The following is a 127,246-nucleotide window of genomic DNA, read 5'->3' as shown; positions in this document are numbered from 1 at the left end:
AGCTTTTTTAATAGAATGTTCCGATTTTAAACACATTCGTGATAACTACTTCCGAGTCCCGGATATGAAAACACTTTTCAGTTCCGTGGATTCGAAGGTATTATTTAACTATTTGAAAGATATCGGTCTATTTTATAGACTATGATGTCCTTTAACCAACCTTATCATTTTTGACGTTATATATATATACCGCATATTCCATATCATCTATTCGTTATCTCTTTTATTATTTTAACCCCCTTTTATTATTATTTTTTATTATCTACACATACAATGCGAATACTTTTAAAAATGAACCATTTTTATCTGATTTTATCTTCGCGATTCACATGTTTGTTAAAATAAGATAAATAAATAAATAAATCACCATGGCCCTAAATGACCACAGCCGTCGATGGGCCGTTAAACATAAACAAACAAACAAACAAAATCCAGTACACACACACACACACACACATATATATATATATAAACATCTATAATAGAAATATAACAAATTAGTACACGCATACATATAAGTATATATGAGTATATGAATATAAAATATTGGTACATGCATGAGTTCACAGATATGTATATAAATATTAAACATTATTTTGTTTCTGTGGGGGCGATGAGTGTGGCGAAACTATCGATGAAGCATTGAACCATGCCGAAATCGATGTAAGTATGCGCTGATAAAAATATTTTTAATTTATATCAACACTTTTGTAATTTTGCTTTTGGTTGTGTAAAATGATTCCTTTAATGCTTGATTCAATATGTTATGTGCAATGTTATTTTATTTTTAGAAAAAAATATTCAATTTGTTTGAAGACTCTTTATAACTTTCTTTTATATTTTATGTTTAAGATGGATACTGATGATGACAAGTATGACGGGGTGCTGATGAGAGTAATGAATGAGTTAGATGCTGTCGTTTATACGATGTGTTCGCATAAGCGATATCGCTAGCCTCTGATGGATTGCATTCCGACGATAGAGGTTGAATATATATATAAACCAGGATGGGTTGGAATATCTCCAATTCTTATTCATATTCGGGAACTAAAAGATATAACCCCTGAGGTTATTCTAGCCGAAATTATGAAAGTGCTACAAAGCAAACAACACTTGATATTAGAGAAATCCTTTACTATTCATATTGGTACTGTGATCATTCTTACGGGTGGCCATTTGACAGGCAATCTAAAATATGACATTAAAAGAAAGCATAGTATCTTTGAAATCAAAAATGAAAACGATCACCTTTGCTGTGCCCGTGCAATTTGGGTCTGTCACGAATATGCTAAAATTGACTAAAAAAATCTAAAGATAAAATAAGACTGAAATACGTATCCGTGACTGCACGAACACGCGACTCAAATCTGAGGCTATTGCATTGCACAAAGGGGCTGGTGTTGGAATGGAAGCATTCTGTGATTTACGTTATGAAATTTAAACGTTTCTCGGATGTCCAAGCTGGCATAGTGTCAGGTGAACGTATTGGCGTAATTGAATATACAGGCTTATTCAATAAACAGCGCAAGTTCTTATTGAAAAGGAGCTCGCACTTTCATGCAATTGTAAACATTCAGGGATTTAACGGCCGCAAGTATTTCTGTATGGAATGTCTTCAGCCGCGTCACAAAATATGTTGCAGAAAAATGTAGTATTTGTTTAAGACAAAACTGCAATACCGACCAGGGTAACACTACTTGTGGTGTGCTCTGCAGAAATTCTGAATGTTTCCAATTGCACAAGGTAAAGCCATTCAATAGGTTCAACAAACGTATCGGTAAGTCATATTGTAAACGCTACTGGAAATGTCTCGAATTTGTGAGAGAAAATGTGTCTCCAGATTCGCACACATGTGATGACCACACGTGTTCCAGTTGTCAGCAGTTCCATAAAGGGGAACATCAGTGCCTCATAGAGAAACGGAATGTGAATCCTCCTGGTTTCAACTGCATATATTTTTATTTCGAATGAAGACAGGAAACAGGTACTAGCATTCCGTTGCAAAGTCTGCATTGATGTTCCTATCATTTTGTGAATGGCTACTTAGTACGCAGCATACAAAGCACACATTGGTAGCAATTGGTGAAATGACAAACTCACTTTGAAGGTTGGCTTTCACACACATCAGTATTAAGTTTAGATCAAAAGTTACCTCAAGGTGCATTTACTGTTAACATGACTCGATCAAACAGATTAGAGGAAAGAAGAGAAAAGATCGAACTGACAAAGAACTAATGAAGATGGTACAAACGCCAAGATCCCACTGGGATCTCTTGTCATTACGCCTATGCAAAAGAGTAAGCCAAGTGACAAAGTTAAACGTGCTAGTTGAAGTATCTGTTTCGATGATAACTGTGTTTATTCTGCATAACACATGATGGAAATGTTCTCTGGGCCCATCACGATAACGAAGGGCTTTTTAGCTCTTGGAAATGCGCTATCTAAAGAATTACAACAGAAAGATGCATCTAAAGTTGTTAATCAAATATACACTGCAAACTATTGTCCTTCTGTGACTTCTTATACAAAGTTCAAACACTCTATGTATATGCTTAGTTATATATGGTTCATCATCCTGGATATTCCAGGGTTTACGCTCACTTTCGCTCTCTGTACCCCTTGGATATATCATAGCAAAATTGAAGGAAGTTAACTAGCTATTTGATTGGTCCTCGGTAAAAAAAACTTAACAATCGCTACATGTCCTTTGAAGAAAATCCAGGGGTGCAGAGAGCAAACGTGAACGTAACCCATGGAATATCGAAGTTGATGCTTTATTTGAACAAATATTATATCAAATCGTGAATTTATGACTTTATAAGCAGGTATGTGATGCAAATGGCATTACACAATATCGAACCGTCAATATTCGTCAATGGTACAGTTTATACAGACGACAAAGTGGCAAACTGTTAATGATAATCTCGTAAGCTAAGACACTTCAGACATGTACTGCTTACAGTAAACGTACCAGAGAAAATGCAACTCGGATAAACATATGGTTCGGTTAAGTTAGACTAATTGATCCCTGTCAAATTACCGTGCTGTACCTTTCCATGTAGATCCCACAAGACACAAACAATCTAACATGTATAGTATATCATAAAGTATACATATGTTCATCATGGTGCAACTATTCTGTATATTAGTAACAATGTAACCTGTCCTAAAATAGAACAGCACCAGGCATTATGGCTGTACATACATGTACATCTTATAAATTCATACATGTTAAAGATACACGATTCTGTCATATGATTATCTACTTAACCAACTTACGGAGGTCAGATAATGTCAGCTGTTGGTCAGGTATTGGGAATAATATTGGATTGGACCCATCGGTTTTGATCTTGATTCTTGACCTGCAATAAAGTTCTTTAAGAAAAGGAAAGAAACAAACCCAAAAACAAACTTAATATATAAACAAAACGAAAACTATTGTTTTGTTACGGTTGTAATTGATTATAGTATTTATGTTATGCAGTTGTACTGTGTAATTGGCATACGTATAAGGTAAATATGGATACTATATCGTAACTGTATGTACTTTTGTCATTCACACAGTTATGGCATTTTTCTGTTTTAGTAACACTTTCTTGTCATGGATAAAACAAACATGGTTTGGGCATATTTCTGTTTTACTTACGCTTTTTAGCTCACCTGGCACGAAGTGCCAAGTGAGCTTATGCCGTGGCGCGGCGTCCGTCCGTCCGTCAACTTTTCCTTTAAACAACTTCTTCTGAAGAACGGACAGGCCTATAGTCCTGATATTTCAAGGTCACAGGGGTCAAATATGTCAAAAACTTCAAACGACTTCTTCTAAAGAACTAAAGAACTAAAAGGTACAGAATCTTCATATTTAGCTCATGGCTTCCTGGGATAGAGCTCAACAAAGTTTGAGAATGAAAATGACCTTGACCTCCTTTCAAGGACACTGGGGTCAAATGTGTCAAACACTTCAAACGACTTCTTCTGAAGAACTGACAGGTATATAATCTCAATATTTGGCTTGTAGCTTCCTAGGAAAGATCTGAACAAAGTTTGAGAATGAAAATGACCTTGACCTCCTTTCAAGGACACTGGGGTCAAATGTGTCAAACACTTCAAACGACTTCTTCTGAAGAACTGAAAGGAATATAATCTCAATATTTGGCTTGTAGCTTCCTAGGAAAGATCTGAACAAAGTTTGAGAATGAAAATGACCTTGACCTCCTTTCAAGGACACTGGGGTCAAATGTGTCAAACACTTCAAACGACTTCTTCTGAAGAACTGAAAGGTATAGAATATTTATTTTTGATGAATGGCTTCCTTGGATAGAGCCCGACAAAGTTTGAGAATGAAAATTACCTTGACCTTCTTTCAAGGTCACAGGAGTCAAATGTGTCAGACACTTCAAACGACTTCTTCTGAAGAACTGAAAGGTATATAATCTCAATATTTGGCTTGTAGCTTCCTAGGAAAGATCTGAACAAAGTTTGAGAATGAAAATGACCTTGAATATCTTTTAAGGTCACATGAGGCAGATATGTCGAACACTTTAAACGACTTCTTCTGAAGAACGGGTCGTTATAAAATCTTAATATTTGGCAGGTGGCTTCCTGGGACAGAGCCAAACAAAGTTTGCGAATGAAAATGACCTTGACCTACTTTCAAGGTCACACAGGTCAACAATATTTTAATGGATTTGTTCTTGAGAATTTAAAGGAATGGAATCATAAGATTTGGCTGGTAGCTTTTTGGAATAGAGCTAACCAATTTGAGAAGGAAAATCACATTGACCTACTTACAAGATCACAGGGAAAATTATGTCAAGCAACTTCTGAAGAAGAATCAAAAAGCATAGAATCTTTTAATAATATTTTGCTGATAGTTATAACAGATGGAGCCAAAAAAGTATTCAAGGGAAATAGTTTTAGTGCAATATAATATTTAATGAGAATATTTTGCTATGACTGCTTAAATATTCAGGTGAGCGATACAGGCCCTCTTGGGCCTCTTGTTTGTCATAGCAAAAAACATAGTTTGGTCATTTCTGTTTAAGAAACGCTTTTTTTGGTCAGGTTGATGTCGGCCATCGTAAATATGTGTCTTTGGTTAAAGTATCAATTCAGATTTTAAAAGGCATAACCAATCAAAAATAATAACAGGATTGAAGAGGTATATGTCCAGAATCAGAGGAAAAGTCACCTCCACGCAGGAGATTAAACTGGTCATGCTGGGCGCACCAGAAAACAGCCCATTTTAGGGTCTGCAATTTCTAATAAATAGCACCAAAATGATTCACTCCAAAAGGCCAAATACATTGAAAAAAACAACCTTAAAAAAAACAAGAACGAAAATCTCAATATAGTCTGATCAATTCAGTAACTCTTCCACCAACAACAGCAAATTAAACTGCATCAATTCACACAACCTCATTGGTCGTAATAAATACCCAAATCCCGTTGATTCAACGTGGTAATAATACATAGTCCCGTAACACATTCCTTACCTGAGCTCAACCCCTATATAAAATTAACCTCTGTGGATTCGTACTATCGTCTTAACCCATTTCCACCCGAGATAATGACTGCATATACCTAACAAGTCATCAGTCTATTTATATGTCGGTGATTGATTCGTCACAATCTACCTAACAACAGAAGAGCTACCGCCCCTGATACCCAAACAGGTGTGTTTAATTTTAAAATGTCGGCGGTCATATCTCCACGACGAAGTATTTTTGTGATTTTAGTGGTTTTGTGTGGTTTGGAATGTTGTTCTGGACAAGGAGCTGGGTCGGGAACTGTGCTGAGTATTCTACAACAAAATAATGGACTTGGAAAGGTAAGTTGGTATATGTCGTTTTCTCACCTGAGATTCATCATCCAGGTGTGTTTATAAACGTAAGTGGTGGTTAATATTTAGGTCAACATTACTCGCATCCGAGTATTGACCCCAGTGATCTTAATGGTCTGAAGTCAGGTTTGGTAACGATGGAATGCTACTTATTGTTAAGGAGAACTAAATGATAAAGAAATGTAAATCCTTATCTTACAAACCTTTGTGTGTTTACCCACAGAATTAGATTAGACTCCAACTGTTGATCAGCTAGTTTGGTTTGAAATTCATACGAAAGTATATTACTGCTATTACACACATATCATATGTGTTGCATGTCCAGCACCTAGCTGTGGTCTACACTAGCTTCAAATCAAACAGAATTTATATGAAATAGATTCAGGAAGTGCCGTGCCAAAAACGAAGATAATTTTCACGACGTTATTTTACTTCCGGGTTACTTATTTAAGGGGCATTTATCGGAAATGCCCCTTCTTCCACAAATTTACTAAAGCGATACTATGCAAAGGGTCATAGGTCACCGAAAGTGATTGGTCGTCTGCGAAATAAACAGTCGTTTGTTGTAAACAGATGTCTCCCAAACGGAGAGATCTGTCTCTAACAGAGAAAAGTCATCAATTCGCACGAACCAGGAAGAAAACCAGAACAAATACCTGAACAAACCTGAATAAATGATTTATGGCGTTATGCGACGTATTCGTGAAGAATGGGTGCAACGAATCACTGAGACGGACCGAAACGGAAACTATAAACTATTTAAAGAGAATTCAATACAGTTAAGATTGTGTGTGACCAAAATGGACCCTGATCGGAACCGAAACGAAAGTGTAAATATTGTGTTTTTTTTAGCTCACCTGCTTAAAGGGCAAGTGAGTTTGTTATGGTGCGGCATCCGTCCGTCCGTCCGTCCGTCCGTCCGTCCGTCTGTCCGGCGTCAACTTTTTGCTTAAAACAACTTCTCAATAACCAAAAGGCCTAGTAAGATGGTATTTGGCCAGTAGCATGCTTGGATCAAGGGCTACTAAGTTTGTTCAAATAAATGACCTTGACCCACTTTGAAGGTCACAGGGGTAAAATATGTTAAAATCTTCAAACAACTTCTTCTCAATAACCAAAAGGCCCAGGGGTCTGAAATTAGGCCTGTAGCATGCTGGGATGAAGGACTACCAAGTTTGTTCAAATGAATGACCTTGACCAACTTTCAAGGTCACAGGGGTCTAATGTCGTAAAATCTTCAAACGGCTTCTGCTCAATTATCAAAAGGCCCAGGGTACTGATATTGGGCCTGTAGCATGCTGGGATGAAGGACTACCATGTTAGTTCAAATGAATGACCTTGATCCACTTTCAACCTAATGTCCTTGTTCAACAATCAAGGTCAGAGGCGTCATATGTTTAAATCTTTTAATTGGTTCTTATGAAATCTTAAGATTACAAGGGTTAGATTAATAACAGGTAAGCGATGCAGGGCCATTGGGCCTCTTGTTTTGTAAATTTGAGCTGTGTTTCTTTATTTCTTATGTATATATTGTGTATATTATATTTGCCAAATTCATACAATATTGTCATGTATCTCTCTCTCTATCTCTTGCCAACTGTCTTGTCCGTCATTCTGTGTAGCAAATCCAAAATGATGTTATATATTTGTGGTCGTTTCTGATGACAAATGAGCAAACCTAACACCAACACATTTAAGTACTATCTGTGCCATTACTACAGTTCGGACATTTCAGATGTAACACAATTTCAACTTTTCAACTGCCCTAATATATGTCATGTCTAGCACCTGCTGCCCCCAATTGCATCATCGTAAGAGGCGACAAAATTTCAGACCTTATCGGTTCTCTTCTTTCTAAATAGCTTTCTTCTTCCTAATGTCTCCCTTGACAATGCCTCACTTTTGGCCATTTGTTGAGCGTTCGCCCCTGTGAGGAAGGCTTTGGGTTCTGTCCCCTTGCCGAGACATACGTCTTTAAAAATGGTAGTTTCTACCCCTGCTTAACGCTCAGCAAATTAGGAGTGGGACGACTGGTTCGACTGTTGTCAGTATAATGTGACCGGGTGGGGCGTCCTGCTGGGTGTATGTTTCAGTGAGGTAGCACTATAAAGTCGGCATCAGTTCCGCGCTATCAAAGGGAGACAGACACGAACATATCGCAGCCTCCCAAATTACAAACGCATACATTACACAAATGCATCTTGCACACAGAGGAGGCCGTCCTTATATGACCAAAGCTGTTGATAGGTCGTTAAACAATACTAAACCAAACCAACCCAAACCAAGTTACTTATGTTTCATGTTTTAGACTAGTACATTAGGGCAGATATGTCAAAGGATACGGGTTTTCCCCGGTTAACTTGATATCACAGCCGCTTTTCATATCCTTTTGTTGTCATGTGAATTTTATTCTGAATTTGTAGTTAAGTGCCGATTGGAATCTTTTCACGATATTGCTTATGTTTGAAAATGTACTTGAATGAGTTTGAAACCCATGAAAACAAATTACTAGTTACTTTGTTACCTAAAAACATCCACAAAAGAATTTCTTTTTCAAATGACAAAAACAAATACGTTTCCATGACCAGATATTAAAGGTGTTGCACAGTTGTACAAGTCTTGAAAAGGAGTAAACACGCAAGGACAAAACAATACCACAGCGTTTCGGGGGAGTCGTATCATGTCTCAATCGTCTCAGTGATATAATTTTATAGATTGACTGATAGCACTGTATCTGTTTTTGTGATCTGTTCAAATAGGTGATGTCCCCATAACCTTTCGCGAAATCCTCGCCTAATGATTGTTCAAAAACGTCTTTGCTAGAACAACTAATTTGATAGCCAAAATTTATAAATACACCTGAGTATCTACACTAACCGACAACAAATACATGCAGCATCAAGAAAAAAATCAATGCAGATTTTTTTACATATGGACATAAACATGGTGTAGAGTATATCTAAGTAACAAGTTTTTGAGAGGAAAATAATAAAAAGAATGACCGCTTCGACTTTCTGCCTCCATAGGTCTTTATCGGGTCGACTCGTGTTTATTGTCGACTGACATGAACATGACGTCGTCAATAATATTGCTGCAAACAAACAACGTTGCGTCATAAATAATTATTCATCATGACGTTTTCAATATACATTTATATCGACGTCATAAACAAGCACATTGAAAGGAAAACTGCCCATTTAATACATCGAATTGTAAGTAGCAACCTGATAATGGAACACACGGATTGTAAAATCAATATGTACTCAAGTTGGAGTTGATTGTTCCTATTAACAGTTGTTTTTGGGTGTTAATAGGTTAAACATTATACATTTGTATAGCATTATTCCATATGTTTGCTTACTTTAAAAAAAGGATAGGTTATTTAATAATTTGTTGTGTATGTACATTAACGCCAAGTTTTAATTCATACCCGGTTTGTTCGATATGAATTTCGGCAAGATATTTAAATATTTGTAAGTAAACTACATTTTGTATATCACAGTTAAATTCTTATTCAATATTGTTTTGAAAGCGCTTGCAAATATACCACAACTTTGTTAAATACATGTTTAATATTAGTGACACCATTTGCGGCGTCCCTAAATGTTACAAAAGTACCTAGCAGACGTTAACGCCTTCGGTTGTCTTTTATAGTTTACAGTCGTTATTTCCAAAACAAAACACTTCATGTTTTTACTTTCAGTGATTGGATTTTCCTTCGTAACAAACCAAATATGTGTCTTTGTATCCGAGGAGATGAACTTATGTTAACGCAAAAACCACACCGCAATCATTTTTTTCCAATTTTACAGTATATTCTGTTAAAGCGTCATATCCGGTTATACTTTTTTTTTATAAAAAATTGATTAAGGTGGGTCGATCCTTCTCAAATTTAGTGCCTCTGCGCAGGAGGCTGCGCATGTTGGCTAAAATTCAGAATGATTTGCGGTAACCCTACTACACCACTTTTCAATTTAGAAAGTATCATCAACAATCATTATCAATAACTAAGAACGTCAAAGAAAAATTAAAAGAATCCAGTGCAGCCATTATTTAAATTTAAATAACCGTATTTAATGTGATATTGAGCTCCCGTAAATAAGAACGAAAGTCGTTTACACCGGAAGTTTACCATCGCGCAGCTGATGACAGCTGCTGCTGATGAAGCCTGAAAGTGAAAGAGTATGTGCTTCCATTGTTATTACTCACTTATTTACATGTTGAATAGAACAAACTATACGCAGAGTTTTACATCATCACTTTAGCAGAACAGGTCTTCATGCAAGATGGAACAATTATGACCATTACCCAGCACACTGACGGCGACGCTTCACTAGGGTCTTGACGTTGAAAATTTCATTCGAAGCATTACAGCTATTCCGTCTTGACTGTTGACAGAGATTTTGTTCAGAAATAAGTAATAAATGTCAGTGTAAACAGCTTCAATTGATGCGAAAGAGCGTGTGAAAACTGCAACTGAAAATAAATGTCTCGAGTCATCGTTAGTGTCCCCAAGGACCCATACCGAACCGAAGCATTCAGACACGAGCAGACGAGTTTCTACGATGAGGTAAATATATAGTGTCATAGTCAAAACAGTGAACAGGCGTTTGTGTAATTGTCAGATTGTTTACTTTTTCAACATACTCTCAGCAAACCCCTGACTAATCTTTTGTTCACGTAGGACATCAGTTCGTGTCTCGCTGTAGGTTTGGAACTTTTAAGGGGGGGGGGGGGGGGGGGGTGGGGCTTGTTATAAAATGTCTGAAAACAAGCACGAGTTGTGATATGCAATAATGTGCCCCGTAAGGCAGTGATATGATACCAAACCAATTTACCAATGCTCTCACTGATCAGGTACTAACAAGAGCCTTGACCAGCTTTCTTGATTTAGGAAAAGCAGTGGCAAGAAATACATTACAGGCGATTTTCCTACATTTTTTTCCAAATACTTCAAAAGGACTGCTCCTTATAGGAAACATGAACATAAACACATTTTTCAAGGTTAATTCAGCTTTCAGTGCATTATATAAATCTTTTCCATTTTACATGTAATCTCTGTTTTAGGGAGTGAAATTTGGTAAAGAATATATATATTATCAGGTTGCTTTCAACTAAAAAAAACCCAAAGGATCCAATTTCATTGAAATATTTCAAAATAAGTAGACAAATCACTTTGTTTCATATTGTATTTGTATGTATTACGACTGGTTCGCCCGTTGTCAGTATAATGTGACCGGGTGGGGGGTCCTGCTGGGTCTCTTCGGCAGTATGTTTCAGTGAGGTAGCACTATCAAGTCGGCATCAGTTCCGCGCTATCACAAGGAGACAAACACGAACATATCGCAGCCTCCCAAAATACACACACATACACTACACGCATGCATCTTACACACAGGGGAGGCCGTCCTTAAATGACCTTAGCTGTTAATAGGACGTTAAACAAAATCAAACCAACAAACAAACAAAAGTATTGTTTTTTGTACGGTGCATCATACGAGATTAAATTAAATTCATATCTGAACAAATTAGAGTTTTTTTTAAAAAGATGGATAATTTGTTTTCTATCATTGCAGGAAGTAAGGACAGAAAGTAAAATGCAATGAGCCAATCCTGGATTTATGAAATCATAGAAAATACTCATCACTATATAACTGTATCTGGTGACCATGCAAATGTTAACCCTGTCTATACCAGCCACAAGAACTTTGTCAATAAGGACATAGGTCATCATTACAACAAGGGTGGGAAATGAATAGAAACAACTTTATTACAGTTCCGTACATAACTAGGTAATAACAAAATTACAACATATAATTTAATAAATGTCAGATGAAATGTGACAAACATGTCTGACAATGAAGTCCTTATGCTACAATACCTGATATACTGAAATATATATCATGTGAAAATGAATGTGTAATAGCTACTGCTATAGTTTCTTTCAATATATTTTTGTACTGAACCAAGCATTCAACAAGATTGATTTCTGGTGATATATTAATCAAAAGATTAATTAAAATTTTGAATAAAAATGTAATGTAACTTTGAAAAGGACACTGGTGAGCTTACTAACTTTCTCATAGATTTAGCAAAGCATATTATACATGTCATATTTTTCAATATGGATTATGGAATAAGCTGTTTTTAAAAGTCACTTTTGTCTAATTTTGATAAGTCTGTATGTGTATATTATCAATAAAGACCAGGTATAATTATGCAGTATTAGTATAATTATGCAGTCATTTTTAATTATGACTTATGCGATTATTAATAAGATATTGTAAAGCACTACATGTATAAAGTCATAATTTCTCCTGAAGAGCTGTAAAGCAGTGAAAGGCCTTGATAATCTGTCTTCTTGTAATTTTATATATACATGTAATCAAATATGGATTCTGCATACCATTTGTTTTTTATTCAAATCATTAAATTTATTTTTCCTTTTTACAGGTGAATGTTCCAGGTCATTGATACTTTTGCAGAAAGCCTTATGTAAGAAGACTCCAGGAAAGAAACAAAACTCTGGACAATTGAATGTGAAAAAACTTCAAATACATAGGTCCTGTAAATGTGTTATTAATTTGATACATCAAATTCATACTATAATATAAATACTTCAAAGACAAATATTTCTATCTTTATTTCTTATTCTGTATTATGTTTCAAAAGTGTGATTTGAATAAAATCAATGTAAGTTTTAAAATGTGTTTTATTACCTCACCTGGCACGAAGTGCCAAGTGAGCTTATGCCGTTGTGCGGCGTCTGTCGTCCGTCCGTCGCCCTGCGTCTGGCGTCAATATTTAACTTTAAACGACTTCTTCTTAATAACCGAAAGGCATAGGATGTCGATATTTGGCAAGAAGCAAACTTGGATGAAGGGCTACAAAGTTTGTTAAAATTAATGACCTTCAACTATTTTCAAGGTCACAGGGGTCAAATAAATTAAAAACTTTAAACATCTTCTTCTCAATAACCAAACTGCCCAGGGAGATATTTGGCCAGTAGCATGCTTGGATGAAGGGCTACCAAAGTTTGTTCAAATGAATGACCTTCAATTACATTCAAGGTCACGGGGCCAATTGTCTTAAAAAACCTTTAAATAACTTCTGAATAACCAAAATGCCCAGGGTAATGATATTTGGCCAGAGGCAAGCTGAGATGAAGGGCTACAAAGTTTGTTCAAATAAATGACCTTCACCCATATTCAAGGTCACAGGGGTCAAATATGTTAGAAACTTTAAACAACTTCTTCTGAATAACCAAAATGCCCAGGGAAATGATATTTGGCCAGTAGCTAGCTGAGATGAAGGGCTACAAAGTTTGTTCAAATGAATGACCTTCACCCATATACAAGGTCACAGGGGTCAAATAGGTTAAAAAAATTAAACAACTTTTTCTCAATAACCAAAATGCACAGGGTGATGATATTGAGCCAGTAACTAGCTAAGATGAAGGGCTACAAAGTTTATTCAAATGAATGACCTTCTCCCATATTGAAGGTCACAGGGGTCAAATATGTTAAAACTTTAAACAACTTCTTCTCAATAACCAAAATGCCCAGGGTAATGATATTTCGCCAGTAGCATGCTGAGATAGAGGGATACAAAGTTTGTTCAAATAAATGACCATCACCAATATTCAAGGTCACAGGGGTCAAATGTCTTAAAATCTTCAAACCACTTCTTAATAACCAAAATGCCAAGGGTACTGATATTGGACATGTAGCATGCAGGGATTAATGACCTTGACTCACTATCAAGGTCAATGGGGTCAGATGTCTTAAAATCTTCAAACGACTTCTTCTCAATAACCAAAAGGCCAAGGGTACTTATATTGGGCCTGTAGCATGCTGGTATGAAGGGCTACCAAGTTTGTTCAAATGAATGACCTTGACCCATTTTCAACCTAATGTCCTTGTTCGACATTCAAGGACACAGGCATCATGTTTAAATCTTTTAATAGGTTCTTGTGAATAAAACACTGATATTCTGCCTGTAGCTGTATTTTAGTCCACTTTTAAGATTACAAGTGTGAGATTAATACCAGGTGAGCGATGCAGGCCCATTGGGCCTCTTGTACATTCCGTTTTGGTTCTGTTCGTTTTAAACGGTCACACGCATTATTCACATGTGTTTACTCCGCGTAAAATAACTTCAAATATTTCTTTTTTAAGCCCCCGCCATAAAATGGGGGGGGGGGTGCATATAGTGTTGCACATGCGTGTTCCGTCCAGATTCAATGTAAACACTTAGCAAATCGATTCTTTGACAGATTTTGGTCAAACTTTATACAAAGTTACAACCCTCCATAAAATGGGGAAGCATATAGTGTTGCCCATGTCCGTCCCGTCCCGATTCAATGTAAACACTCACCAACTTCATTCTTTGACAGATTTTGATCAAACTTTATACAAAGGTACAACCCTCCATAAATTGGAGGGGATCAAACTTTACACAAAGGTCAAGTATGCGTATACCTCTGTCATCGTAGTGTTTCAGGGATCCAAGGTCAAGTCTAAGGTCACACTTGCTATATATAGAAAAGCATCAACTGATTCATTTTAAACACTTCGCAACTTCATTCTTTCACGTATTTTGGTCAAACTTTATACAAAGGTACAACCCTCCATAAAATGGGGGAGTATATAATGTTGCCAATGTCCGTCCCGTCCCGACTTATTGTAAACACTTACCAACTTCATTCTTTGACAGATTTTTGTCAAATTTTACACGAAGGTCAGGTATGAGTATACTTCGATCATCGTAGTGTTTCAGGGATCCAAGGTTAAGTCTAAGGTCACACTTGCTATATATAGAAAAGCATCAACTGATTCATTTTAAACACTTCGCAACTTCATTCTTTCACGTATTTTGGTCAATCTTTATACAAAGGTACAACCCTCCATAAAATGGAAGGGAGCATATAGTGTTGCCCATGTCAGTCCCGTCCCGTCCCGATTCAACATAAAACACTTAACAACTTCATTCTTTGACAGATTTTGGTCAAACTTTACACGAAGGTCAGGTATGAGTATACTTCGGTCATCGTAGTGTTTCAGGGATCCAAGGTCAAGTATAAGGTCACACTTGATATATATAGAAAACCATCAACTGATTCAATTTAAACACTTAGCAACTTCATTCTTTCACAGGGTTTGGTCAAACGTTATGAAAAGGTCAAGTATGGGTATACTTCAGACATTGTTGTATTTCAGGGTTCCAAGATCAAGGCCAAGATCACTGTTGCTATATATAGAAAATCATGAACTTATTCAATTTAAACACTTAGCAACTCCATTCTTTCACTTATTTCGGTCAAACGTTATACAAGGTCAAATATGGGTATACTTCTGACATTGTGGTGTTTCAGGGTTCCAAGATCAAGGCAAAGGTCAATGTTGCTTTATATAGAAAATCATCAACTGATCCAATTTAAACACTAAGCAACTCCATTCTTTCACGGATTTTGGTCAAACCTTATACAAAGGTCAAATATGGATATACCTCTGACGTCCTTGTGTTTCAGGGTTCCAAGGTCAAGGCCAAGGTCACTTTTGATATATATTGAAAACCATCAACTGATTAAATTTAAACACTTAGCAACTTCATTCTTTCATGGATTTTGCTCAAACTTTAGCAAAGGTCCAATATGGGTATACTTCGGACATTGTTGTGTTTCAGGGTTCCAAGATCAAGGCCAAGATCACTGTTGCTATATATAGAAAATCATCAAATGATTCAATCTGAATACTTAACAACTTCATTCAATATGTTATTGAGATGGTAATAACATACAAAAGGGAAAAAAACGAATATTAAAATCAACTTATCAACTTTAAGTGTAGTACCTTGTGTATGTGCATGTTTCAGTGTATCAATATCAAAGTGGTTGTAACTTTTTATAGAACATTGAAACTAATCTCACATGGCAGCGGGGGCATTTATGTCTTACAGACATTTTCTAATTTGTTACGCTTCGGTTACGTTTATGTCCGTTTCGGTCACAAACAGTGATGAAATGTATATTTAATACCTTTAAAAAACCATATGTTGCTTTATAAGTTTCGATTATAAGTTGCAATAACTTGTGCCAAATCCTTTTGCAATTATTTTGCAATAGAATATGTTTAAACTAAAATACGTTTCTTTTCGGTGTAGTTTTGGTTCTGTTTGTTTTAAACGGTCACACATAATATAAAACTGTTTCCTGTATCCAAATGTATGTAATTCGCTTGGAATAATCGTATACTTTTTGTTTCGGTCCCGTTTCGGTGATTCGTTGCACCGATGAAGAAGGATCGATTGAAAACAGAGAGAGAAGTGGCCGACCCTTCAAGCTCACTGAACGGTATTCTTGTCAGCTTTGTGGTATCGCTAAATCAAACAGAAGGAGATATCTAGGTGAAATTACTAATATTTTTAATGAGTTTAACGTAATTGTAGGCAAATTCGTCACATTAGTAAGGGTTTCAGTTAATAATTTGTCCAAATACACATTATCAAAATGCCAATAAGCACCAGTACAGCAAGAGAATTGACTGAAATGCCTATAAATAAACATTGTTGTAAACACGCCTGAATGACGTCACGCTGCAACATTTGTGACGTCATCAGACCTTTCGTGGTTTTGCTCAAAGGTGCAGGCACTTTCACCAGATTCACATAGTTTACTTGTTTACAAGTACTGTACTCAGTAAGTGTTTAAATTTAACATTTTCTATATTTATGTTTCACAAGTCGTACTGATACTAACAGCTCCAAATGTGTGTGTGTAACAATGCTTAACATTGAAAATAAAGGGATATTGTTAGTTGTGATAGTTAATTTTCGGTTACTTGAAGAAACTGATTAATGCTGTTTGAGTAAGAAGGCCGAGAATAAAGGCTCAGTCCTTAACAAATTTAAACTTCCAAATCGGTGCCAAATGTATTTTTCATCGGATGCGAATGAGAGAGTCGTGCTAGGGCTTTCAACGGTCTATCTGACAAAATCATGTTTTGGGCTTGAAAACTAATTCAACAGAGACTGCCCCAGGTGTTGTAAATAAAACTTACTTTTTCATGTAAAAAACAGTCTTTGGTAACCCTTTACGTCTCTTGACGTAATCATCAGCGATTGTACAGCAATACACGTACTTGTAGTTTCAGGCCGACAACAAAGTCTTTTCAAATATAAATCGAGCAAATTTCTAGATGGTATTTTAATTTAAGTGTTGTAAGATGGCTTAATGTTAGACGCAAACGATATTTTTCAAATATACTGGTTGATTGTTTTCTAAATTGATCTACATATAGCATGAAAATGAAAAAAGGAATTATCAAATCTTCATTTCGTTATTTCCATAAGCGTTGGTTCGTCAGTATACATGGTATATACCAAAGTACACGTGTAGAAAAATCATTTACTTTCATTGACGGCTCAGTCGACGATGAAACTGCAATTAGCATTAAGATATGAGTATTTTCAATTTGTATGTGATGCATTTATACTAAATCACAACCAACAGGTCTCAGATTATTGAGTTTAGTTGACGAGATGTCCGTCGCACAGACCGATGGTTAACATTCGTTGCGTTACAAGATATTTTCTAACTGTTTTTAATAAAATAAAATAACTTTTTCCTTCTTATACCACTTCTTGTCAGAATGTTTAAAGGCTTTAACTGTGTTGAAGACTATGCTGACGTTATTTACGTCAAATCTTACCTATTATGACGTCAAATGGCATTTTCGTCACAGGGTTGCGAATTTAGGTGCAAGGCGAATTTGCCTGCACTAACGTTAGACCCGAAGCCATATCTAAACGTTCTGTGCAAAGAAAAGTGTACGAGGCAAATTTTAACAAGTGCGTTTGTGAAAAAGGAAATAAGAATTCGCAAAGCTAATCTTAAAAACGTCGCGCTTGGTGTAAACTAAATAGATATCAAACTGTTAATGATTACTGGAAGAACGCGATATTTAGTGATGAATCGGGCATGGACAACCGTGTATTGATATGGCGACAGCCTGGTGAAGAATGGACCCCGGGTGTCTGAACTCAGGATGTGGGCAATGACTGTCTTTGATGATCTGGGGAAAATAGACTCAATGACCTGGAATGGCCAGCCCAGAGTCCAGACCTTAATATAATTGAAACTGTTTGGAGAAAAATTAAGATTGAACTTCAGAAACAAGCCCACTACATCACCTCTCATGCATTTTTGGAGGATGCAATTCGCACAATATGGACAGGAATATCCCTTGAATTCATCCAAAAACTGTACAAATCAATCCCGAAGCGCATGAAGCAGTCATCAAAGCCAAAGGATGTATCACAAAGTATTATGGAAGTTTAAGTCTTGATAATTCCTGTAGCAAATGACTTAATTTCTGAGGTGTCAAGCTGAAAAAAATGGCAGCCATCTTGGATTTATCTTCACTTTTGGCACAGCACTGTATGAATATGAACTCGCTATTATTGAATATTATATAATTTCACTGAGCACTGACTTACTTTCCTGTGTGGGGCCCTTTGGTATCTGGTGTCCATGTTTGGGTGTGTGTCATACAGAACTACATGTGAATCAATTAATCAAAAAGCTATGGTTGCCTTAGTGACCAGGTATGAGTCCAGGGCATATATAGTTCGGACCTGTCATTTTATATACAGGAAAATGATTTTTGTGCTTTCAGGTTAAAAATGTGTCACTTATATGGCTTGATGTGCTATATTTAATTCATATGGTACTTCATGACAAAATATGTATATGTTTAAATAACAGAATGCTTATTGTAGTTTTGTTTTTCTGGCAAGTTCTGAATATAATTTTAATGTGTTGGCGGTAAATTTAAACAAGGTGCCAAATGAAATGAGGGGCATGATATTGAGGTTTCTGTATATATGTAAATGGAAAATAAAAAAGTACATATATATGTGATCATGATCATTGGATGTCGATATAAACATAGATGGTAACAGAACCTGCAGGTATAGATATAGGTTAAAACATTCCCGCTTTACATGACTATATACATAATTAATTTAAAGAGAACTGTGCATGCAGTAACGATGACAAGAGTAGGCTGTACACATTCATCACAAGTTCATGATCATGCATACATATATGTACCAGTATATATGTAGATCCATACCATCGACAGTTTAAAGTTTACATTGTGCTAGGGTTTTAAAGAGTGTACATGTAGCTTTGTGACACTTATATATACTGAAATCTATGTACAAACAGCTTCAAGACACTATAAAAAATAGTATATCTTCTGATTTAATAAAAAAAAAAATCAATACAATAACTTGCAGTGATAACCTGTCGGGACTAACTTGAAGGTAACAATACCAACTGACTGAGTGAGTGATTTAACTCATTCAGCCTATATATTAAAACTGCACTTGCGCATGCCCAGTCTTTGATTTTGTAAGGTTCTTATGTGACTTTAGGGGTGAATGGTTAAAATAAGAAATTTGTCGTACTGTGATACAGTAACTATAATGATCAAGACTTTCCTCTGTAAATAATGGCAAATAATTTGTGTTGTTCCTTCCATAAGCGTAATTCATGTACTGTTAGGTACACACTAAGTTTAACACATCACATCTCCATCACACACAGAGGCATACACACATAGGTAGATATTAGCCAGGTGGCATAGGACAAGTATTTAGCGCCTGATAAGGCAGCTCCTGTGAATCCATCAAAATTGTATTGATAAATTGTATGCTAATTGCCTATCTATGTACTGTAAAGCGCTTTAGAGTGTGGCTTATGTTAGCTAGATAGGGCGCTATATCAAATGTTGTATATAGTATAATTTATTCATGTCAGGGGCTGTAAACTGTTACAATGTTTATGTCAGGGGCTGTAGACTGTTACAATGTTTATGTTAGGGGCTGCAGACTGACAATATTTATGTTAGGGGCTGCAGACTATTACAATGTTTATGTTTTGGGCTGCAGACTGTTACAATGTTTATGTTAGGGGCTGCAGACTGTTAGAATGTTTATGTTAGGGGCTGCAGACTGTTAGAATGTTTATGTTAGGGGCTGCAGACTGTTACAATGTTTATATCAGGGGCTGCAGACTGTTAGAATGTTTATGTTAGGGGCTGCAGACTGTTAGAATGTTTATGTTAGGGGCTGCAGACTGTGACAATATTTATGTTAGGGTCTGCAGACTGTTACAATGAATATGTCAGGGGCTGCAGACTGTTACACTGTTTATGTTAGGGACTGCAGACTGTTACAATGTTTATGTTATGGGTTGTAGACTGTGACAATGTTTATGTTAGGGGCTGCAGACTGTCATAAATGTTTATGTTAGGGACTGCAAATTATAGATATCAACTTATTGAAAAACACGAATGAAAAATATAACAATTAAACTTGCACTGTATTCAGAGAGGTAATCATAAATATAACACTTTAATAATGTGTTATATTTATGATTACCGGTCTGATGATTATTGTTGAATTTGTGGCAATCCTAGTCCGACTTTTTGTTTGTAAATATCCGTTTAATGGTTCAAACATTATGTTTTTAAATTTTCACAAAGTTATCTTAAAAGATAAAGTTCAGCCTATCTTAGAATAAAAAGAAATGTCATATCAAAACATTATTTTCTACACAAACAATGTACATGTACATATTTAAGCTTGAAAAAGGACCATGTTGGTCTTAAAGTGTTGTGACACGTTTACTAGTACATCTTGTACATTGTGTAGAAAGTAAAAGTTTGACATCACAGATTTCCAAACTGATGCATCTTATTGAAGAAAAAATCAGTGTCAAATTTTACACCCCATCCCTAAGCTTACACTGCAGTGCCCATAGTAATTATACTACATTGTGTTATTGGATTTCATATTTTCTTTTTTTCTTTCTTTTAAAAGTTTGCGTCTCTGATAGCCCGAGCGGACCTTACGTACCTGTACAATTCCAATGGCCAGTTCACCGTGTTTGCCCCGAACAACACCGCATTTGAGAGCATATCGTACGATGAACGAAGTGAAATCGACAGCTGGCCTGACAGGTCACCACAACTTCAAAACTTCGTCAAGTTTCACACGTGTAAGTTGAAAACTTTCTCAAACCTGATACCTGTAGTAGTTGTATTATGCATCAATTATATAATTTTTTAAATTGTTAAACTGCATGTTCAAACCTTCCAGGTTGACATAAACAAGCTTTGTAAATTATCCAGAAATAAGCACTGTGGTTTCATACAGGTCTCATACTATTTTCATTTCAGTCCATTATTATTACCAGAAATATTTGAAATCATAAACCTGCAATGTTTTTAACAATAGAGACAGATGTATAAAATAAATCTTTTTTTTTTATTGTAAGGTAATATTAATTTCTTGACTAGGTAGACCACTGTCTAATTACAGTGATAATAGTCCAGATAATCCAGTCATCAAAATAGTAAACAAAGGTGGGTAGCCCATTGTCTTGTAACAGCGATTAATTTCAAGGGGAGATAATCCAGTCATTAGAATAGTAAACAAGGGGAGGTAATCTACTTTGTCTCATTACAGTGATAAACAACAGGCTGACCACAGGAGATATGCAGGACAATCAGGCGTACCAGAGTATGGCGTCCAATGGGGAAAGAATCTTCATCAACCGTCGCCAGCGGACCAGCTCATTCGCGGTAACTAGGACATTGTTTTCTTTGCCTCCAACTGCCTAGCTACCTTAAAGACTCTCTTAGCACTGAAAATTAAATAAAAATTTTAGTTTAATGTTCCTCAAATTACCTAAAGGAACATTGAAAGATATATTATTTTATTATTTATACTGTTATGGCAATCCTTTCAAAATTGTTTGTTTACAGTTTCCAGACCGACTTGCTAAAATTTAGTGCACCTAATCACACTTTGTTTTCGGTTAAAATATTTGCTTTGCTGGAAAATCATAAAAACTTAGAATTGTTACAAGAGATTTTAAAGTTAATTATAAAGGAAAATACCAATTTAACTCCAGCCAAAAAAATGTGAGTCAGGGAAACTACAAACAAATTAACCATTTTTTAAGGATGACCCAAATCTATGTTATTTCCTCTGTAATAAGATAATTATAGGTTGAAGGACTTTTCAGGGGCTTTTAACATGTTGAAATTATTCCTTGTCATTTCGCTGGGTAATAATATCATAACAAATAGCACAATGAAAAAGTCCCAGTATCATCCAGTGTTGGAGGTTTTTGTGTAAAAGAGAATTTTAATGTTTGTACATCTTAAACATAGCTTTTTGCTTTAATAAATGGTCAAGTAACTCCAAGTCAGAAAAAACACACAATACAGATGTAAGTAGAAATTCTTCTGTTTTGGAGTTACAGCATTGAACGGTATAGGTCATCCTATTGGTCTTTTCAGAGTTCGTATTTTGGCCCCACTGTGTACTTCGTAAATGGAGCAGAAATCTCCAATGACCAGAAGGACCTGATCGCTACCAATGGTGTGGTCCAAGGGCTTTCACGCTTCATCGGCATCTCTAGTATAAAGATGGCATATGGCTACATATCAGATCCTGATGATCCGAAAGTGCAAACAAGGTAAGCGAGAACAGACTTACCTCCCTTTATTAGCTCACCAGGTCCGAAGGACCTGGTAGAGCTTATGCCATACCGTTGCGTCCGTCGTCCGTACGTCTGTCCGTCCGTCCGTACGTCAACAATTTATTTAAACGACTTCTTCTTCTTAACCACTGATTGGAATTTAACTTATTTGACTGGAAGCTCCCTAGGTTATGGGGATTCAAAATTGTACAAATGGTTGGGCTGAGGGGCGTGGCCAAAAGGGAGCAATTTTGCTATATTGCTTTCAGCGACTTCTTCTCTGGAACCAAGAAGTGGATATGAGCCATATTTGATCAAAAGCATTCATAGGAGGCAGGAATTCAAAATTGTACAAAATGTGTAGCTGACCCCCAGGGGTCTGAGGACGGGGCCAAAAGGGTTATTTGGCTATATTGCTTTAAGCGACTTCTTCTCTGGAACTATGAGATGGATATTGATCATATTTGGTCGGAAGCAGGAATTCAAAATTGTACAAATGGTGGGGCTGACCCCCCGGGCTAAGGGGTGGGGCCAAAAAAATGGTATATGCACATTTGCTTCCAGGATGGCCCTAGGGTCTGGCCCACCCTTGGAGACATAGTCCCTGGGCCATAACTTTAAAACTGTTGAGATCCCCACCCCAAAACTATATATACAAATGCTGGGCATAAATAGACGAATTCAGTAATGATATCAGAATAGACCCTGGGGTCTGACCGAACCCCTAGGGACTTAGTTTCTTAGTCAAAGCTTGGAAACAGTTGAGAGGCCCACCCTATAACCGTATATATAATTGCTGAGTATAAAGAGATGATTGCACATATGCTTCCAGGATGGCCTTGGGAGACTGCCCCACCCTCGGAGACTTCACCCTGGGTCATAACTTCGAAATGGTTAAGATCCCCACCCCAAAACTATATATACAATTTTTGGGCATAAAGAGACGAATGCAGTTACGATATTAGAATTGATCCTGGGGTCTGGCCACAACCCTAGGGGCCTAGTTTCTGAGTCAAAGTTTGGAAACAGTTGAGATCCCCACCCCATAACCATACATGAAATTGCTGTACATGAAAAATATAATACAGATATGCTACATGGATTAGCCTTGTGGTCTGGCATATTCCCTTGATCTCATTTGGAGAATATTTTGCCATGAATGCTTAGGTATCTAGGTGAGCGATGCAGGCCCTCTGGGCTTCTTGTTTATTCTACAGAGCAACATGAATTACAATCTCCCTTATGTATATGTTTAAGGAAAGAGCAAATTGATAGGAGTCAAACCTGTGTAAGTGGTCACCTAGGGGAGCCAGTGATGTTGGCTGCTTAACTCATTCACCCTTGAGGTTTCATAATGAACTATTCCAACCTTCGAAATGGAGGAGTTTAAATGTGTCTCCAGGGGTCAATGTGTTAATTATGTAACAAATACATTTTTTTCATAACATTTATTAGCCAGTTTACACTTTGGTCCGGAATCTGTACCAGATTTTTTGACTGGGATCATCCCTACACATGTAACAAAATGGTGGATTATCCAAGCGTAAATCTTCATATGGGGCGTAAATGCTGCAAGAAATAAACAGGTATCGGGTAATCGTGAACCACTGTTGATATGAAGGTGAAAACCCAGATATAATGGGGTCCAAAGTCTTATATACACTCATCCTTTAGTCCACTCATATCCGTTACAACATGGCGAGTGACAGATCCAGCTCAGCATGCACATCGAAAAAAGTCAATTAAGTGAAACTTTATAGTCATGACCATTCAGGACAAAGTCTAATTCCAGTTGTAATATTGGCATTAACAATTTGTAATATCTCTTTTCTCAATGTTATTATATGTATTGAATCGTGACTCCAGTATTGTGATACATATTGAATCGTGACCCCAGTATTGTGATACATCTTATATCGTGACCCCAGTAATGTGATACATCTTGTATCGTGATACATATCGTATTGTGACCGTAGCATTGTGATACATCTTGTATCTTAATACATATCGCATTGTGACCCCAGTATAGTGATACATATTGCATCTTGATACATATCGCATTATGTCCCCAGTATTGTGATACATATTGAATCGTGACCCCAGTATTGTGATACATCTTATATCATGACCCCAGTAATGTGATACAAATTGTATCGTGATACATATCGTATCGTGACCGTAGCATTGTGATACATCTTGTATATTAATACATATCGCATTGTGACCCCAGTATTGCGATACATCTTGTATCGTGATACATATCGCATTGTGACCCCAGTATTGTGATACATATTGAATCGTGACTCCAGTATTGTGATACATCTTATATCATGACCCCAGTAATGTGATACAAATTGTATCGTGATACATATCGTATTGTGACCGTAGTATTGTGATACATCTTGTATCGTGATACATATCGTATTGTGACCCCAGTTTAGTGATACATATTGCAGTATGTTTCAGTGAGGTAGCACTATAAAGTCGGCATCAGTTCCGCGCTATTACAAGAAGACAAACACGAACATATCGCATCCTCCCAAAATACACACACATACACTTCATGCATGCATCTTGCACACAGGGGAGGCCGTCCTTAAATGACCTCAGCTGTTAATAGGACGTTAAACAAAATCAAACAAACAAACAAACAAACATATTGCATCTTGATACATATCGCATTCTGACCCCAGTATTGTGATACATATTGTATCGTGATACATATCGCATTGTGACCCCAGTATTGCGATACATATTGTATCGTGATACATATCGCATTGTGACCCCAGTATTGCGATACATATTGTATCGTGATACATATCGCATTGTGACCCCAGTATTGTGATACATCTTGTATCGTGATACATATCGCATTGTGACCCCAGTATTGTGATAAATCTTGTATCGTGATACATATCGTATTGTGACCCCAGTATTGTGATACATCTTGCATCTTGATACATATCGCATTGTGACACCAGTATTGTGATACATCTTGTATCGTGATACATATCGCATTGTGACACCAGTATTGTGATACATCTTGTATCGTGATACATATAGCATTGTGACCCCAGTATTGTGATACATATCGCATTGTGATACATATCGTATTGTGACCCCAGTATCGTGATACATATCGCATTGTGACCCCAGTATTGTGATACATATCGCATTGTGATACATATCGTATTGTGACCCCAGTATCGTGATACATATCGTATTGTGACCCCAGCATTGTGATACATCTTGTAACGTGATACATATCGTATTGTGACCCCAGTATCGTGATACATATCGCATTGTGACCCCAGTATTTTGATACATCTTGTGTCGTAATACTTATCGCATTTTGACCCCAGTATTGTGATACATCTTGTATCGTGATACATATCGCATTTTGACCCCAGTATTGTGATACATATTGTATCTTGATACATATCGCATTGTGATCCCAGTATTGTGATACATATCGTATTGTGACCCTAGTATTGTGATACATATCGCATTGTGACCCCAGTATTGTGATACATATCGCATTGTGACCCCAGTGTTGTGATACATATCGTATTGTGACCCCAGTATTGTGATACATATTGAATCGTGACCCAGTAATGTGATACATCTTGTATCGTGACCACAGTATTGTGATACATCTTGTATCTTGATACATATCGCATTGTGACCCCAGTATTGTGATACATATCGTATTGTGACCCCAGTATTGTGATACATCTTGTGTCGTGATACTTATCGTATTGTGACCACAGTATTGTGATACATCTTGTATCTTGATACATATCGCATTGTGACCCCAGTATGTGATACATATCGTATTGTGACTCCGGTATTGTGAAACATCTTGTATCTTGATACATATCGTATTGTGACCCAAGTATTGTGATAATCTTGTATCGTGATACATATTGAATCGTGACCCCAGTATTGTGATACATCTTGCATCGTGACCACAGTATCGTGATATATATTGTATGTTCATGTATCGTTGCAGCAAAATTTTACCCAAACTTTGTTATTGAAGTCTCAATTTCATATATATTTTTATGTTGCAGCATGTTTTACAATCTAATCTCGCAATATCTACAGGACGGTTACTACAGCACACTGGCTGAGCTCTCTAACCGCGACGAAATGGTCACACTTTTTGTACCTAGCAATGAAGCCATGGCCAAAATACCATCATCCAAACTTAGTTATCTCCAGCAGAACCCTCGGATATTAAACAATGTAAGGTTTCCCCTCATCTCTATTAACTTATTCACCCCTGAAGACACATATGAACTATTCCAATTCAAAGGTTGGAAAAGTTCATTATCAAAATCAGGGGTCAATGAGTTAAAGCTCTCCTGACTCAATTTAAATAAGCTAATGTCATATGTGCTTGATATCACCTTGTGACGCACCTCTGATAAAGTCTGACAGTATGAGACACTCATTTATTGAAATTAAGTCTTAAAAACCTCACAGTTTCTTATATTTTCAATAAGATTTGTTAATTTGAATTATGTAATCTGTATAAGTTTCACTTTATGCACAAATAATGTATGTATTAAACTTGCCACATCGTTTCAAGATTGACTGGTCGTTTTGTCAAGCTATGACTGAGTCACTCATTCAGTCATAGCTTAACAAAGGGACCGGGTCACTCACTCAGTAGTAGCTTGAGAAGGGGACCAGTTGATATACGTACGTTGTTTGTGTAGAAAGTAAAACGTTGATATCTTACATTCTATTGAATGATGATCGGACATATCCACTGAGCGATATACAGAAATGTATATTATGTTTTTTCGACTTTGTGCAGTTACCGTATTTATCCTGCAATAGAACCAAATGACCAACACATAATCTCTGACTCAAAGCAGGGGTGGGCTTATTACCGGACGATCACAGTAATAATCATATAAGCAAACACTCAAAACCAGAACAATGTTTCTTATTTGCATATGAATTTTGAATTGCACTGCCTGATTCCGATTAATGAGTTAACACAGCAGTAAGTCCGTACTTTTGTGTTACTAGGTCCTTAAGGCTCATATCATCCCGGAACAAGTGTTGTATACGCAGTATGTCAATCATAACGAGGGATTCAGCGGCCGGCTCGGTCGATTGATAAGATTCCGAAGACCTTATGGGGACCAAGGTAATATTGATCCTTCCAACAGAAAAATTGTGTTCACATTTACACTTTGATCCTACATATAGAAAGTTGTGCTCACATCCACGCTTTCATCGTATCCAGAGTAAAGGATAATTTCTACGAAAAAAAAAACCAAGCTGAAAATGTAGTGATCTTCCCAACACATATGTGGAGATACCAGACCTGTTATTTGATTGTAGATTGTATTTGACTTTGTTGTAGTGTACGTAAACAGTGAAGGAGTTGATGCGTCCATTGTGCAAGGAAACGTTACGGTATACAACGGTGTCATCCATGTCGTCGACCACCTCCTCGGTTATGTATATAACTCTGTTCGTGGAATCATCACTCGGGAGTCACCGTAAGCATGCTACCTATGACTTCTATATGACCTTTGACACAAGTGTGGCCATTGTCTATTCTTTATTGTTGCAGGAAGATCTCTGGTCTGAATTAATGCCCTTTGTCCTTTGACCTATATGTAAGGTCTTTGACATTTGACTTATATTAAGGGCCTCTTGTCATTGACCTTTGATTATACATTTGTACTTAACCTCTGAACTTTATTATTACAATTCTTCATACTTGACCCCTGAACTCTATTACATTTCTTTAAACTTGACCCCTGAACTCTGATACAATGTTTTATATTTGACCTCTGAACTTTATTACAATGCTTTATACTTGACCTCTGAACTCTGTTACGATGATTTATACCAGACCTACTGATAATTCTATATGTGAATACCGTGTCCTACTCATAGCATTTTGATAGGACTTTTATATTTGACCTCTGAACTCTGTTAAAATGTGTTAAACCTGAACTTTGAACTCTGTTACAGCGACTTTAACCAGTACCTTAACAAGGCCCAGCCGGATACCAGTAACGCCCTTGTACAGGCTTCTGGAGTCAACGTGTTTGTCCCCATTGACAATGCCTTCATCAAAATACAGGGGGTACCAGGGGTCAACCTGGTCTCAGACCTTTCTCAGGTGGACAAGGTAAGGTCAAGGTTATAGCTAGACGATCAAAGTTTAATCTACGTGTGGGGTTAAGGTTATTGCTATATCATGTGAAAGTTACACTTACATGTAAGGTCGCATATGTGTAGGGGCCTGTTTGTTTATGTGGAACAAACGATTTGTCTGTTTCTAAATGTAACATTCCGGGTATTAATACCAGCGGACCTGCAACTGTTTATTCAGGCCTTGTAAGTCTTTGAGTGAGTGTGAGTGGAAGATCACAGCTGTTTATGTTTTGAAGATCAAAGCTGGTTTGAAACTTCTTAATATGCATCATGTTTGAGAAATTCTTTGTACTAACTGGGTTTAAGACTTTCCCTTTCCCCTCTTCCTTCTGTCATCACAATCACTTGAAGTTAGTGTTACATGATATCACTGTAATAACGAAATACCTGACTTTAGTCATATATAAAACACAACTGCATTATCTGTATGTGTATCTTTTATAAACAGGATCTTACATGAGTTTCCATTTCATATGAGATAATGAAACTCGTCAAAAAAATTCATTTTAGCTCAGATCCTTTTTATCCCATAATCAAGACTTGTGGCATTTATTTGTGTAAAACGATAGTTTGCATGCAACCATGAATTGTTAAAAGCCGCCATTTTGACTTCCGTGCGTAAGTCTGACAATTTTGTTCATGTACTTGTCCCAGGCGTGACGTCACAATTGAAACAATTGAAACTTACAACCAATCACAGGGCTGATAGGTCATATTACATGGGTTAATATGCATAAAAATATGACATGGGTTTATTCAATGGATAACACAGTATAGTATGTAATCAATGCTTATATCTTACTATATATTACATAATTTCCATTTCTATCAATTACCAGATATTATTTGAATAAAATGTATTGTATTATGGAGAGAACTTATAGGTTTAAAGTCTGATGTTCAATCCAATTGATTATCAATAAAATTTGTTGACATTTCAAATTGAAATAAGTTTGTATTCAATAAGATATTATAAAGTACTAAAAGTCTGTTATCCCTTGTAGATGATTCGCCTCCACATCCTTAAATCGTACCAATATATTGAGATCTCCGCTATCGTTGGAGGTTACGAGAGCCGACAGTACCGACAGACAATGTACGATGGCTGGAATGTCACTGTGTACAACGATAGGAACGGTATGTTGGATAAACTTGAGAATATAACAAGAAAATCAGAAACAGTTAATGGATAGAGGCAAACGTATGTGCTATGACCCAACATGCTTTTAATAGATGAAAGGTCATAGGTTTGTTGTTGTTATAACAGGAGCTAGGTCCATTGATATGTTAAATGTGACTTAATATTTATAATAGAGAGCTGGGTCCATTGATAGGTTAAATGTGACTTAATATTTATAACAGAGAGCTGTGACCATTGATATGTTAAATGTGACTTAATATCTATAACAGAGGGCTGGGTCCAAGGAGGATTTGTTAAAGCACGTGTTGTTCGCCCCGATTTGAAAGCGATCAACGGGAGAGTCCACCTTATTGACGCCATCTTGGGTATTCCTTATTTGGACTTACCCATGTTAATATGCGATGATCTTTGGCTGCTGTAAGTATATTACGATCACCGATACGTGATGATATTTGGTCGTTGTAAATACTGCATGTACACTGGGAAAATTTTGCCCAGTAAAATTTTCGCCCTCCGACATTAAAAAAAAATCGATAAAGATTAAGTTTGCCCCATTCATTTAGTTTCTATATTGTGGTCAGCCAAACATGATGTTATTTGGTCTTCGTAAATACTGTTTATAGTGATATTTTTGCCCTTCAACATTAAAATCCATTTTCGCCCAATGTTAAGTTCACCCTTTCATTCAGTTTCCATGGATATTTTGTTTACTACTGTTTGCTGTAAGGATTAAGTCGCCCTCATTACGAGCGTGATAAAGGCGAAAATTTAACTGAAGCGAAAATTTCCCACTATACAGTATATAAATACTGTGATTTGTGATATATGATGATGTTTGGTTGATAGGGGTATATACATATTATGATCAGTACTTGCAATCATGAATTTGAAAATAAATTGAGAATTTGGGTTTTGTTTCAAAAAGATTATTTTCTTTATGTCCAACAATATATGTTAAATTCAGAAAATCAAATTATTCCATTCGCGAGATTCTTTTGACGTACATCAAAAGGATCAAACTAGTCTTCTCGTAAAAACATCTTGGGATTGGAGAGTGCTAGAAGTAGGTCAGTATGACCTCGCTGTGACCTAGGCTTCCTGATATAAGTGTACTGTTTGTTAAATATAGAAACAGGACAACATACGATTACATCTGCTCTGTAGGACTGAAGCTTATATAATATTCATATTTTACTGGAGAACATACGATTACATCTGCTCTGTAGGACTGAAGTGTATATAAAATTCATATTTTATAGGAGAACATACGATTACATCCGGTCTGTAGGAATGAAGAATTACTTGACAGATGATCGCTTCACCGCAAAACGTTGCAACTTTGAGCTATACGGCTACCCTCCTGGTTACGATTACGCTAGCAACTCCTACGACAACAGTAACAACAATTACAACACCAGTAACCAGGTGTCCCAGTATGACATGGGGATGTGCTCTGGGTGTACGTTTACTTTCTTCGTGCCTAATTCCACAGCAATAGACTACTTCCAGAAGACAAGTATTGGAATGAAGATTATGAACGACACACATCGACTTCAATATGTAAGTTGGTCCTGTATTTTAATCTAAGATTTTAATTTTTAGAACTAATGTAAGAAGGATTAAGCCTAAACAACATGGATGTGTTGTTTTGTAATGATTTCATTATAATTAAAATGCAAATCGTTGTGACCCGAAAGTTGGGGAGGAAGTAGACTGATAGTATGTTTCATTTAAAGAGTAAATTATTACAATACAGACTGTATTTACATTAGTACTCACACTCGATACTACATGTGTTATGCTCACTTACACTCTCTGTACCCCAGGAATATGTTAAAGCAAAATTGAAAGAGCAGCAAGCTATTTGATTGGTCTTGGGTAAAAATAAATGACCAATCAATAAGGCTGATGCCTCTCCTTGATTATAAAGGAGTGACCCCCAACTTAAAAGTTGGTCAATGTTACCTTTTACACAGTACTGTCAAACTAGTCTCATTCCAATGGTGGCCCACTCTGAGCCTTTCATGTTTTCATGACATATTCCAGGAATGCAGAGAGTGTAAATGAGTGTAATCACTGGCGAGTGCAGAGAGTATAAGTGAGTGTAACCCCTGGGGGATGCAGAGAGCGTAAGTGAGTGTAACCCCTCGGGGTGCCGAGAGCGTTAGTGAGTGTAACCCCTGCGGATGCCGAGAGTAAGTGAGTCTTACTCCTGGGAGATGCAGAGAGCGTAAGTGAGTGTTACCCATGGGGGATGCGGAGAGCGTTAGTGAGTGTAACCCCTCGGGGTGCCGAGAGTAAGTGAGTGTTACTCCTGAGGAATGCAGAGTGTAAGTGAGTGTAACCCCTGGGGGTGCCGAGATAAAGCGAGTCTTACCCCTAGGGGGTACAGTGAGCGTAAGTGATTGTAACGCCTGGAGAGTGCAGCGAGCGTTAGTGAGTGTAACCCCTAGAGGATGCAGAGAGCGTAAGTGATTGTAACCCCTGGAGGGTGCAGAGAGCGTAAGTGAGTGTAAGCCTTGAAGGGTGCAGAGAGCGTAAGTGAGTGTTACCCTGGAGGGTGCAGAGAGTGTAAGTGAGTGTAAGCCTTGAAGGGTGCAGAGAGCGTAAGTGAGTGTTACTCCTGGAGGTTGCAGAAAGTGTAAGTGAGTGTAACCCAAGGAGGATTTAGAGAAGATACGTGAGTGTAACCCTTGGAGGGTGCAGAGAGCGTAAGTGAGTGTTACTCCTGGAGGGTCCAGAGAGTGTGAGTGTAAGCCTTGGAGGGTGCAGAGAGCGTTAGTGAGTGTAACTATTGGAGGGTGCAGAAAGTGTAAGTGAGTGTAACTCCAGGAGGATGCAGAGAAGGTACGTGAGTGTAACCCTTGGAGGGTGCAGAAGGCGTAAGTCAGTGTTACTCCCGGAGGGTGCAGTTAGTTAGTGAGTGTTACCCCTGGAGCGTGCAGAGTGCGTGAGCAAGTTTAACCCCTGTAGGGTGCAGAGAGCGAAGTAAGTGAAACCCCTGGAGGGTGTTGAAAGTGTAACTGTAAATCTCAATTCAAGACAGTGTTGTTTGAAAATCAAATCTATAATTATTTCAGCTATTCAAGAGACTGTTGTTTGAAGGACGACAAATCTCCTTGCAGAACTTATCCAACACAAACCATATCTTTACAGCTAAGACGGGCGAGTCTATTCGTATACTTAAGTCTATGGACAGAGGTAAGTGCTGGGTTCCAATCAGGGCCAAACTAATCAGAGCCAGATTATTATGAAAAGTTTCTTGTTACACAACTAATAAGTGTTTCTATGTGACGTTTCGATGACTAGGAGGTATGTACTCTTCATCAGACAAATGACCAGTGAAGCGTATGTACACAAATGTGTAAAATGTGTAAAACTCCAAAGTTTTGGACAGAGAGAGCAATGTATTCAAGCAGCAGATCAAGGAAGCCATCTGGATATGCCGCAGTGGGCCAGTTCTAAATCGAGATGAGGGGACTCATTGACTCTCGCACATCCATGACCAAGTATTTAACAACGCGTAGCTGAATCGAGTTATTTCAGTTCATATATAACAACTATTGTACATTCGCTTACAGCGTAGCCGAATCCACATCGATTTGTGGACAACTTGTAGACATGTTACGCCTTTGTGTGCATACGATTCATTGGTCATTTGTCTGACGAAGGTGACGGAGTACATAATGTACTAGTCATTGAAAACTCACATAGAAACACTTGCTGGTTTTGTAACAAGAAAATTCTAAGCAATATGTGTGTCGTGTTATTAAAAAATGTAATAAACAGAACATTTAATGGTTTTCCTGTTGAAAACCATAATTATGTATTTTACTTGTATGGCAGACTATACTGATATTTTCGTATATACTTCACACTCCTGAAAAATCTCGATATTCTGCTGTGAATCATAAAATGTATATGGTATTCAATAATAATATAATATACAATATTTATATACCGCCCTATATAATCTGTAAAATTACTCTAAAGCACTTTACAACAGATGGATATTAGTATGAGTTACAAGAGGCCAAATGGACCTGCATCGCTCACCTTGTATTAATCTCACACTTGTAATCTTAAAAGTGGACTAAAATAAAGCTACAGGCAGAATATCAGTCTTTGATTCATAAGAACATATTAAAAGATGTAAACATATGACGCCTGTGTGTGTCGATCGTCAAACAAGGACATTAGGTTAAAAGTGGGTCAAGGTCATTCATTTGAACAAACTTGGTAGTCCTTCATCCCAGCATGCTAAAGGCCCGATTTCAGTACCCTGGGCCTTTTGGTTATTGAGAAGAAGCGGTTTGAATATTTTACATTTGACCCCTGTGACCTTGAAAGTGGGTCAAGTTCATTCATTTGAACAAACTTGTTAGCCCTTCATCCTGGCATGCTACAGGTCCAATATAAATACCCTGGGCCTTTTGGTTAATGAGGAGAAGTTGTTTGAAGATTTTACGACATTTGTCCCCTGTGACCTTGAAAGTTGGCCAAAGTCATTCATTTGGACAAATTTGGCAGCCCTTCATCCTAGCATGATACAGGTGCAATATCAGTACCCTGGGCCTTTTGGTTTTAACATATGTGACCCACCTTGAAAGTGGGTCAAGGTCATTCATTTAAACAGACTTGGTAGCACTTCATCCCAGCATGCTACTGGCCAAATATCATCAACCTAGGGTTCTTGGTTATTGAGAAGAAGTTGTTAAAAGTAAAAAGGTGACGCCGGACGGACGCCGGACGGACGCCGGACGGACAAAGTACGCTGCACCATGCCAAAAGCTCACTTGTCCCTTCGGGCCAGGTGAGCTAATAATTGATAAAACCAATAAAGCATACAAATCACCATTATACATTAAGTAAAAAGACAATTATCTATACATACATACATTGTTTAAATAAATATATATAAATGCAACAGGAATATTTGTATATTTATACCTCAGTAATTATAATATACTGTATTTATATTTGTACCTCAGTAATTATAATAAAATCTATTTATATTTATACCTCAGTAATGATAAAATCTTCTATTTATATTTGTACCTCAGTGATTATAATATCCTCTATTTATATTTATACCTCAGTAATCATAATATCCTCTATTTATATCTGTACCTCAGTAATTATGATATCTTCTTTTTATATCTGTACCTCAGTAATCATAATATCCTCTATTTATATTTATACCTCAGTAATTATAACATCCTTGTCTTATTTAATTTTTAGATGTTAAGATCCAGTTCAGTGGGGTAACAGCCAACGTCATCAGCATGGATATCGGCGCCACAAATGGTCTCATACACATCATTGATCGTCTGTTGTACGTCCAGGAAGACTTGACTCGCGACGTTTCACGGGGCGCTGATGTCACAATGCCTCCACTGACAGGGACCATCACACAGCCTCCACTGACAGGGACCATTACACAGCCTCCACTGACAGGGACCATCACACAGGATCCACTGACAGGTACCATCACACAGCCTCCACTGACAGGGACCATCACACAGGATCCACTGACAGGTACCATCACACAGCCTCCACTGACAGGGACCATTACACAGCCTCCACTGACAGGGACCATCCCACAGCCTCCACTGACAGGTACCATCACACAGCCTCCACTGACAGGGACCATTACACAGCCTCCACTGACAGGGACCATCACACAGCCTCCACTGACAGGTACCATTACACAGCCTCCACTGACAGGGACCATCCCACAGCCCCCACTGACAGGGACCAACACACAGCCTCAATACAGCCTCCTCGTCATCGTAACCATGGCTATTGGAAGTATATTCGTCATCAATCACAGGATATTCTAACACTTAATATTATTTTTGTTTAATTTTAAGTCATAAATCAGTATTGTTAGATATATTAAGCTTCAAGTTCAAGATATTTTATTAAGTATTTCAAGGCCAACTAGCCCATAGTACAATTTGCACAGTACATAATAACCATATTCACACAATTTTTACATCAAAAACAATTTCTGATGAGTAACTTATAACGTACAATTTACTAATATATAGCACTGACTTCCGATTTAATAATACTAAATTTGTGATGTCATAGATATAATATAATTTGATCATGCTTCAAAAGCTAAATATACAAATTTAGCAACATTTCTTAATTTATCTTCATTTCCAGTTATTAACATATATTTTGCTTCAACATAGTTTTCCAATGCACACATTTGTCTTATATGTTCATATAATGGACAGTGTAATAAAAAATGATATCCATCTTCAACGAGTCTTGTATTGTTTGTATATAAACAGTAATTACATAATCTTTCTTCCCTTGGAATTTTTAGTTCACGACCTTTTTCAATAAATAATTCATGACTGGATACACGCAGTCTGGTTAGAGCAATTTTATGAGACTTATTTGTAATACAATTTAAGTATCGTTCGGGTTCAATTAACGTTTTGACATCCGAGTGAAAATTTAGTTTATTAGAGTTATTTATTCCAAAATCCCATTCTTGCATACAAGTGTCTTTTACTCTTTGGGTAAACAGTCTCATAAAACTATTTACATCGCCATGATATATCTATACATAATGAAATCCATATTTGTACAACAGATCTCTAATATTTGTAGCCCAAGTTACTCTTCCAGCATTGTGAAAATTTTCTAACATATCAAAGCACCTTCGTGGATATCCAGAGGTGTCCATACTTAAAATATTAAACCAATATTGTATAAACTTTTTATAATAAACAATACACATGGGATGTCTCCCTAATTCACTCAGAACAGCCAAGTTTGAAGTTGATTGCGTTACTCTCAATTGTCTTTTAACAAACTTTGTTTGTACAATTTCAATGCCGGGACTGTAACAATAGCCCCATATTTCAGCACCATATGTTATTACAGGAGTTACCAAATGATCAAAAAAATACAACGCCTGCGAACATCCTAAATCATAAGTATTTATGAATCTAAATAAAGTAAACAAACCTTTCTCTGCTGAAATAACAAGTGCTTCCTTAGTTTTATTCCACTTAAGAAAACAAGTAAAGTACATACCAAGGTATTTGTAGAACTGTACCACTTCTATTCTTTCTCTGTTGAAAAAACATTTTTCATTTTTCTTCAAAATTCCTCCTCGTCTAAAAACCATTACCTTAGTTTTGGTAAGATTTACCATCATACCATACATTTTACAAAAGGATTCAATAATTCCTATTTGTTTTTGTAAATTTACAACAATATCCGCCATGTTTGCCATATCATCAGCAAATAGTAACTGCATGACATTGGGTAATTCAGCATCTACAAAAATTCCTTGGCAGTTTGCTTCATTCATTTGTTCTATAACCTCATTTAAAAATATTACAAACAAGAAGGGACTTAACATACAGCCCTGTTTCGTACCGACATTACACTCAAAATATAGACAATCCATCTGTTGTGTTAATACACGACATCATATTTGAATACATAGATTTCAATATCTTAATCACTTTATGATTAACAATGTTTTTTTATTAAGGTATATAGTAGAAGTGGGTGCTGTACACAGTCAAAAGCTTTGGAGAAATCAACAAAAATACAATAAATCCTACCTTTCTTTTTACTAAGATATTTCTGCACCAAAGCTTATAAAGAAAAACAGTGATCCATGGTTGAATATCCAGTTCTATAACCAGCTTGTTCCTCGTGAAATTTCTGTTCTATTTCTGCCCAGAAAATTAAACGATTATTTAACTTTTTTGCAAATATTTTCCCCATAACATTTAAGAGCGAGATACCTCTGTAATTGTATGGTAAAGTTACATCACCCTTTTTGTGAATAGGATGTATAATTGCTTTACACCAGTCAGTAGGGAATACCCCATACTCCAATATTTTGTTAAACAAACCACAGAGACACTTTAAGTACATCATCAGTTCCATATTTAAAAAGTTCAATCACTAAACCATCTTCACCAGGAGCTTTATTTAATTTGAATTGATGAATGGCTCTCTTTATTTCTTCCAGTTCTATGTCAGTATCTAGTAAATCGTTGTGAGTATGAGTTTCTGCACTGAAATGTTCATCTAATGTGTCATGTACATTTTACATAAAAGTTTCTTCCACAGTAAATTTTGCTGAATTTTAATAAGTTTTTAAAGTAATTAAACCACTGTCCTCCAGTTATTGAGTTATTATTATTTGTACTCTTAAAGCTTTTTAGCTTTTTCCACATATCATTTGGGTCCTTTAGAGAAAGCACTTCCTCCGCTTGGTTATTTTTGCATCCGTGTCTGTTTTACGTTGCACACTCCCTTGAATCTTTTCTTCGCACTTTGGTACCGTGGTAGATCATCATCCAAGTTGGTCCTCCTAAACACATATTTCTCTTTTTTCAAATATTCACACTCATTGTCCCACCATTTAGGTTGAGTATTAAATCTGCAAGGTTTTCTCTGCATACATTTGGCAGCATGAGATACAATTTCACATAATGTTGACGTTGCACTATTTATATTATTACGTAGGTTCTCCCAAAATTTGGAAAAAAAATCCTTAGAAAACTGATTTATCCTTACATGCCTCATTCCATTTAAAACGCTTTCTTTCCGTAAATGAATGATTAATATGTTGTGCATCAATTAAAGAGCTACCTATACTCCACACTAACGGAAAGTGGTCCGATATGTCCCTCGTTTCCACTATCATATTTGAAATATTTTCAAAAATATGTGATGAAACAATTACATAGTCAATTACGCTTTTCCCAAGATAAGCGATTTACCATAAGTATTTGTGTTTAATCCTTAGATAATTTTATCTTGCTAAATGGAATATCTTCTACATTTTCTCCCAAAGGGAGATATTTCTCACTTTCTCCAAAATCTTGCATTTCACCAGTTCTTGCATTAAATCACCACACAATATAATCTGTTCATCATCTTCTATATTATCTAGTATATCAATTATTTTTTCTTCAAGGATTGCTATACCATTTTGTTCGTTTTCTGTATAAAAACTTGAACCACTTGGAGGTATATATACTGATCATACCAGTACATCTTTTTCAAATCCAAACATTTCCTTGTCAAAAAGTATACTTACACTCATCCTCCAAAACTTGGGTTCCCGTCATTTTGTCTGCGATCGGTTACAAAATATACTTCGTTTACACAGGTTTCATATTTATAAATATTTCTCCCAGCTGTAACTTTATCATAATTTAAAAACACTTTCATTCCGGGATTTTCAGTCTTTATGCTGGGTATCGCGTCCAGTAGTTCCTTTCTAATATTTCTCAATTCCTGGCTGTAGTCTTCCGAAACCCTAGTTTTCCCTTTATAACCACTGTCTTTCGATAGTTTTTCTTTCACCGCATATATTAAGCTAGTCATATGATATCTATATTGTAAAGTGTAAGTTATTTACTTTGCATTTGACTGAAAATAATCCCCCTTTTGTACTCTATATTAATTAACTTCCTCTCCACTTTTTAGATGTGCCAGGAATAAGATGGAAGGTCACAAATAAACCCCTTACCATCCCTCCAAATCACTACGCCTGATTTCATTAATTTTTCCTAAATAGCAAAAACCCTAACACAGGGCTAATTGCCTTATTAGAAGAAATGTTGAATGCTCGGGAACATTGGGATGCTCCTATTAACACCTCTTCCGACTTTTTATCAATCTTCTTTCACAAAGAGGGTGGGCTTATTTGCAGACAAATACAGTTATATATGTATATTGTGAGGTGTACATAGTGATATGTATATGGCAGGGTGTACATAGTGATAAGTATATGGCAGGGTGTACATAGTGATATGTATATGGCAGGGGGTACATAGTGATATGTATGTTGTGAAGTGTACATAGTGATATGAATATAGTAGGGTGTACATACTTATCACTATGTATACCCTGCCATATACATATCTCTATGTACTCCCTGCCATATACATATAACTATGTACACCATACAATATACATATCACTATGCACACCCTGCCATATACATATCACTATGTACACTTCACAATATACATAGTGATATGTATATTGTGAAGTGTACATAGTGATATGTATATAGTAGGGTGTACATAGTGATAAGTATATGGTAGGGTAGAAGTTATGGAAGGCGGTATCGTTTATAGAAATCTGATCAAGTTTGTTACTTGAGAGGAAGTTTCTTCAACCTATTCTCATCACCTTTCATGTCCATAATTTTTGTCTGTCAATAATTAATTAATCTTAGGCATGAACTTATGGCCTGCCCTTGTACCTTTTTTTTAAAGCTATATAGATACAAGTTTCTTGAGTTTATAGAAGGCTCATAAGGTCAGTGATCTTTCAACCTTAATTTTACAACAGCCTTTCCTACATGAATTGAGAAATCTAATATTATTTTCATTGAAATTGGAAGATAATCCTGATATTTTTCTTCATTTTGGGAAAATGGTGCACTGTTCACCCAAGGGAAGCAGCCTGTATTCGGCTTTAAAACTAGACAAACAAGAGTACCGCGGGGCGGAACAATATACGCCCGTCGAATACCATATAGTGTTATATAATTCTTACATTGAAATAAGATCTGCATCATTCTAAGAGTGGTTAGCTGACATGCTATAAAAAAATGTAGGAGAAAATTTCCGGACAAAAAATAAATACAGAAATGAACAAAGGGCAATAACTTTTGCAAAAATCGTCGAATCAAAATTCTTTTGAGTAGATACTCTCTCACGAAACATGGACCGAGTTGATGTCTCATCGAGAGATGGCACTTGCCAAAAGGCATTAAAAAACATTAACGGTGGAATGAACACACTCACCGCCTGCCTCCCCTACAGGTTGGTGATCATGTGTACATACAAAACTTAGTGGGCAACCACCCAAGGAGATGGAAACGCACTGGAACCGTTGTTGAAGTACGGCAATACCACCAGTATGCAATCCGTGTAGATGGCACAGGCCGAGTAACTATCCGAAACCGCCAACACCTTCGGAAGTTCACTCCTTTTCAAAGCAACCCAACACAAAGTACTGTGATGGTACCCACTATGGTACAACCCCAGGAAGTAATCTTGAATTCGCCAACTCCTTCAAAGATGACACTGCCACAGGTACCCCAGATTCCTGTCCTGCCATCGCCACAGGTACCCCAGATTCCTGTACCATCATCGCCAGAAAGAAACCAAAGTCTACCAGCTGCATCGATTGAATCACCTACCACAGCCCCTACTCCGAAAGTGGTAACTAAGACAATTAAACAGCCTCCACAACTAGATTTGGACCATTCATACCACCACAGCCCTGAACCAGATGAGAAATGCTTTGACCCGGATACCACGAGCTCTTTCCCGTCTTCAGCCCCACAATAAAGCTGGGGAAAAGGAGCTATTGACAATGTGCAGACCCAGCCGCCGCAACAACACTGAATCAGAAACTGATAAATGAACAGACTTGTATTGGAAAATTGTGATAGGACTACAACATTTAGTTTTGGTCGTGTTCAGTAGACTAACCACCTTAAGATGGACTTATTTTTTTCTTATACATTATTCTTAATTTGTTTAAAGTTTTCTTCGTGTACTCTTCGTGTACATTTCAGGTACCAGTCATTCTTATGATTAAAGATATAAAACTAGGAAGTTGTTGACTCTCATTTATTAAGAAGCTGGTTAGAAATATTATGTAATATCTTAATACGTTTTTGAAATTGAATAATGAACGAGAAAGGAATGCCGGTGTCATGAAAGGCTTTAACCCTCGCACATCAACAGCCGCCATTTTAACTTGTTTATTCTTAAAAAAAATGTGTATTTTTAGGGCTCAATTATTGAACTTTGCAAGTGTTGTAACAACCTCATTTTAAGAACCTGGTTTGAAAAAGTATCAAATAATTTCTATATGAAGATGTTTTCGAAATTGAATAATCAATAAATAAGGAGTTCGTGTTCTAATGTGTCATGAAAGAAATAACCCTCACACATCAAAGCCGCCATTTTAATTTGTTTATCCTTAAAAAGCCTGTATTTTCAGAACTAAATCATCAAACTTTGCAAGTTTTGTAACAACCTCATTTTAAAACCTGGTTAGAAATATTATCAAATAATGAATTTCTGAAGACTGTTTTGAAATTGTCTAAAGAACAAAAACGGAGTTTGTGTTCTCCTGAAATCAGAATCATTACCGATATGTAAACACAGCCACGATGTGCAATCTTTCGATGTTTGGTGTTTTCTAAACTTAATCATTCAAGTTTACATTCAATGGAGCACTCTAAAACCGCATGGAAATTTCAGATACCTAAAGGTTTAATATTACGTTGATTTCCGATGTTTTCTCAAGACACAATTATGTTTTGAACAGGACAGGATTATTGAATGCAGCGAACCGTATATCCAATATGGCGCAGGTGAAGCGTAACTCGCGATATGACATCCGGTTACCGTGACCAATGGTAAGGTAAAGGGCAAGTTGGCAATCTCTGTAATATAGACGTCTCTGCTAGATTGAAGTAAAGATAGATAGAGAGAATAAAGCGGGGAAAAGAAAGACAATGCCTTGCGCATGTCTTAGGTCAATATCCAGTCGTCAATGGTCAGTAACAGACACTACAGTCCCACATATACATAATCCGGACATACTGTGGATATGCTGCGTTCCACGTATATTGAAAACGAAAGTACAAAACGTAAGTTTGAAAACCAGTCGCGGTACAGATTTTCCGGAATCCGCACATATATGAAGATAAGTAAACACAAAATATTTATTGGTGCACACTAACACTTATTTTTTTCAAGGTAGACAACTCTCATCATGATCAAAATTTTTGGTGGCGCGGCACATGTGTGTACAGTTATAAGAAAGCGTCACCAGATAAATTCTTTGACAATACTTACTTAAGTAGGCGACACCAGAGGATATGTTATTTATATGACTTTTATGTACCTATATATCAAAATTCAGGTAGATATTTGAAAAAATAACCAAGTTATGATATTTTAATAGGGAGATTTTTGGTCTGACAAAAGAGGCGTATGAATGTCAACGGATACGTATAAACCAACTTCTCCACAAGAGATTTGGAAAGCACTTTGTACAGTTCAAAGACATTAAGTACCCGACTGACTATCTACAAGACCTGGTCCATCTTCAAACCAGTGAACTGACCACCGTTAACACAGTGATGAAGAAGTATATGTCCAGAATCATCGCCTCCACAAAGAAGCATTAAGTGGAAATAACTACCATAAAACGGCAATTTTTAGGGCCAAAAACTTAAAAAAACACTTTTGGGTGTTTTGGGGTAAATCGTGCATGTCACATATATGTACATGTACGTAGGACTTCGATCGTATAGCTGAACACGGCCAGCCTGGATCATATTGCTGTTTACACATTGTTTCACTGACATGATGTGATGGTATATCAATTACGTTAACAATTAGACGTCTATATCACTTTATGTTTAAACATTTGCACCAAAATAAATACGTATCAGTTTTTACTTAAATGGATATAACTTATTGACTGTTTTACTTAAATTAATCTAATAAATTACTTGGTTTTTTTGTGTGTGCTGAAAACATATTTATTGAGCAGTATAGTAAACAGTGGGAGGGGGTGCTTTATTTTCGAGTTTCTCGGAACTTTTGAGGAACATAGTTGCCCCAAAAAACGGTCAGTTTATTCATATTCTATGAAAAAACCCACCTGAATTGTTATTCAATATAGGGCGTACCAGAAAACGGCCCTTTTGGGGGTCAACAAATTCTTATAAATAGCACCCAAATGATTCACTCGAAAAGGTCAAATACATTGAAATAAACAGAACCTTAAAAAAAAACGGAAAAAAACCGCAAACACTTTAGTTCCCGTATCCAAGCTTGGAAAGAGAATGAGTTGCCGCCCCTGTGCCGTATTTTACATTTATTATATATAAACCCCAACATACACTACACATAATATAGTCTGATCAATTCAGTGACTGTTCAACAACAGCAAATTAAACTGCATCAATTCACATCATCTCATTGTCCCAATACAACCCAATACAACCCAATGCAAGTATCGATTTACCCAATACTATCCAATATAAAGTGTAATGTACCCAATACAAGTAACGATGTTGTGCGGACCCGGGTATGTTTTGGCAAGATCGTCGTTATTTAGATATCCTTGATTCAATCTATTTTATTTCAAAATAGTTCATTCTACAAACAAAGATAAATTCAATTATTATAGAAGAAATATAACAATGCATTGTTTTCATTTCAGTAATAATTACCATAACTTTAGTTTGCATAAACAATACCTACACCCATCTTTGTAGCCCAAAAACATATTAACAAAGGAACCAGATACCGGTATCCAATTATCTTAATTTCATTAATATATTGAAGTTTGGGTGGAAGTTAGGACAATAAGGAAAATAAATGATTTATTAACAATAATGAACGAACACATATACTCACTCACTCTCATAATACCATTAGTAATTGGTATATTTTATATCGTTATAACTTGCATGTATAAAGATAATACTTATAAATTGAGAATCGTTTAGTTTTTTTAAATAGGAACTAGTATGATTAAGTATATTTTATTAGTTTTGTTAGACATACCAACGACACCATGACAACATGAAGATTTACAAATCCTAGTACATTATACAAAGAGAAGATGTGATGCCTAAAAAAACCTATAAAGAGGACATTCGAAAAAAAAGGGTATTGTTTTTTTTCTATATTTCGCACCATATGAACAGGAACTCAAGCTTTGTTTCATTTACGAATGGATACACATTAGTGAAATGCTTTTCTTATACACAGAGAAGATGTGATGCCTAAAAAAAACTATAAAGAGGACATTCGAAAAAAAAGGGTATTGTTTTTTTTCTATATTTCGCACCATGTGAACAGGAACTCAAGCTTTGTTTCATTCACGAATGGATACACATTAGTGAAATGCTTTTTTTAAACTAGCCATATTTTTTAATGTCTTAACAACAATATATTGTACCTATTAATGCCTGGAAAGAGTGCTGGAATATGTCATTAGTGGTAGATAGTAGGACAATAACGGAAAAAACATAATTATACTCACTTAGTCCCATGTATTACCATTTGTACTTGTTATATGTTGTATTGTTAGACCTTACATATGTAAAGACATTACGAAATTATTATTTTTTTAAAAATGGATCATTAACTGTATTTCCGATTGTTTCTTGAATAATGTATTGAAATATAGGAGATCACGAGCAGCAACTAATTAAGCATCAAAGTTATAACACCGGTATCTTGAGTGTGAATATTGGTATTCAAGTTTCGTTGATCTTGTGGTTTTTTTTTAATTTATAGTTACTATTTTGATGAAATTTTAACCTTTTATTATTTTCGGGTAATTGGGTGTTCCATGTTTTTAAAATGTATGATTGTTTTGTCTCAATATTAAATGACTAATCATTATATTAATAACTACAAATCATTTAAAAACGATGGTTATTTATCATGAGGGTGATTATTTGAAGCTCAACATTGACTTTTATCTAACTGTTTAATTTGACTTTTTTCCAAGTTCAAGTTCTTTATTACATTAAGTCGGTTGACTTATCAATTATAACATATATACAGAACAATATGATACAAAGACAACATACAATATGATACACACACACACACACTTTGGAGAGTGAACACTAACCAGCAATCAGCTCAGATCTCCTTTTGTTTGCTTGTATTAAATACTTGTCACGATTTCTAATGTCGGATACATTCTCGCAAGTAAGTAGCTCAATTAATTTGTACATGCTTGTATGTCTTACACAATATTTCTTAATTAATTGTTTCAACCTTATATCAATATAGCAAGGACATTTTAAAATGAAATGGAACTCGTCCTCGACATCATTCAGGTCACATACTGTACACAATCTGTTTTGTCTTTCAGTTCTGTTATATCTGCCACACTTAATATTTAACTTATCTGCAAACATTCGAATTTTACATATTTGTTTTAAATGATTTATATTTACAGGTTTTGATAAATAATACTGATGACCAAAATTACACACATATTAATACAATGCTCCTTTAGGAGAAGATTGATTTTTTTCAAAACATTCTTGTCTGAATATGTCACAAAGACGTTCTTTTATAATATGAAAAGTGTTATTTAAACTGGAAGATTCCCAAACATTTCCAAAACCAATTCTGTATAATTCTTCTTTTACACTCATTAACCAAATGTCATTATTACAAAGCATATCATCATAGCATGACCTTAGAACACAATTTCCTATACGTATTTTTCTAACTTTATTTGAATAAACGTATTTTTCTAACTCTTTGCGTGTAGTATCTTCCATGTTTATAATACACCATAACATTACTAGTTTTTTTATGTAATCCTAATATTTGTATGCAGAATCTCGCATGCAATGTTTCGATATCTTGTGCTGCATTGAAGCCCCAAACTTTTGATCCATAACTTAAAACACTATAAAGTTTAAAAAACAGACAATTGAGTTTCTATATTAAAATAATTTTCCTTACAAACATTTAATAATGCAAACAATGCTTTTCTCCCCTGGTCAGCAACTTACTTTTGAGTTTGTCTAAATTTTCCATCAACATTCAATAGTACACCCAGGTAATTGAATTGATCAACACCATTCAATTTATTTCCTTCGTAAAACCATATTTCATTTCTCCTTAATATCCCTCAATTTCTAAACACGACAATTTCAGTTTTCCCAGTATTTACAGTCAAATCTCATTTTTTTGTATAATTTGCAAAAGAGTCTAACATTGTTTGAAAACTCTCTGGTGTTTAAAATATAATCAACATATCATCTGCATACATAAGTAAAAACATACTGATTTCCTGTATTTCAATGGATGGACAATTATCTGATAAAAACTGCATTAAAAAATCATTAACATATATGGCAAACAAAAGGGGTGATAACAGTAATGTTCAGGTATCCCCCTGAAATAATCCGTTTTCAATATAAAAAAATCCCAGAGAGAATACCATTATATTTAACACAACATTTCACACTTTTATATAATGATCTGATCACTTTAAGAAGTTTACCTTCAGCACCTTCTGTTATCATTTTATACCATAAATTATCTCTGTTAATAAAATCAAGCGCTTGTGTATAATCTATAAAACAACAATAGAGACGGGTTTTTTTTCTTTTTTAAAGTACGAATAATTAAATATTGTAAAGCGAAAATGGAGTCTACAGTGGAAGATTTTTTTCTAAATCGTTTATGATAGCAGTAAAAAAAGTACCAGCACAACTTAACAAGGTGATACCTCTATAGTTGTCCGTGTTATTAATATCACCTTTTATAAAAACAGGAACTATATTACCAAGTGACCACGATGACGGGGAAATAACCAGACTTGAATATATTATTGAATAATAACAACAAACATGGCATTGAAATATCTTTGCAGTTAATAAAATATTCTTTAAAAATTCATCTTGTCCACAAGCTTTGTTAGCTTCAAGTTTTTAAATAGCAGCCAGAATCCCAATCTCCGTTATTTCTATATCTAGTTCATGAGGAATTAGATCATCAGTATTCACGTCGTAATCATTAAGGAAGTCGGATATGTACCTGTCTATCGCAGGCTCACCAGATCCCAATGAACAAAAGTGATGGTAAAAATCTTCTACACTTAAATCCACATTTAAATTTTGTTTACGTTTACTAGACGTTTTGTAAAAAGTTCGCGGGTTGTACTTTCTTAAATAATTCAACATGTCACCTTGCTGCCATTTATACTCTCTTTTTAACTTATATTCAAGCTTTTTATACATTTTTTTATTTACTAGTAATGCTCTTTGGTACTGTGTCTACAGGCCTCCGTTCCTCTACTGACAGATGACCACCACTGCCAGAAGTACTAGGAGGCACACATGAATAAACATGGTTCCTTCCTTTTGTCACAGCACAAGTATTAGGGAGTGAATACTCACAACCTTGTTGTCCTCTCCAACTAACGGCACCACCATCCTCAACTGGATGACCAGGAGTACTAGGATGGGCACTGTATATATCACCTCGACGCTGTCTGGTTGCTGATGGAGTAGCGATGTGGCCCGAGGGTGTGGACGGGTTACGTGTCCTTTTCCAGCCACGCCTACTAGGAGTCTGGACCACCTCACTGAATGTCATTCGCTGTTTCGTATTATGTCCAGCTGGCTCGATGTACAACTCTCCATCTATGAACAGTCGGTCTCTGACCAACTTCACTTTATGTCCGCCCCTCTTGTAACGTTTTGCCACTGGGTACAGGCGTCCTCACCTAACCTCAACCTCATTTGGAAATTGTTCATTTATTCCAAAATGTGACCCTCGCAGCAACCCCGCCTTATCTCTAACCAGTTCTAGGTCCTTATCGTACACAAACACTCCCCCAATTGGCCTAGGTTTTCCTGTGAACCTTTTTTCCAAATCTGTGCACATTAGCCAGGTCCACAAACTTGCTTATTTTCAATTCATAATGAAGAAACTTTCTCAGTTTTTCCTCTGGTGTTGTTCGTGGGAGCGGCGACAGACAGTGGACAAGGAGTTACCAGGGGCAAGGAAGAGGCTGGTGTTGTGTTGTCTTCCGTATATGTCTCTGCTAGGTCATGCAAAATTAAGTTTCGTTTCATAGACCTACACTGCAGGTCTTCTAGTCTTTCTCTCATTTCCTCTTGGGTCTCTAGTGCCTTCATTAACACTATCTCTGAACACTTAGCATTCTCTTCACATGTTACTATCTGTTTCTAGCTTAACATCTGTAGCGGTTTTTCAGACTCGCCTTTCAATTGTTCGTAAAAAGTATTAATAGCAGTTGCACTTTTTAGAAATTCAATGTTCGTTACTTTAGTCTCCCTCATGTTGATTTCCCTTACTTGAACTCTCCCTGTCAGACTGTTTAAACATTTTTCGATATTGTCAAATTTAGATACTTGCCTTTCAATCCAATCTAATCTCAAGTCCATCTTTCCAACAAGACCTAAAAGTTGATTGAGAGTGCTCTCTATCGTTGGTGGAGTATTAACACTGTCAGTGTTCGGTTTTGGTTGGTCCCCCGACATCATGATATGGTAATCAGAAATAAAGTATATAGTAATATTATACTGTCTCTGAGTGTAACTCAACATATGCATATACCTAGGCTGTAGGGTAAATCGACGTTTGTATTGGGTTGCATTGGGTAAATCGACGGTCAAGGTAAAAAGAAAGAAGACCCCAATAGCTACAGGGGGATTACATTATTACCTGTATTATTTAAAATGTTTGAAATGGTTTTATCACAAAGAATTCAACGGGTTTTAAATTCCCTTGTATTTCCAAAGATACAACAGTCTGCTTATCAAAAGCATTTGTGTAGTTTATGCACATCATTCAGTCTTCAAGAATGCATTAGGCATAATATTGAATACGGTCTAAACGCCAAGACGTGGATTTTACTAAAATGCATGTATACAAATGTTGAAAGTTGTTTTTAACTTAATGGATTAAAGTCCACCATGCTCAAAATGGAACGTGGAATAGTACAAGGAGGGGCGTTGTCTTCCAAAATGTATTTAGTATTTATTAACGATTTATTAAATGAAATAGATAATTCTGATTTAGGTGCAGTAATTGTTCATTTAAATGTTAATGTTCCTACACAGGCAGATGACATTTGTCTGGTGAGTACGAGTCTTAAAAGTCTTCAGAAAATGATATCAATATTTAGAATTATAGTAAAAAATGGCGTTTTTCATTATCTGCTGTAAAAAGCAAAATTGTAACTTTCACAAACCCAAGTAGTAGAACTTGTACTATGTATAAAGATCTTTATCTCTACAATTGTATTATGCCACAGACTGACGGTATTACACATGTTGGTATTTTATTAAACTTTAAACAGAACTCTTTTGAGAGAACAACACTTGCATGTAATAAGTTAAGATCGGGTACGATGTCCCTTTTTCGTTCCGGTGCACATCCTTGTGCTCTCAACCCTTTAACAGTAGCGAAGCTTAACAAAATTAAAGTGTATCCATCCGCCTTATACGGGTGCGAGCTTTGGCAATTGACAAAAACCGAAATAATAATGTTAGAAAGAGCACAACATTTTATTGTTAAATCTATTCAAGGGTTTGAAAAAAGAACCAGAACAGACATGTGTACATCCTTACTTGGTTGGACCTCTATTGAGGCATATATAGACATTAGAAAATTATTATTCTTGGGAAGATTGTGTAGAATGAAACCAATGTCTCTTGTTTATAAAGTTTTTATTACAAGACTCTTTTTGTTTCGACTAGGTAGACCGTACCAGAACGGATTCATCCCCGACAAAGTCAAAATATTAAAAAAGTATTCGTTGCATCAAAATCTAGATAATTTTGTTGAAATTGGAATCTTTCGAAAGAAAAGTGATTGGAAAACCACAGCATATAATTCTGTAATGAAATATGAGGGACACATTCTAAAGGAACGTATGAAAGTTGATAATGATTTTACAAGGTTTCGAGAAATACATAACCAACTCAAACCTAATACTTTATGGAAGCTAGCGTTTCGATTTCCTCAATACAGAGAATATATACAATATATAATGACAATAGTTGTAACCATCCGTAGCTTGACTACCATGGAATTATGTCATAAATGTGGGTTTTTATATCAAGACCCAATGACACATCTAGTGCTACAGTGTACTTATACTTCCGAGTTGAGGGATCAACTATGGTGCTGTATAATTAATATCAATAATATACTGTTTAGTGTCTATTTACACTCTCACCCAGATCTTGAAATATTACACATAATGATTGGAGGAAATATAACCTACAAAATTAGTGAGGAAGAGTTGAATGATTTCAGGAAAAAATCCATCATTTATGTGTACAGGATGTGTAAACTATATTATACTTAATGTATATAATAGTTATGATTAAAAGTTAAAATATATACATATCTCATGTAGAATTTTCTATAAGCTATGTGCACTTAGCAAAAGATATCACATGAGATACTATATGAACTATACTACAGATTAAGATGCAAGGGAGTATACATATGTGGGCCCGTAACACCTCGCAGGTAGGGATATCCCCCACCCTTATGTGATCCAGACCCACAAATGTATCTTCCGCGTTTATAGTTAGTATGCTACAATAAATGTTCTTATTGCATGTATTAACAAATACAACGATACATTGATTTATATACATAGTCATGTATAAGTATTACGTACCACGTATCAATACAATTTATTATAATTTACTTGGCTTGTGCAAATCAATTTGCAATCTGTATACTGAAACCTTTTAGGTTTACTCTAAAATATTTTATCATTTTACACCTTATATACACATCCCTTTATATAAAGTGTATATTTATGTAATGCATATTATGTATTCGTGTATATATGTACCAAATACTTTGTATATATGTTCCACATTTCTTTGTAATCTTCATCTTTGGAGGCAATAAAGAGAAAAATAGTCCCTGAACACATTCCTCACCTGAATTTAACCCCATTGTACATTAAACACTATATGGATTCGTAAACTATCGTATTAACCTATTTCCACCCGAGACTATGACTAAATATACCTAACATGTCATCAGTCTATTTATGTATGTCAGTGATTGATTCGTCGCAATAGTTACCTGTTAAATACAGCAGTAGTTACCGCCCCTGATACAACAGCAGGTGTGTTAGTTTTAAAATGTCGGCGGTCATGTCTCCACGACGTATTTTTGTGATTTTAGTGATTTTGTGTGGTTTGGAATGTTGTTCTGGACAAAGAGCTGGGTCGGGAACTGTGTTGAGTATTCTACAACAAAATAATGGACTTGGAAAGGTAAGTTGGTTTATGTCGTTTTCTCACCTGAGATTCATCATCCAGGTGTGTTTATAAACAGAAGTGGTTGTGGATATTTAGGTCAACATTACTCGCATCCGAGTACTGACCCCAGTGGTCTTAAGGGTTTTAAATAAAGTTTGGTAACGATGGAACGGTACTTATAATTAAGGAGAACTATATGATAAAGAAATGTACATCCTTATCCTACAAGCCGACCTTTGTGTGTTTACCCACGGAGACTCCAACTGTTGATCAGCTAGTTTGGTTTGAAATTCATACAAAAGCATATTACTGCTATTACACACATATCATATGTTTTGCGTGTCCAGCACCTAGCTGTGGTCTACGCTATAGCTTCAGATCAAACACAATTTATATGAAACAGATTCAGGAAATATGAATATGAACTCGTAATTATTGAACATATAGTATTTCACTGAGCACTGACATAAATAGAAGTGTCACTCATTTGTTTGTAGCTTGCGTGTTTGTGTGTGATAGAGAGTGTTTACATCATCGCGTCTAAACATTCAACATTTAACGGATCTATTCCAACCTTTAATTGGAAGAATTCAAATGTGTCTTCAGGGGTGAATGAGGTAATCTCTCTCTATATAAATACAACTGGGTATTGTGCTTTGAAATTCATTTTTGCTATCAGATGTTTTTAACTTTACTACTGAACAATGTACATGTACTCATTTGAGCATTTGAAATATGCTCCGTTTCTTTTTCCTTATATTTCATTTACGCATATAATGCAGGTTCACTCATGTAATCTTTTTAAGACGTCACAATTTCTAGACATCCGCATTATGTGTACTTTGTTTATGACATCATTGTTTTGACGTCTTAAGTATGTGTACACCATTTATGACTACACAAATAAATTAAAATCGCCTGAAGAGCCCCAAGATGGGCGAAAGCCAATTAATTTATATTTTTACCGTCACATAACATTATAGATATATATTAAGATAAAAAAAATATGACATTTTCTTCACATTTTAATAAAAATGTCCTTTTTCAGAATTGATTCCAATATATATTAATTTAATCGCATAACCCAGATGGAGCTGTGCAAAATTCTCTGCCTTAGCTTATTATATAACTGTAGATTCTCTGCCTGTAAGGTATACATGGGATAATGTTCCTAGTCGACTGTTCGCCTGTCAGCACCCCATATTTTAGTCATGTAAAATATATGATTGAAGGCTGATTGATACATGTGAACAGGTAAAAATCTTCAGATGAAGGGGCCTCCCACAGGGTATACTTGTACTTGTGTTTTATATGCTTTAGAATTTATATAGTATTTGTGTATAAAAGGTTGTAAAATATATACATGTACTGATTATTAATTATTGATATCAATAACATTCAGTCTCCTTTATTTTATTTTGTTAAAACATTACTTGCATAATTAATCATAATTTCGCTGATAAACTTCCTGTGTGGGGCCCTTTGGCATCTGGTGTCCATGTTTGGGTGTGTGTCATACAGAACTACATGTGAATCAATTAATCAAAAAGCTATGGTTGCCTTAGTGACCAGGTATGAGTCTGCTGCCCAGGGCATATATAGTTCGGACCTGTCATTTTATATACGGAAAATGATTTTTGTGTTTTCAGGTTAAAAATGTGCCACTTATATGGCTTGATGTGATTAATTATACTGTAAAAATGGCATACTGTATATATACTGCCTTGATATTAAATCCATATGGTACTCCATGGCAAATTACGTTAAAACAAAATGATTTCTGTATAGTTTCTTTTTTCTGGCAAGTTCTGATTATCATTTTATGAGTCCTTTTACTTAGCGATTCTCAAAATGTGGATTTTTGTCCCACAACTGCAAAAAAGCACTAGTTTGGGATTGTACTACATTGTACATTGTATGTGTGTCCCGAAAATAACCAGAATTAAATTGATTTTTTCCAACTTCACTCATTCACCCCTGAAATTTCATAATGAACTATTCCATCCTTTAAATTGGAAGAGTTCAAATGTGTCTTTAGGGTTATGATAAAACTATTTTATGGTATCCAGGTGTGAAATGTTTTTCATAAAAGTTTAATGTAATGATTTTGAGCTCAGGATAAGCTTAAGTGCATTTTTTCTATTTATTATATAAATATTAACTTGACATTGTCTTTTAAATTTGATATCACTGGCAGTGCTGATGGAAAATCATAACTCTTTCTGATATGAACAAAATAATCATAACACTTTATCTTTCCTAAAGTGAAATTTACAAAATCAATCTTCAAATACTTTATTAATGCCCTCACACATATTCCGTCTTTTCGTATTGCAGAGTTATCTGCCTTGTGAGCAGGTATTGATTGTTACGTCATTTGTTTGTGAGAGTAACGTCATCAATTTTTGTGAAAACAAAGTAATTTTCTCGCACAAACCAATAACGTAACAATCAATACCTGCTCACAAGAGAAGATAACTCTGCAATACGCAAAGATGGAATAAGTGTAAATAAGATAACATTATGTCTGATATATGTACTGTAGATGTTCTTGGTTCTATTTATGCTTGGTAGTTCACATGACTAGTTGAACAGATTATTTACCAGCCCTACATCAATGTAACTAGTCTAAGATTTCCTTAAGGAAACATTTCCAGCACAAAGCATCAAGGTTAACTGTAGGAGACAAAAAATAACTACAGCCGTGAAACATAGTAGGTTTTAGAAAAAATGACAATTGTCATAAAGTATATCTGTCTTTATAGCAGTTTTCCACAAGGACTATATATAGTATTCTTATTGTATAGCCTACTATCTGTCTGATGATATTGAGATAATCATAACATATATATTACCAGGTGAGTTTTTTGCTCAAAATGAGGAATATCTTGCAAATCTCAATGAAAATAATGATATATTTTTCAAATTCACAAAGGAACAGGCAGTTGTAAAATTTAGTTAAAAAAGCACTGATATTTGTTCCCAAGGACAAGTTCAGTTTTGTGATTCACTTATAGTCCTTGCAGAAATCCACTAGTCTCGGGCTCACGACTGTACTATAGTAGTGTTATATATATATTAGCTGTATAGTGCCGAACCCTGATGTTGAAATAAAACATGGGGTCCTTACCCTCAAACACAATGCTACCCACGCCACAGGTAGCTAGGTTGTTATGGTGTTCGGTTTTATAAATCCCAAGGTCACCTTCAATAAAATCTTTATACAATGTATATGTAAGCTGAAGGTTTACAGTACATGGTCATCAAATTACGCACCGTGAAGGTCAACTTATACATATATATGCTAATTAGATGTAAAGCTTGATGGCACCTGGGTTCAGCTGTATATGACAGAGTAACCCTAACTGGTGGTATACATATATACGGTACCATTGGCTGCTGATCATGACATTTGACATATTCCCATGGCCACTAACTGGAGATAAATTTCTACCTAATTTTAAGAACAAGACCCCCAAAAACCTTGGATTAAAATAGAAAATTGATTTATTAAAGTTGAGCAAAAACATTTTTTTTAATCCTGACTTCTATTGTTCATTGTGTATACAGTCCCTTTTTATATTGCCACCATTTGTCTATAGAAATCATGGTGTTATAAAGGGGTTTGGTGATAAATAAGGGAAATATGTAAAGGAATTTTTAAAAATAAACAGGAAAAAGGTACTTTGAAATGTGTTGGCGGTAAATTAAAACAAGGTGGCAAATGAAATGAGGGGTATTGTATCAAGGTTTCTGTATATATGTACATGGAAAATAATATATGTACATGTACATGTGATCATGGAACATTTAATGTCTATATAAACATTGTGATGGTAGTACAAAGCCTACAGGTATAGATATAGGTTAAACGATTCCCGCTTTACATGTCTATATAAACATTGTGATGGTAGTACAGAGCCTACAGGTATATAGATATAGGTTAAACGATTCCCGCTTTACATGTCTATATATACGTAATTAATTTAAAGAGAACTGTGCAAGCAGTAACGATGACAAGAGCAGGCTGTACACATTCATCACAAGTTCATGATCATATGTAGATCCATACCATCAGCAGTCAAAATTGTACACTGTGCTAGGGTTTTTTAAGAGTGTACATGTAGCTATGTGACACTTAAATATATACTGAAATCTTTGTACAAACAGCTTAAAGACATTGTAAAAACAAATTAGTATATCTTCTGATTTAATAAAAAAAAACCAAAAAACCCCACAATAACTTGCAGCGATAAAGTGTCAGAACTAACTTGGAGGTAACAATACCAACTGACTGAGTGATTTAACTCATTCAGCCTACATATTAAAACTGGACTTGCCCAGTCTTTCATTTTGTAAGGTTCTAATGTGACTTTAGGGGTGAATGGGTAAAATAAGAAATATGATACAGTAATTATAATGATCAAAACTTTTCTCTGTAAATAATGGACAAGAATTTGTGTTGTTCCTTCCATAAGCGTAATTCATGTACTGGTGTAGGTATATGTAAAATTGTAAATGCTGAAATAGTGTAACAGTTTGGAGGGGAAGGTATTTGATTGTATGATTGTTTTATTATCTACCTCTCAGACCTGATGATATATTTCGTTTGACACCCTGGCAAAGGGCTCAGGTACACCAATAAAACAATAAATCTATAATTCAGCTGAAAATTCCCAAGGCTATTACATATAGAGGACACCATGTCATTATCACAAGGGTTATATGGGAAGGCTTCAAAATCAGTCACACTAAGTTTAACACATCAAATCTACAGCACACACACAGGCATACACACATAGGGAGATATTAGCCAGGTGGCATATGACAAGTAGTTAGCGCCTAATAAGGCAGCTCCTGTGAATCCCTCAAAATTGTATTGATTAATGTATATGCTAATTGTATATCTATGTACTGTAAAGCGCTTTAGAGTGTGGCTTATGTTAGCTAGATAGGGCGCTATATCAAATGTTGTATATATTATTATTTATTTATGTTAGGGGCTGCAGACTTTTACAATGTTTATGTTAGGGGCTGTAGACTGTTACAATGTTTATGTCATGGGCTGTAGACTGTTACAATGGTTATGTTAGGGGCTGTAGACTGTTACAATGTTTATGATAGGGGCTGCAGACTGTTACAATGTTTATGTTAGGGGCTGTAGACTGTTACAATGTTAATGTTAGGGGCTGCAGATCTAGACTGTTACAATATTTATGTTAGGGGCTGCAGACTGTTACAATGTTAATGTTAGGGGCTGCAGACTGTTACAATGTTTATGTTAGGGGCTGTAGACTGTTACAATCGTTATGTTAGGGGCTGTAGACTGTTACAATAGTTATGTTAGGGGCTGTAGACGGTTACAATGTTTTTGTCAGGGGCTGTAGACTGTTACAATGTTTTTGTTAGGGGCTGTAGACTGTTACAATGTTAATGTTGGGGGCTGCAGATCTAGACTGTTACAATATTTATGTTAGGGGATGCAGACTGTTACAATGTTAATGTTAGGGACTGCAGACTGTTACAATGTTTATGTTATGGGTTTTAGACTGGGACAATGTTTATGTTAGGGGCTGCAGACTGTTACAATGTTTATGTTAGGGGCTGTAGACTGTTACAATGTTTATGTTAGGGGCTGCAGACTTATAATGTTTATGTTAGGGGCTGCAGACTGTTACACTGTTTATGTTAGGGACTGCAGACTGTTACAATGTTTATGTTATGGGTTGTAGACTGTTACAATGTTTATGTTATGGGTTGTAGACTGTGACAATGTTTATGTTAGGGGCTGCAGACTGTCACAAAAGTTTATGTAAGGGACTGCAAAGTATAAATATCAACTTATTGTAAAAAATGAATGAAAAATATTACAATTTAACTTGCACTGTATTCAGACAGGTAATCATAAATATAACACATTATTGTTTAATTTGTGGCAATCCTAGTCCGACTTTTTGTTTGTAAATATCTGTTTAATGGGTTTAAACTTGCACAAAGTTATCTTAAAAGATAAAGTTCAGCTTATCTTAGAATGAAAAGAAATGTCATATCAAAATATTATTTTCAACACAAACAATGTACATGTACATATTTAAGCTTGAAAAAGGACCAGTTGGTCTTGAAGTGTTGTGACACGTTTACTAGTACATCTTGTACACTGTGTAGAAAGTAAAACTTTGACATCACAGATTTCCAAACTGATGCATCTTATTGAAGAGAAAATCAGTGTCAAATTTTACACCCCATCCCTAAGCTTACACTGCAGTGCCCATTGAAATTACACTACATTGTGTTATTGGATTTAATATTTTCTTTTTTTTTCTGTTAAAAGTTTGCGTCTCTGATAGCCCGAGCGGACCTTACGTACCTGTACAATTCCAGTGGCCAGTTCACCGTGTTTGCCCCGAACAACACCGCATTTGAGAGCATATCGTACGATGAACGAAGTGAAATCGACAGCTGGCCTGACAGGTCACCACAACTTCAAAACTTCGTCAAGTTTCACACGTGTAAGTTCAAAACTTTCTCAAACCTGATACCTGTAGTAGTTGTATTGTGCATCAATTATATTATTTTTTAAATTGTTAAACTGTATGTTCAAACCTTCCAGGTTGACATAAACAAGCTTTGTAAATTATCCAGAAATAAGCACTGTGGTCTCATACTACTTCAGTCCATCATAAACCTGCAATGTTTTTAACAATATACAGACAGATGTATAACATAAATCAATGTTTTACTGTAAGGTAATAGTAATTTCTTGACTAGGTAGACCACTGTCTAATTACAATGATAATAGTCCAGATAATCCAGTCATCGAAATAGTAAACAAAGGGGGTAGCACATTGTCTTGTAACAGTGATTAATTACAAGGGGAGATAAACCAGTCATTTGAATAGTAAACAAGGGGAGGCAATCTTTATCTTATTACAGTGATAAACAACAGGCTGACCACAGGAGATATGCAGGACAATCAGGCGTACCAGAGTATGGCGTCCAATGGGGAAAGAATCTTCATCAACCGTCGCCAGCGGACCAGCTCATTCGCGGTAACTAGGACATTGTTTTCTTTGCCTCCAACTGCCTAGCTACCTAAAAGACTCTCTTAGAACTGCAAATTAAATAAAAACTTCAGTTTAATGTTCCTCAAATTACCTAAAGGAGCACTGAAAGTTGTTCCCCTTATTTATACTGTTATGGCAATCCTTACAAAATTGTTTGCAGTTTCCAGACCGACTTGCTAAAATTTAGGGCACCTAATCAGGCTTTGTTTCGGTTAAAATATTTGCTTCGCTGAAAAATCACTAAAACTTAAAATTGTAACAAGAGATTTTTTAAAGTAAATTATAAAGGAAAATACCAATTTAACTCCAGCCAAAAAAATGTGAGTAGGGAAACTACAAACAAATTAACCATTTTTTAAGGATGATCCAAATCTATGTTATAGCCTCTGAAATAAGATAATTATAGGTTGCAGGACTTTTCAGGGGCTTTTAAAAAACATTTTGAAATTATTCCTTGTGATTTCACTGAGTAATAATATTATAACAAATAGCATGACCAATAGCACAATGAAAAAGTCCCAGTATCATCCAGTGTTGAAGGTTTTTGTGAAAAAGAGAATTTTAATGTTTGTACATCTTATACATAGCTTTTTGCTTTAGTAAATGGTCAAGTAACTCCAAGTCAGAAAAACACACAATACAGATGTAAGTAGATTTTTTTCTGTTTTGGAGATACAGCATTGAACGGTATAGGTCATCCTATTGGTCTTTTCAGAGTTCGTATTTTGGCCCCACTGTGTACTTCGTAAACGGAGCAGAAATCTCCAATGACCAGAAGGACCTGATCGCTACCAATGGTGTGGTCCAAGGGCTTTCACGCTTCATCGGCATCTCTAGTATAAAGATGGCATATGGCTACATATCGGATCCTGATAATCCGAAAGTGCAAACAAGGTAAGCGAGAACAGACTTACCTCCCTTTATTTATTCTACAGAGCAACATGAATTACAATTTCCCTTATGTATATGTTTAAGGAAAGAGCAAATTGATAGGAGTCAAACCTGTGTAGGTGATCACCTAGGGAAGCCAGTGATGTTGGCTGCTTAACTCATTCACCCTTGAAATTTTATAATGAACAATTCCAACCTTTGAATTGGAGGAGTTTAAATGTGTCTTCAGGGGTCAGTGTGTTAATTATGTACAGAATACATTTTTTTTCATAACATTTATTAACCAGTTTCTACTTTGGTCCGGAATCTATACCGGATTTGTGACTAGGATCATCCCTACACATGTAACAAAATAGCGGATTATCCTTGTGTAAATCTTCATATGAGGCGTAAATGCTGCAAGAAATAAACAGGTATCGGTAATGGTGAACCACTGTTGATATGAAGGTGAGAACCCAGATATAACGGGGTCCAAAGCCTTATAGACACTCATCCTTTAGTCCACTCATATCCGTTACAACATGGCGAGTGACAGATCCAGCTCGGCATGCACATCGAAAGAAGTGAATTGTGTGAAACTTTAAACTAATGACCATTCTGGACCAAGTCTAGTTCCAGTTATTGGCATTAAAATTTTGTAACATATCTTTTTTCAATGTTATTATATGTATTGAATCGTGACCCCAGTATTGTGATACATATTGAATCATGACCCCAGTATTGTGATAGACATTGAATCGTGACCCCAATATTGTGATACATATTGAATCATGACCCTAGTATTGTGATACATATTGAATCGTGACCCCAGTATTGTGATACATATTGAATCGTGACCCCAGTATCGTAATACATCTTGTATCGTGACCCCAGTATCATGGTATATATTGTATCGTCATGTTCATGTATCGTTGCAGCAAAATTTTACCCAAACTTTGTGATTGAAGTCTCAATTTTGTATATATTTTTATGTTGCAGCATGTTTTACAATCTGATCTCACGATATCTACAGGAGGGTTACTACAGCACACTGAACGAGCTCTCTAACCGCGACAAAAAGGTCACACTTTTTGTTCCTAATGATGAAGCCATGGCCAAAATACCATCATCCAAACTTAGTTATCTCCAGCAGAACCCTCGGATATTAAACAATGTAAGTTTTCCCCTCATCTCTATTAACTTATTAACCCCTTAAGACACATATGAGCTCTTCCAATTAAAAGGTTGGAAAAGTTCATTATGAAAATCAGGGGTCAATGAGTTAAAGCTCTCCTGACTGAATTTAAAAAAGCTAATGTCATATGTGCTAGATATCACCTTGTGACGCAAAATTTCACAGATTTTCACCTCTGATAAAGTCTGACAGTACGAGACATTTATTTATTGAAATTAAGTCTCAAAAACTTCTCAGTTTCTTACATCTTCAATAAGATTTGTTAATTTGAATTATCTTATCTGTATATGTTTCACTTTATACACAAATGATGTATGTATTAAACGTGTCACATCGTTTCAAGATTGACTGATTGATTGACATCATTCCATATAGAATGTGAGATATCAACGTTTTACTTTCTACACAAACAACGTACGTATTAAACATGTTGCAACGCTTCAAGACCGACTGGTCCCTTTCCAAGCTATGACTGAATGAGTGACTCAGTCATAGCTTGACAAAGGGACCGGGTCACTCACTCAGTAACAGCTTGGAAAGGGACCGGGTCACTCACTCAGTAACAGCTTGGAAAGGGACCGGGTCACTCACTCAGTCATAGCTTGACAAAGGGACCGGGTCACTCACTCAGTAACAGCTTGGAAAGGGACCGGGTCACTCACTCAGTCATAGCTTGGAAAGGGACCGGGTCACTCACTCAGTCATAGCTTGACAAAGGGACCGGGTCACTCACTCAGTAACAGCTTGGAAAGGGACCGGGTCACTCACTCAGTCATAGCTTGGAAAGGGACCGGGTCACTCACTCAGTCATAGCTTGACAAAGGGACCGGGTCACTCACTCAGTAACAGCTTGGAAAGGGACCGGGTCACTCACTCAGTCATAGCTTGGAAAGGGACCGGGTCACTCACTCAGTCATAGCTTGACAAAGGGACCGGGTCACTCACTCAGTAACAGCTTGGAAAGGGACCGGGTCACTCACTCAGTCATAGCTTGGAAAGGGACCGGGTCACTCACTCAGTCATAGCTTGACAAAGGGACCGGGTCACTCACTCAGTAACAGCTTGGAAAGGGACCGGGTCACTCACTCAGTCATAGCTTGGAAAGGGACCGGGTCACTCACTCAGTCATAGCTTGACAAAGGGACCGGGTCACTCACTCAGTAACAGCTTGGAAAGGGACCGGGTCACTCACTCAGTCATAGCTTGAGAAAGGGACCGGGTCACTCACTCAGTCATAGCTTGAGAAAGGGACCGGGTCACTCACTCAGTCATAGCTTGAGAAAGGGACCGGGTCACTCACTCAGTCATAGCTTGAGAAAGGGACCGGGTCACTCACTCAGTCATAGCTTGAGAAAGGGACCGGGTCACTCACTCAGTCATAGCTTGAGAAAGGGACCGGGTCACTCACTCAGTCATAGCTTGAGAAAGGGACCGGGTCACTCACTCAGTCATAGCTTGACAAAGGGACCGGGTCACTCACTCAGTCATAGCTTGAGAAAGGGACCGGGTCACTTACTCAGTCACAGCTTAAGAAAGGGACCGGGTCACTCACTCAGTCATAGCTTGACAAAGGGACCTGGTCACTCACTCAGTCATAGCTTGAGAAAGGGACTGGGTCACTCACTCAGTCATAGCTTGAGAAAGGGACCGAGTCACTCACTCAGTCATAGCTTGACAAAGGGACCGGGTCACTCACTCAGTCATAGCTTGAGAAAGGGACCAGTCGGTCTTGAAACGTTGCAACATGTTTAATACGTACGTTATTTGTGTAGAAAATAAAACGTTGATATCTCACATTCTATTGTATGATGATCGGACACATCAGCTTCACTGTCGGCTATTTCCACTGAGCGATATACAGAACTGTATATTATGTTTTTTACAACTTTGTGCAGTTACCGTAGTTATCCTGCAATAGAAACAAAGGACCAACACATAATCTCTGACTCAAAGCAGGGGTGGGCTTATTACCAGACGATCACAGTAATAATCATATAAGTAAACACTCTGTCAAAACCAGAACAATGTTTCTTATTTGTATCATTTTGTAATTAGATTTCAATATTTTAGTGGAATAAAATAGGCTTTATATGAATTTTGAATTGTACTGCCTGATTCGTATTAATAAGTGAACACAGCAGTAAGTCCGTACTTTTGTGTTACTAGGTCCTTAAGGCTCATATCATCCCGGACCGAGTGTTATTTACGCAGTATGTCAATCATAACGAGGGATTCCGTGGCCACCTCGGTCGATTGATCAGATTCCGAAGACCTTATGGAGACCAAGGTAATATTGATCCTTCCTACAGAAAAATTGTGTTCACATTTACACTTTGATCCTTCCTATAGGAAATTCTGCTCACATCAACACTTTTATCGTATCCAGAGTAAAGGGTAATTTCTATAGGGAAAACCCCCCAGCCGAAAATGGAATGATCTTCCCAACACATATGTGGGGATACCAGACCTGTTATTTGATTGTATTTGACTTTGTTGTAGTGTACGTAAACAGTGAAGGAGTTGATGCGTCCATTGTGCGAGGAAACATTACGGTATACAACGGTGTCATTCACGTCGTCGACCACCTCCTCGGTTATGTATACAACTCTGTTCGTGAAACCATCACTCAGGAGTCACCGTAAGTTTGCTACCTATGACCTCTATATGACCTTTGACACAAGTGTGGCACTTATCTACTCTTGATTGTTGCAGATCTATCTGCAAGACTTCTGGTCTGAATTAATGTCCTTTGTCCTTTCTGACCTATATGTATAGAACCTTTGACCTATATGTAAAGTACGTCTCTGAAGTTTGACCTAAATTAAGGGCTCTTTACCATTGACCTTTGATAATACATTTGTACTTGACCTCTGAACTCTATTACAATACTTCATACTATACCCCTGAACTCTATTACAATGTTTTATTCTTGACCCCTGAACTCTTAACAATTCTTCATAATTGACCCCTGAACTCTATTGTAATGTTTTATTCTTGACCCCTGAACTCTAACAATTCTTCATAATTGACGCCTGAACTCTATTACAATTCTTCATACTTGACCTCTGAACTCTGTTACAATGCTTTATATTTGACCTCTGAACTCTGTTACAATGATTTATACCAGACCTATGAAATTTGTTACAGTGCTTTATACTTGACCTACTGATAATTCTATATATGAATCCCGAGTCTTACTCATAGCATTTTGATAGGACTTTTATACTTGACCTCTGAACTCTGTTAAAATGTGTTATACCTGAACTTTGAATTCTGTTACAGTGACTTTAACCAGTACCTTAACAAGGCCCAGCCGGATACCAGAAACGCCCTTGTACAGGCTTCTGGAGTCAACGTGTTTGTCCCCATTGACAACGCCTTCATCAAATTACAGGGAGTACCAGGGGTCAACCTCGTCTCAGACCTGTCTCAGGTAGACAAGGTAAGGTCAATGTCATAGCTAGATGATCAAAGTTTAATCTACGTGTGGGGTTAAGGTTATTGCTATATCATGTGAAAGTTACACTTACATGTAAGTTTGCATACGTATAGGGGCCTGTTTGTTTATGTGGAACAAACGATTTGTCTGTTTTTAAATGTAACATTTTGGGTATTAATACTTGTGGACCTGCAAATGTTTATGCAGGCCTTGTAAGGCTTTGGTCAAGGCTCGCCTGAAATCAGCATCAGATTACTAGGTCCAACCTTATTTCATAAACAAATAACTCGGGTCCAACCGGTTCAACTGTTTGGACCGCGATAAACTATCCACGGTTATGAAGATCACAATTATGTGTGAGTGGAAGATCACAGCTGTTTATGCTTTGAAAGTCAAAGCTGATTTGAAACTTCATAATATGCATCATGTTTGAGAAATTCTTTGTACTAACTTGGTTTAAGACTTTTCCTTTTTCCTCTTCCTTCTGTCATCACAATCACTTGAAGTTAGTGTTACATGATCACTGTAATAATGAAATACCTAACTATAGTCATATATAAAAAAAAAATTGCATTATCTGTATGTGTATCTTTGATAAACAGGATCTTACATGAATTTCCATTTCGTATGAGATAATGAAACTCGTCACAAATTTTTCATTTTAGCTCTGATCCTTTTTATCACATAATCAAGATTTGTGGCATTTATTTGTGTAAAACGATAGTTTTCATGCAACCATGAAATGTAAAAAGACGCCATTTTGACTTCTGTGCGTAAGTCTAACAATAAAGTTCATGTACTTGTCCCAGGCGTGACGTCACAATTGAAACAATTGAAACTTACAACCACTCACAGGGCTGATAGGTCATATTACATGGGTTAATTGCATACAAATATGACATGGGTTTATTCAATGGATAACACAGTATATTATGTGATAAATGCTTATATCTTACTATATATTATATTACATAATTTCCATTTCTATCAATTATCAGATATTATTTGAATAAAATGTATTGTATTATGGAGAGAACTTATTATAGGCTTAAAGTCTGATGTTCAATCCAATTGATTATCAATAAAATTTGTTGACATTTCAAATTGAAATAAGTTTGTATTCAATAAGATATTATAAAGTACTAAAAGTCTGTTATCCCTTGTAGATGATTCGCTTCCACATCCTTAAATCGTACCAAGATATTGAGATCTCCGCTATCGTTGGAGGTTACGAGAGCCGACAGTACCGACAAACTATGTACGATGGCTGGAATGTCACTGTGTACAACGATAGGAACGGTATGTTGGATAAACTTGATAATATAACAAGAAAATCAGAAATAGTTAATGGATAGAGGCAAACGTATGTGACTTGACCCAACATGCTTTTAACAGATGAAAGGTCATAGGTTTGTTGTTGTTATAACAGGACCTAGTTCCATTGATATGATAAATGTGACTTTATTTTTTATGACAGAGGGCTGTGACCATTGTTATGTTAAATATGACTTAATATTTATAACAGAGGGCTGTGTCCATTGTTATGTTAAATATGACTTAATATTTATAACAGAGGGCTGTGTCCATTGTTTGGTTAAATGTGACTTAATATTTATAACAGAGAGCTGGGTCCAAGGAGGATATGTTAAAGCACGTGTTGTTCGCCCTGATTTGAAAGCGATCAACGGGAGAGTCCACCTTATTGACTCCATCTTGGGTATTCCTTATTTGGACTTACCCATGTTAATATGCGATGATCTTTGGCTGCTGTAAGTATATTGCGATCAGCGAAACGTGATGATATTTGGTCGTTGTAAATACTGCAAATACTGTAAACTTGGAAATTTTTGCCCGGTCAAATTTTCGCCCTTCGACATTAAAAAAACAATTTTCGCCAAAGATTAAGTTTGCCCATTCATTTAGTTTCTATATTGTGGTCAGTCATACATGATGTTATTTGGTCTTTGTAAATACCGTTTATAGTGATATATATAACATTAAAATCCATTTTCGCCCGATGTTAAGTTCATCCTTTCATTCAGTTTCCATTGATATTTTGTTTACTACTGTTTGCTGTTAGGATTAATTCGCCCTCATTACGAGGGTGAAAAAGGCGAAAATTTAACTGAAGCGAAAATTTCCCACTATACAGGATAAAATACTGTGATTTGTGATATATGATGTTGTTTGGTTGATAGGGGTATATGAATAATATGATCAGTACTTGCAATCATGAATTTGAAAATAAATTGAGAATTTGGGTTCTGTTTCAAAATGTTCAATTTCTTTTTGTCCAAAAAAATATGCTTAATTCAGAGAATCAAATTATTCCATTCGCGAGATTCTTTTGACGTACATCAAAATAATCAAACTAGTCTTCTCGTCTCATCCAAATGGTAGTGCACACAGAACCTTCGATATTGCTACGACATATTCCAGGGGTGTAGAGAGCAAAAGTGAGTGTAACCCCTGGATATCAAGGATGGTCTGAGGCATATCTTCTATACTTTTTCACCTGAAGTAACTAGATTTGGTGTACAAAGACATCTTGGGATTGGAGAGTGGTAGAAGTAGGTCAGTATGACCTCGCTGTGACCTAGACTTCCTGATATAAGTGTACTGTTTGTTAGATATAGAAATCAGCACCGATGGGGACTATGGATTGCCTTGCAATACTTTGTTTTGCTATTATTGATATTTTGGGTATTAAGTAATTTGTCAAGATTTAGGAAATGTACTCCATAGAAATCTATGTGATATTAATCTTAAATATCCAACTGTGAGATGATTGAAAAGTTTATATAATATATATATTTACAGGACAACACACGATTACATCTGCTCTGTAGGAAAGAAGCTTATATAATATTCATATTTTACGGGAGAACATACGATTACATCTGCTCTGTAGGACTAAAGTTTAAATAATATTCATATTTTACAGGAGAACATACGATTACATCCGTTCTGTAGGAATGAAGAATTACTTGACAGATGATCGCTTCACCGCAAAACGTTGCAACTTTGAGCTCTACGGCTACCCTCCTGGTTACGATTACGCTAGCAACTCCTACGACAACAGTAACAACAATTACGGAAACAATTATCAGCAGACGACATTCAACCCGTACAGCCAGCAGTCTAACAGTTACAACCCCAGTAACCAGGTGTCCCAGTATGACATGGGGACGTGCTCTGGCTGTACGTTTACTTTCTTCGTGCCTAATTCCACAGCAATAGACTACTTCCAGAAGACAAGTATTGGAATGAAGATTATGAGGGACACACAGAGACTTCAATATGTAAGTTGGTCCTGTATTTTAATGTAAGATTTTAATTTTTAGAACTAAGAATAATTAAGCCTAAACAACATGGATGTGTTGTTTTGTAATGATTTCATTAGAATTGAAATGCAAATCGTTGTGACCCCTGGGGGGTGCAGAGAGAGTAAGTGAGTAACCCCTGGAGGGTGTAGAGATCGTAAGTGAATGTAACCCCTAGAGGATGCAGAGAGTGTAAGTGAGTGTAACCCTAGGCCTGGAGAGTGCAGAGAGCATAAGTGAGTGTTACCCCTTGGGGATGCTGAGTGCGTAAGTGAGTGTAACCCCTAGATGATGCAGAAAGTGTAAGTGAGTGTAACCCTTGGAGGGTGCAGAGAAGGTACGTGAGTGTTACCCCTGGATGGTGTAGAGAGTTAGTAATACCCCTGGAGAGTGCAGAGTGTGTGAGTAAGTTTAACCCCTGTAGGATGCAGAGAGCGTAAATGAGTTTTACCCCTGGAGGTTGAATAGAGTGTAAGAAAGTGTAACCCCTGGAGGGTGCCGAAAGTGTTACTGTAAATTTCAATTCAAGACAGTGTTGTTTGAAATTCAAATCTATAAATATTTCAGCTATTCAAGAGACTGTTGTTTGAAGGACGACAAATCTCCTTGCAGAGGTTATCCAACACAAACCATATCTTTACAGCTAAGACGGGCGAGTCTATTCGTATACTTAAGTCTATGGACAGAGGTAAGTGCTGGGGTCCAATTAGAGCCAAGCTAATCAGAGACAGATTATTATGAAAAGTTTCTTGTTACATAACCAATAAGTGTTTCTATGTGACGTTTCGATGACTAGGAGGTATGTACTCTTCATCAGACAAATGACCAGTGAAGCGTATGTACACAAACGTGTAAAATGTGTAAAACTCCAAAGTTTTGGACAGAGAGAGCAATGTATTCAAGCAGCAGATCAAGGAAGCCATCTGGATATGCTGCAGTGGGCCAGTTCTAAATCGAGATGAGGGGGCTCATTGACTCTCGCACATCTATGACCAAGTATTTAACAAAGCGTAGCTGAATCGAGTCATTTCAGTACATATATAACAACTATTGTACATTCGTTTACAGCGTAGCCGAATCCACATCGATTTGTGGACAACTTGGAGACATTTTTCACCTTTGTGTGCATATGCTTCACTGGTCATTTGTCTGATGAAGGTGACGGTTACATAATGTACTAGTCATCGAAACGTCACAAAGAAACACTTGTTTGTTTTGTAACAAGAAACTTTTGAGGAATATTTGTGTTGTGTTATTAAAAAATGTAATAAACAGAACATTAATGGTTTTCCTGTTGTAAACCATATTTATGTATTTTACTTGTATTGCAGACTATCCTGATATTTTCGTATATACTTCACACTCCTGAAAATCTCCATAATCTGCTGTGAATCTTAAAATGTATATGGTATTCAATGATAATATAATATACAACATTTATATACCGCCCTATATAATCTGTAAAATCACTCTAAAGCACTAAACAACATATGGATATTAGTTTTAGTTATAATAATAAACCAATTAAGCACACAAATCACCGTTATACATTAAGTAAAAATACAATTATCTATACATACATTGCTAAAATGCAACAGGAAACCATTAAATATCCTGTATTTATATTTATACCTCAATAATCATATTATCCTGTATTTATATTTATACCTCAGTAATTATAATATCCTGTATTTATATTTATACCTCAGTAATCATAATATCCTCTATTTATATTTATACCTCAGGAATGATAAAATCCTCTATTTATATTTGTACCTCAGTAATTATAATATCCTCTATTTATATTTTTACCTCAGTAATCATAATATCCTCTATTTATATTTATACCTCAGTAATCATAATACCCTCTATTTATATTTATACATCAGTAATTATAACATCCTTGTCTCATTTAATTTTTAGATGTTAAGATCCAGTTCAGTGGTGTAACAGCCAACGTCATCAGCATGGATATCGGCGCCACAAATGGTCTCATACACATCATTGATCGTCTGTTGTACGTCCAGGAAGACTTGACTCGCGACGTTTCACGGGGCGCTGATGTCAGATACAGCCTCCTTGTCATCGTAACCATGGCTATTGGAAGTATTTTCGTCATCAAGAACAGGATGTTCTAACACTTAATATTTTTTATATTTTTTTAAGACATAAATCAGTATTGTTAGATATATTAAGCTAGTGATATGATATCTATATTGTAAAGTGAAAGAGATTTACTTTGTATTTGTGTAAAAATAATCCCCCTTTTGTACTCTATATGAATTAACTTCCTGTGCACTGATTTTATTAATTTCTCCTAAATAGCAAAGACCTTAACACAGGGCTTATTGGCAGACAAATACAGTCATAGATGTATAGTGTGACGTGTACATAGTGATATGTATATTGTGAGGTGTATATAGTGATATATGTATAGTGTGAAGTGTACATAGTGATATGTATAGTGTGAGGTGTACATGGTGATATATGTATAGTGTGAAGTGTACATGGTGATATATGAATAGTGTGAGGTGTACATGGTGATATATGTATAGTGTGAGGTGTACATGGTGATATATGTATAGTGTGAGGTGTACATGGTGATATATGTATAGTGTGAGGTGTACATGGTGATATATGTATAGTGTGAGGTGTACATGGTGATATATGTATAGTGTGAGGTGTACATGGTGATATATGTATAGTGTGAGGTGTACATGGTGATATATGTATAGTGTGAGGTGTACATGGTGATATATGTATAGTGTGAGGTGTACATGGTGATATATGTATAGTGTGAGGTGTACATGGTGATATATGTATAGTGTGAGGTGTACATGGTGATATATGTATAGTGTGAGGTGTACATGGTGATATATGTATAGTGTGAGGTGTACATGGTGATATATGTATAGTGTGAGGTGTACATGGTGATATATGTATAGTGTGAGGTGTACATGGTGATATATGTATAGTGTGAGGTGTACATGGTGATATATGTATAGTGTGAGGTGTACATGGTGATATATGTATAGTGTGAGGTGTACATGGTGATATATGTATAGTGTGAGGTGTACATGGTGATATATGTATAGTGTGAGGTGTACATGGTGATATATGTATAGTGTGAGGTGTACATGGTGATATATGTATAGTGTGAGGTGTACATGGTGATATATGTATAGTGTGAGGTGTACATGGTGATATATGTATAGTGTGAGGTGTACATGGTGATATATGTATAGTGTGAGGTGTACATGGTGATATATGTATAGTGTGAGGTGTACATGGTGATATATGTATAGTGTGAGGTGTACATGGTGATATATGTATAGTGTGAGGTGTACATGGTGATATATGTATAGTGTGAGGTGTACATGGTGATATATGTATAGTGTGAGGTGTACATGGTGATATATGTATAGTGTGAGGTGTACATGGTGATATATGTATAGTGTGAGGTGTACATGGTGATATATGTATAGTGTGAGGTGTACATGGTGATATATGTATAGTGTGAGGTGTACATGGTGATATATGGATAGTGTGAGGTGTACATGGTGATATATGTATATTGTGAGGTGTACATGGTGATATATGTATATTGTGAGGTGTACCTGGTGATATGTATATTGTGAGGTGTACCTGGTGATATGTATATTGTGAGGTGTACCTTGTGATATGTATATTGTGAGGTGTACATAGTGATATGTATATGGTAGGGTGTAAGCTAGAGCTATCATTATCATACTTTGGGTGATTACTGATATCAGATGTGTGTGTGAGATTTTCGTGTATATTATCTGAAAATGAAAGTGCATTGATTTGTATTCGCAATACCATAATTGATATTAAGGAAAATCGAAGAAATGTATAGTGCTCTAAAGGCTCTCAGTTCTTTTAACTGATAATTTTGAATGAGATTATGTCAGGTTTACTCTTTGTGAAAACCAATATCTTAAACAGTTATTTTTAATTACAACAATGAATTGAGATCTTGGAACTTCTGTTTTTTTGGTTTGACAGATTGGCTGAAAACTTTTTGTAATACGTTCATTAGTTAATCAGATCTAACACTTGAAAATAATAAATAGTTGCACTTTTTAACAACCCTTATTGGAAAGAGATCTTTACAAATCTTATAAGTTTGGAAGACTAAAGAGATCTGTACAAATCTTGTAATGATATTTACTTATCTGTACAAATCTGAATAAGTTTGTTGAGATCTGTAAAAGCTTGTAGAGATATGTACAAATCTGTATAAGTTTGTAGAGATCTGTATAAGCTTGTAGATCTGTATAAGCTTGTAGAGATCTGTATACGTTTGTAGAGATCTGTATATGCTTGTAGAGATCTGTTCAAATCTGTATATGCTTGTAGAGGTCTGTACAAATTTGTATAAGCTTGTAGAGATATGTACAAATCTGTATAAGCTTGTAGAGATATGTACAAATCTGTATATGCTTGTAGAGATATGTACAAATCTGTATAAGCTTGTAGAGATATGTACAAATCTGTATATGCTTGTAGAGATATGTACAAATCTGTATAAATTTTAAGAGATATGTACAAATCTGTATAAGTTTGTAGAGATATGTACAAATCTGTATAAGTTTGTAGAGATATGTACAAATCTGTATAAGTTTGTAGATTTCTGTTTAAGCTTGTAGAGATCTGTATACGTTTGTATAGATCTGTACAAATCTGTATATGCTTGTAGAGATATGTACAAATCTGTATAAATTTTAAGAGATCTGTACAAATCTGTATAAGCTTGTAGAGATATGTACAAATCTGTTTAAGTTTGTAGAGATCTGTATAAGTTTGTAGATATCTGTATAAGCTTGTAGAGATCTGTATAAATTTGTGGAGATCGGTATAAGTTTGTAGAGATCTGTATAAGTTTGTAGAGATCTGTATAAGCTTGTAGGGATCTGTATACGTTTGTAGGGATATGTACAAATCTGTATAAGCTTGTAGACATCTGTATAAGCTTGTGGAGATCTGTATAAGCTTGTAGCGATCTGCATACATTTGTAGGGATCTGTACAAATCTGTATAAGTTTGTAGAGATATGTACAAATCTGTATAAGTTTGTAGAGATATGTATAAGTTTGTAGTTATCTGTATAAGCTTGTAGAGATCTGTATAGGTTTGTAGATATCTGTACAAATCTGTATATGCTTGTAGAGATATGTACAAATCTGTATAAATTTGAAGAGATCTGTACAAATCTGAATAAGTTTGTAGAGATCTGTACATCTTTTCATTCTGAATAAGTTTTAGAGATCTGTACAAATCTGTATAAGTTTGTAGAGATTTGTACAAATCTGTATAAGTTTGTCAAAATCTGTATAAGTTTGTAGATATCTGTATCAGTTTGTAGAGAAATGTATAAGTTTGTAGATATGTGTACAAATCTGTATAAGTTTGTACATGTCTAAATAAGTCTACAAGTTGTCTGTAGAAATGTCTGGCAATCTGTAAAAGTAGACAAAGGTGCGTAGAAGTTATGGAAGGCGGTATCGTTTATAGAAATCTGATCAAGTTTGTTACTTGAGACGGAGTTTCCTTCAACCTATTCCGATCACCTTTCTTGTCTATCATGATTTTTTGTCAATGATTAATCAATCTTAGGCATGAACTTATGGCCTGCCCTTGTACCTTTTTTTGAATAAATATGTTGTAAATGCCATCATTTTAGAAACATTGTTCTTCAGCCTGAAAAGTGTCTGGAATAATTGTAAAAAAGATGAGTTTCATCAAAAAACATTTTGATCTGTGACCCAATTATTTTATGTATATTATTGTTCATCTGGAAAGAATGAGAAAGAGATTAAAATGTTTAATTAAGGTGTTTTTTTCATTTTTTTTGTATAATGATTTACAGTGTTGTTTGATTAATTTTAATCATTTGATTGATGATTGTGTGATTAATCATGATCATTTGTTTTATCATAAGGATTGTTATTCACGATCATTTAGTAGGCGTAGTAGTCTAGTGGTAGGACGTTGGGCTCATGACCAAAGGGTTGCTGGTTCGAGTCATGGCACGGCACTGTGTTGTATCTTTAAGCAAGATACTTTACTCCGCTTGTTCCAGTCTACTCAGTTTGTTCCAGTCTACTCCGCTGTAAATGGGTAGGTATGTGGTTGGGCAGAGCTAGAATTGTTGAATGCTAGCTGTGAGCGCTGAAATGGCAGCACCGGCTGTATGCTCCCCAGGGAGTTGAGAAAGGTATTGGCTGGTTGCAAAGCCTCTATAACCATGGATACTAATTTGTGAACCGCTTTGAGACAACTTACGAACTAGGTTGTGATAAAGGTATATATAAGAACCTCAAATTAGTATTATTATTAGTTGTATCATTGTAGTGTAATAGATTATAATCAAGTATAGGTTTTAATGAATGGAAAGGGTGATGAAGATCATTGTATGACCATCGTCAGGTTGATCAAGTGATTTAAGATAATAAGGTGATCGTGTACTTTGTTGTAAGGACGATCATGTCATTCATTTCAAAGCTGCAATATTTTTAAGGGTGATCATGTCATTATTTTTCAGGGTGATCGTGTTTAATTTTAAGAGTGATTATGTCATTATTTTTAAGGGCCACTTGTCATTATTTTGCAGGGTGATCGTGTTTAATTTTGAAGGTGATCATGTGATTTGTTTTAAGGACGATCATATCATTATTAAGGATATACATTTGTTATTATCAATGTAAAAAAGAATTTGTATATATACATTTATATAATATAACTGGAAATAAGATTTATACATAGATTGTTGATTCGACATGACTTGAGTTCACTACTGTAATTTTTTTTCACGATTTGTTTGCGACTACATCTGATTTATTTTTAAATGTTGTACAACATGCTTTAAGTGGATGACAAAAATCCTTTTCTGCATTCTCCGACTTCAGTCTAGTATAAATATGATAACTTTTTAATTCAGTAAACCTCTTCTTTTGTGATTGAATATTAATCCTTACAGCCCTATGTAACTTCAGTAGACTCTACCATGCATTGATATGGACGAGTCCATTATGGTCTACAGCGATGAAAGGGTGAAGCATAGATATAGTGTTACCATGAAATGTACCTTTTCGAAAAAGTTTCTTGCAAACACGAAAAGTCAATTGGAATTAGAAAATGAATTAATGACACAGTCAACATGTGTCCAAGAATCAATAACACATTCAGAAGGTACTCAAGAATTGTTGAGATTTTCTAAAAGCACACAAGAGTTGATGACACTGTCAAAAGGTACACAAGAATTGATGACATCTTTAAAATGTACACAAGAATGTGTATATTGATAACATTCAGATAATTCGAAATTTTAAGATTATGATGTTTCATATTATTTAAACGGAACAAAAAGTTTATCACAAACCAAAAACATATAGAGTATATCCTAAATTTGAAACCAATGAATGAGGTTTCCATGGAGACGTACTACATCATAGGTATCTGACAATGTGGAACATTTGTACTTCCTATTAAACAATTTCATCACTCGGAATAAATACTTGTATTGATTGTAATAAGCATATGTATATCTAGGAAAAAATATCATCTCTTGTTGTATCCAATGGACTGAGTACCAGGTATTTGTATCTCCGCTAGGTGGTATTTAACCAGCAAGCATAACACAGTTTAATCAACGAGTATAATAGGAGCAGAAAAATGCATGGCCAGACTGGGACTTGAACCCTGAACCCTCTGAACACTTAGACTGACGCTTTACCTATTGAGCTGCCTGGTCGTTGATGATTGACCCAGCCCACTTCCGCTATACACATGTTATGACACTGATAACAAAGTAGCTATTTGATAAGCCTGTATTTAACACTGTCTTATCCACTGAACAAAAGTGAACATTTCATCCTATTTAATGCTATGGCAACATGACGACAATATTCCGTCCTCACGTCATTTTGTACGCCATTGTTGTCATGTTCAAGGTTTTGGGAAGAAAGTTGAACATTACATGTACTACGAGGTTACCCCCATGTTGTGTTGTCTATATGTAATGAAAAAAACATTTATTTAGTCAAACAATTAATCATTATTACCTTAAATCAAATCAAATTTACAGAATTAAATAAGGAATGTTGACAAAAAATTTTTTTTATATTTTTTTATATCATTGTAACCTAACATACATTCTTGCCTCATGACAGGTTCAAAGCCCATAAAGGAAAAATAAATATGTTTCAAATACAGTATCAAACTGTTATTGTTGTTTCTGCTACGATTGTGCTTGTTTCATATAAGTAAGATCAGTAACCCTAATCATATCACTTAATAGTATACCCCACTCCCAATGTGTATTTGTTTGTTGGGGGTATTATAATAATTTACGTTGAACGTGTGTGCATCTGTCTGTCTATTCCTGCTCACTATCGTTTCTAGAGCATATCGCAGTCACTGTTTCATGAATAACATCAAACTTTGTATACATGTATATCATGGGAAGGCAGCGAGTCTAATCTAAATATGAGGTCACTGTGACCTTAATTTGACCTTTGATCTTGACTTCAAGTAATAAAATAATGGTTTCCTGATCATATCTTGGCCACTGCTTCATCAAACTTTGTATACAGGTACATCATGGGAAGGCCATGTGTAGCGAATTAAAACAAGCTCACAGTGACCTCTATCTAGCCTATTGCTATCCGTCTTCGTCCGTCGTCCGTTAACATTTTACATTTTCAACTTAAGCTGAAATACTGGCAAAGGGATTTCATTAATATCAACTCATCTCCCTGACCAAGTGTTGTTATTTTTCGGGTCGATCAGAAATCCAATATGGACGCCATTTTGAAAAACTATTTTAAACTTTAAGTCAAGTTCTGCTAGGCCGACAAAACTGAAACTTTGTAGGAATGATCAACTCATAGTCCTGACAAAGTGTTGTTGTTTTCCGAGTCGATCAGCAATCCAATATGACCGCCACGGCCGCCATTTTGAAAAGTATAGTATTCTTAACATTATCATCTGACATCATCATCATAATTGTCTTACATCATCCTCATCAGCCATCATTACCCTATGTCATAATTTATAGCTTCATCGTTGGAAGTGGTGTATAACAAAGTAAAATAAGTCAGAGTTACCTTTGTTTGACCTTTGACAATTTACATGAATGACAAAATTATTGTTCCCGGAGCATATCAAATCCTGTATCATGAGCATAGCTGTCAACTCTCCCTCTTTAGGAGGGAGACTCCCTCATTTTTACCAAAATTTACCAAAGTGGCGTCCCACTGTGTGTAATCATCAGAGATGTCTAACATCTAGCCCCTGAATGATCTAGAGACTCCTCCTTATCTTTGCTAGGGGTCATTGCTATGGATCATTGCTAGGGGTCATTACTAGGGATCCTTTCTAGGGGTCATTGCTAAGGGTCGTTGCTAGGGGTCATTGCTAGGGATCATTGATAGAGATCATTGCTAAGGGATCATTGCTAGGGGTCTTTGTTAGGGGTCATTGCTAGGGATCATTGCTAGGGGTCATTTCTAGGGGTCATTGCTAGGGGTCGTTGCTAGGAGTCATTGCTAGGGATCATTGCTAAGGATCATTGCTAGGGGTCATTGCTAGGGATCATTGATAGAGATCATTGCTAAGGGATCATTGCTAGGGGTCTTTGTTAGGGGTCATTGCTATCATTGCTAGGGATCATTGCTAAGGGTCATTGCCCAGAAGGCCTGTATCGGTCAGATGGATATCTAAGCAATCATTGGAAAATGTTCTCAACAAATTAAAAGTAATTTTGTAAATATTTCCATGTACTGAATCTCCTTGGCTTAAGAATGTTCTAAACTAAATGAAACATTATACTTCTCTATCCCAGCATGTTACTGGCCGAGGGATTTTAACCAATGTTTGCCTGGAGCGTCCTTGGGCAAAGGGATTCAATTGTTTATAAACGGAGGGTGTAGCCCCTCTTTGGTTGATGGGTGGGGCTAAAAGGGGAATTTTATGTTTAAATCTTTCAAACCCTTCTTTTTCTTTACCATTGGAGTTATTTTGACCAAATTTGGACTGGAGAATCCTTCCATGGTTGCTTAATTATCCAGGTGAGCAAATCAGGCCCTCTGGGCCTCTTGTTTAATGACCAAATACTAATTTTGTCAACATTTTTTGCAGATTTAAAAAGTTCTTCTATCAAATGATGCATGTAATGACCCAGGGACTTAGTCCAAAGGTCAATCCTGGTAGCATGGATATATTTCCCTCTTATCTTACGCTGAATTGTCTCGTTCCAGATTTTTCTGTATGATATCTCTGGTCACCCCCAGGTCAGGGAATAATGCAGGAATAGAAGGTTAGTACCCTTTGTGAAATAGGGGGAAATCTGCGCTGTATGTCCATGACATGTCCAGTGCGGAAGGCCGGAGCTAGGGGGAGAGTACGAGACGAGGGCATGGATTACATCGTTAATTTTGCTTCCCGCTGTTCATTATAGATTATTATAGATTATAAAATATCAGCAGCGAAAATTAAAATCAACACAGGGAAAATTAAATAAAACACTGTTGTTGAAATAAAAAAGAAAAATGGAACCAAGACAGATATTCATTTGGTAGTATTTTAGTTACAAATGGGTGAATTTTTAAACTGAAATAGGGGACAATAATACCAAAATTAGAGAGGGGAACTGGCTCATAAAGTATGATAGATGGCACGCGGAAATAAAATAAAATATGACTTCACAATCAGCGTCTTACGGGAGAGGTCCTTTGGAAATCGGACATGCCATGCTATTATCGGTGGAGCTGTGACTGAAATAAAAGGACGGGATAAAAATACTTATCCCCTACCTTGAGGTTGTAACAGAGAAATATCAAACCCTCGGGTGATCATTTGGTTGTCTAGCCCTCGAGGGGCATGTTACGGCATGATTTCTCACCCCGACACGATTTCTCAACCGGGTGAGAAATCGTGCAAAATTGCTGCGTTCGCGACACGATTTCTCACCCCTGCACGATTTCTCACCCCAGCTCTATTCCGTATCTTCTGTTGTGAGCAGGTATTAATTGTTACGTCATTGGTTTGTGTGAGAAAATTACGTCGTTTTCTCAAAAATTGATGACGTTACTCTCACAAACACATGACGTAACAATCAATACCTTTTCACAAGAGAAGATAACTCTGCAATACGAAAAGACGGAATATCTCAATCCCGGGATGTTTGATCTTTTCGAATACATTTTATTTTACAACAATAAACTAACTGTTTCTCTTCTTTTTAAAATCACCTTTTCTCTGTTAAAAAATCCAATCCACACATCAATTGCTTAGGAAGAAGTGTTTGCTATAGGAATTATAATAGCATCAATAGTGAAGCGATAACTCCTTACACACACATTCAGTGAGGAACAAAAAAGCGCGACGAATTCTCACTTTACCTCGTTTTGTTGACGTCCTCTTGCTCGTGTAGCATTAACGTCGTACGGAGTATCTAGGTGTACCATCTGTATATATACAATATGTAAGTTATATCTAACACAAGACACAGTCAACAATCATGGCAAGATTCCAATGACCAATGTAACTTAAGGAACAAAGAACACGAACTTTTTACACAACATAAGTTACTAAAGCAGAAGTGAAATCATTTCATTTTTTATTATAAATTATAACAATATCTAGTTGTAACGGGGACCGTTAATTAAGGCGCCCAAACTAGCCCTGTAGTCGCAAATGATGCTTCAAAAATTATCACAATGCCATAACACATCTGCATACCGAATCTGAACGAAATCGGTCAATATCTAAATGTCAACCAATCAGGGCCCCACCTAACACGGACATATTGTAAAATATAAAAAAAAATCAACGAAGGCCACTGTAGTGTTTGTAGTGACATTGCTCATTTTTATACCGAATTTTAGGGATAAAGGACACTGTATAATTTAGACTTTTCAGAGCAAGGCTGCAACAGCCATTTTGCGGTAGATGTTGACTTAGTTTTTGTCATCTTCAAGAACACCATCAAAATAATCATTTTACCAACCTATATTGCAGTTCATAAAACAGAAAAGAAATTAGAATAGCTTAGATATGTCTCCACAAATGAGAGGCCGTGAGTTGGGTCTGTTCGGAAAACTTAATATCAAATATCATTAGTGTTTGCGCTAATTTCATTAAGTTTATAAAAAAAACTAAATATACCACAATCGCAAAAATTCATGATACCGGATGATATGCCTACTCCTCACACGATTTATCACCCGGGTGAGAAATCGTGTCGGGGTGAGAAATCGTGCCGTAACAGGGGCATCAGGTAAACAACCAAAACAGTCAGCCCTGATTGATTGATTGAGTCCGGGATTTTTCTATCACACCCCAAGGTAGGGGAAGATTCTATTCGTTTTTATGTGACTAGATAGTGGGGAAAGGGGTCGTTTTAAGCAGTATAGTTGTACACCCAAGTTCGTCTATTGGATTTGGGGCCCTTAGCCTCGGGGTCACACCAACTTCATTTATATAAATATGATCACATTTGACTATACTTCAAAACAGATATGGTGACATTCAGTGTGATAAGTATAACCAACATTGCGTCTCCTCTAATACTACACCAAACTCAGATGCAAAAGCTTTCACTTTTAGACGTTGATATGTGGATATGTAACATTACATGGGGAATCAAGTATACACGAATACATACAAGAGGAATACATGCGATTTATCAGCAGATTTCAGAACATTACAGTAGATTACATTGCAAATATTTGACTCTTAAAAGTCACATCCTTAAACTAGCTCTTACGTCATAATATTTTGTTTTTAATCGTACCACTCTGACGTCACAAGTACCACGTGACCTGTACGTTCATTAAAATTCTCGTAAGTAAGGAGCGGTCACCTTTGATTACCTATATCAGAGACGTATTATACCTATATCTAGATAACGGGGCACCTCTGACCGCGCGTTGATGGATGATTCTGCATTTATTTAAATATATTACAGGTTTCGCTTATTTTTACAAAAAGTAAAAAAAAATCGTGGCCAAATGAGTTGATCTGGAACAAAGACGCTCTGTGTCAAATGTGTTAAATATCCCTTCTTCAGAAGGATATTTTTTTAGATATCTATCTTTACTTCCCTAGGGACAATAAGCATGACGTCATGAATACCTAAGAAAGAATAGACAGTGTCGTAGACGTATATATACCATTCTGTTTTGTACGTTTTTTTACACAAATTTACCATAATATGACACATTTCCTAGAAAAAAGTTTTCACGGGGAATTTTTGTTTTTGTTGTTGCAAAATTGGTTATTTGTTCGAATCTATTCATCTTGAGAGTTGCACGATATGTAAATATTGAGTCTTAAGAAAGGAAGAACAAAATACGTTTGACAATTTACCTGGTCCAAATGTCATAGCGTGGCAGGCGTCGTCTGTCCGTCGACAGTTTCTGAAAACGACTTCTTCATCTTAACCGCTGAATGGAATCTGACTAAATATGACAAGATACAAAAAAAATATATTTAACGTCGCATACAGGTAAACAAGGAACATTAGCTCTTGAGAGCTATTATTGCGACAAACATCTGTAAAATAATAATAACATATTTAAATGGAAGCAACCTTAGGTGGTGTGGATTCAAAATTGTACAACTGGAGGGGCTGACCCGCTCCAAAAAGGGGTAAGTAACATATATCAACCATATTTGATTGGATGCATTCTCATGTGGTGAGGATTCAAATGTGTACAAATAGAGGGGCTGACCCACTGTGGCGCTGAGGAGTGGGGTCAAAAAGGGGTAATTTGATCATATTACTTTGAGCGACTTAATTCTTCTCTGGAACCAAGTGATAGATATCAACCATACTTGATTGGAAGCATTATCAGGCGGTTGATGAAACCAAATTGTGTCAGTTGAATGGCTGACCCCGGGTCTGAAGGGTGGGCCAATATTTTTTTTTATTTAATTTGGACATCATCGAGATCCCCATCCTATAACTATATATACAATTTCTGAGTAGATAAAGACGAATACACATATACAGTATGCTTTCAAGATGGTTGTCGGGTCTGGCCCCACCCTTGGGTACTTATTCCCTGCGTCATAACAGTGTACAAATGCTTGGCATACCGTGATAAATACAATCCTACTTTTAGAATTGATTCTGAGGTCTGGACCCTTAGGGACTTACTTCGTGGGCCATAACTTTGAAACGGTTGCGATCCCCATCCCATTACTATATATACATTTCTGCGCATCAATTAGACGAATACAATCATGATATTATAAATGACCAGGGAGTATGGCCCCCGCACCTATTGGGCCTTATAATTCTTGGGTAATAACTTTGAAACGGTTGAGATCCACACCATAGCCATATATAGCATTGCCGTGTATCAAAAGACGAGCTTAATCATGAAATTATAATTGACCCTGGGGTCAGGTCCCAACCCCCTTGGGACTTAATTATTGGGTCATAACTTTGAAATGTTTCAGATCCCCACCCCATAACCATATATACAAAATCAAAGGGCACAAAGAGATAAACCAATCATGATGTTAAAATTTAGGCGTAACATTTATTCTGGGATCAAGCCCCACCGCAAGAGACTTAATTAACACTTAATTTTTGAAGTCATAACCTTGAAATGGTCAAAATACCCAGCCCATAACAATATATACCATTGCTGGGCACCAAGAGACGAGCACGATGATGATATAAGAAGTTACCCTGCTGACTAGCCCCATCCTGAAAGACTTAGTTTCTTGGTTATACATGTTACTTTGAAATATTCGAGACCCACACCCCATAATCATATATACCTTCGTGTGGTCGCCTCGGCGTTTAATAACAGACACACACAGTACTTATGATATTATAATTGTCCCGGGGGTCTGGCCCCACTCCTAGGATTTAATTTCTGGGCCATATCTTTGAAGTGGTTGAGATCCCCAACCCATAGCCATAAATATATAGTGAGTAATACAGGCCATCTGGGCCTCTTGTTTATCAGAGCGAGCGAATTTATGGTTAACATGAACTATATAGGCCTATATATTTCTTCGAAAATAGTGTGAAAACCCCCTGATATAGAATAATATTTTACTTCATACAAGGTCGACGAATCTCATCTTTAGGTAATTTCCATTCATTTTCTGATTAAACTCATTTCAGAGCGAATCTTTGTTTGCGTGGGATTCCCTTGTTTCATGTGTTTCTAAAAATAACCCATATAGAAACTTCTTGAAACATGTGACTAATATTGTTTACTATTTATATCACCAATGAAATGCCTGGACAGAGGATATGACGAAACAGAGATTCCCCTTGTCTACGTCACAATCTTATGCCTCTTTTTGGTAGCAGAATTGGCCAATAATATCGCGTATTTATAGTCACATGACCCAAATAATAGAATAGTGTCATAGGGGATCATACTACCACGTACCTGCGGAAAAGAGAAGACAAATACCAGGTTTCAGGGGTCTTTTTAGGTTTGTATAAACGTTCTTCTTCTACATTTATCTTCAAAGTTTCCATATCATGTATATTTAGTCTCAGAACTAGCTCGCAAAGACATAAAACCGAGGAAAATATGACGTAAAAACAACACAAGGTCGCCATCTTGTCCCCAAATACCAAACAAAACATAAATAGGGTGGGTCGAGTTTGGCGAAAACATCGTTTATTTGTTCGGGAAATTGAGTTTAAATATGAATATAGAAACAATTCTGTTTTATCTTCAACAATAATTTAAGTTATAGTTGTATTTTTCGTGTCGAAAAAGTTATTTTCACGTCGACCTAAGGCGATTCGTTTGACGCTATCTGTCAATTTTGCTGTATCACGTAGCATGGCGAAGTAGAATATGGTCGAATTGCATTCATATTACTAACATAGACGTCGTTCTTTTTGATTTTCGATTTAGGATGTACAAATATGTTTTAAATAAGTATCATGAAGCGCAAATATAAGTGCTAAAGCTTATTCGTTCTTTGTTTATTCTGGACACAGGAAGTTAATTTGATCACGAATAAGTCACGAACATGTGAATAACAGGAAATTCGTCATGTACACACGAATTCTGAAGACAAACTCAATAATGTTAGTTAATTACACAACCATTAAATCCACAGTACGTGGATTTGTCATGTTTTATACTCTATGAACGAGAAAACACATCATAACATTTATGTGGAACAGATGACTCATCTTGGTTCATGTAAAACCTTTGGGTGCTCGAACTTTGACCCATCCTGTCGTGTTACACAAAAACACAAAGACTAGGAGATCAATCTTCTGTTTGAGGTCAAAACCTGTAATGGTGATGAACCATGCTGTTATCATAAATCACATTGTACTTTGAAGGGTTCAGTGTTAATGAAATACAGTATTTGAAGGACCAGTCCAAAAATACAGTGGATATTTGTCTTGTCATGATCATTTCAATGTGATTAGAAATGTTTGATATCCTTTCTGAATTAGTGGTCAATCAGTGTTGGCCCCAGTACAGCTATCCACGTATCATTTGAGCTAAAAATATTTCAATATTGATGTCACAACTATTTTACCTATGCTTGTTGGCTTGAACCAGTTATCATGATTTACTGGTTATTGTTAATGCATATGGTATGGTAATGGTGATTGTGTCGATATTGAGGTAAAAAATAACCAGTTCATTACAACTTATATAGACCGAATATTTGTAATAAAAATAAAACAGGAAGAAGTAAAGTTTCCAGGAATTAGGAACAATATGTTCTCGTACTAAAATTTTTCTTTAAGAAAAATAACCATGTGATTATTTATTAATTTTGTACTCATTTCTATTGTCACCAGGATCAACGTTATGGAACAGAACGGTAATCAGAACTTACCACCAGTAACACTTTGTCGGTCAGGATGCGGTTTCTATGGTAACCCAGCATTTGATGGCTTGTGTTCAAAGTGTTACAAAGATGTATTAAAACGAAAGAACAATTCCTCTTCTCCAGTGAGTGGTAGATTAAGCCCTGTATCGCCAAGTGAGAAGGAATCGTCAGTGAGCAGTGTAACCTCGACACTGGCACATGCAAGTCTAGGTAAATCATCGTAAAGAAATATAACCTTTTTTGTGTGTGTATAGATAGAACTTAGAAGTTAAGCTAGTAAAATAACTAACCAGTAACACCCAGGGAAGTTTTAACTCTTTCACCCCTGAAATTGCATAATGAACTATTCCAGCCTTTGAATTAGAAGAGTTCAAATGTGTCTTCAGGGATGAATGAGTTAAATAGGAGTTTGATCAGAGACTGATTGGTCTAGGAGTTAATCCTCTCTGATCAGGAGTGTGCAATTTCATATCTGAAGGACTAGCCTTGGGCCCATAGACAGATATCCGAAAAAATAGCCTAGTATAGTGTCTTGTGAAACCTGTGAATTAAATCTACCAGTGTTGTCTTTAGACTAGTGAAATATTACACATGATCATTTTCTGACATTTTCAAACTTTTCCCCTTTCAATGTTATAATTATATTTTATGGAATTATAATTATATAAAAAGAAAACCATCTTTATTCATGAAAAATTTGCATATAACTTATATTGGAGCTCTGTTTAGACAAGTATTTAGTCGTCAGGGATAAATATATATACAAGTCCCAGGTCTTTTTTTTACTCATAGAATTTTAATGGGACTCATAGAGACTCATAGAATTTTAATGGGACTCATAGAATTTCTGGAAATACTTAAATTTAACATTGTGGGACTCTTTGTTTTTAGCAATACAGTTGAAAAGAATTGAAGGGGATCACCACCATAATTATTTTTTATAAAATGAGTTACTTCTGGTTTGGAATCTAATTCTATGTACATTTGTATTATTTCCCTAGTTGATAAGTTATATAATTAGTTACTTCTGGTTTGGAATCTAATTCTATGTACATTTGTAATATTTCCCTAGTTGATAAGTGTCTATTTTCCATGCTATGTACATTTGTGTTGTTTTACTCGTTTACAAATCTTTGCATGTTCATTCCATGCTCTGCCACTTTTCATTCCATGCTATGCTAGTTTTACCGATTGTGATTTCGTGTTAGCTTGTAGTATTCAATCCATTCCAGATTTCCGTGATCGTCGTGATGTATATAATCAGTATATTCTATCGGTTGATTTGATGCTTTTGTCATTTTTGTAATAACAGAAATTTGAAACTAACTTTTATTCAGAAATAGCTAGCTAGTGAACTTGTACACTAGTAGCCCAGCACATAAAATACAAGAGGTTTCCTCATTATGACGACAAGCGGTGCTGCGATCGTCTTAAATATTTACACAGACCACTCCTCAACCGCATCCGAATCATCGTGCTGACGTAATGCCGTTATTTGTTTACGTTTTAACTATTGTATTTTTAAGGTTCTTATATTTATTACTGTATAAATTAAATTTATGTTCAAGAACATTTTAGTGACGCCGTCAATATTGATGTAGACTGGAACAGTGCGAGAATACATTTAAGGACCTACACAAGAAGAACAACAATTAGACTTACTCAAGTTCAGAAAATAATCACATAAACTAAATTTGAGTCTAATCTTGACAGAACGTGTCTTTCCCACGTGCACTCCAAAACAGACATTAAAAAAAAGAAAATAGCGAAAAAAATAGAGTAAAAGCATACATCTATGTAGGTTAAATGTTGCAGTAACATAACAATCTCTTACCACCTTTGACAATCTGGCCCCACCACCACCCCAATTTCAATTCTTTATCACCTGTACTATATATGCATGTCTTATTCTTATATACATACATTGTATGTATATACATTTTAGCTGAAGTTTGGAGAAGAGTTTGAAGTGGCTTTTGGGACAAGATTACCATAGGTCACAGATAAAGAGAATATGAACCAACTTCCTCCACCTAACAAGTTATTTTTACAGTCAATCAGAGTAAACCATTATGTGTTTTTGTCCATACCAATAAATCAGGAGTTTTTAATGAAAATGTTTAATGGTAACAAAATCATGCATACTTTCAAACCCAAGAAAAACGTGCTGTTATCAATATCCACTGCTTCATAGACAAGTCCGTAGCAGATGTCCATTTCAAAATTTAGTAAATTCACAGACTTTATTCCGTGGTAAATTCTAATATAATAAATATATTTAGTTTGCAACACTGAACATTTTTTTAAAGTTAATATCTATGCAGCATTTATAATTACCCAGATATGCATGCAATTCCCTTTTAAGGTTAAAGTGTATTTATATTTAAAATATAAGTAAGGCACCAAAGTGTTTAATGATAGGTCAAATTAAGCATCCTCATCATGCGTGTATGCATTCAGTGAAGTTACCCTACCTCCATCATTAATTTAAGTATTACGTACTCATGCATGTAATAGATTTTGCTACCGAGATATGAACTGATGTACAATGTATAAGTAAGTCACTGAAGTCTAAAGTGTAAGTCAACTTAAGCATCTACACACATTAATTAGTGTCCTTATAGCTGTGCATTGATGCCATCATTATGCATGTATTACCTAGATTTACCCATAACACTTTTTCTTAATGGGAATGGATGGCGAGACTTAAACTTGGTTGAGCAGGGGCTGGGATTGATAAATGTTTCTTGTGAGCAGAAACGTATATGTCTCGGTTGTTGTGAGGCAAACATACAAAGATGAATAACAACATACATATTTACATCAGTCAATGATTTCATTTCATAAAAAATATCAATATGCATAAAAGCTAACAAAACAATCACTATGACGAAGTTATCAACAAGTATGCCATTATTACATATATCTATATATACATGCTATATGGGATTTTACCGTCTATATTACTTCTTTGACCCATATATATACATGTACATGCCTCAAGACCAGTTTTTAAGGAACTGATGCCTGTTTTTGACACCTGTGACCTTGAATGCATTTGTACAGCATCCCAGGTTCTAATCCTGCATATCCTGTTTTCTTTTTTCTCTTTCAACTTGTACAATGGGTTTTATTTTACTTGAATTTTCATACAACTTTAAGCTTTTATAAACCTAGAAACCCATTTTTAACAATTTATTAAAACTACACCCTATTATATGATAATCTAGCTGTACCATTTCTTAGGACCGCAGGGGTCAAATCAACCTCATTCACTTAAGAAATGTCTGTTCTTCCTCAATAATGTTTTTGACCAAAATTTACACAATCCACTCAGGCAATTAGGGGGGGGGTATTAGCGTCTTAAAGCAAAATATTAGATAATTTTCCACTTCGGGCCCGGCCTTCCTAGCCCCAGGGGTCGAACCAACCTCATTTATTTAGAAATGATGGCCCTCCCCTACTGTGGCTTCAGACTGAATTTGATTGAAATCCTTTCCGGCGTTTAGAAGGAGATAGGTCTTAAAGAAAAAGTAGACGACGGACGCTGCGCCACATGGCATAAGCTCACTATATATATGACGATTTTCTGCTACGCTTCAAACAATTTTGGCTCAAACTTAAATAGAATACAGTTCATAACCAAGACTAACCGTACTGTTGACTGCATTTCTTAAAATCTTCTGCCACAACGGGTATGCTTCCGGTTTAAGGGAGTGAACATTATTTTCCGCAAATTACGCTGGCGATTTAAGTGCCAGCCGTTGTTCTTAATGAGAACTAAAATTCTAGAATGAATTCTAGAATTTTAGTTCCTCAATAAGACGACAAGTGGCGCTCCATCATAAATGTTAGTTTCAAACTTTTATTATTTAATTGGTTTATTAAACCCAGAATGAAGTGAATTGCAAGCTAACACAAAATCGCATTCGGTAAAACTAGTATAGCATGGAATGAAAAGTGGAATGAACACGCAATAGATTTGTAAACGAGTAAAACAACACATATGTACATAGGATGGAAAATAGACACTTATCAACTAGGGAAATTTTACAAATGTACATAGAATTAGATTCCAAACCAGAAGTAAATAATTCTATAACTTATCAACTAGGGAAATATTACAAATGTACATAGAATTAGATTCCAAACCAGAAGTAACAAATTCTTTAACTTATCAACTAGGGAAATTTTACAAATGTACATAGAATTAGATTCCAAACCAGAAGTAACTAATTCTATAACTTATCAACTAGGGAAATATTATAAATGTACATAGAATTAGATTCCAAACCAGAAGCAACTAATTCTATAAAAAAAAATATGGCGGTGTTCCCCTTCCATAGAAATGGAACCATGAAAATGAATTGTAAATTGATCACCGAGTGCTTCAGAATGTAAAATTCAGATGATTTGTTTACCTGTTATGGGCCTAACACTGGCATGTACATTGATGTTCTATTTTCCAGGCACCAGTACAGAGTGCAGCAGTGCCACTTCAATCAGCAGCACGATTGTGCCGAGTTGTACGTTAGTGAGTGAGGTGGTGACTAGCACTACCCCGAGTGTGGAGACGGCCGCCCCAACTGTATCCATACACAGCAGCACCAGTCAGGCTAAAGTGGAGCCGGAAAAGGACGAAGGCGCTGTCGGTACGACCACAAATATTGCAAAGTTCTTATTAAGCTCACTCAAGTGACCTATTCTGATCGCTTTCCTTCCGTCGTTTGTAAACTGTTAAAATTTGTTTCCTGGACTCCTAGGTAACCAATAATATAATCAAGATTTGTATCCACAGATTTTGTTGTCCTACTAATTGAAAATTAGTTGCTGACTCAATTTTGATAGAAGATTCTGTGAAAATCAGTGGAATGTTGAATATCTCGACATATTTACTCAATGAGGTGACTTAGAAGTTATAACCCACCTCCTATATGCCAGTGAGTATTTCTGGTTGCTATGACGACCAGAAGAGGTGCCACTGAGCATAGCATGGCTATTGAATGCTGAAGTGAAAATAACATTTCACTCTAAATTAACCCTTCCACCACTGAGGAGTGGACTCATCCAGATCAATGTATGGTAGAGTCTACTAAAGCTACCTAGGGGTGAAAGGGCTAAGAACAGAAAACTACAGTTAATTGAAATACATGTACACATATTTTCCTGGAATTGACATTTCTTACTCTTGCTTACCAAATTGTTTTTGATTTTCACACAGGTGGTGCTGATATAGGAACAGATTCTAGCTCCCAATCGGACGACGACAAGGATAAAAAGCCCAAAAAGAATCGCTGTCATACCTGCAAAAAGAAGGTTGGACTTACAGGTATAAGCCCTCTTGTGATTCTAGAATTGATTGACCTCTGACACCATGTTTTTTCAGCAGTTTTGTTCTTAAGCTAAGAAAACCTTGACATTGCACTTCATAACATTTATATTGTCAAGTTAATCCTGATTTCTCTGTCAAAATAATCAAAAGCAGAAAGAAATTCTACCAGGGACCTTAATCTCCAAAGACTTAAAACACATTCTTTTGTGTAGGACATTAATTGGGACCCCATGCCATTTAATATGAAAAGAGCTGAGGTTTGTGTGACTTGTCATTTTCCTGTACCCTGGTCCTCAGATTAATTGACCCATTAAAAAACATATTTCAGAACTTAAGAGAAAGGTTGCATATCATGGGAGAGATATTGATTATATGCTCTGTTATGTGACCAAGTTTTGTTGGTGATAGTAATTTGACCAAAAAAATATATTAAACCCTTACAAGTAAGTCATGTGTTCAAGAAGCATGAGCCGATCAGCAGGTTTACACATTTACTGCACATGTGTATCAGGAAGTAAGACATGCACAAGAACTGCACATGTGTAACAGGAAGGAGGCATGCACAAGAACTGCACATGTGTAACAGGAAGTAAGGCATGCACAAGAACTGCACATGTGTAACAGGAAATAAGGCATGCACAAGAACTGCACATGTGTAACAGGAAGAAATGCATACACAATAGTTCAGTGTGGGTTCCTGTTCACATCGGCATGCTTTACACCAGTACAGAACAGTGATGTTTTTTATTTGCAATCAGGAAATTGAATCACAGAACATTTCAATGTGTTAAATCAGCATTATCTCTTAAATAATATATAGTAATATAAAAATATTATTAAATCTTGTCGAAGCCAAATAATATTTAGAAATTTAAAAATATTATTAAATCTTGTCGAAGCCAAATAATATTTAGAAATTTAAAAATATTATTAAATCTTGTCGAAGCCAAATAATATTTAGAAATTTAAAAATATTATTAAATCTTGTCGAAGCCAAATAATATTTAGAAATTTAAAAATATTATTAAATCTTGTCGAAGCCAAATAATATTTAGAAATTTAAAAATATTATTAAATCTTGTCGAAGCCAAATAATATTTAGAAATTTAAAAATATTATTAAATCTTGTCGAAGCCAAATAATATTTAGAAATTTAAAAATATTATTAAATCTTGTCGAAGCCAAATAATATTTAGAAATTTAAAAATATTATTAAATCTTGTCGAAGCCAAATAATATTTAGAAATTTAAAAATATTATTAAATCTTGTCGAAGCCATTTCTGCACCTGACATTACCTTCTTTGTAAATGAAACACCATGTACAGAAGGAAATTGCTCATTTTTCATTATATTGTGTGCAATACTTCTGTTCTTTTTTGCTTTATATTGTGATAAATTCAAAGAGAATTGCTCATTTCGTTACATTCAAAGAGTTTTGTGACAGAGTTATGTTTAAATATCATTAAAGTTTCCAGTTAAATATGTAATGATATAGCACATTAAAACAACATTTCCATGTCTTAAAGACAATCAAAATAGAAATGTGATGCCAAATTGAAGCTATTGGAAAGGATAAACATGAGGGCCCTGCATACACATATTATACAGAGATAATCCTCAAAACTGAAATTAACCCCTCCATGTTCCAATTTTCTTTTAATTTTGATATTGACTAAAATAAATAATTCAAAACTGAAATTGCGGTAAAAAAATCATTGGTTCACATAACTGACATGTGTCTTGTTCACATTCATTTAGTTCTGAGGAAAATTGGGTAAAAGGATGTCAATTTACAGTTTCGAGGGTAGAGAAGAGAAACATCCTCCCTTGGTGGAGATTGTTGACACTCGGCCAAGGGATGGACAGGCTAGAATCTCGTCAGGAGATTTCTCATTCTTACCCCCAAGGCAGGGGAAGCTTCTAGGCCCTTGGAGTAAGTCCTCTTTGTTATTATCCCCCGCTCAACGAGTTGACGCGGGATACTATAAATGGGTCTGTCCATGCACCTGGTTAAGAAGAACTGCTCTCATCTATAGCTTGCCTACTGCAAGTGCTATGTTGATTATACTTGTATCAATTGTGTATCTAGGGTTGCTCTACTGAACACATATGGTAGATGCTGATTTTGACCTACAAGTATACTTTACACTTCATGTTTTTAATTACTTGTGCACTGGGAGCACACTTCATGTTTTTAATTACTTTTGCACTGTGAGCAATGGATATCGATGACAGCGTCTTCTTGTTTCATTATGTTTTAATTACTTGATCTAAATGTCCTGTTTGTTTTTGTAGGATTTCCCTGTCGCTGTGGAGGATTATACTGCAGTATACATAGATATTCTGATAAACACGAATGTCAATTTAATTACAAGGAAATGGCACAGGAGCACATTCGCAGACACAATCCAGTGATCGTGGCCGAAAAAATACAGAAAATTTAATGCAAATTTATTATAAATGATTAATGTTATAAAAAAGAAAAAACTATTACTATTATTATTGGTATATGTGTAAACTTAAGAAGATATCTTTTGATGAGAACGGAGAAGTGATAATGGTGAATGTGTCAGTTGTTGAAAACAGATTTTACTGGACAAGTTAACAGGGAATGGTTGACAACACAGGAAACAGTATTTTTCCATTGTGTTGGTGGCAGATAATTTGGTAAAAAACAGGACTTTTAGTGGGGTTTTTAATCGGATACAGATTTCTACTTTGAAATGCAAGAAGATAAATGTTTTAGTAGTTTTGAAATCTTTTATTGGAAAGAAAAAAAGATTAGTAAAAACATACAAGGGGATCGGGTATTATTTCTATTTGATGAAAGCTACAGTATATAAATAATCAATGATTATGCAAATTAATTAATGCTTTATTTGAGCTCTGAAAAAACTAATTTATTTGAAATATATCTTAAATTTTAATAATTAATAATATTTCCAATGTTTTATAAAATGATAAATTCCCTGGAAACTTGATAACATCGAAAGCCTTTATCATGAGGCACAATAAAAATTAATGAAATTATAGTAAAATATTTTGTCCACCTGATGCTGTTCCTGATATATTATGCCAGAAAAAGTTATTCTTGGCTACTGACAAATGTCATTGTCAATGTATGTGCTATGGAGCTACAGGTATTATCATGTGTTAGGATGTGAGAGTTGTTAAAACTCCCTCAGTGTGATATAGGGTGTGTAGTTGGTTTAAACTGTCGCCACTGTAACAGAATGCCGGGGAAAAGGAACAGCTGGAGTCGAGAATGGGAGAAGATGACACAGAATCACTTGACTGGACCATTTTCATTTGTTACTACAGAAGAAGTGGTACAGAGACTAAGAGTGTTGATGTTTTCTACATATTTTCCACTATGTGGCTAGATAGCCTGAAAATCTGGATCCAACTCGTAATTGTGTGGCTTACCAAAAACACATTCTTCAGCGTCGAATCTAAAAGCATTTGTACTATGTACAGTATGTTTGTTGACTGAGAACCGCTCTACCCAGCTTTGGGCTGGAGTTAGGCACAACAGAAAAGTTTCGAAACTGACCTAATTTTACTTGGCACTGTTTTGGACTGGAGGTTGATTGCCTCCTGTGCTGGACAGACACACCAGCAATAAACAAGTATGACGAATGGTTTGATCCTTCAACGCAAGGATTGGTACGGGGACTTTAATGTCCAGCGCACTGTATAAAAGATTTAATTATTTCAGTGATTTTTATCAATTATGAATATATCCTAATGATTCAGATTTTATTAATACAATAGTTTAAGAAGTTGCAAAAAGATTTTTGTTATGTTTGTTTGCTCTGTGATTTTCACTGTATTGTGAGTTATATAACTTAATTCTTATTTTTTTTCCATGGAAGATTTTTTCTCTGATAAGAGATGTTTTTCCTCCGTTTGCTATCAAGGAATCATCTAGTACACTGTTACTTCATCAATCACACTTAATTATGTTGTCAAGTTATTGACTGTCACATGTGGATCAGAGAAAGGTTCAAATCTTGATGTAAACAAACATGGATTTTTACCCCAAGAATTACTTATATTTTGTGAGTTTCACATTTTTGTTTTACATATTTTTTGCTTAAATTCACCAGAGTTGATTGCAAATTTAAGTTCCTCACAATATCATTTTCAATGGAATTGATTTAACTCTTTAGGTACTGTTGTCTAGCATGCAGGAAAAGATTTCAGGTAATCTTTCCCTGTTGTTGAGAACACTGGACACGATTCCAGGTACTCCCTTCCCTTGTCTTGTATAATACTTGACAAGATTTTAAGTACTTGCTTCTCTGTAGCATGCCAGACACTATACATTAGTTTCTCCCTTCCACAATATGTCTAGTACACTGGAAAGAGTGTTTTGAAATTGATTGACAGTAAAGGGCAGACATAATGACCTAACCCTATAGAAAGAAACATCAAAATCTGTTGTGATCTTAACCCTTTCATCCCTCATCCCTGTGTATCTTGAGTAGACTCTACCATACAGTGATATGGATGAGTCCATTATGGCCTACAGTACAGTAGTGAAAGGGTTAAGGAAATGAAAAAAGCATTTTTGAAGTGAAACTGGATAAGAAATTAAGTTATTTTGAAGTGGTAAATCATAAAAAATTATTGGGTGCAACTTGAAAATGGTATAATTATTACTGATTACTTAGACTTAACATAGTGGGGTGAAGGGAAAGACGAAAAATATATAATTGCTTAAAGTTAAGCATATTTCAGGTGTCCTGGAACAGTCTTGTTTCTACTGCCTGTAATACATTGTCAATGAAATACTTTTTAGCAATTACTTCAACATAGGATTTCAATAGTTTTTGCGAATCGTTTTAGGAAACCTGAAAAACACCTGAATTGTTCATTAACAGTGTCTACAGCTACAAAGAGACTTGTCTGAATGTACAGTAGTCGGAAAATAAAATGGGCATGTTTTATAAAAAAAAGTTAGAAAGTAGGATAGAGCAAGTTTTCTTTGAAGTTTAAGTTTTCTAGAGAATATTGTTTCTGAAACTTCATAGAAGTCTCTGTCAAATATAGTACAGGTGTCTGCACATGTGTGGTCATATTTCATATTTCTTGTTGCCGTTTCTTGCATTAACATTTTTTTTCTATCAATTGAAACCTTTTTTTTTTAGCTTTTTCATACAAAAGAATTATAGCAGAGTATTTTGTGCACATCAAATAAGAAACTTGTTAAATCATTCACCCCTACATTATAAAGTAGACTTGCCCAGTCTTTGATTTGTTAAGGTTCAAATATGACTTAGAGGGTGAATGGGTTAAAAGAACAAAACCTTTTCTTAATTTCATAAGCATTTTCTCAATCTTAGAAGTGATTTTTAAAATTTCACATTTTGTATAGTCTCTTTTATATGAAATGTCTGAAATACATTGTTTAAATTTCATATTTTATGTCGTCTCTTGTGAAACGTCTAAAAGATATTGTTGAAATTTAAACATTTTGTTTAGTCTCTTGTGAAACGTCTGAAAAATGTTAAATCCTGATGACTCCCTTCTCCCAATGTTTTTTTCTGTTTCACCAATGCTGGTATAGATACTTCAGGTACTGTTGTCTATTATACTGGGCTAAACTTCAGGTACTCCTGTTTTGTATATACTTAATTGGCATTCTCCGTATATTGGCTCTTTTGAGCAAAGATACACTATAATATAACATGAAAAAGAAACATCAAAATTCATAAAAGTCTAGTACATGAAATTAAAAAAGAATCACAAATCAAACTGGTCCATTTAAAATCAGCTCACAAGTGACCGACATGTGACCTTGACCTGTGATGGCTGCAGTGACCTTGACCTGTACCACATGTGTTAACAGTAATTTCTGTCTCAACCAAGGTTGGAATACTAGGATGTACTTGACATAGTTCATGGACTGACAGCAGTATACAGTCCTACAATACTGATAACCACTGCCAACAGTTCCATCCCTGTGTGAGCTGATGTTTTAGTTACACTATTGTAGATTTGGCAGAGACTGATACGGCTTTAGTGTGTATACTACCACTGCTATCATTTCGTATTACACAACAGAAACATCGTGCACTTGGTATACTCTCACCTGGATATCATGTTTACCTTTCCAATTTTATGATTGTTTGTTGAAAATCTTACTGATTACCAAGTGATTCAGCAAGGTGTCATGTTATATTTCACTTTTTAATCTGAGAGTTATATCTTAAGAATTTCAATTTCATTTGTATGTTCGTAACCATCGGATGTATGACCAAAATCTACAGCTATTTATGTAAAATATGACAACTTTAATGAAGATTTGTTATTTAATTACAAGTGTGTTGTGATTCAGTTTGAAATTGTACTCCATTTAATGGACATGTCTGCTTGACATCAATCTCAAGTTGATAGTAAGACGACTTCCAAAATTGAAAGTTAATTAGTAATTACTAACCTGTGACAATGCAGGGAACGAGTACCAACACTTCATATTAAATAGAAATCTATATGTAAATACCTAACATGGTTTGACACACTTTACATAGATCTTCAAGTTAGCCACATACAGATTTAGATTATGTTTAATTAACCCTTTCACCCCTATGTAACTTTAGTAGACTATGCCATTATGGTCTTCAGTGGTGAAAGGGTTAAATACCAAAATAACTTTGCTGAGTTAAATGTATCGTGCCCTTATGCTTTTCAATATTTATTCCCAGTTACTGACCATGTGGCAGTGCTTTCATAACATAATGTATTATTTATATTATTTTAATTTGTTTCAAAGGATCATTCATTTTCTATTGAAATGTATATACTAGCATGCAGTGGTATTTTAATCCTTACAATACAGTATATATATCTTTTTTGCCTCTTCAAAAAACTTGTACAAATAACTGTCTTGGGATTTAGATTTTTTTTTTTTTTGAGAAAATGAGTAGAAGTGATTTTTGTGAGGACATCAGTATTTTTTGTGTGATAGTGTGTGGAGTGGCTGGGGAGTAACCAGTTATATTTCAGCTGTTGATTTAACAAGATTTTATTTTAAAAAGGCCAAGACAGTTTAACATCAATTTATATACGAAAAAATGGGATAACAGTATTAGAAATTAATTGGGGAAAAAAAGACCTTAAGTGAAAGTTTATTTGAGAATTTAATTTGTTCATCCAAATCCAAGAAAAAAATGGGATTACAAGTTTAGAATTTAATTTGGGGAAAAAGACTGATATATTCAAGTTGATTGGTGAATTTAAATTTTAAATTTTCATCCAAATCCAAGATTGGGTTGGAAATAAATTACTGTGAATAAATGGTAATGTAGCCAAGTAATGGTCTATAGCTTTGAAATAATTCATTGTAGTTTAACAGCGTGGAAGATAGCTGGCTACTTCTGTTATGCTAGTACAAATATATCATTGTTTTTAGTCAGATTATCATACATTGCTAACTAAGTAGCGACAACGCGTTCATAGGTCAAGGGGAAATAACCCAGAGTATATAATTTCAAAGGGAGAAACTCTTGATAACATAGTGTGAGTGACAGTGTAAATGAATGGTCTAAAACAAGAATAAATGTCTTGAAACCTGAAAGTTTGCAAACTTCATTAAAAGCAATTGTGTTCCCATATCTCATTCTTGTTTGTAATCACCCTGGAATAATGTTGACATCCTCACCTTGTACTTGCTGGTTCTATCATATTTCTTATCAAGGCAGATTGAAACCACTTTATTCTTGACAGTTTAACTTGAACTCATTCAACCCTGAATTTTCGTAATGAACTATTCCAACCTTTGAATTGGAAAGGTTCAAGTACGTCTTCAGGGGGAAAATGTGCTAAAGAGAGCAGTCCTGAGAAAAAAGGCTTTAGTTTACAGCATTCAGATGAATGACCTCTGCTTGAAGAGATACCAACTATTCTTATGAAGTAATACCTCGTTTAACAGCTTCTTGATGAAGAATCGGTTATAAATGAAGACTTCATACATCTAATTCTGTGAATATCAGCTGTGTGAGGTGTAGAATATTAATGATCCCTGTCACACTGCATTGTCCTTTACACAGTAATCTCCCTTTGAGTTCTGTTTGGATCTAACAGTAGCACAGATGGGATAGAACATGTCTGTTGAATAGAAACAGTTTCCCACCCTTAGTTACAGTTTTTGGCAGTGGTGCAGGGATCCTTAAGCCTTGATTTGAAATGTGACAGATCCCTGTGAGCTCAACCTATGCTTTCCATCAATCGTCACTTGGACAATATATCGGATTTATAAACTCATTCACCCTTGAACATACATTTTAACTTTTCCAATTAAAAGGTTGGAAAAGTTCATCATAAAATTTCAGCAGTGAATGAGTAAACTGTATTTGTTTATCTTTGTGGTTTGACTAACTCACCCCTGAAATTCATAAGGAACTATTCCAACCTTGGAATTGGAAGAGTTTAATTGTGTTTTCAGGGGTGAAAGAGTTGAATATTACAGTGATTTACAGATTGATTACTTCATAAATCATTTATCAGGGGAATATTTTGTTGTTCATTTTGAAAAAAATGTATTGTTAGTAAATGAAAGGAATGTTATGGTGTTAAAATGTGAATTTTTGGTATTCTAAAATAAAACCACTACTAAACTTCGAGAGGAGCCAAAGAAATTGGTTATAATGATTTTGGGAAACAACTCCTTCTTGGTAATCTATTGCAGGATGTGATTAGGTTTACTACTGGTATGTCAGTTAACTCATTCAACCGTGAAAAATCATTTGAACTCTTCAAATTTAAAGATTGGAATAGTTTATTATGAAAGTTCAGGGGTGAATGAGTTAAATCAAAGCCCAGAATTTATTTATTTTGAAAACTGATCAGAAGAATCTGTTAAAAAATATTTTGTTATAAATTACATAGGTGATGAATATGTAAGAATTTCTGAAGCATTGTTTTTAAGGATTTGGACGATAATCTTGTACACAATTGTAAACAAAGCTAGTACCGTTTGTGTGCGAGATACAGGCCATGTGATATTGTCGGGTGTTTTCATTTTGTGAATCTTTCATTCTAGCTATACTATGTTGAATAAATTGATGTAACAAATAAAAACAATACAGCTTGATTAGTTGCTTTGTACTGCTCTGGTTAACTCACCTGGTTCAAAGTCATGACATTCAGCTCCCAGTGCAAACTTAACACTTATTAACAAAATCATCTAACTCTAGTTACAAACTGAAACTACAGACACATGTTTTGTTGTATGTTGAAAATCCTTTTTCTTGTGGATTATTTTGAATGATAATAACAGTTATTTTGAAATGATAATTACAATAAACATAAATAAATTCATCAGCAGCTCCAGAATATCAATATAGGATGGAAATATATTTATTATTTGAATTCAAATTATTTACATTTTTTCTATAGAAAATTCTTGACCAGCCCGATGGCCTAAAGTGTAGGACACACAGTCCATGGTTACATTCAGACCCGTTATAACTGACCACTGACTTGCATAATTTACATTGAACTAGCCTGTTTAGCCTTTTGCACACATAGTACTGGAAGAATTGGCCACAACGTCATTCTTGGGGACCAAATCCCTGCATCATATCTTTGGAATGGCCGATATCTCCATCTTAAACTATATATCTGTGCTAGGCACAACGAGTAATATACAACCCTACTATCGGGAACAGCAGTGGGCCAGTCCTGTCCCGGGGGACTTTCTAATGGATATATCATGGAATCGGCTGAAATCCCAAGACCCTCATAATTATTTATAATCAACAGCAAGATGTGCAGAAACGAGCGCTTGTACCAAGAAGGGTCTTTGGTCCATCTCGGCCGCTGGCGATTTAATCCATAGGTCATGAAATTGGTAACATCTGAGTCCCCACCTTATCACAATATACTTGAAACTGGTAACATCTGAGTCCCCACCTTATCACAACATACATGAAATTGGTAACATCTGAGTCCCTACCTTATCACAATATACATGAAATTGGTAACCTCTGAGTCCCCACCTTATCACAATATACATGAAAATGGTAACATCTGAGTCCCCACCTTATCACAAAATACATGAAATTGGTAACATCTGAGTCCCCACCGTATCACAATATACATGAAATTGGTAACAGCTGAGTCCCCACCTTATCACAATATACATGAACTTGGTAACATCTGAGTCCCCACCTTATCACAATATACTTGAAACTGGTAACATCTGAGTCCCCACCTTATCACAACATACATGAAATTGGTAACATCTGAGTCCCAACCTTATCACAATATACATGAAATTGGTAATATCTGAGTCCCCACCTTATCACAATATACATGAACTTGGTAACATCTGAGTCCCCACCTTATCACAAAATACATGAAATTGGTAACATCTGAGTCCCTACCTTATCACAATATACATGAAATTGGTAACCTCTGAGTCCCCACCTTATCACAATATACATGAGATTGGTAACATCTGAGTCCCCACCTTATCACAATATACATGAAAATGGTAACATCTGAGTCCCCACCTTATCACAACATACATGAAATTGGTAACATCTGAGTCCCCCCCTTATCGCAATATACATGAAATTGGTAACATCTGAGGCCCCACCTTATCACAATATACATTAAATTGGTAACATCTGAGTCCCCACCTTATCACAAAATACATGAAATTGGTAACATCTGAGTCCCTACCTTATCACAATATACATGAAATTGGTAACAGCTGAGTCCCCACCTTATCACAATATACATGAGATTGGTAACATCTGAGTCCCCACCTTATCAAAATATACATAAAATTGGTAACATCTGAGTCCCCACCTTAACACAATATACATGAAATTGGTAACATCTGAGGCCCCACCTTATCACAATATACATTAAATTGGTAACATCTGAGTCCCCACCTTAACACAATATACATGAAATTGGTAACATCTGAGTCACCACCTTATCACAATATACATGAAATTGGGAACATCTGAGTCCCCACCTTATCAAAATATACATGAAATTGGTAACATCTGAGTCACCACCTTATCACAATATACATGAAATTGCACAATGGAGAATGAAACGAACATTTCACGCTACAAAAAATTATCCTTGGATCTGGCCCCGTCCGAAGGTGTTACATATGGCTTTGACCAAGAAGGGTCTTTGGTCCATCTCGGCCGCTGACGATTTAATCCATAGGTCATGAAATTGGTAACCTCTGAGTCCCCACCTTATCACAATATACATGAAATTGGTAACCTCTGAGTCCCCACCTTATCACAATATACATGAGATTGGTAACATCTGAGTCCCCACCTTATCCCAATATACATGACATTGGTAACATCTGAGTCCCCCCCTTATCCCAATATACATGAAATTGGTAACATCTGAGGCCCCACCTTATCACAATATACATTAAATTGGTAACATCTGAGTCCCCACCTTATCCCAATATACATGACATTGGTAACATCTGAGTCCCCACCTTATCACAATATACTTGAAACTGGTAACATCTGAGTCCCCACCTTATCACAATATACTTGAAACTGGTAACATCTGAGTCCCCACCTTATCACAATATACATGAAATTGCAAAATGGAGAATGAAACGAACATTTCACGCTACAAAAAATTATCCTTGGATCTGGCCCCGTCCGAAGGTGTTACATATGTAGATGGCCATCCTATAATGACCTTCTTTACAATTGGTAGTCGTGAAGAAATTATCACAACCACTACCATGATCCAGCCCGGCGCATTTAACGTAATTTCATGGGCGTAACATTGGAACGTTCTATAATGATGCATACTAGACACAAATACCCCCCCCCCCCCCCCCCAAAAAAAAAACCCCACTGGTGCCGTCAGTATTGTCTAAGGTTCTGCCCTCACCCGTGGTCTTTCGTCCAGGGATGGTAACCCATGTCCTATGACAATAAACACGTATATGCGGATCTCAAACTAGCCTACTTTTCGATTCATAGGATGACTTTGTTAATCAGAAATATTTTCGTTGAATTCAGTCACGCTTGACCTCACTGACTGAGGAGATTTTTGTCACACTGAGCATGCTAATTTTCAATAGGTGAAATACAACCCATAAGTAGTTATACCAGCTGAAATTCCTAAGGATTACGCTTCAAATAAAATCTTAGTCAATAAAGAGATTTTTGAATGAGCACTGTTGGGATGTATTCCGTCTTTTCGTATTGCAGAGTTATCGCTATTGTGAGCAGGTATTGGTTGTTACGTCATTTGTTTGTGAGGGGAACGTCATCGATTTTTGAGAAAACGACGTAATTTTCTCACACAAACCAATGACGTAACAATCAATACCTGCTCACACGAGACGATAACTCTGCAATACGCAAAGACGGAGTAGGGAAATATTGAAAACAGGTACAGGATAGTAAAAGGGAAATATCTGGATCTCAAGTGTTGTAATGAGGACAGTAGTTATTCTTGGCTTTTCATTACCCCTAAGCAAAAGACACTAAAGAAAAACCCCTTTGTTGCGACAGAATTGGGAGGTAAGATATTACCTTACGTCACAGAGATGATTATTGGTTTGTTTAAGTTTAAACATCCTCTCAACAACTGAAGTCATTTAAGGACGTGTATGTAACGTATACTCGCTTGTGTGTATGTGTGCCAGAGTCACTGAAATACAAAGCCGAAGGCACCCAGCACAGCATTCCACCCGGCTACATTAAACTGACAACGGGTAATTAGTTATTGCCATTACACTAAATGTGGAACGTTAAGCAGGAAACAACAACTGACATTTGGAAGAATATATTTGTGTGAGCGTAAATTTAAACCATACTATTTAATTTTTGGTGTGTTTGATATATTTTGAAGATTTGAAAACTCTTTTAATGTAAATATCTAACGACTGATAGACAAAGAACTTATTAGGTGAAGTAATATATAAAAATCTAAACTGGTAAACAGGAACACAACCGACTCAATTATTTGGAAGCGATTTGGAAGCCGTCATGACAGTAGAAAAATAGTTCGAGTCCTCTATAAAGAATAGATGGAAACGAAAAAGTTCTACTGTTTTTGCTGGTACTAAACAATTAAAACCACTGAATTATCTCGGTGTAAAGGATGCTTTGCTTTACCAAAACAGGCGCGTAGCTACCATGTAAGCCAATAAGCCCGGGCTTGCACATAATTTTGACAAGTATAGGTTTTCATGACGTTATTTTTTCTTGCTGATACTATAAAGTGGAGTTTCAACAGGATAGTACATGCCTTCCATAACGTCTTGAAAAAAGAAAAGGGGCCGTGTTTGCCCCGGTCCCCCCCTACACATGTATTATACATGTGTAGGGGAGACCGGGGCAGGTCCGGCCCCTTTTTTAAAACTATATTATAGTTTACAACATATCATTATCTCAGACATCAGGACGTGGGAAATGGCTCCTGAGACGTTCTAGAAAACAAAATTTGCATGGGGAGCCCCCCAAGACCCCCCTTACGGGAGGGGGGTGGGAAGACCCACTCCCGTACCCCCCCCCCCCCCCCCCCCACCCCCTGCTCGCACTATGCGCTTCGGGCGGGGGTGTGTGCCTTCGGCAACCCCACGGGGCTTACACATGGTAAAGGGACTAGCTACGCGCCTGCAAAATATCGGAAAACCAACTCGATTGAGGTGAACAACACATAAGATTGTTGGATTTTGTTTTGAATGATGAGCATCCAATGTAAAGACTTAATCTGTCTTATAATTGTCTGACGGGACTCCAGTCTTGGGGGAATCCACCCCACTTTATCGGTAAAACCGCAATTTCTATTTCATTGTCGCTGGCATTGTTTCAAAATATTTTACTGAAATGTGGAGCAAACCGGACAACGGGAAACCCTGGTTGTATAACATAAAAATGTCTTTGACCCCGTCAACACTATGCATTGCCTCTCTGTCTGATAAGAACGCTGGACGTTCAGAGGTCAAATTTGAACTTTTGTAATACTTGTGTACTGATAAGAATAACTCATTCAACGCATGGACATGTTATCTAAATAAACTTTTATTTGAATTGATGACAAGATGGCTTCCATCCAGATAATTCTAATTCTTTTGGGATTATCCATTTCCAGGGCAACAGACCGTAAGTGTATATAAACATGCCGGATATAAAGATGTTTGATGTTAATATGGAAATATGTTTTTGTAGAATGTCTCTTTATATAAAGAAATGTTTTTAATTTGACTGAATTTCTCTAATAGTCGGTCTTATAGATGATAAGTAAAATAAGGTACTGGAGTGTGTATATATACGATGCATAGCATATACGTTTGACTATATCGCTATGGAATGAATAGGAATTAAATATGTTTATAGTTTAGTCAAAATACAGAGATACAGTTATAACGTGATAACTTATGGTGTATATACATGTACCTATGTCTTATGTTTTGAGTATGAACTCAAGCGTATTGTGACGTCATGAAGAGGTACGGAAATGACCTCTCAACATTTGAGTTTATATAACGACATCCCATGAGCCAATATGATAAAGAGCCAATATGGCCAAATACGTGCGTATTTTAGCCCACCATCATCTGATGGTGGGCTATTCAAATCACTATGCGTCCGTGTTCCGTCGTCCGTCCTTTAACAATTCTTGTTATCTGTATATCTCAAGAAGTACCAGAGGGATCTTTTGATACTGATCGGATAAACAACATGGCCGACAGGCAGCCATCTTGGATTTTGATAGTGAAAGTTTGTTATCGGTATTTCTCAAGAAGTACCAGAGGGATCTTTCTTCATTTTATATGAAGGTTCCCCTTGGTGCTGAGCTATGCAGGGCAACTTTTGAGACTGACCGGATAAACAACATGGCCGACTGGCAGCCATCCTGGATTTTGATAGTGAAAGTTTGTTATCGCTATTTCTCAAGTATTACCAGGGGGATCTTTCGCAAATTTTATAGGTAGGTTCCCCTTTGTCCTTAGCTGTGCAGGGCATTTTTTTAAACTGATCGGCTAAACAATATGACCAACAGGCAGCCATCTTTGATTTTGATAGTGTAAGTTTGTTATCGCTATTTTTCTAAAAGTACCAGAGGGATCTTTCTCAAATTTTATGTGAAGGTTTCCCTTGATCCCTTCTTGTTGCAGCAGTGCCTAAAATGGACAGTCGCCTGGCGGTTAAAGTCTTGCTCCAGCGACCAAAAGTTATCAAAAGTGAGGTAGTCACTGGCCCAGCAAAAACAGTTTGGGCGACTGAAGTTTAATTAATGAATAAAATAAATGTTAGTCCCTTCCACATTGACTGGTGGGCAGTACATTTTTTAAGTTGTCATTACTTGAATTTGAATCGAACTGTCCGTGATTTAGAAAATCTGATATGTAGGTTCCCCTTGATCCTTCGCTGTGCATGCTATATTTTGAAGCTGATCATAACAACAAAATGGCTAAAGAAAGAACTTAACAGACCTTTCTTATGTTGCAATGATTTATTCTATTTCTTTCACAATAAGTACTGTACTAGTAAATATGTGAAATGACAAACTCACTTTGAAGGTTGGCTTTCATACACATCAGTATTAAGTTTAGATCAAAGGTTACCTCAAGGTGCATTTACTTTTAACATGACTCGATCAAACAGATTAGAGGAGAGAAGAGAAAAGATCGAACTGACAAAGAACTAATGAAGATGGTACAATGGTGGGCGCCAAGATCCCTCTGGGATCTCTTGTATCTAATTCCTGTTCTATGATCTCTTTCCTAGCCAGAGGTACTCCCCTTGGTTGAATCTTAATAGAAGAAGCATTTTTGGTCTCTATGTTATGCTAAGCTAAGGTGCTCCTACCAAAGGTGCCATCTTCCTCTACAAAAATATCCTGAAACTGTTTCACTAAGAGCTTGAGATGCACTTTCTTTTGAACGTTCAGATCTTGAGAACTGTTTTCTATGAGGGTTTCAAGATGTTTTGGGAGCTAACCTCCTAAGTTCTCAACTAACCCAGAACCCTCTCCACAGTCCCAATCACTCTGTTCTAGGCTCTACTAAAAGCCTGGTTTCTGGTAAGTGACCATCTGTTTTGCACTCTATACACTTTTCCGACTGAGAAGGTTTCAAAGTATCCAAGTCAGAATATCAAGAGTAGATACAACAAAAGTGTGTTTAAAACTAGCTTAACCAACTTGGAAGTTTATCTTTCATCTTACCCTAAGTTTAGAAACGACATAGGAGAGAACAGACACAGGAGACCCAGTGTCTATCAGCATCATACATGTAACATTATGCACCTGCACATCTGGGATCTCTTGTTGCAATTGTCGCAGAAATAACTAAAATTAATATCCATCACCTGTGAGATTTAAGAATACGTTTATTTGAATGGCGGATACAAAATGTAGGATATTATAGATCTGTCTGTAAAATCATAAGATGAACAAAAATAGTACCTTAGTTATTTTACAGCAGGTTTGGACACTAGCAACGAAAAACTAACAAGCCCAAATGAGAGATTGTCCCCTCTTGTTCTGTATCGCCATCGTATGGACCGTGTGTGACGCGGGGGCCGCGTTGGCCAAGGCGTCTGACACTCTCTTACCACTAGCCCTCCACCACTGGGTCGCGAGTTTGAGACCTACGTGGGGCAGTCGTCAGGTACTGGCCGTAGGTCGGTGGTTTTTCTCCGGGAACTTCGGCTTTCCTCCACCATCAAAACCTTGCATGTCCTTAAATGAACATATCTGTTAATAGGACGTAAAACACAAACAAACAAACATACAATTTGTGTGACGTTTAATGATGTGAACGGGAGTGTTGTTTCTCCACAGCTTTACAGCCGGTTCTTTTTGAAACTGAGTTGGTGAGGCAGCGTCGAAGTCGTTTCCTAAGGACAAAGCGAACGTCTTCCATGGGATACAGGTATAAAGATCTTGCATGCCAATCTAACATTTTGACATTGTTTTGATGACGTATCTGGTACAGGGTTGCATTGCCTCTTAGGGACATTGCGTCCGTTTCCTGCTATTTCAAAACTTGGACATCGACAAGTCTGAATATTTCATCTCGATAACGGTCACATTCCCACCGACGACAACTAGCCTTGTGTAATTTCCACTGCAAACCGCAAATATCACTCAAAGCCATGCACTATACCTCAAATATTGACACCCCAAGCCATGTACTATACTTTCAAAAGTGACACCCCAAGCCACGCACTATACTTCAAATATTGACACCCCAAGCCATGTACTATACTTCAATAGTGACACCCCACTGAAGCCAGGAACTATACTTCCAATAGTGACACCCCAAGCCATGCACTATACTTCCAATAGTGACAACCAAGCCATGCACTATACTTTCAATAGTGACACCTCAAGCCATGTACTATACTTCAATAGTGACACCCCACTGAAGCCATGCACTATACCTCAATAGTGGGACCCCAAGCCACGCACTATACTTCCAATATTGACACCCCAAGCCACGCACTATACTTCAAATAGTGACACCCCAAGTCATGCCCTATACTTCCAATAGCGACACCCCAAGCCATGCACTATATTTGCAATAGTGACACCCCAAGCCATGCACTATACTTCCATAGTGACACCCCAAGCCATGTGTTATACTTTCAATAGTGACATCCCAAGCCAAGCACTATAATTCCAATAGTGACACCCCAAGCCATGTACTATACTTCCAATAGTGACACCCCAAGTCATGCACTATACTTCAATAGTTAAACCCAAGCCACACTATACTTCCAATAGGGACAGCCCAAGCCACGCACTATACTTCAATAGTGACACCCCAAGCCATGCACTATACTTCAATAGTGACACCCAAGCCACACTATACTTCCAATAGTGACAGCCCAAGCCACGCACTATACTTCAATAGTGACACCCCAAGCCATGCACTATACTTCCAATAGTGACACCCCAACCCATGCACTATACTTCAATAGTGCCACCCCAAGCCATGCACTATACTTCGATAGTGACACCCCAAGCCATGTGTTATACTTTCAATAGTGACATCCCAAGCCATGCACTATAATTCCAATAGTGACACCCCAAGCCACGCACTATACTTCAATAGTGACACCCCAAGCCATGCACTATACTTCCATAGTGACACCCCAAGCCATGTGCTATACTTTCAATAGTGACATCCCAAGCCATGCACTATAATTCCAATAGTGACACCCCAAGCCATGTACTATACTTCCAATAGTTACACCCCAAGCCATGCATTATACTTCCAATAGTGACACCCCAAGCCACGCACTATACTTCAATAGTGACACCCAAGCCCCACTATACTTCCAATAGTGACACCCCAAGCCACGCACTATACTTCAATAGTGACACCCCAAGCCATGTACTATACTTCAATAGTGACATCCCAAGTCATGCACTATGCTTCCAATAGTGACACCCCAAGTCATGCACTATACTTCAATAGTGACCCCCAAGCCATGAACTATACTTCAAAAGTGACACTTTCAAAAGACAACATATAATAAATACTACACCCAAGCCATGAACTATACTTCAAAAGTGACACCCAAGCCATGCACTATACTTCAATAGTGACACCTAAGCCATGCACTATACTTCAATAGTGACACCCCAAGTCATGCACTATACTTCAAATAGTGACACCTCACTGAAGCCATGCAGTATATTTCAAATAGTGACACCCCACTGAAGCCAAGCACTATATTTCAAATAGTGACACCCCAAGCCACGTACTATACTTCAATAGTGACACCCCAAGTCATGCACTATATTTCCAATAGTGACACCCAAAGTCATGAACTATACTTCAAATAGTGACACCCCACTGAAGCCATGCACTATATTTCAAATAGTGACACCCCAATCCATGCACTATACTTCAATAGTTACAACCAAGCCACACTATACTTCCAATAGTGACACCCCAAGCCATGCACTATACTTCCAATAGTGACACCCCAAGCCATGTACTATACTTCCAATAGTGACACCCCAAGCCATGCACAATACTTCCAATAGTGACACCACAAGCCACGCACTATACTTCAATAGTGACACCCAAGCCACACTATACTTCCAATAATGACACCCCAAGCCACGCACTATACTTCAATAGTGACACCCCAAGCCATTCACTATACTTCAAATAGTGACACCCCAAGCCATGCACTATACTTCAAATAGTGACACCCCAAGCAATGCATGATTCTACCAATGACTTAACAGCAATCGACCGTGTGCACACTTCCGGCGTGCTGGGTTGTGAAAGAACTGTGAAACTGTGAACATTACTGTGGCTCGTGATACCTTGTCTTATAGATGGCCAAGGTATATGACGAACCTCTCGAGGGTTGGTGACACGTGGTCTGCCAGACCTTGGACAATCAGATACCGATCTAGTGTGACGGACGATGATATCACAGCACAAGCGAACTTTCCCGCAAGCTCTTCGACAGTCTTGACATTATTTAGCGATGATTCTGTTAGACTTAAAATCTCTCATTGACTGGTACTTCTGCATGATTGATGGGGCGTTAGCGTGCTGTATCCGACTTAGCGTGTCGTAATAGGTGACGCATAGTGTAACAAAACACGAGTGACACGTGTTGATGGTTGGTTGGAAGTTTATTCTGGTAACCTCAAGTGTAAGGTTCGGTCTCTGTCGTCTGTAGCTGTACCCAAGTGCAGTCTCTGACCGTCTCTAGCCTTCTAGCCTCTTCTCTAGCCGTCCCTAGCCCTTCTGACATTATTTCTTTTCTAGGTTATATTTATACCCCATACCCACAGCATTCGTGTTACTAGGATGCCATGATCTTTCATAAGGTCCATAAACCCATCATAATCAATTTAGTTTGCACGTGCATAGCTGGTCAGTTGAGATTTAAGATCATATCTATATAATCTTGGCTTCACTTAGCTACTTCCTAGGTATACGTAACCATCTGCACCTATACGACTATACCCTCATATATTGAATTTAACTTTCTGACCTGTACCTCCTCAGGCTACTTTTAATCAATTACCACAACTTCGTAGCACCGACTGTGTCACAATGGTTTGGTTTGGCCGTATTGGTGTTTCAAGCACGAGCATCCATGTATGTGTTGTAGGCGATATGTTGATGTATGTGTTGTAGGCGATACGTTGATGTATGTGTTGTAGGCGATACGTTGATGTATGTGTTGTAGGCGATATGTTGATGTATGTGTTGTAGGCGATATGTTGATGTATGTGTTGTAGGCGATACGTTGATGTATGTGTTGTAGGCGATACGTTGATGTATGTGTTGTAGGCGATACGTTGATGTATGTGTTGTAGGCGATACGTTGATGTATGTGTTGTAGGCGATACGTTGATGTATGTGTTGTAGGCGATACGTTGATGTATGTGTTGTAGGCGATACGTTGATGTATGTGTTGTAGGCGATACGTTGATGTATGTGTTGTAGGCGATACGTTGATGTATGTGTTGTAGGCGATACGTTGATGTATGTGTTGTAGGCGATACGTTGATGTATGTGTTGTAGGCGATACGTTGATGTATGTGTTGTAGGCGATACGTTGATGTATGTGTTGTAGGCGATACGTTGATGTATGTGTTGTAGGCGATACGTTGATGTATGTGTTGTAGGCGATACGTTGATGTATGTGTTGTAGGCGATACGTTGATGTATGTGTTGTAGGCGATACGTTGATGTATGTGTTGTAGGCGATACGTTGATGTATGTGTTGTAGGCGATACGTTGATGTATGTGTTGTAGGCGATACGTTGATGTATGTGTTGTAGGCGATACGTTGATGTATGTGTTGTAGGCGATACGTTGATGTATGTGTTGTAGGCGATACGTTGATGTATGTGTTGTAGGCGATACGTTGATGTATGTGTTGTAGGCGATACGTTGATGTATGTGTTGTAGGCGATACGTTGATGTATGTGTTGTAGGCGATACGTTGATGTATGTGTTGTAGGCGATACGTTGATGTATGTGTTGTAGGCGATACGTTGATGTATGTGTTGTAGGCGATACGTTGATGTATGTGTTGTAGGCGATACGTTGATGTATGTGTTGTAGGCGATACGTTGATGTATGTGTTGTAGGCGATACGTTGATGTATGTGTTGTAGGCGATATGTTGATGTATGTGTTGTAGGCGATATGTTGATGTATGTGTTGTAGGCGATACGTTGATGTATGTGTTGTAGGCGATACGTTGATGTATGTGTTGTAGGCGATACGTTGATGTATGTGTTGTAGGCGATACGTTGATGTATGTGTTGTAGGCGATACGTTGATGTATGTGTTGTAGGCGATACGTTGATGTATGTGTTGTAGGCGATACGTTGATGTATGTGTTGTAGGCGATACGTTGATGTATGTGTTGTAGGCGATACGTTGATGTATGTGTTGTAGGCGATATGTTGATGTATGTGTTGTAGTCGATACGTTGATATTATGTGTTGTAGGCGATACGTTGATGTATTTGTCTACTTGCAGTAGGGCGAATCTGATGCCAACGTTATAGTTTTACCTTACTGAAATACCACGCCAAAGACACCCAGGACAATATACCACCTGACCATATCATACCAACAACGGGTTAACCAGTTGTGGTGATTGACATAAATGCTGAACGTTTTACAGGGAACAATAACTACCATATAACGGCCTTTGGTATGTTCTGGCTTTCCTCGCAGCGGCAAATGTTCAACGCCAAGGTCAAAAGTTAGGTATTGCCAGTAAGGCAAACATGGAAATGGTTATTAGGAAACGGAGAGAAAATATAAAGATCTCTAATACAGCAAGAGGGGCAGCAGATTTTATATAGGGCCAAGTAGAGGACACGAAAGCAAATTCCAAATTCTGCAGATGATTTAAATATGACAAACGTGGGACTCGTGCGGAATCGGAGTATTCGTACTGGCCTGCTTCTAAGGCGAAATGGAGAAACCAGAACTGATCTGTGTCCCCATTGTGACACTTGGAATCTCCAATTTCCCCCACTTCCCTACTGTGAGGTGTCCCACTAGGCACCCGCTTCATATCAAACTGTCAGTTAATTGCCTTGATATTCCACGGCATATAAAAAACACGCGCTTAAATAATATATATGGTGTTCAAATCGTGTTATATATCTTGTTTTACAGTGTGTACCAGTCAGTCTGGAGGCTCGTGTGTAAACAAGTACTTTAATAGCTGTATGTCTGGATACTACTACTCCACCACAGGCTGTAGTAGGAACGAGGAGATCTGCTGTATACCTCCTAGTCGTGTACCGTCACAAACATTACAGCCAGGTAACCGCTTAATCAATACAGCAAGGTAACCTCACAAATAGTACAGCCAGGTAACCTCTTAATCAATACAGCCAGGTAACCTCACAAATAATACAGCCATGTCACCTCACAAACAATACAGCCAGGTCACCTCACAAACAATACAGCCAGGTCACCTCACAAACAGTTCAACCAGGTAACCTCAAAAACAATACAGTCAGGTTACCTCTTAATCAATACAGCTAGCTCACAGACAACACTGCCAGGTACCATTGTTTATAGTACGAACAGGTAATAAATGACAGGAGACCTATTTGATATAGGAAAGCTTACCCTTCCGATTCAAAGATTTATACTGTGACTATCACTGCTGTTGTTTTTGCCTCTTTCTTCTGCTGTCCTTGTGTCGTTACACTGTTATAAAGCTGTTTACGTTACCTGACAAGTCTTTATAGAACACATTAGAAGTAGGTTGTGTGACTTCAAAGAGAATTTGACTTACAACTACCATGCTCAGCACTTTTCTTCTAGTAATTCTCATTTTTGAAACACGAATATTTTATTACAGATTTCGATATATTGGAAACAATATTTTAAATTCGTCTATTTACAGAAGGTGGTGTTGCAAAACATCTCTCTCTCTCTCTTTCTCTCTCTCTCTCTCTGTTTATTACTTTATATAACAATGTTTTGATAAGTACATGATTTTGTTACAGATATACATTTGAAACTCAAAACGCATAATTTCTGTTTATGTGACATTTAAATGTAGGTCAGTGCGGTATACAAACCAATGTAGGGACCAACAGGATTGTAGGAGGGACGCCGGCGGCAGTAGGGGAATTCCCCTGGCAGGTATTTATGGGCTGTTATATCACTTAATAGTATCACAATTGTTATCTCTGTTTAGTTTTACGTGGCTGTTTTTTTCCGATTGTGTTATGCGACATCTAAAAAACGGCTGATTGAGGACTATACCTGTGCAAAAGCGGAATATATACTCATCTTAACGAATAACTGTTATATACATTGAATAAATCAGAGGTATGATACTAACAAACTACATAAATATTTACCCCATATTCTGTTGTCTCAAAGAAAATTAATCCCAGAAATGATATGACCTCACATGTTTGTCAATTTACAAATTTCACACAATGGTAACACCTATATTCTATTGTTTCTTGGTTCTCGATATTAATTCATGTTAAACAATTTGGTTCAACGCCCCCCCCCCCCCTTTCAAAAGAAGAAGATGATATAATTAAAAAGGGACATAACGTAAGCCGGATGACAGTTAAACATCGCCGGCCAAAAGTGTTGACTCGTTGACTCATTACTAGCAAATGATTGACTCATACCGACGTGTAACACCAATTAGACTTACTTGTCAATAGTTTTGACTGTTGCCTGACAAACTTCGATTAACTGATAGCAGAGCTCACTAAACATCGTTTAAAGAAACTTATAATGAAAATAATGTCAGATAACATTTTTTTATTGATCAAGTAACAAAACAAATGTTTCTTGTCGTTACAAGCAACAATTGAAACTATTTTACCTGGCGACGAGTTCAACTGAATAATAAGCTGTTTCTGAGGCCGCGGAGTAAATGTTTTGACTATTGACTGTAAAGGCATATGACTACTCTATAACGCCTCGAAACAAGGTGTATACCGTGTATTCCCGGTATTCTAATGTTTTAATTCAGAGTGCACACAAATTAACCCTTATATCCTGATAATTAATTAAAAATGAAAAACAATCTCCGACCCATTCGTTCACAGGTGTCCATGCAGTCACATGGTCAGCACGTGTGCGGAGGGATATTGATAGCGGACCAATGGGTGCTAACGGCTGCTCACTGCTTTCGCGAGTAAGTTCTCTTGAACCGTTGCAAACTTTCACAGATTGATGTCATTGTTAGCGTGGAACATATTGAATACTGTGTGTCTTTGGTAGTCGCTTATCGACATTTTACCCATATTTACTATAGTATCGTTCCATATGTTTTTAATTTCTATATACATTAAGTCAATCCGTAATATGTATGTAACCGTAAATGAGAATACAAAATGTAACCGTAGATGAGAATAAAAATAGTGTCATGGCTTACAAACATGGGTTTACCTGGTTATCCGTGCCCTCCAGTTCATCACATTTACTATTGTACAATTACAAGTAGGGTAAGCGAGATACAAGACATATAAAGTAGTCAATGGGTTATACTATTACTGCTGGTAGGGCGCTAAGCCCGATAAACCATACAAATTACATAGAAACATTGCTGTCATATCTAATCGTTTTCGTTGTCTGAAGCTTCTTTCCACTCGTGAACCTAATTGCACATTTGAAACTAAATATTTTTAAACCACGACAGTCTTTCTATTTAATCAGTGTACCTCGAGTAAAGCACGAGTCGAGTATATCCCACTTTATGATGGAAAAGGGAGATAGTTGTGGAATTCCTTGAGGCATTGCGTCACCTTACTGCATCAATTGTAATAGTTATGACATTAACTTTTTCTTTTAACATTTTTCTGTCGTTTGTCCTTACTTTCTCGCCTCTCTTTGCACACATACCGTTTTCTGCTGTTCGGCCATGTATGAACTTCTCATCTTGATATCGGTGTCAAATCTGTCAACACGTGCAAGCTTTTTCCTTGCAGCTCGTGCACACGTTTGACCATCATATTTGCTAATAACGTGTAAATACGTGTCTCTCTGGTATACTGAGATATATAAATATAAAGATTTCATGTACAGTAATTAACATGCGTGGTCATATAGAGGGATACAGTATAATAGAAACGGAGATGTACTGCAGTTACATATAATAAATACTTTCATGCAGGGGAACAGACAGAATTAATATATTTGATAAAAGTACATACTTTTTTTAGGAATGCTTTTCTTTTAGATGACATTATAACCTTAAGCGATACTACACTATCATAGAGGATAGGGATATTTTCCTTTCATTATCTAATGCCGGACATTCAAATATATAATGGAATTCATCTCCGATAATACGTTCATATCTTGGTATATTACTCCTAATTCCGGCTTACGACGTGGTGTTAATTTGAAATTAAAAATGAATGCATGGGAAAAGATGGGAATGGTACATGTATATATAAATGTTCAAACTCAGCCACTTCTCTATAACCACATGGAACCTATTGAGGCCACGATAATTTGATTTAACAAGAAACTAACACTCACATACCATATATAAGAACATAGAATACCAACATTAAATTTGAACTGCTAACTTGTATGATACCTGAAAGGTAATGCCATGTACAGCTCATTGTTTATTTATGAACTTATGATTACGGAGCTGTGACGTTATTGGCAATGGACTTCATTTTATTACCAATACTATCAACCAGCTTTTATTTATGTCCTACAGCTGACAGCAGAGGAAATGTAAACATTCCTATAGTCAGAATACAATCTGTGTATCTGTGTATAAATAAATATATATAGGACTAGTAGTTAGCGCCTGATAAGGCAGCTCCTGCGAATTCCTCAATATTGTATTGATTAATATATATATGCTAATTGTATTGACTGTATAAAATTGTATATCTATGTACTGTAAAGCGTTTTAGAGTGGCTTATGTTAGCTAGATAGGGCGCTATATCAAATGTTGTATATTTTTATATTTTTAAATCGCCAATAACAGTTAAATACAGTTTGGTTGTATTATATACATAAATGACCTCAGGCGATTCCCTTCAGGATGTTTATAATCAAACTTCAGATTGATGTATAACAGATAGAGTTGGAACAATTCGAATTCCTATTTATTCTTGTTATATACCTTGATATGTAAATGCATATTTGTGTTTTAAACCAAATCAATTAGAAGGAAATAAACGGATAAAACACTCATTATTATTTTTGCCGTGAAACAATGACATCATCTCGTTGTTTTTGTGACGTCACCATGAGTGCCATTACATATGTTGGTATTCCACTATAAATAAAAACACATTGTCAATACAGTGATACTTTGCTGCTATTATACTGTTATCAATCTGTTGAAACAATATACAGTAAAAGTAAATAAACAAAGTGTTGCATTCCTTTTTTATATCAATGTTATTAAAAGGATACACAGAACATCAATGTAATTGAATTGTTCTTAACCCAGGTTAAGGAATAGTACAGGTGAATACACAAACATTATTACAATTGTAATGCATTGTTATTAATATGCTATCAAACTGTTATTACACTGTCCAGAAAAAATAAATAAACAAAACGTTATATTCGACATCAATGTAATTTACCTGCTATTGCTTCATTGTTATTAATATGTTATCAAACTGTTATAAACAAAACGTTGTTCCAATTTTAATTCATTGACATGACATTGTTATCAAATTGTGGTTACACTGGTGTGCACAGTGACTAAAATATATGAAACATCCTCTTTTACCTTGTAGAAACAAGAATCCCTTTGCTTGGACAGTTGTTCTAGGTGAACACGATCGAGCAGTTCTCGAAGGTTATGAGAAACTGGAAAAGGTTGAGACCCTCTTTATTCATTCTCAGTTTGACGAAACATCATTCACCAACGATATTGCCATCGTAAAGCTAGGAGATAGAATTAACATTGACGGGCAGTACGTACGATCAGTCTGTCTACCCGGCATGAATGATACATACGATAACATGATTTGTTCCATAACCGGATGGGGAGCTGCGTTTACTGGTAAGCTATGATCATTACTGGATAGGGCGTTGCGTTTACTGGTAAGCTATGATCATTACTGGATGGGGCGCTGCGTTTACTGGTAAGCTATGATCATTACTGGATGGGGCGTTGCGTTTACTGGTAAGCAATGATCATTACTGGATGGGGCGCTGCGTTTACTGGTAAGCTATGATCATTACTGGATGGGCGCTGCGTTTACTGGTAAGCAATGATCATTACTGGATGGGGAGCTGCGTTTACTGGTAAGCTAAGATCATTACTGGATGGGGCGCTGCGTTTACTGGTAAGCTAAGATCATTACTGGATGGGGCGTTGCGTTTACAGGTAAGCTATGATCATTACTGGATGGGGAGCTGCGTTTACTGGTAAGTTATGAGCATTACCGGATGGGGCGCTGCATTTACCGGTAAGTTATGATCATTACTGGATGGGGACGTAATTTTCTCACACAAACTAATGACGTAACAATGGGGCGCTGCGTTTACTGGTAAGCTATGATTATTACTGGATAGGGCGCTGCGTTTACTGGGAAGCTACGAACTAGTACGTTCTTATCATAACTGGGCGGAGCTACGTTTACCAGTACATGAAAGGAATGATCATTCCTAGGTGGGGCGCTGTGTTTACTTGTAAGTTATGATAATTACTGGATGGTGCGCCGCGTTTAATAGTAAGCTATTGACTAGTACGTGATTATCATAACACGTTGGAGCTGCGTTTACTGGTAAGTTATGAGCATTACCGGATGGGGCGCTGCATTTACCGGTAAGTTATGATCATTACTGGATGGGGCGCTGCGTTAACTGGTAAGTTACAGTTACTAATGGGTGGGCGCTGCGTTTACCGGTAAGTTATGATCATTACCGGGTAGGGAGCTACATTTACTGGTAAGGTAGCATCTTTCTTTTAACTGGTTGGGGAGCCGCTTTTTCGAATTTGTTAGTAAGTTTTCTTGTGATTGAACGTCCCCGCATACAAAAACAGCAAGGTCATACAAAGACGGGCACCTCCGCAGAAACGAAAGGACAGAAAAAGACAGAAAGACATAAAAACAGTTCCTGAATGTAACAATAGGGGCAGCAGATCAACTTTGTTTTTTTCAAACATTTGTTTTGCCAAACTGGATCCCTGAAAAGATATAAACATACCGGTATACCATAATATTAGTCAACAAACAACATTATACATACAAATATCGGCTTATCATCCAAGAGACAGTTCTGTGTAATTCTGCAGCAACACAAAAAATAAAATAAAAAATAAAACAGAGCATTGTCAATGCGGTGCTATTTTCGATCACATGATAACATCAAACAATTACTGCTCAGCAAATGTCGATTAAATTGTTTGTTGCCTTTTATTAAAACTAAGGAGATTATTATGTTCTATTTTTACTACTGAAACCTTTTAGTTACTGTACACCGAAAAACTGTCGCCGTATCAAACTTCACCCCTTGCTGATAAAATCATACTCGCCTAGTGTTAATTTCGCCTTTCACATAGAATAACTGTGTATTATCGTTGTTCACCAATTCTGTCTTTTCGTATTGTTTCGAGTTATCTGCTCTTGTGAGCAGGTGTTGATTGCTACGTCTTTTGTTTGTGAGAGTAACGTCATACATTTTTGAGAAAACGACGTAATTTTCTCACACAAACTAATGACGTAACAATCAATACCGGCTCACAAGAGCAGATAACTCTGCAATACGAAAAGACGGTATTCGCTGTAATGTTAAATTCTCACTCATTACAGAAGGCGGAAAAGGCGAAAATTAAAATGCGGCGAAAATTCCCCAGTATACAGTATTGGTGGTTCTGCACAGATTAGTCTTTTGTTAATAACATATAAAGCCGGGGTTGTAATTTTACCCTTGAATGAACGACGAGAAAAATGTCGTTAAGTTTATACTTATAACTACAAATAACTAGCTATCCGCCGTTAACAGGTGGCCACGGTACGCATGCGCTGTACAAAGCAGATCTACCCCTGATTTCTAATCAGGTCTGTTCCTACCTGATGGACCGCACAATCCCCGGCACGGAGATATGTGCAGGACAGAAACATGGAGGAGTCGACAGCTGTCAGGTATTGATGTGGTTTTATACACACATTTATATGTAAATGAGAATCTCCGTCAGTTAAGAGTAGTTTAGGGATGGAAGTGGGGTTGGGGTGTTATTGAGTGATATGACGTGGGAGAAGAGTCTTTTCGTCTCATTGCGCTGAAAAATGAAAAGTCAGAACATGTATGCTTCTGGTGTGTTTATACATGAACACATGTATATAATTATTATGTATGTGATATGTCGTGTTTTGGGAAATATTTCGACTAAATTGCACTTTCGTGGAATTTCTTCAAACACGTAATGGAGTATTCTCCCCATTTCTCTTTTATTTCCACATGAATTGGTTTGCTGACAAACGAACCTACACCATCACTGTTTAAGGAGACTTGTTAAAGCATGTGTTATGGTCACCATGGTTATCTTAAAAAGTCGTTACTTTCCTTCTCCATACAACAAACAGTATTACACGGAACCCAAAACCATTTATACGGCGAAGTGTCATGGCTTCCAAACTACATCCTTTTGGATACCCAAATGAAAGCTGTGGTTCTGTTTGGGTTGAAGATAAATACTTATTTATAATAAAATACTGATAAAATATAAATTGTAGCTCAGTATTCGGCTGATAGTGTTTATGAGAATTATTTTAATACTGGATTCATTTGTTTAGTTCAAGCTCTCTACATCCTATTGTCGGACGGCAGGTTTAGTACAGTCTCATTATTGATTAAGATAGGCAAATTATCTAAACATATTCCCGCAAAAAGTTAAGGTTTTCCCGTAAGCTATTTATGTTTTCTTCGTAACTAGATAAATGCATGGATATTTTCTAAGTGACTAGGGTAACCAGGATTTGTTTTCATTAATATAGCAAACAATCATTATTTCTCTGTATCGAGGTTTAATTGGGGTTTTTTGGTTGCTATGGTAACCAACGATAATTTCTGTTCCCAGGGTGATTCTGGTGGACCGTTGGTTTGTCTCAAAAATGGAAAATGGAATGTGGTTGGCATAGTTTCCTGGGGTTACTCATGTGCGCAGGCGTACACTCCGGGAGTATACACCCGTGTGCAATCGTATCTAACGTGGATTTATCAGGTGATGGCGTCATATGGAGCTGCTACGGTACTTGGATAACCTGTGTGTTAGGATTTGCTGTATTAAAATCAGTGATCGACAACATTGTTGTTTTCTATTTTGACATAACTTTGTCCTGTCCTACACCTTTTCTTTAGCTTTTTTATCTTGTATCAAAAATCTTCTCTCTTGATTAGTTCAAACTACAATTCGCGGATACAAAAACAGTATTCATAAATTATTAGTTATCTCTGGGGTAGTATGGGTCTACGGGCTCATAGACCCCGTCTGGTTTTGATAGGCTCGGGGTCTATAAACACCAGACGGGGTATATGAGCCCGTAGACCCCTCCTTTCCCAGAGCTAACTTCTGCAAAGTTATATGTCTCTTTGTGAGTTTGAGTTATACTTGACTGCTACCAATATAGACCCTACCGGACATACATATCCCTACGGAAAGAAAAAAATGGTGCACTTAATGATGTTTGGCTTGGTGAGAAACCACAGAGGATGATTTACCAAGAAGAGGAAAAGACCCAAAGTAATGGCCCTTCCCCCGACATCTCCTAATCTATAACAGCACAAGCATTTGCAGGTCATATTTTGGAAAGCGACAGGGCACAAATCCCCATCACATCTGTAATCCGATATCACTGGTTTTGGGAAAGGAGCTGCGGATTACATACCAAACCATGCTATTGCTATGCTTCACCAGAGTCATACTAGAACTGTTCTGGAGGACAAGGTGCTGCATTCCGTATACTAAGAATGATGTTCATGTTGGAAATGAGAGAAGTGTCGAGTTTCAAGAGATCGAGGATGTTGAGAGCTGTGTAGAAGATTTTGAGGGCCGGGTAGAGGATGTTGAGGGCCGGGTGATGATTTTGAGGGCCGGGTAGAGGATGTTGAGGGCCGATTAGAGGATTTTTGGGGTCGGGTAGAGGATGTTGATGGCCGGGTACAGGATTTTGAGGATGGTATTTTCAAGGAGAGTGAAGGCCATGCTGAGTACCTTGGGGTCAGTGTTCTTAATCTTATCCTGGTTAAATAACAATCTTAGCAAATAATAAAGAGTATCTGATAATACCGAAATGGAGACCATTTGTTATATATAGGGGTGGACAATTGCTGCACCCTTTGATGGGTATCCTGGTGTTCATTTTGACATAAGTGAGCCTTGATGGCGTACTATGTGGCGACCATTGAAGGCCAATATCAATTAAGGATTGAATCTTGCTTTGGTAGATTCTATGGGGTGATGAATTGAGTTGGTCATGAAACAAATTTAACGACCAACTCAATTCATCACCCCATGAAATCGACTAAAGCAAGATTCAAACCTTATATTTCAATCAACGTTTTTTTCTCTTCAATAATTGGAACTTGTAAACTCCATGCAACAAATATAGTCCGTCATCGAAGGACCACCATACAACATGATGGTGTACGTAGATACTTCAATACAGCCAGCTTATGTAGAAACAAAACAAAACCGTTATTGTGAATGTCATATTTAATTTTTGTTGATAAATTCATAAGATATCTAATTTTATGACGCGTCTACGCGGAAGTATATTTTCTATCTACAGCAGTCATCTATTTACTAGCTCGAAGTGGAGAGCCGCTAAATTTCAATGTTCTACATCTTCTAGAAAGTGAAGCTGCAGTGATTAAATGTTGAATTAGACAGGAAACCAGATGTGCCTTGAAATGACGAAATACTTTGATATGGCAGTTGGCTGTTTAACTGTATTTCACATAAGATGGGACCACATGTATCTATGTTTTCGATTTGTACCGAGGGTCGATGCTGACACAAGAGGCAGAATGGGTCCTTGAAAGGAGAATTTCTATGACAGTACATGACTTGTCACTACCGCTAGCAGCCGTGAGCATGAGTTGATAATAATTTGCTGATTGATCGTTTTTGGTTGTTTCAAGAATTTCTTGAGTTGCTTCAATAAAAATGTAAAATCTCCTCAAGTGGTATCTTAAAACATGTCACTAGTTAATCTGGTCAAATTCATCGGCAAATGAAACAGGTTACATTTGGTAGTTGCATTGAATCCAACTTGAGTAGGAATTGAAATATTACCTGATGAACGTTTGTTATAATCATTTTTTTTTTTTGGGGCGACCATCGTAAGTAAATATCCATACATGATGTACGTTTGTCATTATCATTGGTTTAGTGAGGCGACCGTTGTAGATAAATATCAATACATGATGGACGTTTGTTATGATCATTGTTTTTATTGGGGCGACCATCGTAGATAAATGTACATTTCACATTACAATTGTGTTTAGTGATACGTCCATTGTAGGTAAATATCAATATATGATGTACGTTTGTCATTATCATTTGTTAAGTGAGGCGACCATCGTAAGAAAATATCAATACATGGTGTACGTTTGTCATTATAATTGGTTAAGTGAGGGGACCATTGTAGATAAATATCAATACATGATGTACCTTGGTCCTTTTGATTGATTTAGGGAGGCGATCATTGCAAGTAAATATCAATACATGATGTACATTTGTAATTATCATTGGTTTAGTGAGGCGATCATTGTAGATAAATATATATACATGATGGACGTTTGTCATTATTATTGCTTCTAGTTAGGCGACCATTGCAAGATAATATAAATACATGATGTACGTTTGTCATTATCATTGTTTTTATTGAGGCGATCATCGTAGATAAATATCATGAAGTCCAGTTGTCTGTGAATGGTCTTCACCTACGCATCGTACTGTGATACCTGTTGTATTCAGTGAGTGATATGAATTATTTACATCAGATGCTTTGCTAACTTAATGGATACCAGATCTCGCTAAGTAATCTAGAATAAGCGGCTATTATACCTTGACACTGGATGTAGCAGACTGTAATGAATGTTTGGCAAAGAAGATATTCGATAAATTTATTTATATGGTAAGTAAAACTAAGTTTTCATGTTCGAAAACTTTATCATAGGACCGACACAGTGTTATACCATTCCGCACACATTCTGATTGATGTTGATGGAAATTCTATTGTACTGGTATACATTCTGTATTGAACAGACACAATTATCATATATGTATTGTTGTGATCTATTTAACATTGGCGTATCTTATATTGTGTCGGAACACTTAATATTGTTTATACTGTAAATATAATGTATATTCATTATAAAATTGACGTAATGAAATTGTGTGATTGTATAAGTGCACTGTATAGATAACACGGGTCACTCCAATTGTATTCGTGTTTTCTGTACTGTTTTGCTACTCTCCGTGATTAATTGGCGCCATCTGTAATGCGCACTTTGTTTTGGTTGTCACACTCTTTATTTAATTAGAGGACCATGTGTTTCGAACCGTTTTCTTTACCGTATTATCAACATATCTCTTGTATAGGCGGTGTGTGCATTTAATTTGCGCGCAATCTATTTTTATGATTCATTTTGAATACGTACTGTATTAGCACAATCTATATGGTATAACCGTACTCTGTATTAAATTAGTGTACTCTGTATTGTATTGAAACAATCTATGTTGTATAAGCGTCCCTTGTATTGTATAAGCACAATCGATGTTGTATAGGCGTCCTCGGTATTGTACCCATATGCTACTTTTGTTTATCGTCCTCTGTATTGTACCCATATGCTACTCTTGTTTATCGTCATCGGTATTGTACCCATATGTTACTCTTGTTTATCGTCCTCGGTATTGTACCCATATGCTACTCTTGTTTATCGTCCTCGGTATTGTACCCATATGCTATTCTTGTTTATCGTCCCCGGTATTGTACCCATACGTACTTTTGTTTATCGTCCTCGGTATTGTACCCATATGTTACTCTTGTTTATCGTCCTCGGTATTGTACCCATATGCTACTCTTGTTTATCGTCCTCTGTATTGTACCCCTATGCTACTCTTGTTTATCGTCCTCGGTATTGTACCCATATGCTATTCTTGTTTATCGTCCCCGGTATTGTACCCATACGTACTTGTGTTTATCGTCCTCGGAATTGGACCCATATGCTACTCTTGTTTATAGTCCTCGGTATTGTACCTATATGCTACTCTTGTTTATCGTCCTAGGTATTGTACCCATATGCTACTCTTGTTTATCGTCCTCGGTATTGTACCTATATGCTACTCTTGTTTATCGTCCTCGGAATTGTACCCATATGCTACTCGTGTTTATCGTCCTCGGTATTGTACCCATATGCTACACTTGTTTATCGTCCTCGGTATTGTACCCATATGTTACTCTTGTTTATCGTCCTCGGTATTGTACCCATATGTTACTCTTGTTTATCGTCCTTGGTATTGTACCCATATGCTACTCTTGTTTATCGTCATCGGTATTGTACTCAAATGTCGTCCTCGGTATTGTACCCATACGTACTTGTGTTTATCGTCCTCGGAATTGGACCCATATGCTACTCTTGTTTATCGTCATCGGTATTGTACCCATATGCTACTCTTGTTTATCGTCCTCGGTATTGTACCCATATGCTACTCTTGTTTATCGTCCTCGGTATTGTACCCATATGCTACTCTTGTTTATCGTCCTTGGTATTGTACCCTTATGCTACTCTTGTTTATCGTCCTTGGTATTGTACCCATATGCTACTCGTGTTTATCGTCCTCGGTATTGTACCCATATGCTACTCTTGTTTATCGTCCTCGGTATTGTACCCATATGCTACTCTTGTTTATCGTCCTCGGTATTCTATTGACGGTCTCTGGAATAATTTTGAATTTGTATTTTATTTCATTATTTTCTGATTGTAATTAAGTAATATTTTGTGTAAGTGACGTCAATTGTTTGGCAGCGTTGATGTACTATTTATCCTTTCTGAACTATGAAGTTCTTGCTGAGTCTGCACTATTGTTTAGAACAAAAGCAAACGTTGCTATTCGTATTACATTAATACCATTCTGTACATGCGGAAATCATTTCGGGCCGTACCTTTGTGCCAATGGCCCATTAATTTCAGAAACTATATATAATTGTTTTTTTAGCATCTAATTGGCCCACGGGTGTTAAATATGACACGTTGTTTTCTACATTACGGGTGACACTATCGATACCCTATCGATCGTTTCCCCACAGTTCCAAAGCTTCTGAATGTTTCGGATTTTACGCCGATGAAACGCTTTTATTTTAGTAACTGTCGATAATAAAAAGATAGCCTTTTGCGACAAATATTTAGAGAGAAATTGCTTCAACTTTTAGCACCCAAATTAATAATCTTAATTATCTATTAAACATGTACACATGAAATGGAAAATACCGAAGATATGAAATATTTTGTTTTTCCCCAGATGTGATGACTTCATCTCTATACGAGCGATGAATTTCACAACTTTGATATATTGCTGTTGCTGTTTTCGATGTGTTATGACAGGTACGTAGTATTCTGTAAATATTAAAACGATCATTAATGTATGACAATGCCTATAAATAGATATATCATCATCGTACCATGGTCGACCGTAGGAAATATTTAATGTTAATAAACGATTGCTTGTTATTTTACTGTATATGATATAAATTTGTAATAATCGTAAACCTAGTGTACTGCTATATTTATCGATGATGTCTCGCTTGGCAGATCACAGCTTCTGTAATAAGGGAACGGCGTTTTGCTATTTCCAAGGCGTTGGTCAATTCTGTTGTTCATTCTAAGAAATGAATTTATATCTTCGTTTATAACTATGACATGTTATTTCAAAAGTCGTTGGAGCATTATCTAGGATGATGTCTATCCTTTTGATTCTCTAATTGTTATGATTTGTCCTTCTCTATTTGTTGGATGTAGCAGAGCATCTATCTTACTTCGAAAACCTAATTTTTTTCGCCTCCTTCTCTATATAATTTGGACATTTAGCAATATATCTCCAGCACACACACATGTACACACACATATGGAGATATAAGTCAGGTGGCATATGACTGGAAGTAAGCGTCTGGTAAAGAACCTCCTGTAAATTCTTCAAAATTGCATTGTAGTATGTAATGTATATGTTAATGGTATGGATTGTATGTGCATACACACATAGGGAGATATGAGCCAGGCGGCATATGACTAGTAGTATGCGCCTGATAAAGCAACTCCTGGAAATTCTTCAGAATTGCATTGTAGTACTTAATGTATATCTTAAACGTATTGATTGCATAGATTTTATATCTTTGTAAAGCGCTTCAGAATGTCTTCATCTAGCTAGATAGGACGCTATATCAAGTGTTGTTTATATCTATTTATTTTATGTATTAAATGATGCCTATAGCATTCCGTTTTTGCCGCTGGTAGTAAATTAATTTTGACTTCTTTAATGCACTCTAAACAAACAACTTACCAACTCTTACAACATGTAGTGGGATACAGCAAGCCTGTTATTTGCTGAAATCTGAAATCCGAAATCAAGGAGCTAGGAAACGAAAAGGTCATAGTGAAGAGGGAAGGGATTATAAAAAGCCCAAAGGGGCGAAGTTGATCTAAGTCCTAAATAAGAGGACAAAAACGAATATCCGCAATACTGCAGGGGTTTCCTACAAATGTAGCGTCTCACAAAAAAAGTATCCGAAAAGTCAATACAAAGATATGCTACGTCTTCTGTGTAATGATCGATCGCTTATCGCTTTGTGATCTCTTTGAAGGATAAATGGTTAACTTGTCTACATACCAAACGCGCTTATATTTATAGATATCCTCATATGTTCGGACTACCTGGTATCTGGTCTTCATGGCGTCAATGATACTGCACTGTCCGCTTCCAGTTACCTTGAACACGAAATTGACTGTAGTGCAAGAAATGCCAGGCTTTTCTATCCTGGTGTTTTCCTATCAACATTAAAGAGACTTGGAGGTTGACAAAGTAGCGTTGCCAAATCAGACCAGTTTATACAGGTAAGACTTAGTTATAGAGTTATTATTTATTATCGATTGTTAAGCACTATAAAGAATAAAACGTGTCTAGTAAATGCCAACCATGTCGACCGTATATTTATTCGAATCATTCCAATTCAACATTTTAAATGACTCCATTACAGCTTTTTTGCATGTTGACTTTGAAATTTTACATTGGAAAAGCATTTATTATTAGAATATTGTTAATCCTGATTCTCTTTTTTTATAAATGCATGTTCTTGTGTGTTTTGTTTTTGTTATCATGAACAGTGTTCATTAAGGGAACATAACATAAACTTACCTTTTCAGGTCACGTTTTCAGTAGATACGATAATTAGAGCAGTAACCGTACAAGGACGATTCGAGCATGTTGAGTGGGTCACAACCTACTATCTACTCCACAGCATGGACGGCGTCACGTGGACAATGGTCAAGTCACCTGATGGAGCTCCAAATGTGAGTCACAATTTGTGTTAACCAAGGCCTGCCTCTAACAGATGGCAGTAGGATACTTTCTAAA

At 36.4% G+C, this 127,246-nt stretch overlaps 4 protein-coding genes across 5 annotated transcripts; all 4 read left to right on the top strand.

The window, feature by feature from the left end:
* Positions 1–5,682: 5,682 nt before the first annotated feature.
* On the top strand, positions 5,683–35,610 carry LOC110465205 (fasciclin-1-like). Its single transcript, XM_021520875.1, has 13 exons — positions 5,683–5,827; positions 20,726–20,903; positions 21,374–21,489; positions 22,213–22,391; positions 26,468–26,642; positions 27,438–27,558; positions 27,778–27,916; positions 28,398–28,557; positions 29,588–29,720; positions 29,994–30,141; positions 30,984–31,284; positions 32,805–32,925; positions 34,966–35,610. The coding sequence occupies exons 1-13, from the start codon at positions 5,690–5,692 to the stop codon at positions 35,565–35,567; spliced, it is 2,511 nt and encodes an 836-aa protein (XP_021376550.1). The 5' UTR covers positions 5,683–5,689; the 3' UTR covers positions 35,568–35,610.
* Positions 35,611–51,434: 15,824 nt separating this feature from the next.
* Positions 51,435–70,084, top strand: LOC110465203 (fasciclin-1-like). The gene is made up of 13 exons (XM_021520873.1): positions 51,435–51,589; positions 57,906–58,083; positions 58,508–58,623; positions 59,354–59,532; positions 60,508–60,682; positions 62,870–62,990; positions 63,203–63,341; positions 63,986–64,145; positions 65,309–65,441; positions 65,764–65,911; positions 67,087–67,444; positions 68,033–68,153; positions 69,389–70,084. Exons 1-13 carry the CDS (start codon positions 51,455–51,457, stop codon positions 69,601–69,603), a joined length of 2,178 nt encoding a protein of 725 aa, XP_021376548.1. The 5' UTR covers positions 51,435–51,454; the 3' UTR covers positions 69,604–70,084.
* A 12,762-nt stretch (positions 70,085–82,846) lies between these two features.
* Positions 82,847–98,194, top strand: LOC110465204 (AN1-type zinc finger protein 6-like). The gene is made up of 5 exons (XM_021520874.1): positions 82,847–82,954; positions 84,300–84,541; positions 88,801–88,983; positions 89,553–89,660; positions 91,960–98,194. The coding sequence occupies exons 2-5, from the start codon at positions 84,310–84,312 to the stop codon at positions 92,106–92,108; spliced, it is 672 nt and encodes a 223-aa protein (XP_021376549.1). The 5' UTR covers positions 82,847–82,954; positions 84,300–84,309; the 3' UTR covers positions 92,109–98,194.
* Positions 98,195–103,663: 5,469 nt separating this feature from the next.
* On the top strand, positions 103,664–119,918 carry LOC110465206 (chymotrypsinogen A-like). 2 transcript variants are annotated; one of them, XM_021520876.1, is made up of 7 exons: positions 103,664–103,784; positions 111,813–111,962; positions 112,714–112,796; positions 113,729–113,817; positions 116,400–116,668; positions 118,618–118,757; positions 119,693–119,918. In XM_021520876.1, the coding sequence occupies exons 1-7, from the start codon at positions 103,724–103,726 to the stop codon at positions 119,873–119,875; spliced, it is 975 nt and encodes a 324-aa protein (XP_021376551.1). In that variant the 5' UTR covers positions 103,664–103,723; the 3' UTR covers positions 119,876–119,918. The 2 variants fall into 2 exon arrangements, with proteins under 2 accessions (XP_021376551.1, XP_021376552.1); XM_021520877.1 differs by lacking the exon at positions 103,664–103,784 and adding an exon at positions 106,476–106,561.
* The last annotated feature ends 7,328 nt before the right edge of the window (positions 119,919–127,246 follow it).

Source organism: Mizuhopecten yessoensis, unplaced genomic scaffold (genome assembly GCF_002113885.1).
Source record: "Mizuhopecten yessoensis strain PY_sf001 unplaced genomic scaffold, ASM211388v2 scaffold11061, whole genome shotgun sequence".
Taxonomy (NCBI): domain Eukaryota; kingdom Metazoa; phylum Mollusca; class Bivalvia; order Pectinida; family Pectinidae; genus Mizuhopecten; species Mizuhopecten yessoensis.
The sequence above is the reverse complement of the archived record's forward strand: the minus strand, read 5'-3'. Positions and strand labels throughout refer to the sequence as shown.

Coding starts and splice junctions, on each gene's coding strand:
- LOC110465205 (XM_021520875.1), top strand. CDS start 5,690: ATGTCGGCGGTCATATCTCCACGACGAAGTATTTTTGTGATTTTAGTG. Junction 27,559..27,777: donor AAGACCTTATGGGGACCAAG/GTAATATTGATC, acceptor ACTTTGTTGTAG/TGTACGTAAACAGTGAAGGA. Junction 32,926..34,965: donor ACTTAAGTCTATGGACAGAG/GTAAGTGCTGGG, acceptor TTTAATTTTTAG/ATGTTAAGATCCAGTTCAGT.
- LOC110465203 (XM_021520873.1), top strand. CDS start 51,455: ATGTCGGCGGTCATGTCTCCACGACGTATTTTTGTGATTTTAGTGATT. Junction 58,624..59,353: donor AGCGGACCAGCTCATTCGCG/GTAACTAGGACA, acceptor TGGTCTTTTCAG/AGTTCGTATTTTGGCCCCAC. Junction 67,445..68,032: donor ACACACAGAGACTTCAATAT/GTAAGTTGGTCC, acceptor TAAATATTTCAG/CTATTCAAGAGACTGTTGTT.
- LOC110465204 (XM_021520874.1), top strand. CDS start 84,310: ATGGAACAGAACGGTAATCAGAACTTACCACCAGTAACACTTTGTCGG. Junction 88,984..89,552: donor AAAGGACGAAGGCGCTGTCG/GTACGACCACAA, acceptor ATTTTCACACAG/GTGGTGCTGATATAGGAACA. Junction 89,661..91,959: donor AAAGAAGGTTGGACTTACAG/GTATAAGCCCTC, acceptor TTGTTTTTGTAG/GATTTCCCTGTCGCTGTGGA.
- LOC110465206 (XM_021520876.1), top strand. CDS start 103,724: ATGGCTTCCATCCAGATAATTCTAATTCTTTTGGGATTATCCATTTCC. Junction 111,963..112,713: donor GTCACAAACATTACAGCCAG/GTAACCGCTTAA, acceptor ATTTAAATGTAG/GTCAGTGCGGTATACAAACC. Junction 113,818..116,399: donor GCTGCTCACTGCTTTCGCGA/GTAAGTTCTCTT, acceptor TTTACCTTGTAG/AAACAAGAATCCCTTTGCTT.